Genomic DNA, 144,179 nt, shown 5'->3' with positions numbered 1-144,179 from the left:
AATAGAAAATGATTGTCATTACATACAATGTAAAATAATGAAATGGATGCTTTTCAAAGTGCCGATGGATGGATTATTCTGGTCACCTGGTCTACGCGAGTTCATGCTTTGTTTGAACATGAATGATGAATTCCATAAAATTGCTACGTTGGGCAAGCTTATGCCTTCTGTTGCTTGAAGACAAGTGGAGTGCCTAATCAACTGAGAAACAAAGAAAGGTCATTTGTACCCATTTGTACATGAGCAAACCCCAAACTGGCTTATTCCACTAAAACACCACTTGCCTAAATGTCACCTGTGTAGAAATTATGCATGCTTTCTTTTTTTGGTCAGTTTCCAAGAGCACCCACTCATGCATTCTCATGGGGAAGCTTCTACAGCTGTATGCCACCATTCTTATTCTCTCGAATTCGTCATGAATTTTGAAAGAATTCTCTTTCCGTATCCAAATCACTATAAATTCTGTAACCCTGTACGTAGTATAACCAATTTACAGATGTTCACATGCAAAAGTCTGAAAATCATCCAGAGTTCTTCTTTAAGCCAGTTCTGTAGCACTCAAGACACACTTTGGACACAAATGCAGGAAGACACTGTTTCATATAAATACAAACACACTTCTGTAGTTATCACTGTAATACACAAATACATTTTACCATACTTCATTTCATGGAACAATAGCACAAAGTGAGCTTTGCATAACGCGGTAAAATTTACATGATGGCTCCGATTGTACTTCACTGCACAAAGACAATGTTAATCAACTGGGGTACAGCCACAGACGCATTTCACACTGAATGTTTACTTGTGCACGGGTGATAGACAGTTTTACTACATTGTGCTGATCTGATTGGTGGAAAAAAAAAAAGACAGGTGAAAATACAATAATGAGTTACATGACTGCATGGCTTCTTGATGTCAATAGAAGGCCTGCATAAATTATCAATCATTAATTGAGTCAGTGGCTAAAAAAAAGATGAAAAAAAAAATGAAAAAGAAAGACTTCAAAACATGAAGTTGTATATGTCCCAATGTGCAAGACATTATGCAAAATCAAAGGACGTATGTTTGTTGTTTCTATAAAGGTGCATTTATACATCAATAGATAATAATTAAAGTGAGGAAGCTTCATTGTTTGCAGTCAAATGTGTACTCTCTCTCTCTCTCACACATAAAAATAATATGTAGATATATCTCTATATCCCCCAAACTATGATAATATCGTCAATTACCACCCCACCCTTGAAAAAAGAAAGAAAGCATTTTCTCAAAGTTTATTCCAGAGTGGTGGGCTATCAGATGACATTGTAAAGAAGTAGTGGACTATTATACTTCTTTTCATCTCTTTGGACTCGACCGCCGAAATTCTGATCTCAAAAAGGTACCTTTCCGGACAAAAAAGAAAAGACTCTGCGTCAAAATTCTTCACAGACGCACCCTCCCATTAAGGATGGTTTGATTACCCTGTATTGGACAGATGACACTTTGGCCATTAGGAAAAATAAAAAAAAATAAAAAATATATATATATATATATATATACATGTATTTAGATGTATCAAGGTGAGGAATGGGATGATGTCACATACTCCTGGATTGTCTCTACACTACAACAAAGGAATATTTGTAGCAAATCCAACATCAATTATTCATCAATACATTATCCATCAAGATAATTATGAAAATGAACGGGATACTGTAAAAGTGGACATTTTCGCGGTGTTGAAATTTTTGCGCAAAAAGACTTGCGCGAAAATAAAAGCACGCAAATATTTTTGCTTGCCATACATTCCAGTGGTTGATGTCTTGATTCCGCGGAATTAAAAACAAGCGAAACTCATCTTTCGTGGCTGAGCGCAAAAATTAGTAACGCAAAAATATCTACTTTTACAGTACGAGATATACTACTGATCTGTTAATGATTTTTTGAAGTTTATAAGGCTGGCAATTATAATTGTGATTAAAACCGAACTTTGAAGAGTAAACAAAGAGATAAGAAGGTTTTTACATTTTGCCATTGCCCTTTTGTCCAGCCTAATGCTAAAAAAAAACAACACTATATACAATATCAAAAAAAAATAAATATATATGGCAAAGTGGGGTGACTTCATTTTAAGCCTCAACTTCAAAACATAACTTTAAAAACATTTCATTATTGACAGAATCGATAGCAACTGTGTGCATTTACGGGGCGGCAATTGCTGAATTATGAATATATATTCGCTAATTTCAGAGTGAAAACGAAAGAAAATACAGTGCAATGTTGATGGCCTCATATGATTCTATCATGTGCAAAGATGTAAAATATTTGGCAAGACACAAAAGTGTAATAAAAAAACAACAACATCAAAATGTTTTAACCTCTAACTGCATCAATGCTATGGCTGAATAATGCTAATTGTCAGTCTGAAATCATCAGTAGGCAGGACATGAATTCCTAAGACAATGTAAAGCGTCAAACACATGTCATCTTCAACATCTGAAATAAAATGGCATCCATTTCAACAAATGACAACAGGTCAAAATCGCTGATTCATTTCCCGCATTGCAAATGTTTTCCTTTCACTGTGAACGCGCAAAAGGCCAAATGCGATACCAAAAATGGCCGCGCATTTGGCCAAGCTCTGGAGGTAGTCTTCGCCCGGGCTCGGCCTGGCCTTTTCTCACTGTAACGCAAACTGGGCCAAATATGGTACCAAATTGCGACCGGCGCGCTCCCAGAAATAATAAAAAATTGAAAGGTTTGAATTAAAAGCCCGGGCTGAGCCCTCCACTGTAAAGCGGACAGAATTGCGGGGCCCGGGGACCGCAATAGAGGCCGGGTTCGGCCCAGCCCTGCACTGCAAACGGGATGTTAGCATAACACATTCCTTGACAGTCATCACAGTGGAATGGGGCGGGGGGTAGATGTCATGCCATTGACTGTCCTGACTAAGAAAAATTAGGGGTGAGGAGATAAAATTTGGCAACGCAAGAAGAGTTGTGAAGTTCTAACGACAGTCTCCAAGTTCACACTAGGTCCCACATCGCAGGCACAATTAGGAGAGATCTTGCTTTTTTTATGACTGACCGTCCACATGACTATCTTGACTGTCCCTAGCCTAGAGGGCAGTTGGGATTTGGGGCAAGCCCTGCCACGGGGCAAGCCCTGCCACGGGACACCAGACTTTGCGCATGTGCACATTTAATGAATACACCTAGGCGCTATCTGTTATGACCCAAGGTCACTCTCCCCTCAAAATTTTGTCCCCTGACCCGACTTGCTTCCCAGGGACGGGAGGGAGTCGCGGTTATCAGCCACACTGGGTTTGGAGACAAGTTAAATCACTTCTGTCCAGAAAACAGCAATGTTATCTGTACACTGAGCCGAGCTACACAGGGCTTGCTCAGAGTTGTAGACAAGCATGGCGCATGAAATAAGACGATAACACAGACCTAGCATGCATTGAGGGAGATCCCCTTCTTAATTACTCTATGAAATCATACGGAATACATTAGATATTGGCGTGAATTTAAAACCGTGTTTCCAAATACTGATTGACAGTAAAGATTGTTCACTTTAGCTTCACAATGCAATCCATCCAACTGCATTTAATGTGTTCAACCAAACTGATGTCCACTGACTGGTTGAACACGTTATGAATGATGTCTGCTGCACGCGGAGGGGATGGAACAAACAAGTAGTCTGTGTTAAAGATGACATTTCAGTTAGCAACAAGGAAGGAGCACTGTTCATGTCACTCTCCGCTTCATCACATGTGTGAAACCCCCTTTGAAAACGGTTCATTTTTAGCTGGGAATCACACACATGTAATACAATTCTCTAGCATTAACATTAAAGATGATTGTGCGCATAGCTGGCGAGTAAAAACAAAGATGAGAAAACACCTTTTATCTCTCTCCCTCTCTCCATCTCTTCCTTTCTGTCTTTCATCTGTTTGTCTCTCCCTTTCGTTCTATCTCTGTCTTTTCGTTCTTTCTTTCTTGAGGACGCTCAACACGACTCAGCTAGCTTCATCCTCTTGGTCCCATTCTCAAGGTCTGCCTCCTCCTCCTTCTTGCTGTTTGGAGATCTCTTGATCTTGTGCTTGTCCGCCCCGCACTTGGACTGGCACTGGGACGGCTGGGAATGCAGGTCTGGGTCCGGCTCGTATCGGGACCGGTCCAGGCCCAGGAACTCTAGGGCGTTGCCGGCAAGTAGGGAGTCCTGTGCAGATGGATGACAAGGAATCACGATAAGGGGGAGCACATGTTCATCACTAAGTGGGGGATTGACACAGACATTTTTTTTTTTCTTTTTTTTTGCTGGCCTGCTGGTCTGTTCAGGCCACTAAAATCATCAATTTTGAAATGGTCATGGCCTGCAAAAGAAATGCAGTGGCACTAAATAAATGCAAACAGGGCAATCTATTCTATTTTTAATCTTAATGTAGCTAACCGATCAGGCCATCAAAATATATACTTAAATATTTTTAAAGTTTGGTGGCCCAACACCAAGTTTTAGTAACCCTGGACCATCATAAATATCAAGCCCTCCCTAATTTCAGAGTTTAAATCTACTTATTCCAAGATGCATACAAAATCATGCATGTGAAATAATTGTAACATTTGATCTAACAGAGGTTGGAAACATATGTGAACTTAAATGGTTAAAACAAATCAAGAATTCAAAATGGTATTGGAGCTAGAATGGACCATCCTTTTGATAGTGGACTTACAGGAAATTTCAGCACCATTTGATGCAGTCATACAATTACTATCATTCATATTATTTTTCTCTTCATCTAAAATCATAAGAGCTCCATCTCTTGTTAAAAAGATGTCATTATTTCACAGCAAGATAGAGTTGTCTTTCGGTTTTGGATAAGGCATTTCGCTTGTTCTTTCTGCAGGTTAAGTTTGTTTCATGTACAAACATAAATGCTCAGCTATTTTTTTTTTGTTTTTTGTTTTTGTTCGAGATAAAAGAGCAAGTGAAAGTGTATGGTTTACCAGGCAAAGCACGACAGGATGTCGTTACAAACAGGAACAGGTCTTTTTGGTTGGATCTTTTTACTTTCATTAATTCAGCCAACACAGGAAATCACCTCGAAATAAACGTACAATACACTGTAGGTTTATGTAAAATGTTTTTTCTTTGTTTTGTTGCTCAAACTATGATATGAAAAAAATTAATACTGTGTCAATTTGTTGAACCCAGCGGGAAATATCCCTTTCACTAGGAACTGATCGTGAAAAAGAAAGTCGTAGAAATTCAGTTTCATATGTTTCCAGGAAATGGTAAAATTGGTTGCACCTACACACATGAATAAAGAGGCGACAATGCCACTACATCAGAGGTCTCCCATTTGACCTTTGTCTCCAAATGAGTATTTTCACATGAAATTAAAACCATTCTGTTGTACCCTTGTCAAGGTCCTTTTTTTTTTTTTTTGGTAGTTTTGTAATATCCCAAAAAGATGGCTTTTGAGTGGAAATGGGCTGTGATTGATAAAGCGTCTACCCAAAACATTCTTTTTCTTTTAAATCTCGGAAACACAAAGCGAAAGGAAACTTGTATATTGATGACATTATCCCCCCCCCCCGTCCATGGTGTGTGTGGCTGCAACCAATATCACTTTTCAGTGAAAACACACAAAATCTTGAAATTCCATAACTTTCTTGTTTCTTGTTAAATTTTGATAAAACTCCTTTCATTCTGTTTGTCTGATTTTACGTTAATTTATCCAATTAAATCTAACACTTGGAATCGCACTCTAAGTGGTAAAGGGGTGGGTCTACTATCCCACTAAGCATGTCATATTGCGTCACAACAACTGTAACCCACTAGACTACCAAGCCATATTCGATTGATTCTTCTCACCTTCAGGTCGCTGCTGAAGCTCTCGACGGAATCAATCAGCTTGCCTGGGTGGTGCTCCCCTAAGGGGAAGGGGTAGTCACTGCCGAGCAGAACGCGATCCTGTCGATGCAATATGAGATTATTTTTGTGTGTGTGTGTGAGTGCATTGGATGAGGAAAGTGCATGCTTGCATGCATTCTCTGCAATGCAGGAAGTAGTATTATTGAAGCTGTACTGACAACCATTTTTATACACGACTGAATCAGTCCCATCACAACAGATGGACAAGTGGATAATATATCATTGTTGTTTTTCACAGCCACATTTGCTTTAGTTTCCATCTGGGTGGGTAGCGGACGAACCATTAAAATCATAGAGTTTGATACCTTAAAGTAAAGGGTTGGATGTCACTCGTATATCAAGGCCACATTTGTCTGTTTTCCTGAGTGTCATCTCAGAAAGGCCTCACTATGCAATTTTCTTTCAGCTCTCATACAGAACATGACTTCACCGCAAGAGTTATGGAACCCTACGAGGCTAATCCTTCCCAACTACTCTCGCTAGTCACTCTGTCCCAAAACATTGTCCTTACCAATGACGCAGCCTCAGGTTTGGACTCATCAAACAAGGCTACTCAGGAAGCACTAAAATGCTTTACATATGATAATCTTATGGTCTTCTTTTTCATCTAGTATCTTTTAAGTGTTGCCACTGCTCTATCACAGGGACCTGCCATTATTATTACCCAATCGCTGCCAGGAACAAATTTATACACCTGGGGCCTGTTGCATAAAATTTACTATTATTGTAACTTGGCCATTCAATGGTAACTTCCATGGAATTCTTGATTTTGATTGGCTGTTGAGTATTGTTACCATGGTAGTTACCATTGGATGGCAAAGTTACCACAATAGTAAGTTTTATGCAATGGGGCCCAGGGTCGAGAGGGACATGGTGGGTAATAACATCTTGTCCGAGAAGCACAGCACTTGACAAGATTCATTCTCAGGACCCCCCCCCCCCCCCCCCCCCCCCCCTTGGAAGTCAAGAGTCTAATCCGCTTTGTCACATTACCCCTGCTACATGTATATCATAAGCAAGCCTCAGAAGATGGTGACCTATGGCTTTAAGAACCCTCACACACACTAATTAATAATGACAACAAATGCTGCTGCCAGCTAGACTAAACCAGGGACCGCATAACTGAGAGTCTGCGATCTCAAGCATTTACTGGAAAGTGCTTCCCTAGGGGCCACATAAATTTGATTCACGCACAATAAAAATACGAACCACTTGAGCCAAAATGGATGTACAGATTGTATGCCTCAGAGTATTCAGTTCTCACCTCTCCTATCGTCTCAACTAAGTATTTCAGAGCTCGCTCGTCGTGCACCAATGAGTCTGTGTAGATCTGGCCAAGATACTTCCTGGGGTTGACACTGTTCTCCACCGCACAGAGATCCGGCCGGACGTTGAAGCCGTGCTCGATGCGGCCGATTGTGAATGGGAAGGCTCCGCCTGGTTAGCATTAAAACAGTCACCACCAGATTTATTGGCATGGTGGTATATGTTCTTAGATCTCTTGATACAGACAGTATAATAACATTTTGGTTTACTTGTGTTTTCTCCCCCCTCCCCCCCCCCCCCCCTCCACAGATGAACATCACTTTACAGCTCAGTCAGCCAAGTTTGACAATTTCTGAAACTCGGTCAACCCAATGTTAAAACAATGTCTTTTAGCCAAAGCCAATTTATAAATGTATAACAAAACTGATAAACTGAAAAATTGATCAAAGAAAATGGAATTCCATCAGGAATGGAAAAGAAGGATTCCCTATGGAATCCCACTTCCTTGCTCAATTATTCACTCATATAAATCCTATACATTTCTGGTCAGTTTCCCTTTGTTTGCATTCAATATATTAAAAAGAACAAAACAAACTGCTGCATCGAGAAACGGGAAACATAGAAGGAAGGAAAACAAGGAAAAGTAGAAATTACGCGGTGCGTAACATATGTCCCCGCCGGAAGTAGCATTTTGTAACAAAATGTGCAATATAGGTAAAAAATCAAGGTCAAAGGTCAAAGAAGTCAAAGGTCAGAATTCTGTGTAGAAGTTTTGAAGCATTCACCTAGTGCCATCACATAAAGCAAATGGAATCGAAATTGGGTTAGAAATGGCGAAGGAGTAGCATTTTGTAGCCAATGTACAATATAGGTCAAAAATCAAGGTCAAAGGTCAAAGAAGACAAAGGTCAAAATTCTGTGTAGAAGTTTTGAAGCCCTCACCTAGTGCTATCACATAAAGCAAACGGAATCGAAATCGGGTTAGAAATGGCGCAGGAGTAGCATTCTGTAGCAAAATGCACAATATAGGTCAAAAATCAAGGTCAAAGGTCAAAGAAGTCAAAGGTCAAAATTCTGTGTAGAAGTTTTGAAGCCCTCAACTAGTGCCATCATATAAAGCAAACGGAATCGAAATCGGGTTAAAAATGGCGAAGGAGTAGCATTTCGTAGCAAAATGTACAATATAGGTCAAAAATCAAGGTCAAAGGTCAAAGAAGTCAAAGGTCAAAATTCTGTGTAGAAGTTTTGAAGCCCTCACCTAGTGCCATCACATAAAGCAAACGGAATCGAAATCGGGTTAGAAATGGCGAAGGAGTAGCATTTTGTAGCAAAATGTACAATATAGGTCAAAAAATAAAGGTCAAAGGTCAAAGAAGTCAAAGGTCAAAATTCTGTGTAGAAGTTTTGAAGCCCTCACCTAGTGCCATCACATAAAGCAAACGGAATCGAAATCGGGTTAGAAATGGCGAAGGAGTAGCATTTTGTAGCAAAATGTACAATATAGGTCAAAGGTCAAGGTCAAAGGTCACGACTGAAATTCTGTGTAGAAGTTTCAAAGCTCCCATGTAGTGCTATCATATAAAGCAAACAGAATCAAAATTGGCTCATAAATGACAGAGAAGTAGCAAATTGAAGATTTTGATCACACACGGACGCACACACGGACACACGGACACACGGACGGACGGACACACGGACGGACACACGGACACACACACGTACGGAGCCCGTTTCATAGTCCCCTGCTCGAACTCGTTCGGCGGGGACAAAAAAAAGTAGCGTAAGGTGAGAAAGGTATGTTCAAAGATGGCTCTCCTCATTCGATTCTTACACCTGCAGCCACAATGATGGAGCAATCTCAGCAAGTTATCTGTACTTCATCCCTTTTGCCGCAAAAAGAAAGAAGCAAACAAATAAAGCAAACAGGAAATTTCCTTATGACTAATTTCAAACTTGTGGCAAGCCTGCGCACTGATACACTCACCTCCATGAGCGAAGCAGACCTTGAGTTTGGGGAACCTCTCCAGCACACCGCCAAATATCATGGAGCACATGGCGGTGGCCGTTTCTCCGGGCATACCCACCAGCCAGGGCAGCCAGTATTTGGCCATGCGGCCCCCCAGCTCCATGTCCCATGGATGGACAAAGATGGACATGTTCAGCTCCTCAGCCGCCTGCAACATTTAGACAGAAAGTTTGAAACTGGTGGTCAGAACGACAAAATTTCAAATCAAATAATTTGGAAAAAAGTTCAAATGTTTAGACAAAATAGATTGTTTGTAATCCCAGAGGGCTGTTCATATCAACAATGTATTTCACTTCCAGAAAAAGACTTACCGGTAATTGTAATCATGTTTCATAAAATGTCTTTCTGAATGTGTAAAATGTTATTGTGTTCACATTCTCTTAAAACAGTCTCCTCACTGACTGCAAACTCAAAACAACATTCTTTTCACAAATGTCAAACTCAGAACTCTCTGTACACTTATGTGCAAGATTTAATATGTTTGTACATGGGTGGCATGTGTGATCACCATGACACAAGCAAATCTTCAGCCAAATTTGCCCCCCCCCCCCCCCATCTATTCAATCATGGTTTACAAGTTAACCTACTAAGATTACAAACTGGCAACCAGAGTTGAGCATAACTCGCCTTAAAAAAAAAAAAAAAATGCTCTAGCACCAAGACGAGCCTCTCTTGCAAGGAGAAACATGTTTGGAAGAGTAAGAGTAAAATGCCCAATTATATTTACAAAAATAAATACATGTAATGAAAAGACATATATGTCCACAAACACATAGACCCAGTTTACAGTGCGGGCGCGTTTACACTGAAATGAAGGTGGACTCGGCCGCGGCCGAGCCTCGCACTGTAAACAGGGTCCTAGTTCTGGGGAAGTGAGAGAACCTTCATGGGTTGAAAGGATGAATTCTTGCACATTAAAAAAAAATTGGAAGAGAGGGGGCTAAAGAAATAGGGCTACGTATTTAGCTGCAGTCTTTGGTAAATGGAGTGCCGGGCTTCGTCAGCCCTGTTTAAGGTTGGCCCTTACAGTGACAGAGATTGCTACTTACAGCAAACACTGGCTGCAGTTCGGCCGCATCGAGATTCCACTGGTTGATGTGGGATCCAACCTGGATACCTGGAAACCCAAGTTCCTGAAAAAAAAGACAAAAAAACGAAAGAAGGGAAAAATGATTAGATGAGATGACATGATTGTCATCAAAACAGTGGCAATTTCAGATCCAGTAGTGACGGGACACTACGTTATGGGGAAGGTTGGCCCTAATGAATTGAATACTTCCCTGCCTATTCCGGTGCACATTAGAAATCTCAAGTCAGTATTTCACAGATACAAACAACATTATCTGTCTCATTTCACACTGGTGATCACCCCTCAAAAAGACAAACAAATAAACTAGTGGACTGTATCAATTCAGATATCTGGTACACGAATCACTCACTATATTAGGCTTACACTTGTAAAAATGCAAGTTCAATGAAACCTACTTTCTGCACTGGACCAAGTGCTAAGGATGCTGAACCATGTGAAGTAAGCAGTGCATGTGAGGAAATGGCTTAAAATGAAATGCATTAGTATGAACAAAAGATGGAATCCATCATAATTCTAATAATTTTGGGGTCATCGCGTAAACATGATATTGCTGTCCTGACCATGCATCAACGGTCTTGAGGAATTCAACGACTACAGTTTATGTGATTTCTATAATACAGACAGTGTACTCTCCTTATAACGAACAAGGTTATAACAAAATTCCAGTTACAACAAAGTAAAAATTCAGGCTGCAACGCTACCCCTTCTGTGCTTTTTTACTGTTTATTTGTTTGGTTATAACAAAATTCCGGAAACGAAAGAAAACTGCCGATCCCAGAGGACTTCGCCATAATGGGAGTCCACTGTACCCCAGCTTCAGCCCAACTGGCTATTGAAAATCAAAATGGACTAGACCGCTCCTTTTGGTCGGTCAGTCTTCATCATGTCCAGTTCTCACACCGGATGACCCACCTCTTTGCATCTCTTGAGCTCCTGGACGGCAAGTTCTGGGGCCTGCATGGGGAGCGTGGCGAGACCCACGAACCTCTTTGGGTGCTTCTTGATGGTCTCTGCCAGGTCATCGTTCAGGATTCTACTCAGGTCCAGGGTGTCCTCTGGCTTGGCCCAGTAGCTGAACATCACGGGGACTGTGGATAAGGCCTGGACGGTCACACCTGGACAAAACAAATTTATGCAAAAATGATTTAAGTGAAAAACACATAGGGATCACACACACACCACACACACACACATAAAAATTACTACAAAATTGGAGGAGTCTATGGTATATTGACATCTCTCAAAACATCATGGCACCACCTCATTTAAAATACATATGACTTGCTCAGGAAATATAGTGGCAGATATATCCAAGTATAAACATAATTGACCTTGAAATGGGGGGGGGGGCAAAAAATCCCACTAAAAGACTTTGATAGCACTACAATACGCCCTGTAGGTGACTAGTTTAGAGCATAACAAATTCAACGAAAGAGGTAAACATTAACATCTTATAGTACATAAACATCCCCATTTCCATAAATTTGTGTACTTGGTTGCAATTAATTACACTAGTCAGTGAAAACATGGATAACTTTAAACTGACAACTCTCAATATAGTTTTTGTCTGTTTCAGATAAAGCTGCTACTATTCTGTTTGTCTTATCATAATCTATTTATTGAAAATCAACTGGAACATAGCACATTTTATATTTCATTGTGGACAAACTTTTTTACCGCACTATGATTCGTGCTGCATTGTGCTTGTATGCTTGTTTGTTTGTTTTTTGGTCATTTAATTCTTTAAGCTTTACCTGTAGCATCCATATCTCTGATTCTGGCCTCTGGGTCGAAGCAGTTCGGCTCAATAACCCGGAAGAGCTTCCCATCCCGCATCATCTTGGCCCTGCCGTCACACTGGTGGTGGAGCTGAATCCATCCTCCGTAACCATAGCGCTGACACAGAGAGAAAATATTATGTAATCATTACTTAGCGCTTTTATACAGAGAAGATCCTACACACACAAAAACTCACAAGCGCACTCACATATACACACACACACAGACATATAATGTATACACACAAAAGTATTGTACAGTGCACTCCCGTTATAACGAAATGCTTGGGACCGGCAGTTTCCTTTCGTTATAACCGAACAAATACAATATATAACAAAAACAAGGAAACCACGTACATATCATATTCTGTTTGCTGAATACTCATCATACATTTGAAAGCTATGCGAAATGTGATGGGATAACTGTATTACAATAAGAAGCACAAGTTCCCCTCAGAAACTGTGCGTGACACAAGGAGCAAACACACAGTGGTATGAAGCGTTCACCCATGCAGAGACACTATAAATGCTTGTTCCGCTACGTATTTTCGAAAGCAATTTGCATTTCGTTATAACGGAGCACATTTCTTTTGTTTTTCTTTGTCTGTGGTGCTCGGAAAGACTTCGTTATAACGGAAATTTCGCTATAACCGTGTTCGTTATAAGCAAATTTTGTACCATAGAGTTTAATGGTGATAATTTTGGGACCAGAAGATTTACTTCGTTATAACGAGATTTCGTTATAACCGTGTTCGTTGTAACGGGAGTGCGCTGTATTTAATACTCTCTCTCATACTTTCTCATTCACATCTGAGCAGTGGTAAAGCAGTTATGAAGTGACAATCAAACTTACTGCAAAATATTTGCTGAGTCTAATATACAAAAGTGGACATTTCTGTGGTTTGCAAATGTTCACACAAAAATAAAAACCCTAACACAATAAGACAAATCCAGTGAAAATAAAGACAATTTCTGCATAATTAAAAATATCTATGAAATTAAGCTCACCTGGTGTAGTGCAAAATAATTACATTTTGTACTTGTGCAAATATTTTCACTTTTACAGCACAGCCTTCAGTAAGTGTGGTTTACAAACAAAAAATTGTAAACTACTGAAGCAAGCACAGGCCCTTAAGAGCAGTGACAATTGATGACTCATCGCCATTAGCAAAGCAGTTTAAAAAAAATCGCTCGAAAGTACGCCACAGCTCCAGTGCTAAACCTGTGCTTGTTTGCGAAAATGATCTTTTTTCCAATAATGGTATGAAAGTTCACACTGTACAAGTTGTGTGTCTCCACCATATTCATGTAAGCTTGATATCTTCATGTTTTATTTTTAAACAAATCAAAACAAAAGTGGCATACATGTAAAAATACACTATTCAGGCCATGAGAGCAATCTTTTTTTTTTCTCTAGTGGGTGTGAATTTCATGCTAGATTGTACGTTCAGCTTCAACTCTGCTGTATCGAGGTGAAATCAGCTACCTGTCTACTTTCAAACCTCGCTTGAACTTTGTTACTGTATGGGATACTTTCCTATCCTCTTTGTCTTCCTTCCTGCTAGTACTCAGCCAACAGCACAATAACATTCAAAACTGACTCATGCATGATTAACAGTCCATATGTGATCAATGCAGTCACTGCATCATGTGATGATTAAAGGCATAATTTACAATTTACAGATGAAACAAAAACTCAACAGTTATAGTGCTTCAGAATAGTTCGAAAATGTGAGTTAGGGATAGAAACAACTAATGCAAAAATTTGAATCAGTATAATCAATGGAAAGTATTGTTAGATATGTACAAAATGTGAACTATAGTTACAATAAAAATGTTTCCAGACTTAACCGTCTTCAGTTATGGTTCAATGAGAAAAATAGTGATATCGCCTTATATTTTAGGCTTTATTGCAAAAAAAAAAAAAATGTTTATAATTATGGCAGGATATTTTGTGATACAACTGATCTACACATACACACATGTTGTATGCATCAAAAGTGATATTTTGAACATTTTTAAAATCACTGGTCTCATACATTGTAGTAAACAGGACCTTTAAATGCCTCTTGGATGATACCATTGTAATGTGTATCCCATGGCTTGACTCTAAAGTAATTATTCCTGCTCTCTGGAACAAAGTTTGGACTGCAACACACATTATACAGCTGCTGTACATGTGTTCAATGTATGCATGGAGGTAGGTTCTACCTCCATGATGTATGTGTGCATGTGACAGTGTGTGTGCTGTTTCTACTGTATGCAGACATGTGGCACAGTGCTCAAAGATCGATAATCAATGCCCAAGAGTGAACTGTATTTCTGCAACCTTCACTCTCTCTATCCAATTTCATTGCAGTTTGCACCATTGAATAAATTAACTTGCATGCTATTAACTCATTAAGGGCGAGTCCGAGTATAGGTGTGGTCGGGGAGAGGTCTATGGAAAATGCGTGTTGTAGCAAAATCAGTCTGTAAATGCCTTAGACCAGCTTCGCATCACGGCTCATATTCTACACAACAGAGTACAGTGTGAGTTCTTTGAATCAAAAGATATTACACACGCAGCATATATTTGTATGTCTTCAAATATCTCTGAAATGACACATAGCTGCACAAAGACAAATATTCAGTTTGATTGAATTAGAATGACTTTTGCCAACCCAGCCTGAGCTTCAAAGGTGTGCCTCCCTTGCTTTCTACAGGCAATTCTGGGTTCATGGTTCTGTGACGTGACCTCTACTGCTCTTTTGTGCACGCCCATGTTCGAATGACCCTGATTTTATTTGCACGCACTGTTAATGGTGAGTGAGTCCTCTATTGCACATTCCCTTTGAGCAGAAACAACTATTGGCAACACTATAGAAAATCTATGAATATACATACATGTAGTTATAAAGAAAAAAATCCACTTCACCATTGGAAATGAAGAGGCTTTAGAAAAGGGGATGGGTAATAAACTCTCCATCCCATAGGGCAATTACAGGATTACACTGTATGACAGTATAATTTACACTGTATCTCTCTAAAGTGTTAATCATTATAACCACAGACCACATTGCCTGAATACTCATACAGGTGTACTTATTAACTTTTACAGCTTCAACCCCAGATATCTATACACTTGCATTTGGTTAAAATGTTAGCAGTGCCAGGATTATGTACAGTGTGCTGGTCAAACACGATAATGCCTCCCGTCCACTGACCATTGGAGGCTCATCCGATCCTAAAAATGCAAAAATTTCAGCATTTTGATGAGTTCCGATGAAATCTGAGCCGAGAAGCTCTAGAGATTGGCACCACGGCTCGCCAAGTCCAAGGGTGATGCCAATGCCAGGAGAGTCCTACAACCTGGACTCAAGTTAATTTGTCAGCGACTGTTGTTACTCCTTGGACACAAAAAACTGACAAATCTGACAAGCATACAAGCTGTAGGACTGACTTGACTTGCAACCAGAAATGGTGTTCCCATGGAAAACAAAGCTCTGAGCTTACATGTAGTTCCCCCATCAGACAATCTTCCCTCATCGGATCACGCCCAACATGTTAGACACTGACCTGATGATCAACCAATACAAATCACATTCATTGGACTGTGATACATACACTTCGGCTTAGTTCATTTCATCGCCCGATGCGGACGCATCTCCCGATGGAACGAAGTAAGCCATACACATCATGGAAAATACTCTATGCTTCCGAAAGCTATGAGAAAGTGGGGCATTACTTGTACACAGTGTAGCTGCATCTCCTGAGTATTCATTCATTTGCATTCTTGTAGCGTCAGCAGGGCCAGTGTTATCTACAGTTTTAATACAGTGACTATACTAGTCAAACAGGATATGGTGCCAAGAACACAACAAACAGAGTCAGCTGCAGAGTTTGTTCACTCCCATAAAGTTTGCATAGAGCAAGGCCAACAGTTGCCTCACAGTGAGTCATCCAATCAGGAGCCCTCATTGGGTACACACCCACACACCCACCCTTTCTGTGGAATACACACAGGGTCACACACTCACAACTCATTTCTACTACCGGTACTCTGAATACAAATACATGTACAGTATTACATTGTACAGTATACTCTCTGTGTACATAGTATGCACACAGACTGCCCTATGCCTGTACAGTCTTGTAGATACAGAGCATGTATTGCTATTGGTAGTGCTTCACATCACTCGATATCTGCCGTTCATGAATTGTGAGCATATGAATGTACTACAAAGCACAACAGAGGTACACGTGTACATCATATTACACAAGCAGAATGACATGCACAGTGTATACCTGTTGTTAAATTGCTTCATGTAGACGTATTCAAGTTCTACATAAGTACACACATGACTTTGCATGTATGTACATACGTAACAGTGTATATTCCAAACACATACAGACACGGCTCACAGCTGAAGGTCCATACGGGATACACAAGCAAGGAAGTTATTCCCATCACATCAGTTACAAAAGTCGCATTCAAACAGCATCACAAGGCATTGCAAGTAATTGACAAATTGCCCTTCATCGACGGAAATACACTAAGCACTAATCATTCAGCGTTCAAGTAGAAACCATGATAAAAATCATGGTCATACTTGAGTACATACATGTACAGAGTGCAATTGAAATTCGCAACCTTCTTCAATGCTAGACAGGCATCATATCCACTACACTGCCAAGCTTCAGCCAAATGCGCATTGACGGTTTTAATCTTTGATAGCAGCAGGTACTACATATTTATTCAAATTATTATATACTTACTATTATAATTATCTTTTAATAACAATTAACATACTGCATTCCATGTGTGTGTGTATTGTAAACATACTGATGAATCTACAAAATTGTTCAGACATTTTGGTAATCACACTCGTAGAGGCTGTGTTTTCTTTTTCTTTTTTCCTTTTCTTTTTTAATCTAAGGATATGTGGAACACCTCCCTGGTGGAACCCAGTACCTGGTATTCCACAACATAGCACTAGTATAGTAGTATTAAGGTACACAGTATGTACTTGGGCCCTGGTGACCTAGGGTGTGTGGGCCCCTGTGTCCCAGGGTACACAGATGCCAGTGTCCGAGGGTACAGAGGAAGAATTAGGGTTAGGGTTTGGGTTGGTTTCAGGGTTGTACTGTTTAAAAGGAAAGAAAGTAAAAAAAAAAAACTGTAGTCGATCAATTTTAAAGGAGGTGTACAGTACACGTACCTATGGAAGTCTTTCCAAGATGTCAATTGTCAGTTTAAAAGTTGTACATTACATGGAGAAAAAGAAACATCATTCTCTACTCTGGATGCAGTTTGAGTAGAGCTAGACCCTTTGTATTCATTTATCAGGATCATTTTTAGCCAGGCAGCAAACATGTCTTTATTTGCTCTGTGTATTAAAGAAGATGAATTCATTTATAAATATCGATCAGCCACATTTGTCGGGGATTTTGGTGTGCTCTTTCACTTTCTCTGTTCATTACAGGGTTTGCTCTCCAACATCAATAACAAGCTCTTACTACAATGTACAGTAAAAGTGGATATTTTCACGCGACTAATTTTTCGCACTTGGCCGGGTCAGAAGAGTTTCGCGAGTTTTTAATTCCGTGGAATCAAGACATCACGCACAGGAACAACTGGCAAGCAAAAATATTCGTGGGCTTTTATTTTCGTGCTAGTGTTTGGTTGCGCGAAATGCGCGAAAATTTCAACACTGCGAAAATTTCCAGTTTTACAGTAAATGGCAATCTAAACATGGCAAGCACCTGGCCAAGTTTCTTAATCCCTATTAATATAGGAATCAAGTTCGGATGGTCTTGGGGGTTTGTTTTCACCTTCATATGATGTTTATCTAAAAGTCCTTTACTGCATGGGTCCTGTGTGGTTGCATTGTGGCAAGTCAATAAGTATTTGGGTACTTAATCCATTATGCCACTGTACAAAGAGAAATCTTTGTCTGAACATAAATTATATATTGTGGATTTTGAACTGTATAATGTAAATGTACCTTACGTCTTGTTTGGTTCATAATTGTATACGGACAATAATGTATCGTGTTGATTTAAATACCAACATCTAACATGATAATATATCTATGATGTACATGTACATTGTACATTGTACATCATACTTTGTGGAATCATTTCCAAATCAGCTCCACCTTGGGCTATTTAGAATGATTTTTAATGAATGAATAGAAATATCATAACAGGGATGGCATGCATTCAAGCATTGTAGTTTAGGTTGAGACATGGCTGAAGTTTCCAATTTTTTGTGAGATAATTAAAAACCCATTACAAAACATGGAAAAGCATATACCCATAATTCCAAGAGGAATTCAATCCTTTCTCTGATGAAAATTGGTTTTGAAAAGGCTGGGATATATATCAAAAACAAGCAACCTAATAAAAGGTGGGGACCCATCTTTAATTAGTCTCTCTGTTTTACTTTGTTTTTGAATATCTCAACCATTTCAAAACCGATTTTCATCAAATAATCTTTGAATTCCACTAAGAATGGTATGCTCTGTAAGATTTCATAAGTGGTTTCTTAATATCTTGCGAAGAGATACAAGCTCAATCCTCATCCCCAGCAATACTATACCAACCATTTAATTACAAAAAAAAAAAAAAAAAAGCTTTAGCCTCACCAGACCCAGACCAGCTTGTACACATGAATGTATTCACTGAAAAGGGGATTGGGGGGGGGGGGGGGTGACCCCTAAAATTGTGTGGAGGGAAGATCAAACTGCAATCAGCATACTGAGACAGAATTTACATCATACATAATGTACAATGTATCTGCAAGTACTTTTCTAATGTAATTGGCTTTGAAATTCTATGAAATTGAAACTACCAGATAAGTCCATCTTATTGATTCTTATCATATCTGGAAGTCACAGCAATTTCATTGACAAATGACAGAAAAGAATGATAGATCTGAGGATTCTGAACGCCGACAGTCCAAATTTGTTAAACAGCGTACTACAACATACGTCATCTGTACACCTTACCCTGAAAATTTGTACATGTTTGTCTATTGTAGTGCGGACTACATCGCATGCATTCACGCTCAAGCTCCACACATGTACAGGCAAGCTGTTTGTTTTCATTCCAGCTCACCGGAACTGATGTGCCTGACCTCAACCTCACCAGAATAACTTCCTTCTTGAGATAGTACTGATATAGTGTTTTTGTGGGTTTTTTTTTTCATTCACTGACTCCTCCAAATTTCTATTGTTTGAGTAACTGTCATTATGACGAATGAATTTAAATTTAATTCATAAATTCCTCAGAACTTATCATTAGATTTAAATATGCTACGTTGTAGTAAAAATCTGCTTACCTAGCAGGGATTCGAGATAGATCTACATGTACCACACTAAATAAACAAGTTTTTGTCTGTTTTACAAGTGTGAGTGTATACAAGACGTCTAAATCCTTACACTCATTCACTAACTGTTATTAAACTATCTAGAGTAGCGGACCCAGTTTATGGCAAGTTAAGGCCTTTTCAAGGGTATTTTGTAGTATTCTGGTAAGACGGGCAACAAAATACTTTTTTGTATTTTTTATTTGAAGAGGTACCAAAGTAGGCCTCTTGACACTCTTCAAATAAAAAAGTTGACACTGTATCACAATTTTGTATGGTGGACAATTACTCCAGTCGTAATGATCAATTTTATGCAGAAAATTTGCAACCACCAAGAGGACCCGAATTGCGGCAGAGGAGTCCAGTTTGCAGCACCCCACACAAAAATGTCCCCTGATTTCTTCAAACATCAAATTTTTGAAGAAAAAAAAAAATATACTTTCTACTGATCCAACTAGTTTTCAGCTTGTTAGAACACTCTTTATTTGGATTCATTTTCTCGATCCTTCATGATTTTATAGTTTTTCAAGATTGCACACATTTCATCAATTTCCACTCATTTTGACATGTAAAGTACTAGAGTTTAGCACTATGAATGTGTATTACAATCCCACAAACCAGACCCATCCCCAACATTTTGGTCACTGTTGCAATTGTCAAATTGTCAAAACTGACAAAGGAAATGAATTTTAGAATATTTAACACAGTCACATGAGGAATCCTTAGTACCATGCCAGGCCTCTTTTGATATCAAGATTTTGTATGAAGATACGAACCTTGGATGATGGTGGCTGCCTAGCAACAGAACAAAACCTTAACGTTTTGTTAAGAAAATCATATTTAAAAAAAAAAACAGCGCAGGGAATAATTTTCCTGGTATAGCATTGCAATTTGCTATGCATTTTTACACCACTGCTACACAAACTAACTTTTGTGTAGCAAGTTTCTTACATACAGTAGAAGTGTATAGGATATCATTGAAAACATTTTTCATCAGCTGATTTTGCTAATCAAATTTGAGTTTGAAAATTATTCCCTACAGCATGACAGTCACAGACGGTTTGAATTAGAATTATAATGAGATAAGGCCATCATCCGAGTTATTTCATAACTTTGGTATCAAAAGAAAGCTCTTCAGTTGCTCTTCGAATACAGTGCACTCCCGTTATAACGAAATGCTCGGGACCAGCAGTTTTCTTTCGTTCTAACGAAATTTCATTATAACCGAACAAATACAATATATAACAAAAACAAGGAAGCCACACATATATGATATTCTGTTTGTTGAATACTCGTCATACACAGGAAAGGTAAACAAATAGTTATTCAATTTCAGATTATTGTATTACAATAACGCAAGTTCCCCTCGGAAACTGTGCGTGATCGTGACACACCAAGCGAACACACAGTTCGCCCATGCAGAGACGTTATAAATGCTTGTTCCGCTACGTATTTTCGAAAAAGATCCTAAATTCGTTATAACGGAGCACATTTCTTTTGTTTTTCTTTGTCAGTGGCGCTCGGAAAAGACTTCGTTGTAACGAAATTTCGCTATTACCGTGTTCGTTATAAGCGAATTTTGTACCGTGGCATAGACTTTAATGGCGGTAATTTTGGGACCAGAAGTTTTACTTTGTTATAACGAAATTTCGTTATAACTGTATTCGTTTAACGGGAGTGCACTGTACAACAATTTAGAAAAAAAAAATACCCTTCTAACCCTTTACTTTTGAAGATATGGTTAGATTAGATATTCCTAACTGTTACAGTGTTAGTGTTATTGATTAGGGCCTTTGGCCCTTGGGCTTGGGGTGCCGCAAACTGGTGCCCCGACTTTGTAAACGTAAATTTATTATTAGGCTTATAGTTATTTAAAGTATATATGATAATGATGTAGCTGTACAGTTTAATTTACGGGATTATACATTCACTTCTCAGTTAGTTATCGAACGTCAACGAGTCATACCTCTTTCAGGTCAGGCCATTTCTGTGGCAGAATGTGATTATGAATGTCTATTTTGAAAGACATTGCAACAAAAATGGTTCCCAGGCGTAGACGTGGTAATGACTGCAGCGACGGGGCTGGTCTTGGTCACTGCACACGATGACTGCGGTGGTGTACCGATTGACGTGCCAGCAGTGATGGCCCAAATTTCGTTCAAGCGCTGTAGCCACCCACCGACGACACCAAAGATCTAGTAACGTTGTTATGGGAGCGTAAGTTGCGGGACAGTCTTTGTTGTTCGTTTCAGTTTCGTCAGGAGAAGTCCTTTTTCAGTGAATCTATATCAAAAGTGTGGTATATGGTGCTGCGGTCCACTCCATATGACTCGACTTGGAACAATAGCTGGATTCTTAATTTCTCTGAATCGTTGTCTTGCTGATGCATAGTTTCAACATATAACCTTACCAATCCCATCTCTCACGTTTTACACGCTCGTACGTACGTGCCCGATTATGCGCGCGGTATTCGCCAAAGCCTCGCGCCCACGCATACCGACCGTAACCGTGCCGTACCGGATCCGGACCGTGTATGCTCACAGCTACTGTAGCTAGCTGAAAAGTGAAATGGCCACAATAAACACAGGTGCAGATAATCTGGGGCCCGTTGCATAAAACTTACCAATGAATTTCAATGGTAACTACCGTCAAAATTAGGCGTCACAGCCAATCAGCATCAAGGATTATAAAATTTACCGCTAATTTGAAGACTTACCGCTGGAAAGGAGCGGAAAGTCCAGCGGTAAGGGTTTTATGCAACAGGGCCCTGGAGTTCGAAAATACATAATGCATATACAATGTATTACATGTAGCACTATGGCAGGGGCGTCGATCGGAGGAGGGAGGGGTGCCCAAAAATAATCCAGTGAAAATAGGGGGGGGGGGATGTATCATTTCCCCCTAATAATTCCCATGCAGATGCTGACATTTTTCTTGCTTTTTTTATAGAGAATATTGTTCAAATACTTATCCATGCATGTGCACCAGTCTCATGTTGCAAATGCAAGGAATAGGCCTACCTCTGCTATAGTGCACCCTCCCCCAATAAGATAGATATTCTGTGTTTAACAGCATATTATTAGGTGATCCGAGTACCCTCTCGGAACACCTTCTGTATCTGCACGGATTCTTTCTTATTTTATTTATTTATTTATTTCTCCTCAAAAGTTGTGTAGAGGTTAGCTCAGGAAGTCCTCTGCCTATTTCAAACGTCACCATATATGTATCATGTCCCAAAGACGACAGATCTAGTTCAAATATACTTCATTTGTAAATATGGGAATGATTTTATGAAATACTCTTCCTTTTGATATGACATGCTGTGAAACACTCGCAAGGGATTTCAAGCGACGGATTAATGAAGTACCGTTATGTGCAACATGCATGAGATAACAATAATATCAAATGTCAGCATTTTTTTTTTGGTCATATATAATGTGTGTATGAAATGATTTGTTTGACAGCGTTTCAATATACTTTTTTATTTCCTCAAACAATGTTACATATGGTTGGATATTACGAATTCTACACCATCATGATACTGAAAAAAAAACAGGATTTTTTTTTTCTCTCTCTCTCATATGCTGTAGTATTTCAGTAATTATATAAAAATGAATGAAAGAAAGGTTTTGTGAGCAGGAAATTTGTGTTCATTTAGCTAGCCTGTTTTTAAAAACCCTGTTATTATATAATTATAAAAATGAATAAATTTGTGTGTTGATTGTTTCCTAAAAAGATTACAATTATGTAATCTGAAGTATGGAGAATCATGGATTATGCAATATATATAATGCATGTGCTGTAACCTATAAGACATTTTGATTTTTCTTAGGTATGTCTCAGCATATCACTTTTCAGTGAAGCGTAATGATAAAAATGATGTTATTTATTTATTTTCTACCATTCTCCGCAATGCTCAGTTATTTGGCCATGTTGTAAGTGTACCGTAATTGTACATTATGTTATTTTTCTTGGTAAATGTGTCTACAATGTATTTCGTGATGTACGTTATTATATGTGAAGGGCCTCTGAGAATAACAGTGTTAAGCCACTGACAGAGCTACCCTACTGAAACAAAACAAATAAATAAATTAAAAAAAATCACGTTATCGCATATGTTTCTCTTCTTTTGTTTTTACAATGGATATAGACTTTGTCCGTTTTTTAAACGTTATATGTTCATGTGATTTGTGTTGTGATATAGAATTTTTACCCGCACTCATCATTTGCAGTTATTCATTGATACTATGATCATTTTCGGGGTTTTTTTTTTCTGTGAACGTTATCAGAAAAAGAAGTTGTATTTTTAATGCTTGTATGATTTGTGCTGAAGGATTTCTATGTCCGATATTTTTATATCACATGGGTCCTGTGAAAGACCACTGTTGATATGTGAACGGGCTACACATTTTTGATGTTATACTATGAGCAAACAAATAAATAAACAAATCAGATAAATCGCCTTCCATACTATTATGAGCATACTTTGACTATATTTCCGAATATTTCGTCAACATGTGCACATAGTGCAGATCTGTCACTTCAATTTCGACAAATTCAAAAGTTCCTCGATTCCAAATTCCTTAAAATTTTCATGGGGGTATATTCTCTTTCATCCCCCGTTCCCACCCCGTTCCTTTATGGGCCACGATACACTTTGATTGGTGACAATTTCCCAAATATTCCGTCTATAAAAAAAATAAAAAAATAAAACACAAACAAAATGTGTGTATAGGAGGTGTATTTTAATTTTAATTCTTAAAATGCAAAAGCTCCCTCGTATGGGTGGGGTTCAAGGTGGACACCCCCTGTACACTCCCGCAATATTAACCTCCCCTCCATGCATGCATTTATGATGGCTATGTACACTTCGGCGATTGACAATTTTCCAAACATTCCACCAAAAGTGATGTGTATCAGATGAGTTCAATCACAAAAATGCGAAAGCTCCCTCATGTCACGTGGGAGGGGGATCCCCTCCTCCACCCTTCCCCCATTTGATCTCCCTTCGTCACCATATAGATGACATACTTCTCTGATACAAATTTCATCTGCGTATAAAACATAATGGCTAGAAAATAAACGGAAAGATGTTAACTCCGCAAATGCCATGGGTCGTCAGCAGCACACCAGGGATCACCAGTGTTTCGGCCATTTAAGTGCTGTACACCTCCCCCTGGCTGGCCGGTGCTGCGTTGGGATCCCCTTGACAGCACCCCCATGGCATTTCAAAGAGAAAAACAAAAAACAAAACAAAACAAAACAAAACATCACAAAACAAGACAGAAAAGAAAAAGCTTGGCATCAATCACCTCTCCTCACTCCCGAAACACTCTCTCTACACCCCCCTATTCCCACCACCCCCCAAGCCTTCCCTACTATCCATGCAGATCCTGTCTCCGCTGCCCCACACATTCTCCTGATCCACCTTTCCCCGTCCCTACCACCTATTCCCATCCCTCTGACCCACCTCCTTACCGATCGACCAGCATATCCCCTGCACCCCACCTCCACAGTATGCACCTCCGCTCTCCACCCCCTTTTCTCACACTCCTCCCTCAACTCAGCATACCTATCCAGCTTCCTTTCCCTTGCCTCATCCATCCTTGTCTCCCATGGCACAGTCAGCTCCACCATTGCTAACCTGTGCACAGACCTAGCCACCAGCACCATGTCCGGCCGAAGGGCAGTTACTACCACCTCCTCTGGCACTGTACGGTTTCCCTCATCCACCCGCACCTCCCAATCATCCCCCGCTGCTAAGATTCCCCCACCATCATCCCTCTGACCCTTCCTTCTCACACTGCATCTCACACCCTCCTTCACAAACCGGATTCCCCTCACCCTAGGAGGCCCATTCTTCTTCCTTGCCTCCACTGCCACCCTCGCCACCTCCGCCATCTCCTTCAACACCTGGTTATGCCTCCATGTATAGGCCTGTAATAGACCTCTACATGCTGACAGAGTGTGCTCTAGTGAGCCCTTCGCCTTGTTGCAGACCCTGCATCCACCATCCTCCACAATGCCCCATCTCTGGAGATTTGCTGGAGACGGCAAAACATCAAAGGTGGAACTGATCATGAAGCGCACAGCTCCAGAGGACATTGACCAAAGGTCATTCCATGACACCTTCCTCTGCTCCACCCCTTCCCATCGGGTCCATGCTCCCTGCACTCCCTGCTGTACAGCCTTGGCAAAGCGGTACTCCTCCTCCTTCTCCTTAACCGCCTCCACCACCAACTCCCTCCTACCCTTCCTGCCTTGCTTGCTGTACCATCTGACACCCTGATGAAACCCGACCCCTTTCCGACCCACCTGAACCGCACCCTGCATCTCCTTCCACTTTGCCATTGCCACTGCCTCGTCCGCAGCCTCCTCCGCCCTCCACTTCCTCCCTGTGCGGATCGGTGGCCTAACTCCTGCTATTACCTGGTCCTTTGACTCCCTCATCATCATCACTAGCCTAACCTTGCCAGCTTTGAACTCCTCCACCACTGACGTCATAGGCAATTGCAACCTGCCTGATCTGCAAAAGAATGCCAGATCTGTAAGCATTCTTGGAACGCCTAACCACTTCCGGTAGTATGAGTTCATCTTCTGCTGCATCCTCTCAACCCTGGACACTGCCACCTCGTACACCTGCAGTTGCCACATGATCCGTGGTAGCAAGCCAAACTGGCAGCACCACACCTTCGCATTCCCAGGGATGAGTGTCCTGTCCACCCTCTTCAACCACTCCACCACTTTCTCATAGATCTGAACTCCTCGGTGCCTGTCATTCAACTTGCACTCATACCACCGCCCAAGGCTCTTTACTCCCTGCTCAGTGACCTGAGGGATATCTTCTCCCCCAATCTGAAATCTCCTTGCGACCACCTTCCCCTTCCGCACTGACACTGAGCGGCTCTTCTTGGCCTTGAACTTCATCCGTGTCCAGGCCACCAACTCCTCCAACCTATGGAGGCCATCTTTGACCTGGGTCTCGTTGCCAGACACGATTGTGAGATCATCCATGAAAGCCCTAATCGACGGCACAACCACATCTGCAGCCAGCATCAACCCTTCAATTCTCGGGGCCACACACCGGGTTAACACTTCCATCCCAAGGACAAACAGCAGCGGCGAGACTGGACACCCCATGGGGATGCCAATTTCTAGCGCTTGCCATTCTGTTGTGTAAGTCTGGGTCGTGAATCTCATCCTGAACTGGCTGTAGTAGCTCTGCACCATCTCCCGGATCACCCTAGGGACCCAGAAAAACTCAAGAGCAAAGCTGAGATACCTGTGAGGAACTGATCCATATGCATTCCACCAAAAGTGTGCGCCAGATCCTTGAATTTCGAAAGGTTCCCTCGAATGGTATATTGAGGGGGATTAATACCCCTCGAGCGATGTTTATGACGGGCCTCCTGTGATTATTTATCGAAATAAATCTCTCAACTTATTAACACAAATTACATTGTATGTGTTGATTGAATAAAAAGTGCAATGGAGGAAATCGAACAGAACCTTGTATCTCCACAGAAAAAAAGAGAGTAAAAAACAAAGCGCGCACTTTGGAAAAGGCAGGGCATTGCATGCACGTTCTATAATAATTATGATAGAAGAGATGAGAGCTTTGATATTGATCGCTATGTATCTGTAGAGGTCTATTGTTTATGCTAAGGATGTATTTGTTTGTTTGTTCATTTTCCATCTGAGAAGATGGCTGGATAGCACATAATATTCAGCTACACTAAGCTGGTCTTCCCATGGGGTCCAGTCGGATGTGAGGCGGGAACGATGACTGCTCTTTTATAATGCGTAATGTCAGCGAAGATTTAAACAGACAGAATATATCTATGTTTATTTTGTCAGTTTTTTCGAAGAACATGATTTATATCAACTGCTGTTGACAAAATTATAAGCGAAAGGGGAACCAAGATGAGAAATTTTAATTTTACAGGGTCTTTTCACAAAAGTCATCAGCCCGAAGTTTTGAAAATATAGCCAGCACTATTTCTGATTCAGGAAATTAACCCGATCACGAAACAGCACATTGCTCTTTAGTTGATAATGTGAATTCGCTCCAAGAAATAAAAGAGATTACAATTTACATTAGAATTCAAGAACATTCGAAATAACAAACATTTTAAGAACATTCAAAATTACGAACTTTATTTCATAGTCGGAATTATTAACCTTCGGAATAATAAGCCTTTGGAATAACGAACTGCTACCAATTTTGTAGATGGCTGTGATTCCCTATAAAAGGACATTTTTCGTATTCATTTTACAAATAAAGCAAAATCATATTCTTTTAATAATCAGCTCGAAAATTAAAGTTAAAAAAAAGCGAAACGTATTCTAATACCAATTCTAATTTCAATTCAAATTCAAATGTTATTTCATTTTTCGAAAAGAACATATACATTTCACTTTCTTTGGTAACAGAGAGTAAGGTTTCATAAGCAAAGCAAAGCAAACTGAGAAGAGAATATTGTGGAACCCATAATAATTATAGTAATTATACGTTATTTCATGAAATCTGAAGTGATGAAAAAGGGAATAACAATACGCAAACTTCGAAAAAGGGAGCGGGACCCACTAAAAAGGCAAAGCTTGTAGAATGTGGGCCCCTCAGGTGCAGAATGTCAACAGAAAAATAAGTTAATCAGGGGCGGATCCAGGAATTCCGTAAAGAGGGGGCGCGTTTACAAAATTAAAGGGGGGGGGGGGGGCGCACGTACCCCTCCCCCATTTTTTTCTTTTTATTTCTTTTGTTTCAACAAAAAATAAAGGGGGCGTGCGCCGGTTGCGGTCCTCCCTGGATCCGCTCCTGTTAATGTACATAGGGGAAAAGGGGGGTCTGGGAAAAAAGGTCTGGAAGGCAACTATGTGAAGACTGAGTAACAAAGACACAAATACACACATGCCAATGAACATTAAACGAAACTGGAACAACATTGATGCTATAATAAATGGATATATCATCCTTCTTTTTTTTTTGGTATCGTTTACCGTATGAAAATACCATCATCAAATGGGAGAATATCCCAAGGATGTTCTGCCCACATGGTAATGAACTTTGTAACGTGATAACATTATATCAAGCGTTGCAATATCACACCATCCTCTACCTTATAGGCCTAGTCGTATAAACTCCCAACTCGCGAGGAACTGTCAAAACGTCCTTGAATGACCGCAAGCAACAAAAGTAGTGACACAACAATGATATAGAGCGTAAGTTATGATCAGTTTACAGACTTATTACTATTCAAATCTTAAGCACAACTTTGAGCAGAAAAACCTATGATTCTTAAAAAAAAAACAACCACGCAATAAAACTGCACGTCAAACAACCTTACGAAAGATAGCCATGGTATACGCGGCGTATACTGTAGTATTAAGAATCATCCAATCCCGCCTCCTCTTGCTTGTCCAAAAAGAAAAAAAGTAAGAAGAAGAAGAAAAAAAAGAATCATCCTATGATACAGATACGGCTATTACACTGGGGAACAGACATCGATAAAACTCAGTACATATTATGTATTATAGAATGGGTAGCGAGAATCCTGCGATCTGATTGGTCGAGAGCTATGTGTTCATTTTTACTGGCCGCACGCTGAGTCACAGTGGTAAACATGTTATCGCGCACTTAACAAGAGTACGCGTACTTGTAACAAAGGTTCGCGCACTAAAGCAAGCGTTCGCGCACTCAGCTTGGCCATGCATCCAGTATACAAATATACCAGGCCTGAGAGGCTCTGGTTGAAACTATGCGCATGAGGTGACTTCAGTAGCACTATTTTCTGAGGGGCGCAGCCCCGAAGAAAATAGTGCTACTGAAGTCACCGAAGGCACATAGTTTCAACCGGTGCCTCGAAAAATTGGCCTGGTATATTTGTTTTATATCCCTCCCAATGAATTTAAGAGTATTCGACTGCTGGTATTCTGTAATTTACCTCTTTTTTAAAGGCATCTTGCTTTACTTCTCAAGAAGATTGACTAGTCATTCACGCTCGGGAAAGCAGCTCAGCAGCTTCAGGAGGGCAGCGCGTACGCGTACTATGAAGAGACAACTGCGCGTCTCAGCCGCTGAAGTGTACTCGGTGCATTGCTGTACAACGTACTGGTAAACATGCGCAAACTGCAAACTCACTACGCGCTTCATACATGCAATACGCCTATTCGATCTGTCAACAAGTACGTTCGGTTGCCAGTGCGGTGATGTGCGTGCTCTCGAGAGCTGATCAACGATGTGACTGTGAGCTGCAGTTGATGGTGTTTTCTGTCGTCTTTCTACCTAGCTGTCATGTCTGTACATGAATATGGACTATCATTTCCTGTTAAAATGCAAGTAGATCTATACATTGTAAATTTGGGTAGCATTCAGTAACAGCGTATAAGGTTAGATTAGGCACTGGAAAAATTCTAGCAAATAAAGCATCGAGTGCCACTGTAAATTCGTGTGATTCGTACGGTGTTCTAACGTAAACAGTGAACAAGTTAGACTCTAACTTACTCGTTAGACACTCTAAAAAATAATTATTAGGAATGAGATTACGGGAAATAGGGCCTACTGTTAGACAGGTAGAACTAACGTTAGGCTTAACTAGCGCTAACGTTAGAGCAGGCCTACTACTAGTATCTACTGCAGTTTCGTTTGTCAACACCTTTGGGTAGGTCGCTCGAGTTTAAATAGTGAACTGCGAGACCAACTTTCAAACGGCGAAGCATGAACTCCCCAAAGGCCTACGGTACGTCAAAGAACCCTAGCTTGCTTATAGTTGTCTAATTATAGATCTACGATATCGCCTACTCTGTTGTAACGTAGAATGAGGGCTTTATAAGAGTCTGAGTCTGAGTCTGAGTCTCTCTAACGTAACCCGTGTCGCATTGAGTGTATGCGTGCCTTGTGGTTCTCGCGAAGTGCAGTGATCTAAGGCGCCGCGATACCCATTCATTTGTACATGAAATCTCTCGCGAAGCGAAGGTGCTGCGATACCCATTCATTTACACGTGAAATATTTCGCGTCGCGACGCGAAGCAAAAAAGGCGCGAAAATCACCAGCGTGGTATAGTTTTTATTATATTTTGGATCAAAAATTTGTCTTCCATTGATTGGTTAAAGGTGCATGGTCCCCGTGTTTTAGTCAAATGCGTACGCGGGCGCACGGCGCAAGTTTCCTATAGAGACCTACGCTATCGACTTCTTTTGGCGCTTACGCTTTGGCCCACTTTCCCGAGTCCGAAGAAGACCGATTCACTGTAGTCAGTGGTCCGATCACACTTCGGCTCATGATTCGGCTGAGGGGGATGACAGCTTCAGCAAACTTCTTTTGTGATGTCATAATAACAAGCACATATGCACGCACCCTGGCATTACTACAGACTGCGCGATGCGCAGAGAAGACAACAAAGGCAACGTTACTTAGCAACACCTACGCACTTTACTCTTGATGACAGCTCTACTTCGGTAATCTTCGGCAGTATCATCAACAGCGCCATCTACACTACCGGGACTATGCCCCTTTAAAAGAGCTTCACGTGATTATAGGTATTTTGAACTATTTTAGAGTGTTGGTGTGTTTGACACTCCATGAAGTACTATTTGCAAAATGACGTCACTTTTGGTGACGACATTTTGCAAATAGTATATACTATTTGCAAAATGATGTCACAATCACCCTTCTTTACAATCAAGTGTACGTGGTCCGTCCACGTCCGGTCCCGAATTCTAGTGTTCAGATTTGCAGCGGCCATACGAGCGCTTGGATACACGCGACGGGCAACTCTGGCGGTGCCACGGCTGCTACGTTTTTCAATTTCCGGTCTCTCGCACTGTTGCGTATTGCAGGCGCTGCGCTGCCGCCGCAGTGCGGCTAAGCCTAACTGCGACCAGCCCCAACACGCAGTGTTGCAGTGTAACTGTGTACACGGAGCGTCCCGGGGTTAGGCTAAGCCTATATAAGCCTATAATGATTTTCACTTTTTATACAAATTTTTGATCCAAAATATAAAACAAATATACTTTGCCTAGTTTCGAGTTTCTTGTTAAAACTATGGGCCTCGGTGACTCCAAACTAGTACTATTCACTTCGGGGCTGCGCCCCTCAGTGAATAGTACTAGTTTGGAGTCACCTCTGCCCATAGTTTTAACACGAAACTCTCAAGGCCAAGTATATTTGTATATTATATCCCTCACAAAATGCATCTCGTCCTCTGATTGGTCGAGAGCACTGTAAACAACAAAACATAATTCTACCATACAAGTGCGCGAAAAAGACTATACTCCCTAGGGAAATGGTATACAAATATACCAGGCCTGAGAGGCTCTGGTTGAAACTATGCGCATGAGGTGACTTCAGTAGCACTATTTTCTGAGGGGCGCAGCCCCGAAGAAAATAGTGCTACTGAAGTCACCGAAGGCACATAGTTTCAACCGGTGCCTCGAAAATTGGCCTGGTATATTTATTTTATATCCCTCCCAATGAATTTAAAAGTATTCGACTGCTGGTATTCTGTAATTTACCTCTTTTTTAAGGGTATCTTGCTTTACTTTTCAAGAAGATTGACTAGTCATTCACGCTCGGGAAAGCAGCTCAGCAGGAGGGCAGCGCGTACGCGTACTATGAAGAGACAACTGCGCGCTCAGCCGCTGAAGTGTACTCGGTGCATTGCTGTACAACGTACTGGTAAACATGCGCAAACTGCAAACTCACTACGCGCTTCATACATGCAATACGCCTATCCGATCTGTCAACAAGTACGTTCGGTTGCCAGTGCGGCGATGTGCGTGCTCGAGCTGATCAACGATGTGACTGTGAGCTGCAGTTGATTGTGTTTTCTGTCGTCTTTCTATGGACTATCATTTCCTGTTAAAATGCAAGTATACATTGTAAATTTGGGTAGCATTCAGTAACAGCGTATAATAGTCCGGGAGCCAGCGGGGGTCAGCCTAGCTGAAAAGGTTACCAATTTTTATGTATATAGCAATTTAGTACATATCGTCGGTGGGGTGACAAAACCTCGTATCTCAATTTTTTGCGATTTTGAGTTTTTTGCATAATTTTGTACTTAATGGCCTACCGCACCTTTTGATAAACCTATGGAACGCCATTCTGCCTTTACTTTTTTAAAAAACGCCTTGAAACTAAACCTCGTAATTTTAACCCACGTCGAAGCTGCACTGACAAAACCTCGTAACATAAGATACGTAATTCCTTTTTCTTCATCCTCGAGAATCTGTCCTTACAATACCTCGTAACATAAGATACGCAATTCCTTCTCCCTATGTCTCCAAAATCTGTTCTAACAAAACCTCGTATCTCCACACCAACTTCGACCCATTGGGTTACAAGGTTTTTGCAACATAGGAACTGCAAAATATGCGCTGATAATACCTCGTATCTCAATTGCAAATTTTGTTCATCGAGTTACGCGATATTATTACTTGCCGTGATTCCAAATGCGCATTGACAAAACGCGTATCTCGTACATTTCGCGCGAAACATTTTTGCGCGCGCTTTCTTGTTTGTCGATGTCATATCAATTTATGTGCTCTCCCATAGCCCATTGAACAGTTTTGACGATAGGAAGGATGACGCAACAGCCATCACGAACCAAGGTAACAAAAAACGTTTTCTTATACTGTATTTCATAATGAATTGGGAGTTTAGCTGAACTTTAATAGCGCTGAGCTAGTTAGACTTTATCATTGTATGATTGTATCATTATAAAATTCTAGAAGGTAGGCAAAGTTAGTCCTGCCTGTGTAGGCTGTGAGAGTAAATCAACTGTGATCAGTGTGTCGCTCTGTGAGTGTTTTGAGTCATGAGTGCTCCTAATTTAGTTTTTTATGTTTGGGGAACAGTTGAACTCGAACTTTATGTCAGACTGGTCAAAACCTTGTTAAAATTAGAGAGTGCAGATGTCATGACTCATAACTTAATTTAGTTTTTTTGTAACGTTAGGTACTAGTCTAACTTACGGTAAAATTAGGCAATTTGATGCTTTGTTAGGGTGTTGATCGTTAGTTTAATATTATAACAGTAAGTTAGAGGCCTAACAGTTAGATCTAACTAACGTTAGATCTAAATGCAAATCTAACTTGAATTATTCCAAAACTAATATAAGGTCTAACTACTGTAAGTGAGTAGATCTACGTACGTGCCAAGACCAAGAGTTCCAAGTATGGCCTGTACGTCTTCCCTGTTGCATAGGGCAATAGCATAGGTCTAATTGTCGTACATGAAGCTCATGTTTATACGAATATTATTAGACATCGGGTTAGCTAAGCCTGAAGTTATTAACAGTTAAGTAAGCCGTAGAACTTAAGTAGCATGTAATTCTAGACCTTTCTAAGCTGATCGTTCAAATCAATTCAATTCATTTATATTCATTCTTCTTCTTTTTTCTTAAAGCTTATCGGTCCTACACTCCTAGCTGCATGTGTAATCATAAAGCTAGACTATCATTATCGTGCCAGCATAGAGTTCATCTTTGACTTTGTATTTTCTATGACTATGTAATCTTTGTATTATTCTAGATGTCAATTCATATTGCTTTTTTTTACTCTAGATCTATATGATTTGTAGAGTACCGGGTACTCTGACTTTTATAAATTAATTCCACTATCAGCCATTACTTTGGGTACAATATTTTGATTTAGTGATAGACTCCGGGTCTAAATAACTTTTGTGCATAAAATAATTCGATTAGATTCAGAAATTGAGCACATCTTACTGCTAATTGTTCTACTAACTAGACCGCATTTTGATCTACAACAAGCACCAGACCATATTATTTCGATCTAAAGTTAGTCGATGACGGGTTAAACGTAACATACAAGAAGGTCTACATTCATAACTTTTACGTGCACGGGACCGCTTTTATTATTATCATTAATACTAGTTAGATCTGTAATGTTTTCTTTTGAAAGGGGGGGGGGTGCACGCATTACTTTTGGATCCGTTAATCAAAGTTCTGTCCAAACTCCATCTGCCCTGTCATACATCGCGGAAGTGGGGGGAGGGGATAATGGATGACTATAATAGTTGCTGAAATCTGTTCTACATTTTAGTATTGCTTTATGTGTGTTTTTAGTACTTAGACAAAATTAATTGACGGCCAAATCCCCATATAAAAAAATGAGAAATACAAAAATACAAAATAAAATCGCTAAGATCTGACAAAATTGGGGTCGGTTTTCTTTCCAAGTTTATACATTTACCGAACACCTGGAAATTTGCCCTAATTCTTCCATCACCATTTACGTATTTGTTTGTTTGTTTGTTTGTTTGTGGTTTGTTTGTTTGTTTTTGTTTGTTTGTTTGTGTGTTTGTTTGGGTTTTTTTTTTTGGGGGGGGGGGGGGGGGAGAGCCAATGTGCCGGGTAGGGGGATGGGATGCCCTTCCCTTGTTTTCTACGCTTAGGATATTCATTTTGACAACCTATCCCATTTACTCACTTGCAGGAAAATGCATAAACTCACGCGAGGGTGGCAAATTCTTGAGCTCAGTAAGAAACAGACAAAAAGTCAAGAAAATGAACAAGCTGAAGTCGAAAGAACCCAGGAACCAATTCCGATGGACACAGAAGAATCACAACAGGACTACTGGGAGGACTCCGATGATGACGCCCGTGATTTGAAGGCCCAAGAGGTGTTCCTTGACATTATTCAAGGGAGGTCAACAGTTGGTAAGAATTGGAACAATGGGAAGTAGAAAAAAAATAATGTGAATAGATGATTCTGTCTTTGTTTTTTCCTTTTAAAAGGTAAGCAGGAATACTGGAAGTCAGTAGGTCAATTCACTTTGAAACTGTGCATTAAAATATTGTATTATCGCAATGAAGATGAAATACGGGTACACAACAAATCTGTTGAGAATAGGGGAACATGAATTTGAAAATAGATCACTATTTTGGCAAAGTACCAACACAAATAAACAGCCACGGGTATGTAATGATTATATTTGCTGAATGGCAAACACAAATTGGTTATGATTTAACTTCAAACTCTGCAAATTTCAGCAATTCAATGTGAAACGTTTTAATGTATACATTATCAAGATGATTTCACATGGCAAACAACCAGATCGAAACTGCATCAAAATACTCTTCGTTCAATACTCCGGATTAAGTTTACTTTCCTAGCAGTAGCAGGCTGGGGGAACATTTTCATTTTTTCTTTTCAAAAGCCTTTTTTCCAGTCAATGAAAACCTACGCGAGCCGCATTTTCATCTTCCAGAGCTATTTACCCCGGGTACTGTTTCTCTAGAAATCTATTGAATTTGTCTATAATACTTAACACTACTGTCTTACATATTATAAAGAAATATCAATATATCATATTTCCCCTTTTAGTCCTTTGTGTGTACTGTCTCTTTTATCTTAAGAGAAGTTCCAGTATAATCTCTATAAAATGATGAAAAACTAAAATTCAGGGGATGCATAATGTCTTTTTGATAGATCCATGTACAGACATTCAAGTCAAGTCATATTCTACAACCTCCCTACCCCTCCTACTTAGTTTCACCATTTCATACTGAGATATTTGAAGTTTTTAAAAGTTATTGCATGTGTGATTGTTTTGACTTAAACTTTAGATAGATTAATAACTTTAATTTCGCTCTGGTTAACTTTTATTAGAAGGGGGCCTTTTTGTTATACATGTTGTTTTTAATTATGAATGCTTTCCATCCACATTCCCACATTCGCCTGCGATGAACAGGTCTTCTAAAACTAAAGAAAAAATATAACTATAAACAATATCCCTGTGTCACTGACAAAATAATATTCACGATGACTAAATAAAAAAACAAACAAACTTAAAACACAATAATGTGCGGCTGTTGGGTCCATGTCAGTCCTCAACATTCAGAGGCATGGCATTTCTAACCTTATCAATCGAGTCCAACTCTATTAAAGAAGCATTTGTCGATATTTTTACGGGTATTTATCTTTATACTCGATTCCTTCCCCATTGCATTTTAAAACACATGACATAAAATGTTTACCAAGAATAGCTGTTGAGAGGGGAAATTCAGATTTGTGTCACATATCCATTCACTACCTTCATGAATCAGAATGTTGAGCACTGACCATTGTCATTGGGCCACCATGGCATGGTAGGCGAACTAATCTTGAATTCCTTCTTGGTAAGACAGGGTCAGAAGATTGGTTTGATTAAAAGCATAAATTTAAGGTAGTCACAACGTAAAGTGTTTTGTAAAAGAAAAATGTATACACTATGTACATGCAACTTGAAGCTGTAATTCATGTGATTGTGATTTTCAGATGGAGATTTGCGACAGGCTGGAGAAGGTCATTTGCGACAGGCTGGAGAAGGTCAAGATCCAAACATTGGTGACGGAACTCTCGAGAGTGATAACAGACAGTCGAACACTTATCCCGCTATAAAAGACACAAAAGGTACGCATCTTTGAACAACTGATACACGAAAGCCTACATTAGAATAGTGAACCATGGCACGAGTTATGGTATTCCCATACAATTATCGCTCAGCAGATATTAGAAACCGTTATGGTGCAAAAATGTCCCGCGTTTTTACTTATCTTTATTGAAAAATTAAGTAAAAGTCGAAAAATTATTGTTTTTTTTTTCCTAAACGAACTGTTGCAGAGGAGACTCAGTGAAAACTTGCTAATGTTTCAAAATAAGTGTCTCTCTCTCTCTCTCTCACACATATTTTCGTCATTCATAGCCCCTTTTATTACAGCGAGCAAGTATTCCAGAACGATTATCAGTAAATATTAATATTTTTCCAGTGGATTCACCCCCAAGTACTTGCTGATGTGTTACTATTTCAGCCTTGATCAACAGTTGCTCGGCAACTCAATTTATGTAAAAGAAATCCAATGTCAAACAACATTGACATACATGCATTTAAACTTGGGCACTACCGCTGGCCTTGCCTATAGACGACTTAAAAACATAACACAAACTATTTAGCTTTGTATAACAAAATACCCTGTCCATCTGCTGTAGCATGTGAATCACCGCCCCTCCCCCCCCCAAAAAAAAAAAAATACACGATTAAATCTTTAAGTGAATGGTAATCTATTTCGTTTTCAGAAGACACAAGTTCAGAAGCTGCAGATGCTGATCTCGACAACTCTGACGAAGACTTCGCACCAGACGTAGAAGATGTCAGTGATGGGGATAGTTCCTCTTCTGATAATGATGCCGGACAACCGTCTCAAACTCAAGGTATATGGAAAATCCATTTTATGATTTTTATGATTTTTTATTTATTATTATTGTACGATGTACAGAGAGGATGAGTATTCAGGGACCATCGATCCCTGGGTGGCGAGCCTATACAAGCTATGTCAAAGTTCCATAGAGGAGTACAACGGTTAATGCTTCGCGTATCGCAGCTCGTCCCGTCCTCAAGCAAAAGCTCCCTCGTATTTTCACAACGTACAAAGATGACTTGTAATTGCTTGTTCAGGTAGTAATGGGTTCCTTTCTCGTCATGTCAGAAAATGTCCTTTATGTGACTTCGTAAAGAAGGGTAAAAATGATAAGAAGAAGCGAAAGAGAACTTTCTTATATTTGGGGCCAAAATCGCGATGTGACTCCCGGTCTCTGGAAGTATGTGTAACCCCTTTTGCACATTCACTGACAAGTCCTGTAAATGGATTATTAATTATTTTTATTTAAGCCCCCGTTCCACTATGCCGTTCTCGCTACGATTTGACAATTTTCTCAGGTCGGGAAGGATCGGGTAAAACCTGAGCCGATCTGGACACAGTACGATGTTAGAACGCTCTAAGTACGCTGCAGTTACGACTACCAAGTGCTTGCTACGCTCTTACTACGATGATCGGGAATGAGGCATTACGATCTCTGCCGCTGCCGGTACGCGTTAGAACGATGTAGCTACGCTGTCAGTGCGATGTTGCCGATGTTATCCGATCGATGCACGCTGTATCTACGCTCTGAACGATCTATACGATCTTATCACGCTGTTACCCCGCTCAGAGAGCTGAAAAGTGCCCGATGTACCCCGATGTACCCCGATTCGACTGTCGGTCTGCAGTCAGTCAACTTATTAGCATGCAGAACCGAAGAAATATACTGTGGACCTCGAAGAGGCTCCTCAACTCACGGTTCTTTTGCAGCAATGCATTGTATAAACAAAGACGTGCTGATATTCCAAGGCTTTTTCTTGATGTCCTTGCTTTTATTTAGTCCGTCTTCCTCCAGTTGTAGATGATTTCATATTCTTCAAAATTCTGCTATGTCCTCTTCCTCTTCTTTCAGCATCACGTGCAGTCTCTCTTTCTTCGCCTTTTGGGTAGCTGCTTCGCTGCTTTCTTCTCTTCTTTTTCTTCATCTCTTCTTCTTCTTCGAGAATTACAGCTAAAATTACTTCCCGTTCTTGTGCCGATGTTACTACGCTCAGAAAGACCTTGTTACGCTCATCCCGCTGCGTTTACGCCGTCACTACGCTCTCCCCGCTGCGTTTACGCTGTCACTACGCTCTTCCCGCTTGCCGTACGATTAAAAATATGTCAATTTTGATCGGGGAGATCGGGAAGAAATTTTGACCCGGTTCAAAATTTCTTCCCGATCTGAAAAAATGCCCGCTCCAACCCCGACCTCCACACGCTGCTGCTACGATGCTTCCGATCCCCGTACGCTTTTGCCGCTCTCTCCCGATCTGCTAGATCGGGACAGATCGGGGTCCAAATCGTGATAGTGGAACGGGGGCTTTAGAATGGAAAGTATAAGCTTTTAAACTTCAACTTCTGACTCAGTTGTCTCTATCGCCTTCAATGTCGCTGAAGCTCACTTCGCGGTATTTAGGGCAGGAGAAAAGATAAATAAACTTGTTATAGATAATGTAGCACTTGGGTAACTTCAGATAATTGTAGAAACGTGATCACATAAAACATTAAAAGTTCAATGATGATGTTGTTATTCTCAGGTGAGGTATTGCAACAGACGGCTGGAGATGGGGACGCCAACAATGACGCCAGACTACTGGAGGAGCAGCCAACGGACACTCGTGACAGAAAAAGGGCGAGGAAAGGGCAGGTCAGGCCAGTAACCTGGAATAGGAACATGAATCAACGGTCAAGGGAGAAGGGTGAAGAGTATACAGGCCATCGTGGACATGTCAAGAGCAAGAGGTCAATTGAAGAGAAGTGCACTTGTAGAATAAGTAACACACGTAAATGTATGGATTTTAGTGAGAATGATAGGGAAGAGATCTTCCACGAGATGTGGGAAGTCCTTGATTGGGGCCAAAAAAGGGTGAAAGTTAAAGAACTGGTTGATTTGCGGCCCGTTAAGCAAAAGACAACCCCTAACCCTTCCAGGCGTAGATCCTCTCTTTTTTATCACCTAAAAAAAGACGGGGTCAGGAAGCCTGTGTGCAAAAAAATGTTTCTCTCCACAACAGGTCTGAAGGAGTGGTCCGTAAGAACCTGGGCTTCTTACGAGCAGGCAGAACAGTTGGGGGAGAGACACAGAGATTCGTGCTACTACACAAGGGCAGAAAACGACAAGGAATTCCTTAGAAATGAATTTCTAGGGAAATTGCCGAAACTTCCATCGCATTATTGCCGCTCATCCTCGTCAAAATTGTATTTGGAGCCAACGATAACCAGTAAATCTCGGCTGTATCACCTCTACGTAGATAAGTGTAAAGATCACGATAGAAAACCACTGTCACGCAGGATGCTGCAAGAAGCGTGTGACGATATGAACATCTCGATTTTTCACCCGCGAAAAGATCAATGTGACACATGTGTCTCTCATGAGGCAGGGAATATAAGCGACGAGAAATGGGCAAGCCACCGTGCTGAAATTGATGAGGCGAGGCAGGAGAAACAAAACGATAAACAGAGAGCTTCAAGCGATGATGACAATAATACTCTGCTTTTGACAATGGATTTGCAGGCCGTTCTCCTCGCGCCACGATTACTTGCCTCAGCTTTGTACTACAAGACCAAACTCTGCGTGCACAATTTTACTTTGTATAACGTGGTGGACCGTGACGTCACGTGTTACGTCTGGCACGAAGGAGAAGGCGGATTAACCGCAAGTGAGTTCGCCTCATGCATAGTCGATTATTTGACTGAACACCTGCAGTATGACACATTTGTGATATACAGTGATGGTTGTACCTACCAAAATCGCAATGTCGTGTTAGCAAATGCCCTCAACGATTTTGCGAAGAAAGAAGGTAAAACTGTGATTCAAAAAATTCTTGTCAGAGGGCATACGCAAATGGAAGTTGATAGCGTGCATTCAACCATCGAGAGGAAACTAAGAAATGCTTCCATATACTGTCCCGCTGAGTACGCAGCGATCATGAGGAGTGCTCGATCGAAACCATCACCCTACGTCGTGAAGTACCTTGACTATCGCTTCTTCCGAGATTTCTCGAAGACGATCACAATTCCTTCAATTCGACCAGGAAGCAGGGTTGGTGATCCCACCGTGACAGACATTTGTGCCCTCAAGTACGAAGATGGCAGTATCCAATACAAGCTTAAATTCAGCGATGATTGGCAAGACCTTCCACGTCCTCGACGCGCAAGGCAAATCCTTGCTAGGGAGGCAGAGTTCCCGCCACCATCCTTGTATCAAGACCACAGGCCAATCAATGACAGTAAATATGAACATCTGCAGCAACTCAAACTTGTAATCCCAGCAGACTACCATGCCTTCTACGATGGGTTACGTCACTAAGCAGCTCTTAGCCTTCTTCTTCTTTGTCACCCCTTGCCTTCTCGTCCTTTCCTGTCCTTTTTCTTTTCTCCTCCTTATCTTTCATGTTCCAATCTCATTTCCTTCATCCGCTGCATTTCCTCTTATTTCTTCCTCTATCCAAGGAAAGTCGTGGCAAATATTGAGTTTCACTGTGTCACTCTCGTCGAACTTGAATGACGGGCATTCCGGAGTCGCAACATCTATTGTGTTGCTTGCACCCCTGTCCGTTTCCATGGTAGATTGAGCACCCAATTTGGTACCCTCTTCATCCTCGTCTCGGCAGCCGGAGGGTTCCTCATCGTCGGACGCTAGAGGCTCGTACCTGCCGACATTTTTTGATGAGCTACCTCTGCCCGTTTTTCTCTGTCCTGCTGTCCGATTTCCTGATCTCATCATGTCCACAAATTGATCACAGACAGTATCAATAGTCACCACAGCACATTCCTCATGTTTGAAGGGCAAGCACTTGGAGCAATTCGGTGAAAAATCCGAAATTTAATGAATCTTTCTCACAGTAAGAACGGATAACGTCGTGACACGGATACATATCAGATTATGTTTGATATTTGATAATTGAACGTTCAAAATAATGCAGGATTTACTGATCTATTAGCTGCTCTGGTAGCCGTTTCCTTCTGGAATACATTAAAGCAGTGATAGATTATCTTGTTACTTGAACATAAATGGCAAAAGTACTAATTTCTGGAAGCGAAAGTGATTTTGAGGTATGCTATTGTCACTGTACCGTGCCTCTTATGTCTGTGATAAATGTATGTGTATCCTGAGATGTTCATGAAATGTTTAATGCCGCGTTAAGTTGATAATAACCCTGTATGATAGATCTGGCATGATCTTGCTAAGATGATAACAGGAAATGATATCATACGCACTTCGTATTTTCTGTTGTTGACGAAGACGATCATTATGTAATTTGGATGACTTTTTCTCCGATATGAACACTGTTAGCTGATGATACTTGTGTGGATAACGCTAAGGGTAGTGCTAGCCCCTCACTTTTGGCTGTTTCGTACCCACCCCGACCTTGCATTATTTGTACCGTTTTATAACGTATATAGGCATAATACTCTTTGCTGATTTTCATGTGCTCTTTTAATGATTGCAGCTTCCTGCTGCACTGTTATGCAAACCTGATTTGAGATAATTCAATTGCATTTTTCAATTTCTTGTAAAGTCTTGCAAATGTAAATGTTTTGAATATCATGGTGTATGACTTATGACTCTGTTACATCAGCTTTGCATGCGACGTGCGGGTGACTTTTTTGTGACGATATGAAATGGTTCTCTTGGTGTTTCCAGTTGAAGTCGTGATTTACTGTTGATGCTAGAGATTGTTCTAATCCACTAGTGTTGTCCTTCAAGCCGTTGGTTGATTGATGTTAAACAGAACTTTGTTACCTTCAAGTTGAGGTTCAGTATAGCTGTTTAGAGAGTGCTGTAGAATTAAGATTATTTTGTGATTTTAACCAGAAAAAGCTAAGAAAACTTACGCAGAATGTAGTTCTAACGTATTTAAAGAGTTAGTTTTGAGAAAATTCGGTCAAGAAACGACAGAATTATCAAAAAGGGAAAGTTCGAGTAAAGACCACGGCCCTTGGTCTTTTAGTCGAATTCGAAAGGGGGTTTATTCACATTATAATACTATATGAAAGGACTGGGTTATGTGGTGATTCGTATCGAGGTTTAGTGTCAAATGTACTATGCCAACCATACAAATGTGCTGTGAAACCATCAGCCATACTTTTATTAGATATCTAACCGTGGATTAGTCGATTATAAATTGACATCACTGTTCTTCAACTTTCATATTTCTTAATTGTAAGCAAAATAAAATCGCCAATTGTTTTCAAACCAGTTCTTACATTGGTGAATACATGATCTATTCATATAACATTTAAATTTTTAATTCTAATTCGAGCAATTTATGATCCTTCCCTTTAACTCTTGTTATGAAATAATTATGCCTAGTGTACTTTGGTTATCAACAGTAAACAATATCCCCTCAGGGGAGGAAAGAGGTCGAGTGGAGTGGTATTCTCCTGTTAATTTCGTCCACTGTGGGATAGATGTATGTACTAGGAATGTCTTACAAAGCGGTCAAAGAGTCACGAATACTCTCGCTGGCCCGCAATGGTATTGTGCAATGCTCGATAATGTATACAAATTCCAGTTATTTTTTCCTAATTTGTCTATTCACCGATAAATGTGTAACGTTCGTTCTTATCTGTTTGAGTAATTCTGTATTTTCCAAAATATTCCACACGTTTTGCTCAGACCAATCCGATTCGCGGAGGGGAATTTCGGTTTTAAGAATGTTTATATCCATATTGTAATTGGTTATGCCTTGGTTACACTAGGAGTTACGAGACGTTACGACGAGTTGAGTGAGGTCATCGCAAGTCGACGTAAGTTGACCGTACGACCGTCTTGCGATCGTCGCCACCAGACGTTCTCTGGTGGAAGACAGTCGTCGATCGAAAATAATGTTTTGAACATGTGTGACCAAAAACTCGGGCATCGTACGATTGCCGTACAATTACGCAACTAGACGTAACCTTTCGCAGCTCTAGTGTAACCAAGGCCTAAAACGCTTTGCTATGATTTTACCATCGCCTCTGTGGTTTCGTGAACTTCTTTGCGAACCCTTTTCTACGATCTCTTCCGCAAAGTAAATGCCTACGATTTTTTTCTACAGTGGCCGCTAGAGCCATTAACTTTACAATGACATAGAACAGGCGTGATGAATGAATAGAGCATAGACAATTATACAGCATTTCATTTATAAAGTGATGTACAGTTTGTCGATACATAGGCAAACTCTTTAATTTCTGCTGAGAACAGCAATGCTTGTTGTTGCGATCACAGTCGGTGTGATTCTGTAAGCAAATGTGTGACTCCAAAATGATTATGTTTTTGCTGATCACTTTGATACCTTCTTGGAAGAACAGGAATATATCTGGGGGTGTTTCATCAAAGTTTGTCGGTGCTGACAATTTTAATGAAATCCTTCGTTTTAATTGGCTGAAAATACTGATCACTGACAGTTACTATGGTAACTGTCAGTGAAAGACAACTTGTCAGCAACGATAAACTTTGATGAGACACCCCCCTGAACAATAAAATGCATTGAAAATGAATTAACTCGATTAATAATTTCAGATTCTATTTAACATTGAATCGATGTTCTCAGACTATGAATTTTCAAGGATTCTAAACAAATCAATTTTGATATGTTGAGAATGCGTTGCTTGCATTTTAGATTGAAGTGAATGAAATAAAATTTATTTGGCGATTTAAATGATAAATTGTGAATATCTCATTTGTTTTGTCTTACAATAATCATTAATGCAATCATTAATTTCATTTATAATGCTTTTTTCACTATGGATATGTGCCGTGAAAGTCTGTTTTGGGAGATGGGAGTGTGAACGATGTTTCTGTTTTGAAGTTACAGATGAACCGTGTAAAGGAGAAAATTGATATTATAATGTTGACAAGATTACAATGATCTTCATAATCACCATGAACATCGATTATCATTACAACGACTCAGTAAAATCCTCGTAACTCATTCAGAGTTGAAACTAAGAGCTCGTATCTCAATTTGAATAAAAGGTAAAAAACTCGTATCTCAATTTCGATAAAAGACAAAACCTCGTAACTCAATTTCAAAAATCAAAATAACCATTTTATGATATTTCGATAATGATATTTGAAAATTAAGAAATATTCCACTTTTAAAAAGAAAGAACGTTATCACAGCACGTAATTTGGTGAAACGGGAGTGTTTTTTCCCTCTCCTGAAAATTCGTGATTTTTGAGATACGAGGTTTTGTCACCCCACCGACGATATGCCCCTAAGTATGGAAATGCACGTCTGGCTGGTCATCGGTGGTGGGTGTGGCCAGGAGGGCCAAAAAAGGACCCCTCAAAATTAGGCTAGCCTAGCTGGAAAAGTAACCCCATAAAAACAACTGGAACTTGTTCGTTACACTTACAGGATAAATGAATGACCATTGCCAGACGTTTTAAGTGGTGGGGGGTAGCCGCCAGACGCTCTTAAAGGCCCAACTCCAGCTAGGCTAGCCTAGCTGAAAAAGTAACCTCATGAAAACCACTGGAACTTGTTCGTTACACTTACAGGATAAATGAATGACCATTGCCAGACGTTTTAAGTGGTGGGGGGTAGCCGCCAGACGCCCTTAAAGACCCAAATTTTTCCAGCTAGGCTAGCCTAGCTGAAAAAGTAACCTCATGAAACCCACTGGAACTTGTTCGTTACACTTACAGGATAAATGAATGACCATTGCCAGACGTTTTAAGTGGTGGGGGGTAGCCGCCAGACGCCCTTAAAGACCCAAATTTTTCCAGCTAGGCTAGCCTAGCTGAAAAAGTAACCTAATGAAACCCACTGGAACTTGTTCGTTACACTGACAGGATAAATGAATGACCATTGCCAGACGTTTTAAGTGGTGGAGGGTAGCCGCCAGACGCCCTTAAAGACCCAACTTTTTCCAGCTAGGCTAGCCTAGTTGAAAATATAACCTAATGAAACCCACTTGAACTTGTTATTTACACTTACAGGATATATGCATGGTCGCGTTGCCAGACGTTTTAAGAAGTGGGGGGGGGGGGGGGGGGGGGGGGGGTATAGCCGCCAGATGCCCTCAAAGGCCCAATTTTACCAGCTAGACTATAGCCCTGGCTGGAAAAGTAACCTCCTGAAACCCACTGGAACTTGTTCTATGTTTGTATCTCACCTGATAAACACTGTCGACATAGTATTCTGGTGTTCTTTCGATAACTTTCCACACTTTTGAGCTATATGACCACCAAATTTCACTCCTCAGATCACCTAATGATTGCTGTCAAGTGTTAATATTGGTGAAGTCCGACTACGTCAACAGTCAAAAAGTCAATGAACTAGGCATATGCCATTTGAAAATCTCTGTAATCACAAAGTCGATACGTGGACGAGACATCACTTCGCTTTTGCCTTGTTAGATGGTGAATATTTGTAAGCTTCCGTTTCTAATTCATACAGCACCAGCATACGTCATGTCTGAGAATAGCGGTAAAGAAGATTAGAGTCTTTGGCAACAAGTGCAAAATTAAATTCTGTGCCTTATTTGCTAAACAAACGTGGTATAGTGATAGGACAACGACCTGTTACGCAACATGGCGGACCAATAGCTCTATATTATTAGTGCTATAGAATAAATGACAATGATGTAGTTCTGGAGCATACTTTTCATTAGATGCTTTTGCAATGACTCAATGTATACTTTTAATCGAACTAAGTATATATCCATGACTTGCTCATGAATTACGGCAGAACGATTCGGTGAGGAAAGTTTTCTGTCATGTCATTACGGAAGAAGTGAACGTGTCAATATTTTGCTATTTGTTCCATAATTATTTCTGAAGTGGTTAAATGTATTTTCCTAAAACATTTTTTCTTTTATATAATACCTAAGTTGCATCCAAATGCCTATTCGCTGAAAAAATGCGGGCCATGTATTCAAAGGTCAAAGATCGTAGGTTAATGGAAGTAGGGCATACATTGTACAACATTTCACTAAGTTGTTGGTTGTTGTTGTTGTTGTTGTTGTTTTTTTTTTGGGGGGGGGGCATGATTCAAAGTGTCCTAAAACCTTGTATAATACATGTATTTAGTTTTGAAGTCACGACTCTTGCTATGTATGATGCCAAACTCTTCCCGCTCATACAAATGCAGCCGTTTCAGGGAAATAATTATGATAATGATTGGTAATGCTGAAGTGGTTCATAACATTCCATTGATACTATGTATAGAACAGAAAGTGAATTTGACAATGGTATATGATATCCGCAATTTACTCTTTGACAGGTTCTATCATCCGATTAATAATGTATAGATTGAATATACAATAGTCCCCTATTCAGTAACTACAGGTTAAGTTAGATAAGCTGCATTCATTTTGCACGCGACCATGGCGTTATATAGCCAAAGATGATTGAATTCTGTAAATCTCTGTGTGCCTGCACAGGATTGGAAAACGAAACAACTTTCTGTGTATAGAACAACGAAACAGAAACTGGTGCATGCATTATTTTCAGTCACTTTGTTATGCATAATGATGGTTTGCTCATTGCAGTTCCGGAATCTCAGCTCGATGGACTCGAATTGATCCCAAATCAGTCGGCATGCGTGTATCACCCAAAACAATATCTGAACACAATTATAACTGCAGTCCTCCATAGTCTCTATTGGTTGCCGATAAGGGCTGGTATCAAGTTTGATTTTCATATTATTTACAGCACCTTGTATTTAAATGTTTTCATCGAAATGCCCGTATACGGTATGCGTATCTCAGTTAACTCTTTAAACCATAGTGATACGTGCCAAGAATCTCATGTTTTTAATAAGCGTGAACTCCAAGACATGTCGTGATAAGGACTTTAAGACAATTGGCATCGTCATTATAAAACGAATTCCCCTTTTACAAGACACGTTTTAGATTTTAGATAGAAATATGGATTCATTTGAATGCATACAAACAGCTTCTTAAATCCTCTTACATTTTGTTTTTAAGATATGGTGTATACTTTAGAAGTGTAAGGAGCATGCTCTTGTTTTAGAGGCTTTGAGTACTGGTAAGAAGTATGTTATTTTTAGAGATTATGTGAATGAGTACGCATTCAAGAACGTTTTGAATAAAACGTATCCAGACAACTGCATATCATATTTTCACCTCTTCCTTCATGCAGATGTATACTCTTGCCGAGAAGGTTAACTGTTTGATAGATATAGTGCTCACCTTATTGAAAAGGTAATTGGGTAAATTTTTGGTTTCAGTATATTATTCAAACACAACTAAGTTAACTTTTACATTAACATTTTCACAACTCACAAATTCCACACGCACACACATTTCATGATTCACAAGATCCAAGTTACACTAATCCTATTTACTTTGCAGAGTGCAACAACAACATAAGTTATATACTGAGCAAATAGGCTTACATCAGTTCGCACTATTCAAGGTTTAGAGTAGTTAAAGGACAAGTTCACCTTCATGAACATAAGGATTGAGAGAATGCAACAATATTAGTAGAACACATCAGTGAAAGTTTGAGGAAAATTGGACAATCGATGCAAAAGTTATGAATTTGTAAAATTTTTGTGTTGAAACCGCTGGATGAGGAGACTACTACAGCTTGTGAGTCATATGCGTACAACAGTATAAAGAAAATGTAAAAGAAAATTCAACATATTTTCACTTTTTTCGCATAATAAAAGAGCTCTTGACTTGCCTCTTTCTAAAGGCAGGGGGAATAATATTGCCCATAACATTTGTCGGTAACGAGTCAGGGGAATGTGTACTTTTTTCAAAAGATGGAATTTTGTGAAATTCTCTTTATATTTTCCTTATATTGTTGTACGCAAGTTATTCATACACTGCAGTAGTCTTCTCATCCAGCGGTTGCTGCACAAAAATTTTAAAAATTCATAACTTTTGAACGGATTGTCTGATTTTCCTCAAACTTTCAATGATGTGTTCTACTAATATTGCTACATTCTCTCCATCCTTATGTTTATAAAGGTGAACTTGTCCTTTAAGGAACTAAATCGTACCCGATTATGTGATGCTAAGTTGCACCTTGAGATGATGGGCAATATTGCCCTTATAAAGGAGCGGGCAGTGACACTGACTTGCTCCTTTAAAGGAGCAATTTTGCAGCAGTCATGGAGCAAATAAGCACCACATAGGTGCAACATCATAGTCATACCAATAAGGCACAAGATTGCACCCTCAAGAGAGGGTACATTCTTGCATCCTTCGGGCATAAAGTTGCACCTAAAGGTACGAGGTTGCGCCTTTTTCAAGGGGGCAAAGTTGCTCCCGAGGGTGTAACTTTCACCCTTTTTTGCGGGCACAAAGTAGCACCCAAAGTTCCAAGATTGCACCCTCAAAACAAGGCACAATCTTGGAACTTTGGGTGTTTCTTTGCACCCTCACGAAAGGATGTAAAGTTGCACCAAGATGTAAAGGCTACACGGGGTGCAAAGGTGCGCCGAAAGGTAAAGGGTGCAAGATCGCACCCTCAAGAAAGGTGCAACTTAGCACCACTTAGTGTGGGTGGAAAGATGCACCCTCAAGAAGAGGTGCAATCTAGCACAACTTAGTGTGGGTGGAAAGATGTACCCAAGGAAACATTTTCGCACCCTCAATAAAGGGTTCAACTTTGCACCCTCTCTGCAGTATTATTTTATACACACGTGAATTCCTTGTTCCTGTGAGCTACGTTTAATATGAGCGTGACCCAGTATTAGACACGTGTCAAGCCTTTGCAGACACAGAATTTTTTCTTCATATCGTTTAAAGGTCATTTAAAACAAATTTAGATATATATTTATTTCTTTTAAGTTAAGAGGAGCAAATGTGGAGATCATGACCTGTGATACATGTTACGGGAAGTCTATATTTTTATGTGTACTCGGTTTTTTTTTTCAACTACAAGGATTTACCTATGAGCTAATTGGATAAAGAAGCTGAGCATTCCTTTTTTTTCATCAGTTAGTGTCAGTGCTGGTGTATTATTCTTGAAAAGTTGGCATCTAAATGTCCTCCAAACCAAGTACTTATCACTGTATAAAATTATATTCCTGTGAGTTACGTTTCTTATGAGCATGACAGATCTGTAGACACGTGTCATAGTGGTTACAAACACTAAGTTTCCTTTGCTTTCATCGTTGTCAAGAAGCGATTTTGAACAATTTCAGATGTTCTGGTTTTTTCAATTTCGTTACGAGAAGGCAATAATGATTTCATGTAAAACATGTTAAGGAAAGTTGATAGTTTGGTTATTTTATCATTACTCATCTTCGTCTTCTCAACAAGAAGATGATACACATGAGCTCATTTGCTAAAGAATTTGAAGGATGTTTAATTGCTGGTAGCCACGTAGGGGCTTAAACATTTTGCATCTTAATCCCTCGAAACTAAGTACATGCAGTATTAGTTTATAGATAACATAATATTTTTGTTGTTGCTGTGAGCTTATTCATATGAATTGTAGACATGTTTCTCATATGTGTCTGTCATATGCTTTACCGAAGAACAGCAAATGTTGAGTTTATTGGCAAGAGAGGTTGATCATTACTTTACATTTAAGTTCATTGAAGTGCCGGAGCATAAACTTGTCTTGAAATATTAGCATCCAAAACCCTCCAAACCAAAAACGTGCAATACTAGACACGACAGGAATTCCTTGTTGTTGTGTGTTATGTTTCTTAAAAACACTGATTTTTTCTGCTTTTGCAATGTACTATGTTCAAAAACACTCTTGAACAATTTTCAGATTTCGTTTCTTTCTTAAGAGAAGAAAACGGTGAGGTCATGTGAAGCATGTTCCTATAAGTTTTATTTCGTTAATACTTTTTCTTTACCCATCTCCTCAACCGTAAGGTGATACGGTACCTAAAAAGTCATAGGCCAAAGGTGTTGAGCTTTACTTCCCCTTTTTAAAGTAAATTTAAGAGCTGGGGCATTATTTTTAAAAAGTTGGCATTTTAAGCTTTGTACACCGAGGACGAGTCTTACTGAATGGATTTCTTGTTGCAGTATTTTTTATGAGCTTGATGGAGTATTAGACAATTGTATAAAGTGTTTGCAAAAACTGTTAATGTATTCCCTTTTGCTAATGTCCAAAGAGTTCATTTGCCAAGTTTTGATTGTCTTTTGTTTTAATCATCAGGGGTTTGTTTTATCATGGTCATAGAGGAAAGAAACTTAATTATAAAAAAAGCCTTCATATAAGAAGAGATACTGTAGGACACAATTTTATCAAAAGTTGTGATTTTCAACATTTGCAAAATGCAATTGATGAATATTTCTCCCCAGGGCACAGAAAGAAAGTAGTTTTTGGTCTTGTTTTTTTTTTCACGTCAGTATGTTATAATACCCGCGGGTTTACGCCCATCCCACCAATTTCCATCAGGATACTGTACCCGGCCCTGTTTCTTTTTTTTTTATTTTGTTTTTTATTTTTGTTTTACACTGCAAAGAAAATGAGAACACTGATGTTTGAGAAAAATCCTGACATGTTTGATTGGGCAATTCTTTTTTGATGTCTATTATTCTTCCCAAATAAGTTTTTTGGTTATCACTGAGGACAAATACAGATACCCTATTTCTTCTACCAAAACCACAGCACTGTATATTCTCATATTTCTACAGTATTTCGTCTCAACACTTGCCCTATTGATATTTCAAATCATGTTTCCCTGTGCGCTAAAGAAACTCCCTCATTAAAGGAGACCTCCGGGTGATTCTCAGATTTTTACATTTGTACAACTATGAATTAGTTATACTGAGGACAGAGTTTCAGAATTTGTGATAATTGGGATGAAGAATAAGAATATTTTCAAAAAATAGAACAAATTGCAATGAACAAGGATGATGACATGGGAGAGCTAGTCACCATAACAATGCATGAGTTGGGGCTCAAGGAAGCAGAACAAAAGAATAAGGCATGCATAGATTATAGACAGGTGAACTCGCAAGCAAGCGGTATTGTTATGGAATTACACTGCTATCATTTCTGAAATATGTGAAGCTTATAGCTGGTAAAATTGGGTCTTTGAGAGCGTCTGGGGGCTACGCCCCACCACTTAAAGCGTCTGGCAACGGTCATGCATTTATTCTGTAAGTGTAAGAACAAGTTCCAGTGGGTTTCATGGGGTTACTTTCCTAATTTTCAGCTAGGCTAGCCTAGCTGGTAAGAGTTTGGTCTTTGGGGCCTCTGGCGGCTATTGTCTGGCAACAATCATTCAATTATCCTTTGAGTGTATCACAAGAACAAGTTCCAGTGGGTTTCAGGAGGTTATTTTTCCAGCTATATATAGGCTAGTCTAGCTGGTAAAATTGGGTCTTTGAGGGCGCCTGGCGGCTACCCCCCCCCCCCCCCCCCACCACCACCATTTAAAACGTCTGGCAACGGTCATGCATATATCCTGTAAGTGTAAAGAACAAGTTCCAGTGGGTTTCATTAGGTTGCTTGTTCAGCTAGGCAAGCCTAGCTGGAAAAAGTTTGGTCTTTAAGGGCGTCTGGCGGCTACCCCCCACCACTTAAAACGTCTGGCAATGGTCATTCATTTATCCTATAAGTGTAATGAACAAGTTCCAGTGGGTTACATTAGGTTACTTTTTCAGCTAGGCTAGCCTAGCTGGAAAAATTTGGGTCTTTAAGGGCGTCTGGCGGCTACCCCCCACCACTTAAAACGTCTGGCAATGGTCATTCATTTATCCTGTCAGTGTAACGAACAAGTTCCAGTGGGTTTCATTAGGTTACTTTTTCAGCTAGGCTAGCCTAGCTGGAAAAATTTGGGTCTTTAAGGGCGTCTGGCGGCTACCCCCCACCACTTAAAACGTCTGGCAATGGTCATTCATTTATCCTGTAAGTGTAACGAACAAGTTCCAGTGGTTTTCATGAGGTTACTTTTTCAGCTAGGCTAGCCTAGCTGGAGTTGGGCCTTTAAGAGCGTCTGGCGGCTACCCCCCCACCACTTAAAACGTCTGGCAATGGTCATTCATTTATCCTGTAAGTGTAACGAACAAGTTCCAGTTGTTTTTATGGGGTTACTTTTCCAGCTAGGCTAGCCTAATTTTGGGGGGTCCTTTTTGTGGCTCTCCTGGCCACACCCACCACCGATGACCAGCCAGACGTGCATTTCCATACTCAGGGGCATATGTACTAAATTGCTATACACATAAAAATTGGTAACCTTTTCAGCTAGGCTGACCCCCGCTGGCTCCCGGACTATAAGGTTAGATTAGGCACTGGAAAAATTCTAGCAATTAAAGCATCGAGTGCCACTGTAAATTCGTGTGATTCGTACGGTGTTCTAACGTAAACAGTGAACAAGTTAGACTCTAACTTACTCGTTAGACACTCTAAAAAATAATTATTAGGAATGAGATTACGGGAAATAGGGCCGGAGTCTGTCTGTTAGACAGGTAGAACTAACGTTAGGCTTAACTAGCGCTAACGTTAGAGCAGGCCTACTATCTACTGCAGTTTCGTTTGTCAACATCTTTTGGGTGGGTCGCTCGAGTTTAATAGTGAACTGCGAGACCAACTTTCAAACGGCGAAGCATGAACTCCCCCAAAGGCCTACGGTACGTCGAAGAACCCTAGCTTGCTTATTGTTGTCTAATTATAGATCTACGATATCGCCTACTCTGTTGTAACGTAGAATGAGGGCTTTATAAGAGTCTGAGTCTGAGTCTCTCCAACGTAACCCGTGTCGCATTGAGTGTATGCGTGCCTTGTTGTTCTCGCGAAGTGCAGTGATCTAAGGCGCCGCGATACCCATTCATTTGTACATGAAATCTCTCGCGAAGCGAAGGTGCTGCGATACCCATTCATTTACACGTGAAATATTTCGCGTCGCGACGCGAAGCAAAAAAGACGCGAAAATCACCAGCGCTAGCGTGGTATAGTTTTTACCATTTCCCTAGGGAGTATAGTCTTTTTCGCGCACTTGTATGGTAGAATTATGTTTTGTTGTTTACAGTGCTCTCGACCAATCAGAGGACGAGATGCATTTTGTGAGGGATATAATATACAAATGACGCACAGGTCTGAGTGCGTCAGTCGGAATTGTGTGCATAAGGTAACTATGGAATGCTTAACCCACGAGGCGAAGCCGAGTGGGTTTAGGCTAAATTCCATAGTTACCGCATGCACACTATATTCCGACTGACGCACGAAAAGACATGTGCGTCATTTGATTTATAGAATGGGTAATTTTCTTGTCAAAAACCCAGTTTTCTATCGTGTTACCGATGACAAAATTACTGGATGCATTTCCTTTTGGCTTTCCGTAAAGGGCATGCATACCCGTACTTACCGTTTTTACTGGATGCATGGCCAGCCATGCATAAGTTTTTACTGGATGCATGGCCAAGCTGAGTGCGCGAACGCTTGCTTTAGTGCGCGAACCTTTGTTACAAGTACGCGTACTCTTGCTAAGTGCGCGATAACATGTTTACCACTGTGACTCAGCGTGCGGCCAGTAAAAATGAACACATAGCTCTCGACCAATCAGATCGCAGGATTCTCGCTACCCATTCTATAATAAAAACTTATGCATGGCTGGCCATGCATCCAGTAAAAACGGTAAGTACGGGTATGCATGCCCTTTACGGAAAGCCAAAAGGAAATGCATCCAGTAATTTTGTCATCCGGTAACACGATAGAAAACTGGGTTTTTGACAAGAAAATTACCCATTCTATAAATCAAATGACGCACATGTCTTTTCGTGCGTCAGTCGGAATATAGTGTGCATGCGGTAACTATGGAATTTAGCCTAAACCCACTCGGCTTCGCCTCGTGGGTTAAGCATTCCATAGTTACCTTATGCACACAATTCCGACTGACGCACTCAGACCTGTGCGTCATTTGTATACTGTCATGACACGCCTTATTCACGCACAACTATTGATTGTGATGCCTGACACTCAGGGCCCCGTTGCTAAAATCTCAAATTGATTGATTGAAATTTAAACGCAACTTCACGTCCAACGCAAGATAGTGTCGCTCGCAAATTGCGTTTGATTCCTGTGTTCCGTTGTATCCGTTGCGAAAAGAAATTTCCGTTTGATTGCTGTTAATCGTGATCATTGTGGTCGAGTATAGCCTGAAATTAGCCGAAATAAATCCCTGCAAAAGCAAGCGCATTGTGTATGCATCGCAACAAGGGACGGGGTATTAAGTGTGCTAAAATACGCAAATGTGTGTTAAATACCTTGATTAATGAAGTATTACAGAATGGTTCTTTAGGATCAGAATGGCAAGGATATCTCAATATGCGCAAAATGTGCTTGTACAGGGAATAACTCACGTTCATGCCGACTTCAATCCCAGAAAAGCACATTCTGCGACACGACGTTGAAATCAATAAGTGGGACTTGTGGGTCATCTGAAGCTGTGGGGAGTTCGTTGGCAAGGAATTTTGCGATCGCGTTTATCACATCGTGTAGTTTACACTTCGAATAATTACTGACATGTGTGAATTACGAGATCTTTTCTACATAAGTTTGATAGTAAAATACTCTGCTACAGGGGGAAAAATTGCTAATTATGATAGAAAGTGTATGCTGGATTGTCATCGCAAGGTCGCCCACATGCGGCATTATTATACCTTGCATGATAGCGATCTAAATAGCAGCATAGTACATGCGCATGCAAGATACCACGTACAGAGGCATGAACACTGTTTCTAGCAACGGGGCAGATCAAGGCAAATCCCAAAATTAATAATTTCAGTAAACATGATTTTTGCTGTTGTCAGAAGGCTACTCCTGACATTCTTTTTTTTTCATTTGAAATTCGCTGTATAATATACTCTACATCACAAGCAATAATGTTACATTCCTTCAACGTTTAATCATATAGAATGTACAACACACGATTTTGTCGCACTCATCCATCAAACCAGGGAGGTGGGATCCCATCTCCCTGACCAAACACAGTGCAAGTTGTACATTATCATCATGCTTATTACAGCAATTGTTATAACAGTCATGAAACTATTATGGCCCCCTTCATTAAAGTCATTCGATTGAATTAATCTCAATTCAATACTTGATTTTCATCCAACGAAAAAAGTGATGCATAATACAAAATACATATTAATTTGTCAATTCATGTTGTTTAACAATGCGAGAAAAGTACAAGTACGAAGAAGTGCCTTACACAAACTAGAGTCTATCTACCATGGGTCATATAACATGGATTGTAATATATATAGATCATCGCTTGATTTTAGCCGATGTGCGGTCATGTTACATGAGGAGTGCTACTGTATACTGCAAAAGTTCCAGAGACGGAAGTTGATCTGGGTCAGCTGCGTATCAGCTGTGCTAATCCATCTTGGAGAGAGTTTCGCAGTGAAGTCGGGTAATTTTCCTTCCCTTTGAAGCCAAAGAATTGACAACTGGTTCTAGGACAATTTATAACCCCCTGGACAATTACCCCAGACCCCTCCCCCTGACCCCAACCCAAATCCTAATCCTGACCCTAACCCAAATTCTTACCCTATCGACTAACCCTGTATAACCCTGACCATAATCTTTACTCTAACCCAATCACTAACCGGTATAGTTAACCATGGGGTGATATTCAATTCAATTCAATTTAATAGTTAATTTATTTCCATCATCAAAAAAAGAAAAAAAAATTATTGAAAGCGGTACAAATTGTCGATTTGTCTTTCATTATTATAAGGACAGTTCCTTCGAATAATACAATATAAAGTGACTGTATGCACGAATGATATATATAAAAAAAGAAATAATGCATACTTTGAAATGGTAACAGTAACAAAAAAAGAAAAAAAAACAGTGTTCCACTAAAAAGCCAATAAAGCTTTAGTAATACGTGGAACACTGGAATTAAAACAACAACAGCACCAACATGTTATACCAATAAAATATATTGATATCAAATTCGTCTGTATATCAGTGTACATTTGCTCACTGATATGCTGATGATACAAACATACTGTATTAACAGAACTTACTATGATTTTAGACAGCAAAAATAAAAGATATCATAATATAGCAAAATTATGGCACAGACACTGTTTGCCCCTGCATGTCAGGAAAATGTGGCCCAAAGAGAAGATATACACGCGGCCACTTAAAAACAATAACGACAACAACAATAACAACACAAAACACAGCAACAACAGAAATGAAGAAAATGCACACACACAGTTACTGTATGGACAACGAAGAACGAGGAAAGAGGAGCAGCGGGGAAGAATGAAGAAAGACAAGGAAAAGTTAAGGAATATAAACGGTCTGTTGACACGCAACACAATCTCAAGGTCAAGTAAAGTATGGGGGGGGTAATTGTCCTTATATGGCTGTTAACATAAGTGGATTCATCGAGCCTCTGGACCCTTTCTACCCTGTCTGGTGTCGGGTCCTCGCTCCCTATAAAAGTGGGTATTACAGTGTCTCTATACAACGTTGTCCCTTGAATGAAAATGAGGTTAATTATGAAATTGTGAGGATTCGTGCAGAACAGCTCTCAAACATTTGCTGCATGCAGTGCAACTAATTGACAAATTGCCATAATTTGACATAAAATCACCGAATCAATTAGTGTTAAGTTAGCCTCGATAAAAATCATGGTTTTTAAAAATGAGCAAACAATATTTCTTATTGTGGCCACTGACTACTAAACACTGATTAATTTGGTGCTTATTAACGTCGATGTAGGGCAAGTGTCAATCAGTTGCTAACGTAAAAACAACTCGATGGAAGAATTCCATTAATTTGAAGAAGTATATACCCGCTGCATGCTATCATACGGATGATAATCAGCGCTGGCTGTCGGGCGGAAGCTCGGTGGTTAAAGGGCTTTTTACACTTGTAAATTTTTGCTTAGTCCCGTACCAACGGTGGAGCTAGGGGGGGGGGGGGGCTTAGCCCCACCGTTGGTACGGGACTATCCTTAGCCCACTTTCTGTTTACACTCGTTTTTGCCAAAGTGGGCTAGCCCCACCGATAGTCCGGTACTATCTGGCCCTGCAAACTAGCAGGGTTAGCACTGCAAGGATTGGAGTGGATCTCAGCGTCGCAGACATTGATCGCAGCCACCGAGTCGGCAAGCAACCCACTGGTGATAGGAGCAGAGGAATCATCGTGAAACTTTCCTCATACCGAGCTCGGCAGAAGTTGATACTGCATCGTCGCAGGCTGAAAGGAAGTGGAATCACCATCCACGAAGACCTTACTTCCAGGAATCGCGATCTGCTTCTGGAGGCCCAAGGACATGAGAAAGTGACAACAGCTTGGACTGTAGATGGTCGCGTCTTTGTCCTGATCCCTGCAAGCAATGGAAGATCGAGTTACCGACTGATAAAGTGCAAAGACGATCTCACAAAACTATGATTTAAAAAAATGCATAACACTGCAGGTACCTATTCATGTATTTGATCTGTATATTTTTGAGTTTGAAATACACCATGTATGTTATGCCATGCTTTTTTTCTCTTTCTTTCTTTTCAAAATCTTTCTTCCTCTCCATTTTCCCCCTCTCTCTCTATAGCTGTATACAGATGTAATATATGGCTACAGTGGACAAAGTATGCTGAGTAGATTTTCTATATGTTCCTTTTTCCAACAAACATGCCATGAAATATAATTGTTAATGATCATTAAACTGTCTTCATAGCCTCCCCGTGGCTTTTTTAAAGATATTTGCTTTGGGTATTTCTTGATATCTATAATGTATCATTGTGAATCCTTGTGACTCATTATTTTTAATCTGTGTGTTTTATGTGTATTGGGTAAATGTCTGAATATCAAACTCAAACTTATTTTGATTCTGTCAATAGTGATGTCAGTAATGGTATAGGATTGTCTGAATATTTATCTCCATTTGATAAAAGTGAAGAAAAAGAAGGGTCTGATTAGTCTTTTTACACTTATGGCCAGTTCAATACAGATATATCTGATGTTTTTTATCATGAAGATATTTATAGCAGATTTTCAACCATTCATTTTAACTGCAGGAGTATGCATAAAAATTTTGATAATTTGCAGTCCACACTTGATATGCTAAGGATGCAGTTTTCCACAATAGCTGTCACAGAAACCTGGCTATATGAGAGTGACTCTTTATTTGATATTGAAAATTATACATTCTTAGCTAAAGGAAGAAGAAATAAACGAGGAGGTGGTGTTGGAATATACATGAATAAAAAATTATCATTTATACCTAGAACAGATTTGGATACTAATGAACCATATATAGAATCATTATTTATTGAATTCAAGACTCAATGTCATAATGTTATAGTAGGTGTTATATATCGGCCACCAAACCAATGTGTAAATTCTTTTTTAGAATCAATGGATAATATTCTGCATTTTATTAATGCTGAAAATAAATCTGTGTATTTGTTAGGTGATTTTAATTTGAATTTATTGGAGTTATCTGTTTGTCATCATGTCAATAATTTTTTAGATTTATGCATGTCAAATATATCCTTTGATTCATATTCCAACACGTGTTACACCCCAGTCAGCAACATTACTAAAGTCTTGACATCTTTACCAACGTTCTCGATCAAGAAGTTGCAGGTGTACTCTTAGCAGATGTAAGTGATTATTTTCCTGTTTTTTCTGTGAGCAACATATTATTGAAAAATAATAGTGATTCAGATATTTTTTTTTTACACGTGATATTAATTCTATGAATTGTGAGAAATTTGTTCAAGCGGTTAGCAACACGTGTTGGAATATTACACATAACTCAAATGATGCTTATAATGATTTTATTGAAAAGTTGACCAAAATATATTATGATTGCTTTCCTGTCAAGCGTGTTACAAATAAGAAAAAGTATATGCATAAGCCGTGGTTTAACACATCATTACGTAAACTTTGTAACAAAAAATGTATATTGTACAGGAAGTATGTTAAAAATCCAACTGAGTACAGATGTTTTAGGTATAAGCAATACAGAAATATGGTATCAAAAGAGATAAAGAAGGCTAAGATATTGCATTTTAGAAACAAATTTGAATGAGCTACAGGTAGTATGAAAAAAGTGTGGAATATAGTTAATGATATGCTTGGTACAAGAAAGAAGTCAAATGCCCTCCCTAATGTATTAAAGTGCAATAGTAAAACTGTAACTGGGCAAGATGATATATGTTCTGCTTTTAATCAGTTTTTCATTGATATTGGGCCCAAACTTGCCTCATCTTGTAAACGAGTTGGTAATTATATGAGTAATATCAAAAGAAATGCAAGTAGTATTTTCTTTGAGCCGTGTTCTCCTGATGAAATAATCCGGATTGGTAGTAATATTCAAAATGGTAAAAGTCCTGGGCATGATGAAATTGGTGTTCTGCCTATTAAAAAAGTTATTAATATTCTTTGTATTCCTTTATGTGAAATTTGTAATTTATCTATGTCAACTGGTGAAGTTCCTGATAATTTAAAAATTGCAAAAGTTATACCCATTCATAAAAATGAATCTAAAGGACGATATATCAAGTTATTGCCCTATATCTATTCTTCCTTTATTTTCAAAAGTTCTCGAAAGATGTGTCTTTAATCGAGTAATAGATTTTTTTAGAAAAGTGTAATATTATAACTGACAATCAATTTGGGTTTAGGCCAAAGTATTGTGTATCTTATGCATTAGTTGACTTTCTTTATGAAATACTGAATGCATTAGAAAAAAAAAAGAAATAACAATTGGATTATTATTAGATCTTAGTAAGGCTTTTGATTCCCTTGATCATCATATTCTTCTAGATAAACTTCATTGTTATGGTATGAGAGGTGTTGTATACAAATGGCTTCAGAGTTATTTGGATAATCGTGAACAATATGTATCAATTAATGGTTATACCTCCAATCAAAAGACAATTAAGTGTGGTGTTCAACAGGGGTCTATATTAGGCCCTTTATTATTTATTCTGTATATTAATGATATATGTAATGTGTCTGATCGTTTAAAGTTTATTTTATATGCAGATGACACCAGTGTGTTCATGTCCAATTCTGATATACAAATATTACAGGAACAATTTGCAAGTGAATTAAAAAAAGCTGGTTTATTGGTTAGATATAAATAAGCTTGTTCTTAATATAAATAAAACAAATTTCATGTTATTTTCAAACAAAAAAGTACACAATGATTTTGTTTATATTAAAATCAACGATTTTTTTATTAAACGTGTTCCATATGTTAAGTTTTTGGGTGTAATAATTGATGAAAAATTGTCTTGGAACCAGCACACTGATGTTGTCTGCAACAAACTTTCAAAAAATATTGGTTTATTGTATAGATTTCATTCGTATCCAAAAGAAGTTTTGTTATTATTGTATAATTCTCTAATTCTGCCTTATTCTTGAATTATTGTATACAAATCTGGGCAAACTGTAGTGAACAAAATATGTTGAGGCTTTTAAAATTACAAAAGAAAGCAATCAGAATTGTATCTCATAGCGATTACCGTGCTCATACAATGCCAATATTTGATCATCTGAAAATTCTTAATATTTATAATATGTATATATATATCAAAGTGCAATATTTATGTTTTCATGTTCTCATAATATGCTTCCTGGAGTGTTAACTAATTACTTTAAGCTCAATAGCCAGGTGCATACATGTATAACAAGAAACTTTTTTAATTATCACTTGCCATTTGTAAGATTAAGCTCGTATCAAAAGTCAATATTTTATAATGGACCGAAAATATGGAATGAGTTACCAGGGGAAATAAAGTCAAGTCGAAGGCCTTCGACACAATTGACCACGATATTTTGATTTACAAGCTACGACATCATGGTATACGTGGGAAGGCTTTGGACTGGTTTCGAGATTATTTATCAAACAGAAAACAATTTGTGAGTATAAATGGCCGTGATTCTCAGTTAAAGTTAATTTCATGTGGTGTTCCACAGGGCTCCTTACTAGGCCCACTATTGTTCATTTTGTACATTAACGATCTTCCTAGTTCCTCGCCAATTCTTTCCTTTATATGTTTTGCTGACGACTCCAATCTGTTTTTTACACACAGAGATCCTTATACTCTTGTTAACACAGTGAATAAAGAACTTAAATCTGTGCAATCTTGGATATACACCAACAAATTGTCACTTAATATTGATAAAACTCATTGTATGCTTTTTAGCAATAGTCTTAAAACCCTTCCTTTTCATATTAAGTTTAATGAAACTGAATTAAATCAAGTCAGTAGTATAAAATTTTTAGGGCTTTTTATTGATAGTGATTTATCTTGGAAATCCCGCGTTAGTTATTTAAGTAATATTCTTTCTAAAAATACGGGTGTTCTTAATAAACTTAAGAGTGTTTTTCCAAGTCAAATTCTGCTTAATCTTTATTCTACTTTGATTACTCCGTACCTTAATTATGGTATTCTTGTGTGGGGGAATGCAACTAGAAATCTTCTTGATATACTGTTCCGTATTCAAAAACGTGCCATCAGAAATATCAACCATGTCGGATATTTATAATAATAATAATAATAATAATAATAATTATCATTTATAAAGCGCTTATTACAATGTTTCTGAGCGCTGAAGAAGAAATTGGAAAGATAGATTCGATTATGGAATACGTGTATATACAAATTGAGATACGATGAAACGCAATACAAGATACAAAATACATGAAATAAACATTGTAAGTTATAACTTATAGAACGAACTAAGATACAGACTGCATATGATAAATCAATACAAATTACATGGCATGATAGAACAGATGAGTTTTCAGTGATGATTTGAAGGAGTCTACTGTTGGAGCTTCACGGACTTGGATGGGCAAGTTGTTCCATAGTGTAGGTGCAATAACACTGAAGGCACGGTTGCCATAACGGGTACGGGTGCGCGGTGCCGATGTGAGTTGAAGGTGTGCAGTGGAGTGAGAACGAAGGCGTCTGGTTGTTGAGGAAGTAGATATAGTCCGGAGGGAAACCAGATGATGAAGATAGGATGGTGCTAAGTTGTGGACAATCTTGTAGGTGAGGAGTAGAACTTTGAAGATGATGCGGTCATGAATTTGTAGCCAGTGCAGTGATCTGATGACAGGTGTAATATGTTCATGCTTCTTCGTGCGTGTGATGAGACGTGCAGCGGTGTTCTGGATGCGTTGTAGCGGAGCAAGACAGGAGCGAGGAAGACCAGCAAGGAGGCTGTTGCAATAGTCCAAGTGTGAAGAAACGAATGCATGTACCAGCTTTTCTGTAGATGACTCATTGAGGAATCTTCTTATTTTCCCGATCCTAGCAATGCCAAAGGAAGCCGATCTGCAGACATTTCGAATATGGTTAGTGAGAGTGAGATGCTTGTCGAGAGTAACACCGAGATCCCTCACACAGTCAGAGGAAGAAACGCATTCTCCAGCCATGTCCAAAGAAGGTTGAAATCCCGGTTGTTGCCTAAACTGAGATGAGACGAACAACAACTCAGTTTTGTCTTCATTTAGTTTGAGATGGTTGCGGGAAGACCATGACTTAATGTCTAGGAAGCAATCATGAAGTTTCTGCATGGAAGCAGCCCGGTGGTCGTCATCAGCGTTCATTATGACATACAACTGAGTGTCGTCCGCGTAGATTGCGTGCTGCACTCCATGGTGTGAGCCAATGATGTGGCTCAACGGACCAGTGTAGAGGGAGAACAACAATGGTCCTACGACGGAACCCTGCGGGACGCCACAATAAAGAGGAAATGACCTGGATTCCACGCCGTTCACAACGATCCTCTGACTACGATCAGTGAGGTAGGATTCGATCCAGCGAAGCACAGATCCATCCATCCCATAGTGCTCTCTCAGGCAGTTGATGAGGTTGGTGTGGTCTATAGTATCGAAAGCCGACGAGTAATCCAAAAGAATGAGGGCAGCTTCAATACCCTTGTCAACGGCAAGCAGAAGATCATTCACTACCTTTACTAAGGCAGTCTCAGTAGAGTGACACTTCCGGTACGCAGACTGATGTTGAGGAAACAGGTTGTTTGTCTCAAGGTATGATATGAGTTGATCTGACACAATCTTCTCGAGAACCTTGCTGATGAAAGGCAAATTTGCGACTGGTCTATAATTCCTTAAGTCATTCTTGTCAAGCGAAGACTTTTTGAGGAGCGGTATATGATGAGCGATGTCTTGAATGCACATGGAACTTCTCCGGATGATAAGGAAAGATTAACAATCCTTGTGATGAAAGGAATGAGTTCATCAGTACATGACTTCACGAGTCTAGAAGGAATAGGGTCAAGGCCACATGTCTTCGGTTTAATAATTGTCATGATCTGTTTAACTTCAGAGAGAGAGACAGGCTGGAAATCCCAGAAACCAATGCTCTTGACCTGAGGCCGTGAACGTGATTCCACGCTGGATGACAACTCGTCAGTTGGTGAGACATCTATCGCCGAAATAGTTCTGCTAACTTTGTCACTGAAGTATTGCCCAAAATCATTGGCAAGATCAGCATCAGACAAATGATCTGGAAAAACAGATTCGTGGTTAGAGCAGGTAAGTCTCTTAACAATTTTGAATAGCTCCTTGCAATCCGCAGAAGCAATCACACCAGTCCAATGTTTTGACTTGGATTCGTTCAGGGCTGTATAGTATGAGTTACATTGCTTGCGATAGATGTCTTTATCAACTGAAAGGCCAGATTTCCGCATCTTACGCTCGGCGCGCCGTCTGTTCTGTTTAGCCCTTCTTAATTCCTGCGTGTACCATGGTGCTGATGGCCTAGTTGTCACCGTCTTATTCTGTAAGGGCGCATGTGTGTCCAAGAGTGTAGTCATTGTACGATTGTAAAGATCCACAGCATCAGAAGGACACATAGCTGCCGAAGATGATAAAGCAGACTCGCGAATATCCTGCTTGAATGATGATATATCAATATCTCGAAGCTTTCTGAAAGATACGTGTTTCGTACTGTTACGATGCCCCATCATGTTGACAGTGATGACGACCGCAGAATGATCCGAAGGGAGACCGGTTTGAAGGGTGAGACTAGAGACAACATCATCCACCTTCCTGGTCATTACTAAGTCCAGTGTGTGCCCCGCGATGTGGGTAGGGCCTGCTACATGTTGATGGAATCCAAGCGAATCAATGGAAGACATGAATGACTGAGCTCGGACATCCCTGTCATCGTCAACATGAAGATTGAAGTCTCCCAGCAGGAGTGGTGCGTTATCCGCCATTACTGCTGATTCCAGCAGCGTGAGAAATTCCTGCAGGAACATGTTATATGTCAGTTTGTTCCTGGGCGAAGGTGGTGGTCTATAGACGGCGTAGCATCTTAAAACCGATGCCGAAGAGAGTCGGATACTGAAATCCATGTGCTCAAAGCTCCTGAAATCAGTCACGCCATGCACAGTAACATGAGCTGAGGAGCGATGTATCACACATATCCCTCCTCCTCTGGAGCTTTGTCGTGGGCACTGGAGTAAGGTGTAGTTCGGCAGAGTTGTTTTGATGTCCCCAAAGACGAGTTCATCTCTTTGATTCCTTGAAGCCACGATTCAGTCAACACCAAAACATCAAGGTCGCTCTCTATGATGAGATCACAAATACAAGTCGTCTTTTTAGACATCGAACGGGCGTTCCACAATCCAACGCGGCATTTACGTTGAGTTTGAAAAGTGCTTTTGGGAAAAGCCTGACAGCGAAGATTAAGTTTCTCATGACAAATAGTTGCATGTAGGTTGTTCTCAGCATGCTCGTTTCCAAGGGAAATAACACAAGGTGCAGCATATTTAGCAACCTTCTGTCCGCCACGGCAGCCTCTCTTTGTACCGCGAGCAACGTTCAAGTTTTTCAAAAGCTGCCATTCACTGCGTGTGAAAGGCGGGGGATGACCATGAATAGCGACTCTTCTTCCAACATTCAAAAGAGCTTCACGCGAGTACACAAGTCTAGTCATGGTCAGTGCACACACGATCAAGGCGAAAAAATATTTGTCCCACACGAATGATTTATTTTTGAAAAATAAAATGCTGAAAATATCAGATCTGTTCAGTTACAACGTCGGCATATTTATGTACAAATTTTCTGCCAACGAGTTACCGGATGTTTTTACTAGCATGTTCAGAAAAAAACTATTTGATTCATAATTATCCTACCCGCCAAAGTGACGCATTTCACCTTCCACGTACTCGAACAATTTTCGCTAAAAAAACGATAATGTATACGGGCCCTAGATACTGGAATGACCTCTCCCCCGAAATAACAAGCTGCTCGTCTTTATATTCCTTTAAACGTAAATTAAAAGAGTTTTTATTGAGTGCATATTTTGCAGACACTGAACAGTCGTAATGTCTTATGTAATACTGTGGTATGTTATTGTCCAATCAAACATTTTGTCAACACGTTGCAGATTCCATTTTGGGTCTTGCCATCGGGCTCTCTGAATTCATCATTAGCAATTCCACATTCTACTTCGTTTCCCTCTCTTCCTCTTTCCCTCTACCCCTCTCTAACCTTCTATGCAGAGCTTGACGGCAGGCACCAAATGGCTTAATAGTTGTACATGTTACTTTTTGTGTCTTACTGATAATATCCTGGTGTAAGTTTTAATGCAACAATAGTTTATAGTATATATACCAAAGTAGGCTGTATAATAATGATGGCTCGGTCACAGTAAGTTCATATTAATGTATAGCTTGTTTGTTTTTCTTCTTCTTCTTTTTCTTCTTCTTTTTTATTACATAAAATTTGGCAACCTTACATCATCATTCTGGTCTTATCTTCTATCCGTTCTCCGTTTCTTTTTCACAAACACTGATTACTCGGGGCTTACAGCCAAACAAGCTAGCTTTCATGTAGGTCCCGTCATACTTCTCTTTGATCAACCCCATTTCGATTTCGATTTTGACCAGTTATCATTACATGTAATTACTGTGTTATCACCATGTATATTGTTTGTTTTCTGCACATTGTTCACAAGGTAAAAGAACTTGTCTGGTTTCTGTTGTAATGTTCATAAATGAGAAGTATGAAATTAAATGAATTGAAATTGAATTGAAGTCAGACTTTTAAGATTTTTGCAATACTTGAGTGACAGACAATCTTTAGAATAAATGTATCATAGAAAATATTTTTGATAAGACTATATATATACTTTTTGTTTAATGTGTTTGTGTGTCTATTTTTTTTTTGTGCTGCTGTTTGTAACTTTGTAATATATATGATATTCGTTTGGTACATGTTAAAGGACTTGGCTTCATATAAGGCACCGCCTTCCTGTCAAGTTCCTAATGCTTCATGATTTCTTATGTTGACGTTTATATTTTGTATCCGTTGCAGTCATATCAGTTGTTTTATACAAATTTGACGACATTAATTTGAATGTAATGTATTTATACTTATATGTAGTGTATTTTCTCTGTTTGTTTGTATGGTTTTTATGGAGTATTGAATAAATAAATCCAAATCCAAATCCAATTGCGGTGCTAGCACCGCAATTGCGATTGCGGTGCCAAGCAAGTGAGTGTAAACAGAACGAAAAAATAATCCTGGGCTAAGCGACGGAGACGAAGCCCGACCCTCACTGACCAATCAGAAACGAGGTAATCAAGTGCTGCCAGTGCGTGCGTGTACGTGTACAGTACACAGCGTAATCATGAATATTCATGTGGTTTGGAAAGTCCGGGGCTAAGAAATACGAGTGTAAAAAGGTCAGTTTTCTCCTTAGCCCCGGACAAGAGATAGTACGGGACTACTTGGCGAGTGTAAAAAGCTGAAAAAATTGGTACGGGACTGCGATAACGATAGTCCTTGGTCAGAGAAAGTCCGGGGTTAAGAAACACAAGTGTAAAAAGGGCTTTAGTGGATTAGACGCCTGTCCCGTGATCAGGACGTCGTAGGTTCGAATCCTGTCTGAATGCATGTCCTTGATTTTACTCATGGCTGCCACTTAACACTGATTAACTCGGTTCTTCTTTCCGTCGATGTAGGGAAATTTGTAAATCAGTTGCAAAAGATGTCGTACAATGATATGAATATGCAAATGAGTGAGCTGATGATGGCATCACCTCAATTTTTCTTTGATCTTGTAAAAAAAAAAGACAAAAATTCAGTATTGCTGCTTTCAAGTGTAAAATGTGATATGACTCCTTGCTGAATAACTTCAAAATAATGATCAGGTAGATATATCAAGATTTGAGAGAGACCAAGGACGTAATTATGTTTGACATAATCATTATTAAAAGTTGGAAACATCAAGCCCCATCTCAACCGAAACTGTACCAGGCCACTGTCCACCCCTTTAAACTCAACTCAGAACGTTCGATTAAACTCAGGTGTAAATCAAGAAATATTAGAAGATTCCGGAAAAGTGTGTGCAAATGAGATCTGGGGTTATCTTCATGTGCAAAAAAATTTACCTTCGATTAGTTCTGGACAATTTAAGGATGGTTCTCATGGACTGAAAAAAAAAAAATCCACTGCGTCGACAGTCAAATAACATTTTTGGTGAGTGTCCAAACATAGTAAAAATTTGTTTTGATTGTCATAATTTCATACCAGTCAGCTGGCAGCTGAGGATAGTCGGTGGAAGGAAGGTGACCCCTCGGGATGGCGATGTCTTCTTTGCGTAAGAATCTTGAAATTGATTCAGAAAAAAAAAGCTGGCACGGTTCTTATATTCGGTTTATAGTTGATAAACCTGAATTTCCTGGTTCATACAGAGACTGTGTGATCTACAACCTCCTCTTCCTTGTCTACGATGAACAGTTACAGCTAATTGGTCAAACGTTGGATGACTATGAATATTTTGAGAACATGCCTCAGGAACCATATCATATAGACACGATATGATATTAACCGCGCACAGGTCGAGTGGCAAACATGGTTATTTTCCCCGCAGCTCATCAGGGACTTGAAATAAAACAGCCCTTGAAATCAAAGCCCTAATAAGTATCGGTTTATTTGCTTTTCGCCTTTATTCCTTTCACTTTCATTTTCTATCTGCTCAACTTTGGCGTTGTACGGTATAAGGGTAGGTTTCTGACTAACCTCCTTATTTGGCTTATTGGAGTTTAAGATTATGGTGCGATGTTATATATAACAGGAAACGCATGCGATGTTATATATAACCGGAAACGCAGTCCTGCATGTGCTTAAAGTCACTCTTTATCATTTGCAGATTAAAAAAAAAAAAGTTTTAGGGCTTCAAAATAGTTCTAATGTGAGCTAAGAATAGAAACAACCAACGTATGTTACTCAGTATGATTAATGGTTAGAATAGTTAAACATACAAAACGTGAAAAACTAGTTTTATTAATATTGTTGCTAGAATAAACCGACTACAGTTATGGTTTATTGAGAAAATTAGTGCTATCTCCTTATATTTGTGACTTTATTTCCGAATTTATATGGTGCATGCAACTGAACTATACATAAGCATCAATGTAACCTGATAATTAGAACATTTTCTAATCACTGCTTGCTCCATAAAATATGAAAAGGGCAGGAGGTCTTCTGTATGTGTGTGTGTGTGTGTGTGTGTGTGTACCAGCAATAATGAACATAAGGAGTAATATGAGTGAAAAAGTAACTTGGCCTAAATAGTGGAGGAAGGCGAAACGAAATTTGACGCAAGAATGTGGGAGGCGAGGTTGATCGCGGATATGAGCTGTATGTTTTTATTCTTCCGTGTTACTTCTTTCCTGCTCAGACCGAGGGTAGGCACCCAGGCACAATGCTGTCTTGCTCACAAACAGAGACAAGTTGTTAGACAAGACCCTACTTCGACGGACGGTTGTCATCGAGCAGACCGTTCTGGCAGAGCAAACTCCAAGACTCTCCTTTGGTAGCTGAAAGTTCGACTTCAATCAGGATTCAAGATGGGACGGTGCTTCTATAGGGCTGCTGAAATTGTCCTGTGCTTCTACCTTGGACTGTTTTGGAGAGATGGCGCGATGAGTTTCAACCTCGACACGACACGCCCGCTATTCTTCAGCCATTCAGACAACCAGAGTCAGTTCGGCTTTGCTTTCACACTCCATCAAGTTGGCGAAAACTTCAAGTAAGGAGACTTTCCTTTATACTTAAAGGGGATGGCTAGTACCTGATCAGTGGGAATCAGTGGGAATGCTAGGGGATGATTGTTCCAATCCTTGTGGGATTAATTTAAGAGTACATTATTATATACGGCATATACATCTATTGTTCTGTGTAAATTATTTGCTTCAGAATGGTCTCATATTCAAGTAACAGTTTAATTTTTCCAGGTTAGCATGCCTGTACAGTGACGGGGCGGTCGTTAACGGGCCGTTAAAGGGGACCTCCGGATGATTTTCAGACTTTCACATTTGAACAACTATAAATCAGCTAAACTGAGTACAGAGTTTCAGAATTTATAGTGATGGGATGAGGAATGAGAATGTTTTCAAAATCTATAACAAATTGCAATGAACAAGGATGGTGACATGGCAGCCTCACCATAAGAATGTATGAGTTGGGGCTCAAGGAAGCACAACAAAAGAAGAAGGCATGCATGGATTTTTCACGGGTGAACTTGTTGAGCAAGTGGTATTGTAATGGAATTACACTGCTACATTTCTGAAATATATGAGGCTCTGATATCATCAACACTGTTCAGTGTAATTTGCTTAAGATTTTTAATTTATTGGTTTCTCTGCTCAAGGATCACAATAAATTCCACAAATCTATACATGGGACTGTCGATTTATGTACTACATGATATGGAATTATGAAAATCATCCGGAATGCCCCTTTAACCATCGCCCCGTCACTGTATACAGGCATGCTAACCTGGAAACATTAAACCTCACATTACTTGAATATGAGACCATTCTGAAGCAAATAATTTTCTCACAACAATAGATTAGGTGTGTACTCTTAAAGGAATGGAACAATCACCGCCCCCCCCCCCCCCCCCGCATTCCCACTGATTCCCACTGATCAGTTAATAGCCATCCATTTGAAGGGGAAATCCAGTCCAAATATAAGTTAGTCCGATAAGAAAGAGTAAAATATTACGAGTTCAACGGTATCATTTTGATTGAAATCGGACGAAAAGTAAGAAAGTAATGACATTTTGGAGTTTCGCTATTTTTTGGGAAGCAGTTCTCTTACGGTCAATTTTAATTATGCAAATGGAAAAGTGAGCATATCATTCCCTCACAACTTGCCATAGTATACATAAAATTTTGGCTTTTCCAGTTTTTCTTTCAAATGCAATTATGCCCGAGGCTCAAATCCTCGTGTATCGAACTGAGCATTATTCTGAAGTTATTCAACCAGGAATAACTTCATGTTTAAGACTTGAATGACAGAAACATTGCATTTTCGTCATTTTTGTACACGATCAATGGTAAATTGTGAGGTTATGACATGGTTAGCTCACTCATTTGCATTTTCATATCGGCTGTACAAGAACTGTTTTGCAGAAATTAGCGAAATTTCCTTATTTTTCATCCGATTATAGTCATTTTATCTATTTTCGAACTCGTAAGATTTTACACTTTTTTTTTTACCAGATTAACTTATATTGGCATTGGATTTGTATGTTTTACAAATTAAACTTATACTGTATTCCAGTTAACTTAATTGCACACGGTAAAGCCAAAGTAAAAAAGAAAAGTCTCATTATTTAACGCGAATTGATGTCACAGTTTCACGCTCATAAAACAAATGGACAAACAAGTTAACAACAAAAACACATAAATATGCAAGAAGCCGTAATGTGACCACAGCACAGGAAAAGATCTTTTAGATAAACTTTGAATATCACTTACGATCAAATCAGGAGGGTAGAAACGTAGAACCTTCAGAGTATTTCAAAAATATTTTGAAATGTATCGTTTTATGTAACATGACTTTCACTCCACATAGAGTTATTTACAGAAGTGAGATGTTTGGCGGGCCAAAAAACTATGAATGCACTGTATTCGATGACGCCGGAAATACCACATAATCAGGTGTCTCTCGGTTACCGACGAACAATAACAGAACTGTACAAAGCGTGGCTCTACACTACACCGTCTTCTTTAGCGTTAAGCGCAAGAGAACGTTACGACCAAAACAGGTTTTGAGCTTTGCCAAAAAGCTTTAAGATTAGAACAAAATGCGAAGAGAACAAGGAAATTTCGAGAGACTGAGAAGAGAGACTGTAGAGACATTTTAATGCCATTTCTGTAGGATATTTCTTCCGCCTCATTGCAAGAAAGTCCCGGGTTAAAGGTCTGATGAACTTAAGAATTTGACACAGCTAACGAGGACTAAATTCAGAGAGTGTGTTATTCCCATAATACCCGCCCGATTTTGCAGTTTCAGGCGATCAGTGTGCTTTTCACATGAGGATAATCCTTATATACATTTTAAGTCAGCAAAATGAAACAGAAGAACAGATTTAGCCTTGTGCAAAATATACAAAAGGCTAAATCTGCTTTATCAAAGTTCAACAGTGGACCAACTACATCGCAGTACTTCAATACTATATAGTATGTAACTTTCCCTTGATGTAACTCGATAATCTTTCACATTATACGTAGATAGGGGAAATTCCATCAATTACATGTATGTGACGGCTCCACCATGTTATGGGCATGCAGTTAAATCGAGATTTCGTCATCCGTTCAGTTTTGTTGTCACATTTCATGTATAAGCATCCTTCCGAAGTGCAGAAATTACAGCGAACAACAGGATATACGAAATTTAAGAACACTTCACTTCACTGCGCATAAGCATGGAAAATCTGCTCAGTGCCTGTTTTCGTTTCAAATGCCTTCGGATTTATCTTTGCAAACGCCTCTCAGAACTTACACAGAATGCACTTTCGAGTTAACTCGCCAAAACGGCCATTTATCATAGTGGCTTTAACCGTTTTCTCCTCTTCACTTACTGAGAAACTACTAGCTGTATAGTTATTTAATAGGAAGAGCATACATGGCATAGTATAATATTTGAAACTCAGATATTTTGACTCCTGAGTCTCCTCTAACTCTCCTATACTTCCTTGGTTCCATACTTCCTTGGTTCACAGTCCTTTTCAGGACTACACTCACTCCAGAAAGAATACTCTTACTTAATTCTCACCTCTCATCCAACCTTTCTTTCTATCTTTCTCCTGTCACTTCAACAGTCCTTCTAAGGACTATACATATACATGGTGAACCGCAAACCAAGTGTATCTAACTGACAAATATCTCCTCTTTGATAAATACAGAGGAAAAAATACATTTTTCGCAAAAATCGCAAAAACTGTACATAATACAGTAATATACAAATTATACGAACATAATATACAGGTCGTACTTCATGGAACAAAAAGTTCTTAGAGGTGGTAATAACACCTTTTTAACATAAACTCAGACATTTAGAATGCTAATACATGTTTTCAGTGCTTCGAAAGTGATTCTATACAAAAGAAATGAGACTAGAAAATGAAGATGAAAACAAAATCTAGGAAGACCCCCAAAATATTCACCAAGTATAAATGTGATATATTTCTTTCTTTTCGGTCAGTGATTCTAAACGATGAACTGGAACTAACCCCGAATTCTGTATTTCATATACAAAAAATTATAATCGTAAAGTGCAACTCCCAAGAACCATGTTTTTATCCCCTATACTGGATTGATAAATTAAATTAGCAACTAAATGCAACTAGGGAACTATTGATGATGATGATGATGACGATGACTATTATACTGTATTTTTAGAATAACAAACAAACAATAGTTTCACAAGTTGCATACTCACTTTCAATATCATATTGAACACTTCCTTGTTGGATAAGTTCCAAGCTCTGGATAGCAAACCAGACACGTTTTTATTGTTTTTATATGCATATCTGTCTTTGGACCTTATAGCTTATAACGGCAACATGTCTAATTATCTTAAAATCATAACGTTCAAAATCTCATATCGGTGACTGTCAAAATCAATAGCGTCTTATTCACCATTGATATTTCTGTGAGCAAACATAAAGTGTTCGGTACAATTTTGCGGCATATTCAAGTTGACTTTAAAAAAAAAATCAACTTAAAAGTGAAATTTGTTGAACAGAATGATAGAGATTTAACCGAAATCTGATAAGGAAGAAGGAAGTTACGGAAGATTAAAGTTCTACATGATTTCGTCGAACAGAAGGAAATAGGAAGATGCTTATGTTTGCTAAAAAAAAAACGGAAGAGAAAAATGCTTTCGTCAGAGATTGAGAAAGTAAAACCATATCAAACTGAAAGTAATCTTTGCAATCAATTAGTTATAAGATGACTACAATGATTTGATGATATTTGATTATGTTATTTTTTTTTCATTCCATGCCTCCCCTCCAAAAAGTTAAGATTTTTTTTTGGACAATTAAATGGGAAAAATTGTATGGTGATGACACCACTAGCGGTGTCAATTTTAGTTTTAACTATTCTATCACAGATTTGATGAAAACTCTACTAATCTTTCATCTGATTCCATTCTAGTCATTAAATCCAACCCATTATCTTCTTCATGTCCTCAAAACAAGACGATCGTTGGAAGACGGAGCATTTTTTATCTGCAGCTCCCTGCGTGTTTAAGGAACAGACTCCCAGGTACCGTTTCATGAAAGTTGTCAGCGCCGACAAGTTGTCAGTCTCTTGTTTGTTTGTTTGATTGTTTGTTCATTTCCATCTGAGAAGATGGCTGGATAGCCCATATTCAGCTACGTTAAGCTGGTCTTCCATGGGGTCCAGTTGGATGTGAGGTGGGACCACTCTGACAATAACCATAGTAACAGTCAGTGACCAGAGCATCTCAGCCGATCAAAACCAAGGATTTTGCTGAAATTGTCAGAGACTGACAACTTGTCAGCACTGACTAAATTGATGAAACACTCCCCCCCCCCCCCCCCGGACTCAGTGAAGGATTGTGAGAATGTCACTGACTGCAAGAAGAAACTATAAAAGGCACATTTGGACTAATACCTTTTCTTAAAGAAGAACCTGCTGCACCTGTTATCATGTGTCTATATGTGTCACTAATAATCACTAATTTGAAGAATTCTCACCCATTCTATTCATCTAATTTTAATCTGTTCATTAAAGCGAACTCAAAGTGTATAATGCGAGATATGAGCTGAGACTTTACAGGAAGTTTAAGGAAGTATCGCCTCCATCGAAAGAAATTGTCACGGTATATTTATATATGTGTGAAATATGACCTATGTGCTTGGTTATGATGTATCGAGATACTCTCAAGATAAACTATGATAACAATAGTAATGATGTACCAATTTCTAAAGCAAATACATTTTCCTGCGCTGCAAAAGCTTCTGATAATCTTTGACAGTAATGCGCAATGAAATGGGGGAAAAAACAAAAAGCAAACAAACAAACAAACAAACAAACAAACACAAACAATTGTTTGGAGTCTTGATTTAAAGACTTCAGTTGGGAATTCCCAGATTTCTAGTGGCAGATCATTTCACAGTTTCGGAATTGCGCAAGCAAGTGTTCGGTCTCATGAAGTTCTAATTCTACATGTTGAGTTTGTAAAAGATGAATGTCCAATTACGCAGATTAAGTCTAAGAGTGTGTTTGTGAGAACGAAGTATTGGGGATGTAGTTCAGTAATGTAGCTAGGGGCTTGACCAATAAGTGCCTACAATAAGCAATAATCCGCTGACGAATTGGAAGCCATTGTAGCTCTTCCAGAAAGAAAACTGATCATTCACCAGGGCAAATCGACATCGATTGTTAACATATCATTTATTCCTCTTGAATCTGTATATTGGCATTTCCATGGCTCGTAAATGGACATGACTGTATGTATGTATGTAATATGCATTTATATGTATTTAGATATTCCTATGTGTATACGTCTATCATTATGCGAACAAAAAGAATTTTCTAGATGGACAAATAAATGAATCTGAATCTGATGTAAATATGTGTATATCCGCCAATAAGTATTATATATGTATGTATGCATATATATATATATATATATATATATATATTAGTTCATGTTTGTATACATTCATGTAGATATGCATTTACATCCTCAGATTGATTGCAGGAGCACCGAGAGCCCAGTCCCAGGCTTTCTCACCTGGGCAGGTGGACCGGAGTGGCGCCGTGTTCAATTGCCCGATTGACGTGGCTTCGACGGAGAGCCCAGAGTGCGAGGAAGTGGTGCTAGACAGAGTCGGTGAGACACGCTGTTAGCGATTGCAAGCTGGCTTTGATAAATAATTTTTGTCAAGATGACATGACAGAACGGAAGAAGTTTCATCAAAATGAAACCTAAGATAATAAAGTTATAGAAATGTCATATGTTTTCACGGAACAGTAATATCTGTCATATCTACATAATTTTATGCAAATTAGCTGAGGCGATGATGTCATCAACTCTCAACGTTCCCATTGGGTAATGAAGGAAAAGGTAAAACCCGCATCACACTGTGCGATTTTGCCTCTCGATAACTCGCGATTCGTTTCAACGGCAACTCTGAGCTATTGGCGCACCCTTGCTCTCCATTGCAGGGTAGTTCAAAAGTCGTCCGCTGTTTTATCGTGCACCTCCTCAGATGAGATAAGGGAGGTGGAAAGACTTCATGTTCTTTCCACCTCCCAGGCCCTCCTCAGACTGCGTGCAATCTTCTGCGATGCGACATCGCGTCTCAAGAAATCGCACAATGTGAGGGAGGCTTTATAATCTTGTTGAGGAGCGGCAATTTTTCAATTACTTAGTAATGTGATACACTTCCCCCAATAACATTCGTCGCGTATGACAAGCGGTTTCATCGTCCTATCAACTTGCAGGTTCAACCACGACGACGAATGCATCCCGTCAGTGGTTGGGCTCTACAGTACACAGCGCGGGAAACGGAGGACCAATTGTGGTTAGATGATTAGTTTGATTAGCTTGAACATCCTCCCCCTTTCTCTGTATCAGTTGCTCTCTCTCTCTCTCTCTCTCTCTCCTATCTATCTATCTATCTATCTATCTATCTATCTATCTATCTATCTATTTATCAAATATTTATCAAGGGTAATTATCAAATGCTAGCATTTTTGCATCCTCCCATCCAATACTGTGTTCTGTATAAAGGGCGTACGTGTTCCGCTAGATCTAAATGAGAGGGGTTGTTTAACCTAAAGGCTCTTTTGTGTATCTTCAGTCACAAACATAACAGCTAGAAGTTGTTTATATATATGTATATATATAGTATACACGCTATAAAATATAGTATATATGTATTTATAGTAGCAATAAATACGGATGAACCTGCCGTCAACCGAGTGAACTTATTCCAGTACTTCTGTATATATATATATATATATATATATATATATATATATATCTGCCACGTGGGACTAAATGTCTTCAAAAAAATCATATCTATAAAATCGACATATCTAGCTTCCTCATATTGCGGTTAAATTTCTCTTCTTTCTCTTCCTCCCAAGAAGAAGTCTTGAAAGGAAACCATAGAGTATCATCTGAAGTTTAGTGAATGTCGTGTACTGTAGAGAAAGTATATTTAAAGGCAATACTTTTGCATTTCCCCCAAAAACAACAACACAAAGTTAAAACAAGAAATGAAGTGGGTTCGTATAGGTTCTCCTTCTTGTTTATGTGATAGATCGCAGTGTCGGGTTGCGAAAGTAGGCGTTCTCTTTCACTTTTGACTGATTAAGTATGGTTTAGCTTCATTATCTTTTTAATAGTCAACCACTATCATAATAGTTCGTATGTTTACTGACAACTTGAAGCGTAGAGCACTGTTTCCATTGCCCAACGGAAACCTTTAGGTGAATTTATTAAAGGTAAGCGGTTGGACCTACACACTAACAGCAGACTAATTACAGGCATTGATTTTGTATAAAAATATAGTCTGTAAATTTATAGGTTGATACACTGTATTTGGAAAATGAACTCGCTTCCGACCTTATGAAACAAGCCATATCTAATGATGATATTACATGTATTATGTGACGTACGTGCCAGTATTGATCTTTTTTTTCCCCAAAATGACATGCGTAGACATTGTAAGCTACTCCTTATTTTCAAGCGATGTGTTCTCAACAGTGGACACCGAGATGATGTACATACTGCAGAGAAATTCTGAGGCAAAATCTGAGTGCACATGATCTAACACTATAACTGTCATTCATATTAGGTCTGTAGGCCACTCTACAAGAGATTGGGTTCGGTTGGAACAAGCAGGGAGTACAGGTACAATTTCGGTGGCTGCTACATAATTAAGGAAGACCTCTCCGATTCTTCTGCCTTTGAACCTTGCCGGTATTACTGTGAGTATAGACCGCAACTGAAATCATGTTATCAAAAAGAATATAATACTGACATACCTAAGAGATGTGTTTATGGATGTATTCAAAGTTTTGTGCATAGCTTGAGGAGGAAAATGTTCCTGATAACCGGATTATCTTGCTCATAGCTTGCCGACTTACAGAAGAAACGATTGTTATATGGAGACTGCCTTCGTTCATGAGGAACGGTGTAACTGAGCATACATCATAATGAGGTCCTGGCATCTACGTGCACAAGTGTGAATGCATTCGTAAACCGGTGTATTCCATATATTTATTTAGAATATTGTTATACAGTATACCCACCCCCTCCCCTCAAAAAAAAAATCAATCTGATTTTTACCTTGATAACTTCCAATATTGATTAAACTGTCTTAAAGCTATTTCAAGGTCTAAAAAAGATATAACATCTTATATATATATATATATTATATATATATATGTATATATATGTATATATACAATCAAAACAGTATAGTTAGATATGAAAACTCCGTGAGAGACGTAGCTTTGACGAATTTTCGCCCATAGGGCTTTGTCAAGTCAATGGCAAATTGTATTTATATATTATATATATATATATATATATATATATATATATATATATACATATGTATATACATATATATATACATATATATATATATATATATATATATACATATATATATATATATATATATATATATATATATATATATAAACGAGAGTAAAGAGGCGGTAGACGTTGCTTAATCCTCACAAGTGAGTTTACTCAAGCTTTCGGGCTTCCTGCCCTTTGTCAAGACTGGGGACAAGATACAAAACATGGATATCATATACACAAATAGAAAATAATAATCACACATGTGAAACTCCTCGCGTATGTCAAAGCAGGCAACCATATAAATAATAACGGCAATTAATGAAATCATAATAGTAATTAAATCAAGGAGTGTATGTATGAATAAGCGGAACATAGGTACACACAAAAAGAGCACTTAAGTAGCGTTCTTAACCGGGAATGAGTGTATGATAATGTGACGGCAGGGAATAATTACACAGGTGGGAGTGTATATGCATCAATCTTGCATAATATAACTTGCAGATATACAATCACAAACAAGCATACAAAATATAAGCATTTACAAATACAGTGTACGTATGACTAAACATCTGCACACACACAATGGATACGGATGTGTGCGCACAATCACACATGTGAAACTCCTCGCGTATGTCAAAGCAGGCAACCATATAAACAATAACGGCAATTAATGAAATCATAATAGTAATTAGATCAAGGAGTGTCTGTATGAATAAGAGGAACATAGGTACACACAAAAAGAGCACATAAGTAGCGTTCTTAACCGGGAATGTGTGTATAATAATGTGTTTAACAACAATCAAGGTTACAGGATCTATAAATACGTACGGTGTGAGGTGCACACTTCACATTTGGCACGGTTACATGCCAGCAGTCAATTTGCAGCCGGTTGTGAGGAACCGAAACATTCTGGTGGTATTGGAGAAAAACATAAAAACGGGGGTGGGCTAGTGGATAACTAAACGTAGTGACAACACTGAATGTTCAGAACATTATGGGTTGTTCTTATTATAATACTTAGTGAATTGAAAGTGCTGATTGTTACTGTGGTGGTGGTTGGAGTTAGGCCTGTTAGCTAGGGTGAGGTGTTGTGTGTGGGCTATGTTTAGTTATCCACTAGCCCACCCCCGTTTTCATGTTTTTCTCCAATACCACCAGAATGTTCAAAAAGATGCGACGACCCAGGGGTTCATCATTAGCTGAAGACACACGACTCACAACAACTATATATATATATATATATATATATATATATATACCTATATACCTCGCCATGTCTTTTGTTAAACATTTGAGTACTTTAGCTTAGTATTGACAGATATGGTCATCATTCATTACCATGTATATTGTTTGTTTCTGCACATTATTTACATACAAGGTAAATAACTCGTGTTATTATTTCTGATGTAATATTCATATATATAATAAATGATTTGAAATTGAAAAATTGATATATATATATATATATATATATATATATATATTTATCTATTTATTCAGTATCAGGCATATTTTCAAAAGAGACTTAGATTTGTCGTCATTTCTGTGCCGCGCTTGATGGACAAATGGCTTGAAAAAAATCAAAAACATTGTAGTCTGATTTTGATCGTGTTATTGTATGGACACAGACCTAGATATAGATGATAATAACAAACTTCTTCCTTTTTTTTTTTGAACATTCGGATTGCTTCCATCAACGTGAAAACTGGATCTATATGTACTGTGATATACCGGTATATCATTACGCTTTATCATTTATAATCATCATGATTTTAACAACATAGCATTCCAATATGTACGTGTACAATCAATGTGACGGGATCATCACATCAAACAGGGCTATTATGCGGTAATGATATTCAAATGTAAACGTATCAATATCATATATATATGTGTATATATATATATATATATATATATATATATATGTGTGTGTGTGTGTGTGTGTGTGTATGTGTGTGTATGTTTGCGTGTGTGTGTGTGTGTGTGTGCGTTCTCTCAAATTAAACACTTCTACCTCTAACACTGCATAGACAAATCATGATCAGATTCTGTGCTCTACATTTACTGTGATTTCGCTTACTGTTCTCCGCAGATGGTACATGGTTTCGGTTTTTGAGCAGCTACTGTGAATTTGGTTTCAGCGCTTCAGTTCGAAATGTACGTGTGTTGTTGTTGTTTTTTGTTTTTTTCAAACAAAATGCTGAAAGTAATGGTATGCAATATCCCAGGAGTAAAGTGAGGATGATTCTGAAAATGTTGTCATGGCGAGCCATATCTACTCGTAAAGTTATAAATACCATAGTTGTAGTAGTTGTATGCTTCTGATCATTTTATTGGATTCTAAATATTACCAACTTTACTATCCGTCCAGCAAGACCAAGAGATTAAAACAAATCATTAAAATATCTGGTGAGCGGATTAGTCCCTATTGTTTAGCTTGATAAGTCACTACTGACTGGTGTTAATAATCAAAGTTTTCTTTCAGAGAAAAAGATACATGTATGTTCCTTAAAACGGACGTGATCTTTTGGAATGTTCTTGTGTAACTCTTGAGTGTGCGTGCGTGTGTGTGTGTGTATTTTGTAATAGGTAAGATAGCATTAATAAACTATTCAATCTTTGGATCAATGAATGAAATGAGCATGTTAGCCCCTGTACAGCGTGCAGTAAAGCGAAATTGCTACTTGATAATGTCGAAATTCTTATGTACCCCTTTCACAGAATAAGCTCGTGTATGGTGCCCCCGGATCCCACATTTGGGAAGGTAAGTAGAATGACATAACAATTATTTCTGGAAGAAATAAGGATTAAAAGACGCATGACGAGTGTAATATAAAGTATTCTGCAGTTACGAAATAATGCAAGTCAAAAGCTGACATATTATGTTTGACAAGTGAGATATACGACGTGCAAGTCTTACTAATATATTTTTTTCAATGATCGTCTTAACAGTGCACAATTGCACCAACAATAGAATAAATAATCATAACAATTACCAGATGGAAGCATGAGGCCTATTTAGTAGCACAAATCTTGTTTATTTTCGTTCTATTTATTTGTAATGAGGAAGACAAGAGGAAGATTAAGATGAGGAAGAAGAATTGTACTATGCCTTATCTTACTATGTTGCAGATTATCCGGTTAATAATACAATTTACGCTAATGATGATTACAATACAGGAAACTTTGCTCCAATTCCACATGATTAATGTGGTCAAGGCGCAGTAGGAATAGTGAGTTTTGAAATACAAAAATCATTACACAATCATGTACATGAAAATGATTGAAACAATAATGATGAAAAAACAAACACGTGTACAATTCTAACGGAAAGCGGTTACGAACAAATGAGTCTTGAGGGCAACTTTAAAGGAGTCAATATTCGGGATGTCACCTTGAGACAACTGATTCCACAGGTAAGGTCAAGCATGTGCAAATGACCGATCCCCCCCCCCCATGATTTCAATATTCCATCTATACAATCGGATGATCTTAAACATCTGAGAGGATTATAAAGTGTCGGCAAATTAACATTGTACTCTGGGCAGGCCCGCGTGTATGCAATGATAAAACAAACGACAATTTAGATACAATGCGGGATTCAACGAGTAACCAATGCAATGGGGATAAAACAGGGATATAATGTGAGTATTTCTTCTGGTAAGGGTAACAATACGAGCTGCCGAATTTCGCAATTATTGTAACCGTGGAAGTTAAGATTGTGGCAGCTGAAACAGACGTGTATTACCAAAGTCAAGTTTAATAAGGGCATGAACTATTTTTCTGTGGCTGAACGAGTTAAATACTTGCGAATAATGCTAGTTTGACTTTGTCTATGTAGGTGCTGCCTGGCGCACAGACGGCACCATTGATGACTCGTCTCGCAACTCTTTCATCCCACGTGCCCACAGAGCGCGATATGGTCGAGAGTTTTACCTTGGTAAGAGAACAGCCGTCATGTGACAATGTTCATACAGCTACAGGAAACCAAAGCCCAAATAGCAATGGGGATTGGGTAAAATCTGTAATATTAGCAGAACACATAAGTGACAGCTTGACAGCATTAAAGTGTAGCATAGTCTCCTTATCCAGCGATGACGTCACCGAGACTTTAAAAATTCATAACTTGTGAATCGATTGTCAGATTTTCCTCAAACGTTCTCTGATGTGTTCTACTCATGTTGCTGTTTTCACTCAATTCACCATTTATGATTGAGCTTTGGTTTCCTTCAAAATGCAATTCTGTGTCAGGATGAACTGATCTTCATAAACAAGAGGAAAATGGACAAATAGACTGGAATAAAAAAAGAATAATGAAAATCTCCCATAACTTACAGAAAAGGTAGAATTTTTGAGACTTTACAAGTTTTCCATAGTGTTGTTGGTAAAAGACACGTATATGCAAATTGTCTTTGATGATGACTTCGTCAACACTTAAAGCTTACCCAGATTTGCAAAACATTCTTTGAAATAATGTTGATGGTCTATGTAGCCCATTTTCTATAAGTTCATCATCGATATGTATGTATGTATATATATATATATATATATATATATATATATATATATATATATGTGTGTGTGTGTGTGTGTGTGTGTGTGTGTGTGTGATTGCAACAAAGGTAATTTGATGCGAGAGATTCTCAATTGTCTTTTTTTTTTTTGATAAAACGGCAAAAGTGAGACTTGAAATTTGCATTGAAAATGTGTATCTGACATAGATGCCATTCGTTGATATTAATGTTCACAGGGTATTCCGTGGCTCTGGGAAACTTCAAAGGGGATTCGGAGTTGGAATATGCTATATCGCAACCTCGATACAACCACGGATACGGCAGGGTATGAAATGATCATTGTGACTAAACACGAACAGAAACTGTCGTCACTGCTACATCGTCACGTCCTTATATATAGAGCAACTGATGCAAAGGATATAAATCCCCACTGCTTTGTCTTTGAGGAAGGTCATTGCAAATTTGAATACAAGAGAATTGGAGATATGCGAAGCTATTGACATCGTAACATCACCGTATTTGGATGTGAGACTGCAACCATAAGAATTATTATCCGGGGATATCATGTGACTGTGTAGTATTCAACCACTTCCTTAGTTCATATCCCATTTTAGTGCCACTTGTACTGAGTTGTCTAATTGCTTTCACTCAACATACGATTTCCCATTCGCACTTGAATATGGAGTGAAATATAGATGATGTATAATGACCAATCCAGTATGTGAAATGCCGTAAAGCTTCATCTGTTGGTGATGATGATTTAACAGAAAGGGTGATTTTTTTCCCCAAACTTTTTAGCCCTCCATGGACTATTTTATTATCTCCATGTCAACACAGTACAACTCAAAATACTCAACCATAATCTTTTTTTTTCTCTTAACATTTCTCTCCGAAATATTTACATAAACAAGTGTTGGAGTGACTGTCACTTTAAACTGAACTTGTTGAGAGTACCCGATACAGAATAAATATATCTCTCATCAGCATAATATTCAGTAATTTTTTTCTTCATAGAGTTAAACCTAGGGACTTTGTTTTTTAATTTTTGTACAAACAATTGTTGCTTAATCAAAATCACAACAGAATTTACATCGTCGTTTCTCTTTTCTTTAAAACCAAAAAAAAAAAAAAAAAATTATTTTCCAGACTAAACTTTATCTGTGCTCTGGAACCTTCATTTAATCATTTTTCAGTTTCATTCCAGACTAGTTTCACATTCATAAAAGAAATGTACAATATCTTCCAACTCTTCTTTACAAAACGATCATTTTTCACTACTGACTTTTTTCATCATATACAGTTGCTTATTAAAAAACAAAATCATGCTTACTATTTTACACTGAAAACGTGATGTTTGTTATTCCGACAACGATAAAATCTATCTTCATGTCCGCATATAGCTATTACACAGTCTTTATACATTTTTCGTCAGTCAACTCAGTTAAGCGTATATAGCTCAGTATATAACCCATGCGGATGCTGTTCGTTATTCCGAAGGTTCGCTATTCCGAAGGGTTGTTATTCCGAAGGGTCGTTAATCCGAAACACGCAATTCTCTATACCTAGAGGTTCGTTAATCCGAAAATGAAAAAGGTTCGTTAATCCGAAAATTTGTGGCGTTATTCCGAAGGTTCGTTATTCCGAGGATTGGTTAATCCGAAAATGAAATTCGGAACATTGAATCTTCGGAATAACGAATCTTAGGAATAAAGAGCCTTCGGAATAACGAACCTGCGGAATAACGAGCTGTAACCAATTATTCGACAACCACCTGATGCAGCACAACGTTCCTCTGTACCCATGTTTCTTTTGCCAGGTACTCTTGTACGATGAAAATGGTAATTACTATCTCCAGCTCTCTTCATCAACTCTGGGTACGTATTTCGGCCACGCCATGGCGGTTTCCGACCTCAACAACGACGGGTGAGCAGAAAAGTTTGGTCTGTTTCCCTTTCAAGTTTTACACTCCATTCATGAAATGACAGGAGGTTATCTCGGACCAGGAGCGAACTTACTCTTAACCCTAACTAGGCCGGAAGGGGGGGGGGGGGGGGGCTCCGAGCCCCCCCCCCCCCCCCTCGACGTTTCGCGCAATGTATCGCTATCGCGAGAAGCTATCGCCGCGACATTTCATGACTTTTTTCTTTCGAGTTTCCCCGCATCTTTTGACACCAAATTTGCGACGCCCGGGTGCGCGGTTCCGAAGTTGCGCATAAATATGCACGTGCATGGCAGACCAAAAATTGCTCAAAAATGTGAATTCGTGTACAATTTCAATGCAAACTGTGTTTACAGGCAAATTTCATAAAAGCATGATTATTTTGGGGTTTTATTGATTAAAATCAATTTATAACATATTTTCTTGTTCAGAACAATGTTGCGGACAAATTTCATCGAAAAAACAATGAAAAACATAAAGTTGAAAAAACAACGAAATGCATAAGAAATTCAAAAAACAATAAAATACTTAGGAAATTTTTTCTGATTGCGCAAATTTTTTCTCTTACATTTGCTAAGGACACTAAAAAGAATATTTACACAAAAAATGTGCCTGTTTTGAGCTTTATTTAGTGATTTATACCAAATTGTTTGATTTCATGCATCATATGCATAAATTAGCATAATTTAGTGTAAATGATAATTTTTGAAAAAATTAACTTCATGGTACTTTAGATTACATCATAGGCAACGTGTGTGCCAATTTTCGTCGCGATCGGACGGTCGACGGCCGAGATCTAGAGGGGGGGGGGGGGGGGGCCTGGGAGCCCCCCCGGCTCTATCATCTACCTAAATAGCCCGGCCTAGTTAGGGTTAATTTGGACAAAAGTTCGAAAAAAAAAATATACCCGAGCTGAAGTTATTCGCTCTCAGGGAGGTATAGTTCGGGGTCCCGTTTCATAAAACTTGTTATGAGTGACAACTGAAACATTTCTATGACAAATTTGCTCTCAGCCAGTCAGATTCAAGGATTCCAGTAGCTTCCAATATAACAACTTGATATTGGTAACAATTTTTCTGAAACGGGGCCCAGGACCGCTTCAGGTCCGAGCCATAACGTCAGTGTAAATGGTATCTCGAATTTCATCTCGGGTCAAATTCTGAAAGGCTTGGGGGGGGGGGGGGGGGAGGAGGGGATAAGTTTACATTTACCATGGAGCTGTAGGTCAAAGGCATTGACAAGTACGCTGGTTTTTCGCGCAACGGAGGTGGTCAATAATGGCATACTAAAAACTAATAAGAGTTGTTCATGGACCGGTAACTAACTACAGAGTTTCGGCAGTCATATTTACCGGGTAATCGTTTTACCTTTATTAGGAATTGAGCAATTTGTAAAATCCTTGGTTTTTTATGTTGAGGAAGTTTTATAAAGCGCATAGAGTCTTCTGGATCTTTTGGATGAAGACATTATGGAAAATGAATTATTGCTATTCTTATCCATCTATCATTATCTTTCAAAATAATGAAGAAGAAAGCCATCATCAATGCCGAAACACTTAAATTGTATGACATAAAGTCTTCATAAAGAATCTCGAGATAGAGTTTGAGGTTTTTGCGACAGCATTGTCAACATTGCAACAAGAACACACAACACGAGCTATCACTATTTTACATCGAAGAGATGCGTCGAAGAGAATGTATGAGAGAAAAACGGAGGTCACGAATTCGAGACATGTCGAGAGCGTTCGTTTTTTGACAGGATATTTCAACCACGATGTCCCTCTTGATCCAGGTGTAAAAATGGGTAGGCTCCTACCGAGCTATGTTGGGGGTAATAGTAATAACAGATCCCTTCGGAAGAACAGTGCTGACACTGATGACTACCCTGTAGAACTAGGGGATTATCATTATTATCACTATTATCATTATTATCATTATTATTATTATTATCATCATTATCATTATTATTATTATTATTATTATTATTCTCATCATCATATCCGTTATTATCATCGTTATCATTATACCCCACCCACACATAGTGTGTATGGGGTATATAGGAATGACTCTAGGAATGAGGTCCGGTGGCCCGGCGGTCGTCGCGCGGTCGGCGGGCTGGCGGTCAATAATAAACATTAAGAATTATTGCTGGTTGAGCTAACTCCTTAAATTTTAGGTGGAGGTATTAATCACATTGAGTGATAGTTGTAGTTATCATTATCATTAGTATTGTTGTCACTGTTGTTGATATAACTCTTACCATCATGTAGATACATGTCAATAGCTACCATGTGCCGCTCTTTATGAGAGATTTGAGTTGTATAACTAACGATAATCTCTTCACAGGTCCGAAGATTTGATCATCAGTGCACCGCTTTACACCGATGCCGACAGAAACATCGCCGCTGGGTGGGAGGTTGGCAAGGTTTCGATCTATTACAACGACAAGCAGGTACGTGGATCTTTATACTTCGGCCCGAAGGGTGAAGGATACGTTATGTTAAAGGTTGTCTGTCCGTCTATTCGCCTTTCACATATTCATGTTGTTGCAATTTAAAGGAAAATTCGCTCAAAATGTTAAAATAAAATATAGATGATCTTAGGCAGAGTCTCTTTAGGTCAAAGGTCGGAGGTCACAGATCATGGCTAAAATACCATTTTCAGCCAGGGCTTTGTCTATCAATGCAAGAATGGTAGAAGTAATTTCCAAGAACTTGTAATTGAGAAGGTAAAGGACAAAGGTCGCTGTACTTTTATTAGAAATGTCCAGCAGATGATGCGTGTTAGTGGACAGAGTAGATACATATTGCCAATTGTATCATATTATGCTATTGGTGGTCATCCATATCAAGCCCAAAGGTCACAGTACTTGGTTTAGAATATCATTTAAAATATAATTCAGGCAGGAATGTCCATTGGTAACATGAAAGGTCAGAGGTTACTAAATATTCGCTAAAATGTCAGTTTCCGGTCATAAATTCCGCTAGATCAAAGTCCGACAAAAAAGGTTATTTCTTGAATTATACATAGACATCAATTGGAAAATATTTTCTCTGTGCAGAAGGTTAAAGGTTAAGGTCATTCGCCGGTGGTCAAAATCAATGAGCTTCATCAGATTGTAAATGAAGGGTCATGCTCTTATGGCAGATATAAAAGTGATTGCGTGAGAAGCGGAGGCATCCCAATCGACAGTGCAATATAACGGACATTCCGCGCCTTTCCTTAGACAACGATACATCCTACATAACAAATGAACATTTTACATTACATAAATTATGTTTTCCATTTCTAGGTATACGTCAGTCGGTTGGATCATGCGATATTGAACGCTATACTAAGTGTTGAATAGTAAGGTCTCGGCTATCTCGTATTTCACCTGTCGAACTTTCCAGTACAATCTTAACTTGTTACGACATTACAATGGTCATGACCGTATCGGTCTCGCGTGGACTTTTTTTTTTTTTTTTTTGCATAGTGTCAGACTCATGGGCCTTATTTGCCTCCTGTCGGATTCATGGGCCTTATTTGCCTAGTGTCGAGCTCGTGGGATGACCCGAAACGCAAACATTTCAAAATTTCCTGCTGCTTTCCACTTCATTTAATTCCCATCGAACCGGCATCCAGACTGTATCGAAAAGACATTGAAATTAAAAACACTTCAGCCGAAAACGACTCTATGCGGCAACAGATTGATCAAAAAGACATCAAGAGTAGAGCACGTGCATTTCCTGTTCGAGAGAAAGCAAAAATAAACGTAATGGGCTTTAAACAACAATGCGTTTTCATGATGGAACCGCAAAGGAAACGTCTGTATTTCAAAAATTAAAGAGCAGAACAGATCAACTTGTGATGAGAGTTTTGTGGTGTGACGAGGAAATAAGTATTTCACCTTTTCCAAAATGACTTTGCCATCTGACAGTATCAACCCGCCACATTTCATTTCATTTCATGTCAATTTATTTTCATATTTCACACATATATCACAATAAAGTACATAAATACGAAAATTATGCAAAACAAAAATTAGATGAAACTTCCCCGGAATGTACAAAAGTTTGTCTTGGTATAAACACAAGGTCTGTATACATGCGAGTTGAACTGTGGTCATGATGTGAAAAAAATATGATGGGGCTTGCGTAAAAGCAAGCTTGTACAGCCGCAGGTCCGGTGATAAATCAGATTAGGGGAAGTTTGAAATACAGATTTTTTTTTTTTTTAAACCATACTATAACTGGGGGAACCAATTAAAACAAAAAAAGTCCGATCAAATAAGTGTTACTAAATGAAATACAGAATTAAGGTCACATGTTGCAATAATATTTTATAAGGACATTGGGAGAACAACGACTGAGATTTTATCGTGTCATATTATGTATCATTTGATTGCGATTTGTTGAAATTTGAACAAAATGTTGGACTTTGCGATCTCCTGCTATTCTGCAGGGTGGATTCTCGGAGAACTACGGCATTGCGATCGGGACCCAAGAGGGTTGCCGCTTTGGCTACTCGCTAGCAGCGCTCGGAGACATTAACCAAGACGGCTTCAATGGTAATTATTACCAACCTCCAGTGATCAAAGGAAATTTAATAAATTGAGTGAAATCAATTTAACAGACCATCTATTTATTTGTATTTTCATACTGAACACTAACAAGCTAGTCAAAGCAGGCTACACGTACACGTCATCGTAGATCACATGCATGTTGTTGTATAGTATATTCATTTTCATCTTGGGTGACGTTTTGGAGAACCTGTCCTTGTCGTTTTCAAGAGATTGTTTTAATTCTCTTGAAAACACGGCAAGAACATGCTCTCTGAAACGTCGGGGCTGGTTAGGCCCTGCCTTTAGATGGCCCCATACATACCCAAGAAAGAATACGTGGTGCACCGTTAAACCTTCTACCACCCAACGTTCTGCCGCTACGGAAGCCGTCAAAGATATCATCATTTTCACCTGCCGGCATCTGTCCGGATACCAGGTATAATCTGAGCACCCGATGCTATCAACAAAACGGTTTACCGACATTACATAGGCCTACGGCGATGACTTTAAGCTAAAATCCTGATTCATCCGATCGTGTGTAGACTTTTCACGATCGCTGTGCTTCTTGTTGCAGATGTGTTATTTTTTCTTCTTCTTCTTCTTCCTTGTTCAGATTTAGCCGTAGGGGCGCCCTTCTGTGGTGACGGTCAGGACGGAAAAGTGTTCATTTACCATGGATCGGGCGTGAATATTCCAATCGACCTTACACCAAAGCAAGTGAGCAACATGAATAGTTCTTTTGTTTCATCCTCTCCTCAGAGGGAAAAAAATAGTCAATGAGACGAAAATCTGTATTGAATTTCAAAACTGTAATGATATACACAAACAGAAAAACCAATATTGAACAAAAATAAAATCAGAAATCGCGGAGGACTTGTGGCTGAATGTATAAGACTACGCGGGCTCTCAAACTTTAGGTCCCGGGATCGAGTTCCCTGGTCGCAGTGGTATCTGTCTATGTCAAGACATTATCCTTATTGCCTAATCCATTAAATATTTGATCCCGTGGTTGTTTGCAAGCTTGCTTTCGTATGAGCTTTCTTGAGGGGAAAAACCGTAGGCCTATACTCAATGATAAGAGAAGCATTGATTGATTGTGCATCGGGAGGATGATCATGGTAGAGGGATACGCGGGGGATACGGCAGTCTAAAAGAAAATGCCGCGCAATGGGGGTAACAACTTCTCCTTACACGACCTTGCAACATCAAGAAAAAAGGTAGTAATTTAAAGATTTGTTTTACAAAGAAATCCATCAACAATTTCGAGCAAATCGTCGGGTCTACGCCATAAAAATGAGTATACATTCTGCCACTTACGGAAAACATAAAAAACGAAATCACTCTATCTCATCCACGGATTCATTTTCATGTTTTCTTATCCGCTAACTTTCGTTTCACTTGCAAGTCAGTCGGCTGCTGAACGCTACATCCGGTGTAAATTACTAGGAAGTACGAGAAAAAATACGAGCTTTCATTTTTCAGTACGTTTTTCAACTTGAAAAAAAAAGGAAATAAAAAGATGAGTGACCCACTTACTTCTTTCCTCATCCAAGAACTTTCGTCTCACTTGCCACAACAACCGCGATGTACTTGATTATTCAAGTTTCTTTGCATGTACTGCATGCCGTAATAATACCCTAGATAAACTCTCTTGCACTTTGGACATGGGAATCAGAACAGAGAGATGATTGAGGTAGGGCTGAAGTCTGTTAAATTCTAAGAACAAAAATACTTCAAACATATACTGAAAGTTCGGGGTTTTCCCTGGAGTTCCACAAGATCCCGGTCCCTCGGTATTTGGTCGGCCAGTCACTGCCAGTGTCGCTTCAAACGTGACAAAGCGGATCCCCTATGGCGTATTTAAATGTCGTAACCGAAATAAGATTACATAGATGATGTGCTTTTAGTGATGAAAAGAATGTCATCATAATGTTATCGTAGGGACGGTACAGTTTCCATTGAGACGGGACTTCAGTTTTACAACATATTTTTTTTTTCTGAGGATTTTTTTTAATATTAGAAATCTTTTATGAGATATGAAAGAGAATATAATTCTGAGAGGAATTCAAAGTTTATTTGAGGAAAAAATGTTTTGAAAAACATGAGATATCCAAAACACAGCAATCCTAATAAAAGATGGGACCAACCTTCTGTTAGGATCGCTTTGCTTTGCTTGCATTGTTTTTGGATATATATTGAAACAAGGAAGGAAAAACTGCCATTTCGACAGCCATTTCGAAACCAATTTTCATCAAATAAAGTTTGAAAACCTCTTAAAATGGTATGCTCTTTAACATTTCATAAAGTGGTTTCTAAGTATCTAACAAAATGTTAAAGGCTGAATCCTCACCTCAACCAATACTATACCATCCCTTTAAACTTTGTTTTCCAGATTCTGACTCCGTCAGAGACTCAACGTCCACTGAAGTACTTTGGGTTCGCTCTCTCTGCTGGAATGGATGTCGACAGAAACACGTATCCCGGTATTGAGTTTCATTCATGATAAGAAATATATATATATATAGCGAAAACTTCGAGCAAAGAAAATGTCAGGTTAATGTGTGTGTGTGTGTGGCACACATACACACACTATAGCTTCTGACCACACGAGCAAAGAGAGTTAAGGGTTTGGGACGAACACCGATCTAGGGCTTTCAATAGCTCAGTCGGTAGAGCACCGGTCTAGTAATCCGGAGGTCTCGGGTTCGAATCCCGATGAAAACCCATTTTCTTTGCTCAAAGTTTTCACTATTTATTATTACAATTGTTTCTGGTCAGTTTTTCCTTCCTTGTTTCAATATATATATATATATATATATATATATATATATATATGTGTGTGTATATCATGTATAATGCGTGATACACATATACGTATATATTTCCGAAACTCGGCGGTCTGTTAGGCGAACAGTAAAATCACAAACAATAATTAAAAGCCTTTGATAATCGTTCCCGAGTACGGGACTGTGCGCTCTAGTAGTTCAACCTTGCAAAGTAAACTATTGGTTTCGGTTTCAGATTCAGTTTGTTTCCTTTTTCCACTTGTATAGAAGTGAAATGATTATGACAAATTAACAACGATGACACAGAAACATAGATATAAGTACCTAAAGAGTACTTGAAACACACATATATTGTTTCATGTATACACAAACATATATTTAAAAGTATATTATAACGTACAACTGGAGGAGATCTTGATAAATATACAGTTTGTCTGACTGGGATAACGACCTCTGGGTCTTAAGAGACAAAGGACACACACACACTGATAAACAACTTTACTCCGAGTAGTTCCAAAAACATTAACGCGAGGATTTAGAGTTGAATTTCATTAAGTTAGTGAGAGTTTCCTTGAATTCGTATTGTACATACACGCATTGAAATACACTAAAAAATGACTGATGATAACATTTCATGATTAATGACGATATAATTCTCTTTAATTGCTGCTGTTGTTGTTGTTTTTTCTACTCGTGTAATTAGACCTCGCCGTTGGAGCTCATGGATCTCAACGGGTAATTCTTTACCGGTGAGCTAACTTAGGTGTTTATATGTATTCATTTAGAGGATCAGTGAAATTTAGCATGACAGTATTTCGCCATCCTTACTACATAGAACAATAATCAGTGAGATTTATTTTTTCAGTAATCATTCCTGTGAACGTGGAGGCAAATTTAAAACTGGGAGGCTGGATGTTATGGTCGTACATTCTAATGTTGTATTGGTTTGTCGGTCCTATGGCAATAAAGTTTCGTGACCTGTTGAATCTTTTGAATCAGTAAGTTTATCAATATGTGATATTGAAACTTGCTTTTGCTTCGTCGGTGTGAGTGAAGAGATTATCAACTCGCCAGTTGTCAGAACAACATGTACTATATTGTCTAACATACACCAATACCTTATAAAATTAGTTCATTCAAGATGCATAGTATAGGGAAAATAAGTTGGTGACCATTCGCAAAAGGATGCTGAAGAAATAATGTTTCCAGAAAAAAAAATATACCCAACCAATTTGCTCACACATATCTAAACAGCATGACTGAATTTTTAATTACAAGCCCTACAGGTTTACAGCACAACGAATTTGTCGTTATTGTTTGGATGTTTTGTTCATCCGACAATTCCCCCTGAACAAACAAACAAACAAACAAATAAACAACAAACAAACAAACAAACACACAAACAAACAAACAAACAAACGAGAATCAACTAGTCTTCTTATCACCTCTGGCATGAAGAAGAAGGAAACAAACAACTCAATCATTTCCAACAAGGATTAATGTGTCTTTGTTCGTTTCTTTATGTGTTTGTCTGTTTGTTTGTCAGTACGTGTGTCTGCTTTTTTCCCCACTGGGATACTTATTATTCTACGTCAAACATATCATATTCATCTAAACACATAATACATCATAATATTTCAAATAATTACTTTGAAAAACAGACAATTAAATATCGTGACTCAGACCATCATAATCATGATACATACTATCAAGAGAACAGGTGTCTAAACTGATGATTGTCGGCTTGATTGCTTGATTATTACTTTTTCCTTTTTTTTTTCAAATCTTCCCTTGCAGGACCAGACAGATTGTGATGGCCGTTGGAGAGTTGTCATTTTCCCACTCTTCTCTGGACGTCGACGCCACAAACTCTCAAACTTTCTCAGGGGTACCAGCCGCAGGGTATACTAGTAACCAATGGAAGCCTCTATTAAGTTTTAAAACACTATAACTTATCTCGGCCATAACTGACTTAAAGTCATAAAAGATGAAACAAAGGATTATTGAAATGAAAAGTGCTCTTTTTTGTGTCTTGTAGTACTGACATATGTTGAAAGAGTTATCATTCGCCTGCTTTCTGAAGAAGGTGTATTGCTCTTTTATCATTCAAAAAAAAAAAATTATAGAATTCTCTTTATATTTCTTTGTATCGTTTTTCTGCAGTGATGTCACGGATATGTAGTATCTTCATCAAGAGAAGAAACTTAAGAATTCATAACTTTTAAAAGAAAGTGTCCGATTTTCTTCAAACTTTACTGAAGTTTTCTATTCATTTATATTACTGCATTCACTCAATCCACATAATATTTGAGGACACCAATACTTCAAATTTGAGCCCTCACGAGGAACCCTTACCCCATTCTTCGAAGAACGTTTTCAACACTCTTTGATAGACAAAATACATGTATAGTGTTTGTGTGTGTGTGTTTTGTCTAGTTTTCCCATACATTCCATCCATTACATTTTCCTCTCTTTGTTTCTCGTGCAGGTTTGATATTGAAGTCTATATTCAGTATGAAGGGCAAGGCGTGCCCGATGAAATTGGTATGAATTGGGAATTTCTATTATATTCTTATGGTTTCTGTGGATAGTCTAGTCATTCATGACAGATCACTATGAGTTATCGTTGTGCACAAATACTTTTTTATTCTGCGGTGTTTGAAACAAAGTTTGTTATATACTTTTTAACATTACTTAGTACTATTTTAAGTGAAATGTTAAAGACGTTTAACAAGCAAACTCAAATAGTTTGATCTCAATGGTATTCCGGTTATGTTTGTTGTTGTTGTTGTTGTTTTGTTTTCATTGGAGTGAAACGCAGTTTAATTTCAAAAATATCTCAACTTTAGAGAAGCGTTGTAATTAATGTATCACTTGGCTAGTTTCGCATGTAACTGACATTAAAGACACACATTTGCAATAACACTACTGCCAGAAAATAAGACGAATTAATCTTTTTTTTTATCTAAAGCACATCGTTTCTTAATCCTACATTCTTTCTTTCGATTATATGGTATAATGAAATCATGTTCAGCTCAGCAGGCTAGCTAGGAATTCGTACAATAGACGTGTCATACTTGAAAACAGCCAATGTTTTAGAACCCTTTTGCAACGATTCTCAAGGACACTGTTCATTTGATGAATACTTGCTCTTATTAACCTTTTTTTTAAGTTCATGCAGATTACGATATGAAAGTTCCCCTACAAAAGTAAACGAGTCGAAACACTCAAGTAGTGTACAGGTGTATAGTCGAACGATGTTCCTATCCTGTGCGAAGTTGGGGAGGGGATTGTCTTGTTGGGAAAGTAAATTTTATGGTGTAATGCGTTTACATTGTTGAATTGGGTTGTCTCGATTGATTTTTGTCCTTTGCTCGTCGGACGTCGTAGAATTTCAGTACGAAATGCAGCTCGACATCGCCCGAGAATTGGCCTTGCGTCGGTCATTCTACGTGGACACTGGTCGGTCATCGATCCAGAGAACCATGCAAGTCCGGATCGACGTACGATCCTGCGATGTTCTTCAAGCGTTCGTCGCTGTAAGTTGCGATTTGCTGCTTGTTGTTTGAAGTTGCTTGTTGCTGGTCACATCGCAAGGAACCAAAGCGCTATGGTTCCTCTTCTTTAAAAAAAGAAAAAGAAGAGAAATATCCATAGGTTATGGTCGCCTATTTTCAGTGAAGCTTTTACAGCGTTGCCACTGTTCTTTACCAGAGAGCGCCTTGCCATAATCCACTAAAACGTTGCCACGAACCCCCATACGTACGCAATGTACGTATAGGCCTATTCACTTCTGCGGTATAACTGTACGTGCTTTAGGACCTATTCCTCCCTTCAGTCATGTTGTCTTCTGAAATGCTCATTTTCCGATACATCTATATATGTTTGGCATCCGGGTATACTCTAGAGAGTATGTACACAATGACAGTAGAAACAGAGTTCCTTGGGGAAAATGATACCAGAATGAGATAGATTTACCATACTAACATATTGAGTGTCATTTAAATGTTCTTTGATAATTTAGGAGTCACCATGGTAGCAGATGTCATTTTCCATAACCTAGATATCGTCCAACAAGTCACCTGTGTTACGACCAAAATCACTCTGAGAATGATCGCACAAAAGAAACAATCAACTGATGTTCAGGCGGTTTATTAACAGTGATATTGAGGGTACAGACTGGTAATCGGCGTCATATCAGTACAACAATGATCAATAGAAACAATTACAAATCGGTAATGGAATCACTTACATGCATCCAAACTATCACAAAGTCGCTACAGTTCCCTGGTAGTGTCCAGATACGATGTTCGATGCACAAATGAATGATCCACGATGCACCGATGAATGATTCCTGCGACGTAAATCCAGAGGCACAGGTTACAATAGTCCGCGTTATAATTCCAGGGTACATAGATGTCCACAGTAGATCCAAAGTATAATGTTCCCAGCGAAATGTGCAGATTCCAAACGTTGTGACGACCACGTCCAGTCAATGCGTTGAATGATGATTCACTTTATATTGTCCAGCTAGGAATCCAGCCCGTCACAGCTTTGCCGTAGCAATGTCCGTTGACTTTAAAATATGGAGTCCAATGAAGGCACATTAATTCTCTGCAGGCAAAATGTCTCCCAGGCCTTATCTCCACAAACATAACAGGTCAGCAGGTAACACAGGACTGACTATAACAAGTCGCTTCAGAGCCAGAAGTGACGTAACTCTCAGAGCAGAGGTGTTGGGTACTCTGCCTACTGCAGAATTTCTCTGGCTTATATACTATCCATTCACCCCCTTCTAGCACATTCTATAACTCTCTCCAACCTACTAGCCAGTCCAAGTTCCAGGAAACCTGGATGACTCACTGCCTAACTATGTACAAAACATCATTACCAAGAATAACTACCAATCACATTGGGCTACAGGGACAGTGCCTCACTCAGCCAAATATGTTAGCACTTCCCAGAACTTTCTGGAATGGGTGAAATCATTCTAGATTGAGTGAGCTATAATGTATTTCCTGTTACATGCATGTACTGTATAGCTACATTGTATACCACCTAGAAAATTCTCCACTTATCTGGTCAGCCTGTATGTACTATATCTATACCACATAGAATGTTCTCCATTAATCTGGTCAACCTGTGTACATACACATTAAAACAGCCATGCATACAGTACATCATACTGTACATAACTACTAGTGTGTACATTTGTGACACCATCCCCCATGGGAAAAAGAAAGCCTTGCCGTAGCAAGGGTTTCTTTTACCTTCACAATTTCTCGTTATTATTTACAATGAATGTGAGGTAAAGTCCAAGTCAAGCAACAATAATCACATACTATCACATGCCTTTTGGATAGCTGTATTAATTCCATGTTCTCTTTCCATGGATACTATTTACAATGATATTGCTTGGATTCTCGGAGCTTATACAATCATATCAAACTGTTTTGCACACATTAATGAATATGCTTAACACATACACTGGAAATGATATGCGGTGAAAACTTTTCACCTTTAATACTCTCTTCATGTTACACTCTTGACAGAGCGTCGGCAATTACATTGTTTTTGCCTGCCACATGTTTGATTTTGAGTGCATATGGCTGCGTCATCATGCTCCATCTGAACAATCTGTTGTTCTTCATTTTGAACCGGTCTAAAAAGACCAAGGGGTTGTGGTCAGTATAGACTGTGATCTCCCCTTTGCTATTTGTCAAGTACACTTCGTATTGCTGGAGGGCAAGGATGAGACTGAGAGCCTCCTTCTCAATTGTGGAGTACTTCTTCTGGTATGTGTTCAATTTTTTGGAGAAGTAGCTAACTGGTCGTTCAGTGCCTTCTTCATCTTCTTGGAGCAAAACCGCTCCCACTCCCACATCGCTAGCATCTATTGCCACCTTGAATGGCTTTGCGAAGTCAGGAGCTGCCAAAACAGGCTCATTAGCAAGGACTGCCTTTAGTTTCTCGAAGGCTCTTTGACACTCATCAGTCCAGGTGTACTTTGCCTTGCCCTTCAGCAGGTTTGTTAGGGGGGTGACTACAGTGCTGAAATTTGGTACAAATTTCCTGTAGAAACCAGCCATGCCCAGAAATCTGAGCAACTCCTTCTTGGATTGGGGGATGGGAAAGCCTAGTATAGCCTCTACCTTGACTTCTCTTGGCAATACTTGTCCCTGACCGACTACATGCCCGAGATACACCACTTTGGCCTTTGCAAATTCACTCTTTGCCAGATTAATCACCAATCCGGCCTCCCTGAGTCGATCAAAAAGTTGCCGCAAGTGTGTAATGTGCTCCTCCCACGTGTCACTATACACAAGGATGTCATCAATGTATACTACACAGTGGTCAAGTCCGGCAATGATTTGGTTTGTCAGCCGTTGGAAGGTGGCTGGAGCATTTTTCATGCCGAATGGCATTACTTTGCATTGGAACAAGCCATCTGGTGTAGCAAAGGCAGAAATCTCTCTGGCTTTGTCGGTCAAGGGCACCTGCCAGTATCCCTTTAGAAGGTCTATTTTACTGACATATGCAGAATTTCCGACCCTGTCAATGCAATCTTCTAGTCTTGGAATGGGGAAAGAGTCTGTTTTCGTCACGGCATTCACCTTTCTGTAATCTATACAGAATCTTTGAGACCCATCCGGTTTGGGCACCATGACGATTGGAGAGCTCCAACTGCTTTTACTCGGTTCTATTATGTCATTGTCTAGCATGTATTGAACCTCTTCCCTTACTTTTTGCAGTTTGCTTGGGTTTAGTCTGTAAGGGTTTTGCTTGATAGGGTCAGCATCTCCTACATCAACATCATGTACAGCCAGAGGGGTGCAGCCTGGTTTGTCTTTACACAATTCCTTGTACTCATGTAACAGACTAGTCACATCTTTCCTCTGATTTTCAGGTAGGTAGTTCAGTGCCTCATCTACTTTCCCTAACATCTCTGAGTTAGACAACCTGGCACTAGAGGGCTCACTTCCATTCTCATCTTGAGCTTCTCCCTCTTCATCTACTTCTTCTACTACCACCTGAGCTACGCCTACCGGCTGACTAGCCTTTCTCTCGTAGTACTCTTTCAGCATGTTTATGTGACACACCCTCTGATCTTTTCGTCTATCTGGCGTACTGATCACATAGTTCACATCATTGAGTTTCTTTTTGACACTGTATGGGCCACTGAACTTGGCTTTCAGTGGTTCACTTTGTATGGGCAGCAGTACAAGAACTTTGTCACCTGGGTTGAAAGTTCGGGCTTTGGCATTTTTGTCTGCCTTTCTCTTCATAGAGTCTTGTGACACTTTCAAGTGTTCCTTAGCTACCTCACAAGCCTTTGAAAGCCTTTCACGAAACTTTGACACATAGTCAAGTAGGTGGACCTCATCATCCTCCATCATGAATTTCTCTTTGATGAGCTTCAGTGGGCCCCTGACTTCATGACCGTACACCAACTCAAATGGGCTGAAACCTGTCGACTCATTTGGGGAGTCCCTCGTTGCAAACAGCAGGAAAGGGATGCCCTTATCCCAATCCTCGGGATACTCCTCACAGAATGCCCTAATCATTGTCTTTAGGGTCTGGTGGTAGCGCTCCAACGCACCTTGGGACTGGGGATGATAAGCTGACGACTTCAGCTGCTTCACACCCAAACGATACATCACCTCTTGAAATATGCCTGACATGAAATTTGACCCTTGGTCAGACTGCACTTCCTTGGGCAACCCATACCTAGTGAAAAACTGCACTAGAGCATCTACCACAGTCTTAGCAGTGATATTTCGCAATGGAATAGCCTCTGGAAACCGTGTAGACATATCCATGATTGTCAAGAGGTACTTGTGACCCGACCTAGTCCTAGGCAAAGGTCCAACACAGTCAACTAGAACCCGACTGAACGGTTCTTCAAACGCAGGTATCGGAATCAATGGCGCCGGCTTCACTGAATGCTGTGGTTTACCAGCCACCTGACATGTGTGACAAGTCTTGCAAAACTCAGCCACATCCACATTCAACCCTGGCCAATAGAAATGCCTCATGATCCGATCCTTTGTCTTTCTGACGCCTAAATGGCCGCCAACAGGTAACTCGTGAGCAATCCTCAAGATCTCACCGCGGTAACTAGGAGGGACAACAACTTGACGGACCACCGTCCAATCCTCATCAGCTGGCCTATGGGGAGGTCTCCACTTCCTCATCAAAATGCCATCTTTGACATAATAGCACTCAGGGACCTTTTCAGCCTCAGCCTCAGAACACGCCGTCTGAGACAAGCCTTTCAACTCAGAGTCTGCCTGCTGTGCTTCAACCAAGGAAGACTTGCTAAACAGCCCATCACTGTTAGCCTCGGAGCCTAATACAGCAACCCCATCATTCAAATCCTTGAAAAAGGTTTCTGCCAACCAAACACCGGAATTCTCCTCCACATCAACAGAATCCCCATCATCTTGAACAGCTCTACGAGCCTGAGACCTAGTCACAACACAATCTGGGAAAATCCCAGGAAATTCCTCCTGCAACTGCTCAGTTTCAGCAACCACCACTGGTTTCTCCGAAACAACTGGGGACGCAACCACCTTGTCCCCAGCCAAGTCATTCCCCAACAAAAAGTCAATGCCTGCCATGGGCAACTCAGGAACAACTCCAACAGTAACAGGACCAGAAACTAGGTCACACTTCAAATCCACTCTATACAGTGGCACTGACATATAACTGCCATCAACAGTCTGAATCAAGACTTTTGCATTCACTGCACTATCTGGTGGAAAAGTCATACCACCATCCACCATCAATGACTGAGAGGCCCCCGTATCCCGCAGGATGACCACTGGCTTACCTGCCTCACCAGAAGTACATGGGGTCACCTCACCATCAAACAAAAAGCTACGATAGCTCTCATCCACCTGCTTCAGCCTATCTTTGAATTTGGGAGATTGACTTTCAATGGCCTGTGTTTCACTGAACGGGACACTGTTTTCAGGTAGGACACTTTTTGACATGACAAATCCCAAGTCCTTCTTTGTTTTGTTTTGCAACTTCCAACACTGTGACTTAACATGCCCTGTCTTGTTACAGTGAAAACATTTGATGACATTTGCACTTGTACTGGACCCTTTGTCAGATTGAGGCTTTGGTGCCGATGAAGTTTCAGAACTCGTGCCTTTTTTAGAACCAGCATTCTTTGGATTGCTCGACTGATTTTTGTCTCTCTTATTTCCAGAGAAATTCCTGAAAGGTGGTCTGTTGTCATTTCTGTGGGTCAGCTCATACTCATCAGCCATCAAGGCTGCTTTATGCAAACTTGTCACTTTGTGATCATCCAAATGCGACCTCACACTGAAAGCAACACTCTTTTTGAATTCTTCCAAGAGAACAACCTCACGTAGGTTATCAAAGTCCTGATCCACTTTAAGGGATCTGTACCACCTATCAAACATCATTTCTTTTTCTCGAGCAAACTCAACATGTGTCTGGCATGGTTTGTGGTACGAATTTCTGAATTTGTGTCTGTACGCCTCTGGCACCAACTCATAAGCATTCAACACTGCTTTCTTGACTGTAGCATAGTCACGTGATTGCTCTTTTGAGAGAGATGAGTACACGTCGGCTGCTTTGCCGACAAACACACTTTGAAGGAGCATGGGCCAAAATTCCTGTGGCCAGTTCAAACTGTCAGCCACCTTCTCAAATGACACAAAATATGCATCGACTCTGTTTTCTTCAAACTTTGGCACCAATCGAATGTTCTTGGCCAAATCAAATTCAGAGGGAGCCCTTTCATGATTTCCAACAGTCTGTGCATGAGTCAAGTCCATCTCACGCAATTTCAGTTGTTGCTCCATTTCCTTTTCAATTCTCTTCATTTCTATTCTTTCCTTCATTTCTAATCTCATCTTCTCTTTCTCCATTTCCAATCTAGCAAGTTCAAGCCGTGTTTGATCAGAAATTTGAGCTTGATCTGGAGTGTCAATTTCTTCTTTGAGCTCCATGTGACCAGCTACTAAGTCAAGAATCTCTGCCTTTCTTGCACCTTGTGGAACATCTACATTCAAATGCTGTGCAACAGCAGTCAAATCACATTTGCGTAACCTTTGCAAATCTCTGAGGGACAAATCTGTCCTCTGAACAAATGCCTGAACATCCATTGTACTGATTGACATTGTTACAATGTATAACACACAATATACAATTGAACAATCAACTCAACTGGTATTTTGTCTGTACCAATATTCTGAATTCCGGAACGTTCCAAATTCTAAGTTTTGGCTTAAATTCACTTCTCGGACACAAGCCCCCAATTTTGTTACGACCAAAATCACTCTGAGAATGATCGCACAAAAGAAACAATCAACTGATGTTCAGGCGGTTTATTAACAGTGATATTGAGGGTACAGACTGGTAATCGGCGTCATATCAGTACAACAATGATCAATAGAAACAATTACAAATCGGTAATGGAATCACTTACATGCATCCAAACTATCACAAAGTCGCTACAGTTCCCTGGTAGTGTCCAGATACGATGTTCGATGCACAAATGAATGATCCACGATGCACCGATGAATGATTCCTGCGACGTAAATCCAGAGGCACAGGTTACAATAGTCCGCGTTATAATTCCAGGGTACATAGATGTCCACAGTAGATCCAAAGTATAATGTTCCCAGCGAAATGTGCAGATTCCAAACGTTGTGACGACCACGTCCAGTCAATGCGTTGAATGATGATTCACTTTATATTGTCCAGCTAGGAATCCAGCCCGTCACAGCTTTGCCGTAGCAATGTCCGTTGACTTTAAAATATGGAGTCCAATGAAGGCACATTAATTCTCTGCAGGCAAAATGTCTCCCAGGCCTTATCTCCACAAACATAACAGGTCAGCAGGTAACACAGGACTGACTATAACAAGTCGCTTCAGAGCCAGAAGTGACGTAACTCTCAGAGCAGAGGTGTTGGGTACTCTGCCTACTGCAGAATTTCTCTGGCTTATATACTATCCATTCACCCCCTTCTAGCACATTCTATAACTCTCTCCAACCTACTAGCCAGTCCAAGTTCCAGGAAACCTGGATGACTCACTGCCTAACTATGTACAAAACATCATTACCAAGAATAACTACCAATCACATTGGGCTACAGGGACAGTGCCTCACTCAGCCAAATATGTTAGCACTTCCCAGAACTTTCTGGAATGGGTGAAATCATTCTAGATTGAATGAGCTATAATGTATTTCCTGTTACATGCATGTACTGTATAGCTACATTGTATACCACCTAGAAAATTCTCCACTTATCTGGTCAGCCTGTATGTACTATATCTATACCACATAGAATGTTCTCCATTAATCTGGTCAACCTGTGTACATACACATTAAAACAGCCATGCATACAGTACATCATACTGTACATAACTACTAGTGTGTACATTTGTGACACCTGTAAGTTCTTCATTTTGTTAGAATGAACTTCTCAAAATAAAAAAAAGGTAGTGATACAGTGATTGTTTAAAGGGGATGGCTAGTAATGATTGATCAGTGGGAATCAGTGGGAATGCTGGAGGATGATTGTTCCAATCCTTGCGGGGTTCATTTAAGAGTACATTATATATCTATTGTTGTGTGAAAATTATTTGCTTCAGAATGGTCTCATATTCAAGTAATGTGCAGTTTAATGTTTCCAGGTTAGCGTGCCTGGTCAGTGACGGGGCATTGATCTGCACATTACTTGAATGAGACCGTTCTGAAGCAAATACTTTTCACTCGACAGTATAGATATATAATGTACTCTTAAATGAATCCCACAAGGATTGGAACAATCATCCCTCAGCATTCCCACTGATTCCCACTGATTGGTTACTAGCCATCCCCTTTAGGCCTAATAGGTAGGCTTGTATGACTTCAGTGGAAGAAAATTTGTTATTCTGAATGTTGACGGATAGACATAAAAAACATTTTTTTTTTTTAAAGTGATGGTGACCAAGATGTATAATGGCGTCATTATGCTGATGAACGTGGCGTGATCATCAAGCATTATTACGTCATCACTAGCCATCCGGTGATAGTTGTCGACGTAAATTTCTAAACGTTAAGGAAATTCGTTGTCTTTGATACCTACGTCAGCCAACGATTCGGGACAAGCAGACGCCCATATCGGTCTCCCTCGACTACCGACTCGTCGACAACGGACAGACGGATGCTAGTACCGTGCCGCCCGTTCTCGCAGAGGAGGTCAACACACACATCGTCAGTTCGGTATGGAGAAATCACTACTAGCCACCAGACTGGTCAAATCTGGCCACTAAAGTTTAACTATACTCGCCCTTTTGATTGATTTGATTTGATTTGATTTCTGAAGTTCTTTTTTCATACATAAATGAAAGACAAAGTCAATTGAACGAACTTATTAAGCACAGTATAATTTGAATCTGACAGTTAAAACAAAGAAATGATTAATTCAAATATCCAACACTTTTTTGACACAACGCAAAATGAAAATAAACAATTATTTTATGCATATATTTATGCAAACATAAGTTCCTGTATATCTATTGTTCAAAGACAAATTAGGCAACTCTTGGTGTACAGAAATTCAGGAGACCATCGTCATAAGCAAACGCTTGACGAGGACAATGGCCTCAGAAATGATTGTCTAAGCAATACGACATTGTAAGAATATAATATACAAGTCACCACTCACTGAGTGGCGATAAAGAGAAAGGGAGCATATCTCCTGTCATTTTCAACCAGTGTCGTGTGCAGATGTTATTAATGATTAGAAGCATAACGCGTATACATGTTGCAGTCCGTGTCTTGGAAGTACATGTTAATCTCCGTGTAATACAGTATGTGTATTATGATCATGATTATCATGTTAAGCATTTTTCGTCACCGTTGTCTGAAGTCCAAGTGTTTCATGCACTTATATGGAGCTACAAATAAAGCAAGCTTTCCAGTATTTAGTAGGTCGCCAAAGGACACAATATTACATAATATCATGGACTCATTGAATTCTTATTCCTCCAGCCCATATAATAACTATACGTTTAATTTTACTTCAACTTCATACTTGCTTGATGTTTCTCAATGTATCTTCCCCTCAAAACCGTTGTTACAACTACCGTGGTAACCGTGAATAACCTAAGAAACATCAGTCACACTGTTTTCTGCGTGTTTCGATTTGCACATCGTACAGTTTTCAAGGGTTACACGTAAACATAAAGTTTGGACATAACCATGAAAGGATTAAGGTCAACGAGATACGCAATCATTTTTTACCTCATGGTACATAGTCAAAGAAAGAGGACTGCACGAAATGATACAGGGCACCGTGATAATTTCCAAGCACGTAATGTTGGATCAGAACTCTACTTGTTTATTTTTCTTTGAGACTACTTATTTTTCACATAAAAGTCAGAATGGTGGTCTTGTTAGGAATTTGTTTATTTAAAAGACACATATTTTTGTTCTGGATGTCTGTGAAAGTATTTTCATTTTGAACAATCGTTTCGGTTCAATAAACAACTTACTGTCCCCTTCATCAATGATTTAAAAAAAATCCTTAACTGGTTCCAATTCATTTTATAGTCAGGCTTCTTATCAAAATATATGATTCTCACAAGGATCGCCGCCATATTTTTTTTCATGTTATTGTTTGTTTGTTTTGGTGTTTTTTTTTCATGCACCTGCAAGATTGCCTTCGCCAGGGAATGTGCTGGTGCAACCTGCTTTCCAGATCTAGCTGTAACGGCATCTAGGTAAGAAAATGTTCTAAGAAGATTGTCCCCAAAAGCCTGAACTCTGAGTCAGTATAATTCACTAATCATGTTAACCATCGTAACAGGTATTACCCCTTCGATTTAACTGCCTGTTACGAATCGAACAAGAAAAAAAAGAAGAAGAGATAAATAGCTCCGCAGTCCTAGATTTTATCAAACTGTTCTTCCTGTCAGTTAAGTTTCATCATCTATTCATTTATTCATCAATCTGTTCATTCTTTCACTCATTCGTAAATTTCATTGATTACAGTGCATACAATAGTAATATCATTTATAAATGAATAGTCATTCCATTTTCCTTTGTTTCCAAGTGACGTCACTGAGCTAACAATAGGTGAAGCTCAAATCATAAATCTGGATGTCATGGTAACCAACAAGGGTGAGGATGCTTTCCTCTCCTTTCTGCGCATACAGGAACCAAACGGTGTTTATTTCGTGACTGCGGGAAGATTTAGTACGGTAAGATACTTTTCATCTATATCTTCATAAAGTTTACCTACTTTTTTCTCAGGTACCTAAAATATTTTCAAGTACAGTGGACTCCCGTTATAACGAAGTCCTCGGGAACGGCGGTTTTCTTTCGTTATGTCAAAATTTCGTTATAACTGAACAAATAAACAGTAAAAATGCATATATAGAGCGGATAATGTTTCTAATATTGAGAGATTTTCCCCCTTGACGCAGGGAGCGATTGCATCTTGTACCTACCATGCCCCATCAAGGGTCCGGACGTGTGACTTAGGAAATCCGGTCGGCGCAAACACATCTGTAAGTTTGTTGTTGTTGTTGGTGGTGGTGGTGGTGGTCATGATGTTGTTGATGTTGTCTAGATTGATAATCGGTCAACAAAATAATGTCGATGCATTTAGATTTGCAAATCAGAGAGCATGCCAAATGTCGTGCGAAAACAGTGTGTTTACAATTGTTATCCGACAGTATATCTGTTCACCGAATCTGCTGATAAATTAACTAGAAAGCTTACCCACTTAAATAGCAGATTTAAAGGGGAAGGCTAGTAACTGATCAGTGGGATCAGTGGGAATGCTGGGGGATGATTGTTCCAATCCTTGTGGGATTCATTTAAGAGTACATTATGTATCTATTGTTGTGTGAAAATTATTTGCTTCAGATTGGTCTCATATTCAAATAATGTGCAGTTTCATGTTTCCAGGTTAGCATGCCTGTGCAGTGACGGGGCGATAAAACTGCACATCACTTGAATATATAATAACGTATAAGAGATAAAAGAGCCGGGAAGCAACTACATTGTACAACAATGCGAAGGATAAAGTGTCGATTAAGAGTAATGTTTCAGGGCTGAAAAACGGTACGGTGAAAAGTGAAAACAACTTGAACCTGAACTTGAAAAGTCTGTAAGATTTTACGTGGTGATAGTAGTGGTAATAGGAAAGATAATGGTAAAGTAGATGGCATTGGTTTCATATTGTTAATAGTTTCGATAGTGATAATGGTCACCTTTTTTTCCACGTAACATTGCTGTGCTTTAGGTTGCTTTTGAGCTCCGCTATCAAACTGAGTCGTACAGCACCTTCACTGGGACTGTTTCTTTCAATCTGACAGCGCAGAGGTAAGTCAAGAGAAACGAACGATGGAGACAGCGAAAAATTTTTGATGAAGAACATATTGAAAACGCAGGGGAGAATAATCACTTGCAAATTCTTTCATAGACTTGCTAAGCGATTGCTCCATCACTTCATCAAATTTCTTGTGTGATGTGCATAGTGACCACAATATTCTCTTCAATGGAAAATTCCTGTTTGCTGATTGGTCTGATTGGTCTGCACGTCATGTGACCACACATAACATTGCAATGTTGAAGACAAATGCCGACTGAGAATATTGTGCCATATTGTGACGTCATATAGTCACGGTATATTCATCGATTGTCTGAAAGTGAAATTATGGATTCCTCGTTGACAGGACAAGGACAATATTACTCGGGGCTGTTCCTAAAAGAAAACAGTCCTATATTCCCGTCACCTCGGGATCCATCATTTCAATTACAGGCTGAAAAAACATGGTGCCGGTATGTTTTTTTATGAAAATGATTACTGCGTGATTCTCTTTATAAGTTCCTCATTCTATATCCCATTGTAAAAAAAAAAAAAAGTTGCGACAATTCCGTTTGTTTGAATTTACTTATTTGACTATACAAGCAGCTTAATATGGCGTGTCACTTTGAGCCATTAGCGAGCTTTAAATCTGGGACGCGAACGCTAAGGCGACGCCATTTGGCAAAAAAAAAAAAAAAAATGTGTTCTGCACAACATGCGCTAGAAAGCTATTTCCATTGTCCAATTGGGGAGGAAGCGTCTTGTTATGGTAGCGTTCGCGTCGCAGATTTAAAGCTCACCGTTGTCTGCTTGGAACCCTTCCTTCGTCACACGACAGATGAGAGCTGCTTCCTTCAACTTTAAAACTTATTTCAAATCCAATAATGTTATTATCTTTCTGCCAGTTTTGATGCCGAGAAACCAGGATCGATTCACGACAATGAGCGAACGACTAACATTCCAGTGTACGCTACCGCTAACCTCACTCTTCAAGGGTAAGCATTTCTTAAGATGTCAGTCTATCTTCAAACACAATACGTTATTGGGGATGTGGCCCAAATATTCCACGTCATATTCCCACTTCAGATTGTTGGAAAAAAAAATCTTGCCTGAAGTAGAGCGCGATGAAAGCGAAGAGCGATGTGAGCGCTAGATCCGCTGGTCTCTTACCCTTTTATTTTTCATTTCATTAACAGCAGCTCTTTCAACAACAAGGGAGTTTCTGCATGAAATATCATTTTCCCGATTTTCTACTTCGTTATAAATCATGGAACATCCAATCACTCCGAAAAACAAGAAACTCACTGTTTTGAAAATGTTAGTAGTGAAACCACCTGTTATATCAATGATTACTGATTTAGCGTTTTGTAAGTTCGATTAATATCGTTTGATTTTTACACTTTGTACGACTGATGTATTACACTTTCATCAAAATAATGCAGAATGCATGATATTATTCCCTCGACTTGTTACGGACCAAATATGCAAGAGGTAATATCATTCTTTCTGTCTCCTTCATGTGTCCATACACTACGATAGAAAAAAAGTAGGGTGGAATTCTTGTTGCCTTTGATCGTTGCCGTTGATCTTTCTACAAATGTGGCATCACCTACTCTTGCAGACTGTTCTTATCCAGCTATGACGTCACATGGACTTAACCCACACTTAAAAATTCATAACTTTTGATAGGCTTGTCTGAATGTCGTTATTCTTAAACTTCACTTTCGTTCTTTCGATCAGCTACTATATGTCTGCGCTCAACTGAATCCATACGTATTATGTCATTATGTTCCCCTTTAAACTTGACTTCATGCTCCTTCTCTTTTTTTAATCCTTCATTGTTTTCACATCCCTTCGCCACCATCTCCATGCAGAGCGGCCGATCTGGACTGACTAATTGTAAGGGAGACGGATTATCGTCGGATCGCAACCTGTCCAGCGAGACTAGCGTTGGGCCTCAGATCGTTCACGTCATGGCTGTGAGTGTGTTATACCCAAACAAACAAACAACCAACAAACAAACAAAGACACACACTCTATTGATTTCATTCAAGTCATACATAAATACATGTAAAAACAAATCCTTTCTTGGTACAAATAGAAAAAAAATACAAATACAGTTTAAAACAGACTTAATAAGATCAATGTACAGTATATACTGCAGTAGTCTCTCACGTAATCATTGAACTGATAACTTAGTAATTGGTCAGTTAGAGTGAAACGAACTAGACAAAACTAACAAAGCAATGCTTTTTATTCGATGCATTATTATGCGTATGCGTTATATTCCTCTTGAACCTATTGACATATGAAAGTTTCACTGAATATGTGAACATATAAATCATATCCTATTTTCAAACGAATACATATAACAACAAGAGTACACTATGCCACTCAAGAATGAAATCTTTTATAAAAAAGAAAAGCCCTATCAGCTTGCCCTCTCCTCCCAACCGAAATAAATCCTTTATCTATCACATCCTGAATCCTTAATGATTAATCATACCATTATAATTCTTATTGCGATTCACAATTATTCCCCACTCCGAATCATATCCCATATACCTACACCCAATGACAGCAAGGAAATATGAACATATGTTTGGCACTTCTCGTTTCAAAGTAATGCGCTGCTTTTCTTTTCTTTTCTTTTCTTTTTTCATCGCAGACTATGTCACTTTGTGAGATGAACAAATCTAGTCAAGGATTACCTGGATATTTATGATCTACAATCCTAACTTATTTTCTTCCCTCAACGCAACCAATCCTATTTCACTGCGATGTAATGTCTCATGAATATTCATCGTGAGACCGGTTGCTCAAGTAATACTCGATTTGATTCGTTTATAATCGAATGGAGATGGATGCTCCATGATAATGAACACGAGTGACATAGGCATTGCAAGTGTCCATTCATCACTTTTGAATATTTTATGCTTGAATCTCATCAGAAGTCTCCAATTCTGTCTGTCTGATTTTACTCACTTGAATTCAGTTTGCTGAAAAATCCTATTATTTCTTTGTTCTCTTTCATATTTTAACGTCGTGTCGCCAGCTGAACAATGCTGGTCCGAGCGCCGTCGGGCTCACGTACCTGACTATCCTCTGGCCAATGAGACTGAAGGGCGGAGCGTACATCATGACCGAACCGGACGTTACCATGGATACAGGCTACACCTGCTCGCGCAGAACTTTGGAAAACGGACAGAATATGGTAAACAATGATATCCCAGCACGTGTATAGAACGGGGAATGGCGATCCGTACAAACTCTCCGAAAGTTCGCACAATACAAGTTTATGTCAGGGATGCTTGCCTTTCTTGGTTCAATTAACATTTGCACCAAAGGTAATCTAGTCATCCTTTTCTATATGTAGCAATCTCGTATCCTTCAGTTTCATGAGTTTGTTGGCCTACTTTCCACAGCCGACGTCGTCCTCCAAATGTTCACCTGTTCTCCCTGGCAAGTGTCATATCCTCATCATTCATGAGTGTTTTCATCATTTTCTTTTTTCGTCACAAAGGAAACAGGAGGAAACAGGAGTAATAATGGGTAACACTCATATAGATACTTCTCGCTCCAGCAGAATCTTATCTGCCGACACCTGTAACCCATACGTTAAATCAATTTATCAATTCGATTTGTGAAATTAGGGTCCTCCTCTACAACAACCGCAACAACAACAACAACAACAGCAACAGCAGCAGCGGCAGTAACACAACCACAACCAACAGCAATCTGAACAGTAGAACCACAATGCAACAATGAAATCCATAAAAACAAATCAGGGACTATCAAATCGTCCGTACAGCTTGTTAAATTGAACTTGCAGTATTCTGATATGATCAATTTATCTGTATTGCAATTAACTCTATCACTTAAACTCTGAAAAATGAACTCAATTCACCCCCTCCCCCCCCCCCCAAAAAAAAAAAAAAATTAGGTTACACAGACACGAGAAGAAGGCACCACTGCTGCAACGGTGGACGACGCCAACAACAACTCCACGCGGACAATTCTCCACGTTTCGTGCGACGACAGTGAAGTCGAGTGCTACGAGTTTATCTGTCCCGTTGCTTCCATTAATACTGGATCGAGCGCTGGGAGGGGTAGCGTGGTCGTCACTGTTACGACTACGGTCATAGCTGACGCAGTGTTGAACGTGAGTAGTATCAAACAGATGTCCCTTGTACTGACTGAGAGGCCTTAGTTCAAATTGTGGATTCCGAGGTTTCAGGAATAGCACCATTTTCTGAGGGCGCAACCCCGTAAAAAGATGAAGTGCTATTTCTACCACGGTGGGATCAATAAATACACTGCTGGCTCCAAACTGTGTATTATAAGTATGTATTACATTCCTCCAACGAATCTTTAACAAGATGTTAAATTGTTTAAATGAAATTTTCAACATATTGCAACGCCGACGATCCGTGGACGCTATAGTATCTTTACACAGAAGTCTATGATGCCAATATGTTGTTTTCAACATCATCAACAGGGACGGATCCAGGAATTCTGTGAAGGGGGGGGGGGGGGGGGGCGCAACTAATATTTCTGGTGCCACTTACGGGTTTCATTTGTTTTGTTCTTTTTATTTCTTTTGTTTTCAACGACCAATAAAGAGGGGCGTGCGCCGGTTGCACCCCCTCAGGCCTCACAACATCTGTCATAGCACAATTAGCTAAAAGTATGTCTGTCTTGGTCTAACGCAACATTGACGTTTTGATTGTTTACAATACATACAATAATATCCCCACTCCCAGTTGGTTCTATATAGAATATGAAAAAAAAGATATGAAATGAAGGAATCAACTAATTTTCTCACAGAGGATGTGGAAATTATATACATGCCGCCATCCTTGATTCAATATATCCCTTGGAAATCCCTTGGAAATCGTTAAGAAATTGCGTCTATTTTAAGCGATGTAGAACCATCACACGGTTGCAACAAACGGAGGAGATTTGAGCAAGCTCACTGAACTGCCCAGCCAAAGAAACTGCACCCGTATATAATAATAGTTATGTTAATTTCTCAGTTTACTGGAAACGGTACCACAGTGATTATGAAATATTATTGCAAATCTATGTCATAGAGATAAGAATTAGTGATAAATGAATTGATAAGGCATGGAATAATATGACGACAAAATTAATGATAGGGATGATTGGATTTTGATACAATAGTTTACAGGGGGTCGAGTCTGATTACTGCTGGTGTCTTTCCTGTCTTAATTTACCCCTAATCGTCACCTGATTCTAATCTATTTTAGGACACCTCGGTAGACGCTTTTAGGATCACATCTACTGTTGTGACTCTTGTCGATGGATCGTTCTACCCAGGAATCACCTTTTCTCCACACCCCATTGTCCATCCTATTAGCGTGAGTTTAATCCCCAGATATTCAATGGTATAATCTGCATGTTGTTGTCATGTTAACAAGTCACGTCCAAGAAAACATATTGCTGAGGTTTGATGTGGCATTTTTTTTTCATACAAAAAGTTCATACAATATCTAACAGACTCTAATTTTCTAATTTTATTACTGATTCTCAAATTGGCTTCATATTTTTACAACAATCGAAGTTCCTGTTCCTCTGCATAATCATGTCAAATTAACCAATTTTGGTTAATTTCTTTCTAATTTTATCCACTTTTGATTAATTTCACCTTTCTCCAGTATAATGTATGTGGAGTGAAATTCAGAAGTGATCTTTCAGTGATGAAAAGATGATAATTTCTTCAAATTGATGAGATTCTTGCGCCAAATTGTTTTCATTGCAACTGATTGACTGACAAATTACCTTCGATTTGTCAATCAGTTGCAGTAGAAACAACTCGGCGCAAGGATTTCATTAATGTGAATAATTATGCAGTACCTGCTGCATGCTGTAAGGATTAGACCCAGCACTATAGCTGTCGGGTGAAATCTCGGTGGTACTTCTATTACTACTAATAATAGATATAATCAGAATTAGTTTTAGTAATAGTAGTAATATACATCATTTGTATTGTTATCATTTCATAGTTATCATTCATACATGTACGCTTATGTTTTTTTGACTTTCTTAATATATTTTGTATCTGTAAATTGTTCTTCTTTTACATATCATGTATGACTACTATAAAGCAGAAGAAGAAGAAAAAAAAACATATTCATGAAATATTAACAAACATAAGTTGACAGGTTGTGTTGTTTCATCGCTCGAACTCACGCTCATACAGGTCGACACCTTCGTCGAGGTCGAGTTCGCTGAGACGATCGTCTTGAAGGAAAACACGCCCCCGTATGTCTACATCGCATCCATCATCGGTGGCGTGATAATCCTCGTTGCTATTGTGATCGGCCTCTACTTCGTAAGATGAGATTAAGTTTTCATATATTTCCATCCGGGTATTTGTTTAATCCCCTCGGGACCACTATACGTTAAAGAAAACGTCGACGTCATCATAGGCAGTCTGGTAACGAAAGAGTCAAACGTAAAGAGCGAGTGCACAAGGGATGCACCACGCCATCCCATGTTCGGAAGATGTATATTTTTACACTGCAATCAAGGCTGCCAAAATGAAAAAAAAAAAGATGTGAAAAGAATTGTACAAAATTTCATTTTTCTTAAATGAAAAGTACACATTCGTTCGATGTGTGTCTGACGTAATATGTAAATTGTAATATTATTTTCCTCCAGCGTTCTGAAATAACTAAGTCAAGTGCTCTTTCATTATGGTATGAGAAGTTAGAATATGTTGCTTTGTGTATATATATATATATATATATATATATATAATAGTAATGATAATAATAATAATAATAATTATTATTATTATTATTATTATTATTACAGTGTATTATCATTATTATTATTATTATTATTATTATTATTATTACAGTGTATTATCATTATTATTATTATTATTATTATTGTAATCACTAATTGTCTGTGTGTTAATTGTCACATTTTGTCATGCGCCACACTGGCAAACTTTCCGATACATTTCGGCTAAGCTCCTTGGTTACTAACCGATCCAAAGTAAATGGTGATATTAATGTGTCGAGACTGTTTATTGCAAAGCGCCATTTCAAACCTATAAAAACTGTCGACTGTATCTGCTAACCGAAGAGAAATACCAGACTCCAGTCATGCAAATAATATAGGTTTTCCCGGTCAATTTCATACTTTTGTCACTCAAATTCATTAATGTGCATTCAAATTCACGCAGCGCACGCACGCGAAAATATTGGGGCATTCAAATTCAGAATCCAAGCGATCATTTTCATTTATGAGCATTCTATTTCGTTTTCGTGAAATCAAATTTACTATTGGGCATTCAATTTCAAAATGCGAGCACCGACTTTCCTACTCGTGCATTCAAATTCATACGATAGTCACGTGATAGTCCCAATGAGCTTGTTTGGAGCGTTCAAATTCATTTTTAGGCGATCAAGTTCCTACTTCGTACAATCAATTTAACGAGGAAAATGAAGGAGACTTTTAAGAAAGGAAAAAGGGCCAACACAACCAATAAATGCTTGCATATAGTGTAATTAGGATTGTTTACATGTTCTACATTGTTCTCTGTTCATGTATTCTTTGTTTTTTCATCTCAATAAATGTCAAATTGCAATTTCCAATCAGCAGTGCATCCAAACAACACAACGACTAGTAATCATATTTTTGGATTATACTGCATGCTGACAACGCCCCAACACCGACCATATAATGACAATTCATCAATTTAAGACAAACTGACACACAATGATCTCACATAGTCCCGCAAAATTAAAACAATAAGACAGCAATACATAACAGACAACACGTATAAAATGCTCATGTATCAGTTTCAATATAGTCGAAATTGTTTTTTGAAAGTGTCAACCAACCCTCCGTATTATGCTCGTCTGTAGGCCTATACAGTGCCTAATTTCTGTTTGTTTGTTTAATTTTCTATCAAAGAAGATGGCTGGATAACCCATATTCAGCTGCAAAAGCTGGTCTTCCATATGGGGTCCAGTTAGATGTTTTGCTCTTTGCGATGAATAAATGAAGTGGGATCTTTTACGTGCATGAGTTGTGACTCTTTTACACGTGTGACCTCCATTTTATGTCCAATCCCAGGGAAATGTGCCTGTATATTCCTATTTGCTAAGCGCGAGTTCAAAATTGTCAATTAACAGGTGGACCTCTACTGCAAAATAAATAATCATCATAAATCCCAATCTATTCAAAGCCAAGTGAGAAAAACATGCATACACGGCCCCAAACTAACTAAACTCAGGACTTCTTTTAAATTGAATGCAGTTATTTGGAACATGGTTGCCTATTCACGAATTTGAATGACCGACGAGATTCCGTCGCCAGCTTGACATGAATTTGAATGCTCTTTGATGAAATGCGTGCTCCTCTCTTAAATTTGAATGCTCCGATAGTGAATTTGAATGTTCCGATGGTGAATTTGAATGCTCCGATAGTGAATTTGAATGCTCCGAGAGTGAATTTGAATGCTCGGATAGTGAATTCGAATGACCGGATTTTGAATTTGATTGCTGATTCAGTGCTGCGAGCGTGGAATGCGTGAAATCGAATGCTTGGAATAGGAACTTGAATGACAAAAGTATAAAATTGACCGGGAAAACCTACAGTAGATAGTATACAGTTGTACATTATGAAATAATTGACGTCCATTGCGTAATTAAACTACAGTATAATACTTATAGATTATACTTTCTGCCTCTTGTTCGTCTCATTTTTCATATCAAAGGCCGGATTCTTCAAGAGGCGCAAGCTGAATTCGGATCAGAGGAGGAAACTTCGCCAGAGTATCCGGCATTCTCGCATGGTGGCCAAGGGCAAGATATATTCACCCGTCCAAGATGCAGACCCGGCAGACACGGTGGAAACCGCCGGGGATGAGGACATGGTGAAATGCGACAAGGGTGGAGATCCCCAGAACATCGGTGAAAGTGTCAGCAAGGGCGACGATGATATGATTTAATTAGGCTTACCTGGTACTTTGAATGAAGTTAAGTAATATCAACTTAAGCTTGATTGTTGCTTTTGTGTTTACGTGTTGTGTTTTCGCTGTTTTTGTTTTTGTTCTTTTTTTGGTATTTTGTATTTGTTTATTTGTTCTGTTTTTGTTTATTTGTTTGTGTGTGTTTGTTTGTTTGTTTGTTTGTTTGTTCTTTGCAGCTGGCCCTGAATGGGATATTAATTGCCTTAAAATTTCACTTTGCATTTTGACTTCAACAATCAATTCAGAAGAACTTCTCCAAATGATGGGGACCAGAAGTCGACGAAAAATGTGTTGTCCAAAAGGGTTGTCTAATCTTTTATTTCTTGGCGATTCTCTCTGTAGCCTATAAAGAGATGGCAGATCATTTTTTTATATGCCTTTATCATTACGTATGAATATGCAATGTTTATTCGAACACATAGGGAAAGAGGTCTGTTATATGCCTTTTAGATTTGCAATACGCTTTGATGCAGTACTATCGTTAAAATATGAAATTATGAAATATGCAATTTACAAATAAATGTTTCTCAATGGAAAGAGAAAGAAATGAGAGGGATGGTATAGTTTTGATTGAGATGGGGATTCAGATTTTAACTACAGTACATAGAAACTAATTAGAAACCACCTTAAATGAAATATGAAAGAGCATATGCAAATTTTAAAGGAATTGAAAGTTTACTTAATGAAAATCGGCTTTGATCTGGTTGAGATATCAGAACACAAGGTAAAACAAAATTGTTCTGATAAAAGGTGGGTCTCTTGTTATGGCTATCTCAGCCATTTCAAAACCAGAGGTTTCTCATTATCTCACTAAAAGGTCAGAAACCTGAAGCCCCATCTTGACCAAAATTGAACCATCTCTTTAAGGTAGAATATACATGATTTTTCGAGCTTCAAAGATGTTGCGTGTTGATTATAAATGATCAAACATCATACTTTTCTAACAATAATAGCCAACAAACAAAATACTAACAGCAGCGGAACTCTGAATGTGCTGACATTAATCTAGTCACCAATATGTACTCTCACGTAGAGCTATATTGAAATAGTTTTATTCATTTTTTAAAAAAAGTTTTATTCAAAGTGATCACATTTTGCTGTAGGCAAGTAAGTGTTTAACAAGGCACGTCGTGACTAACTAATAATGGAGTAATTCAAATGGTACATGTTTGTAAAAAGAAATACACACACACACGCACACACACACACACACACACACATATATATATATATATATATATATATATATATATATATATATACATGTATATATACATGCGATTAGCAAGTTCCGAGTTAGCTCATGTGTACCCGGATATAAGTTAAAAACAATTTTCTTATTTTTTCTTTTAGTTAGGCACTTGAACACTCATATTCAAAGCGACAAAAATGCATAAACTTGCCCGACGTGAGAATGTTTGGAGTTCATCAGTAATGTTCAAAAAAGGATGAAATTGCATAGGCCATCAGATGATAATAGAATGTTCAATTAATTAACATTTCGAAAAGCTTTTTGTGTATAGATTTTGTATAGAAATCACTTTTGCTGTCAGGTGGATTACTTGAATGATCATTACATCACAGATGTTTGTCTCAGTGAATTTAACAACCAACATGCCCTGCATGTTGGTACAATCATGTAGTATACGTCTACGAGTACAATGATCTTCTTCTGCTCATGCGCAATGTGGAACCCCAAACTCGTTAATTCGGAGATGCAGTCGGCGCATGCGCCACTTTCCTGGATGATCTTTGCCTGTGGGTCATTATAGAATTCTCAAAGTACTTCTGTCATGGGTTTTCGGCATTACTCTGAGAATTCACCAACATGCAAAATCCTTAACTTCTTCAAATGAATATTTCGGAGGTGAAAAATCTTCCATTTTACTGCTTTCCAAATTCGGAATATCATTATTAAGTCTTTGTGTGCTGACAGTTTCGTCCATTCTGTGAGTATATAGTGATTAAAATGTTAAGGTGACAAACCTTTGTTGTTGTTGTTGTTTCTATAGGAGTGCGTCGTGATCATTGTCTATCAATAAATAGTTTCAATACCAAACACTTTCAATACACAAGAATTTTGTCCACGACCTTGTGTTTAATGTTTCGTTTTGTGCATGGACGTAGACTTTCTGAAAGCTGAATAATGCTGAAGCAATACAAAATTTATTTTATGGGTAAAGCATCCGTGTGTGAACGTGTGTGTGTGTGTGTGTGCGCGCGCGCGCGCGTGTATGTGTATGATATTGAATGAAGCACAAATAAAGGCTATCATAAAACAAAAAAAATTGTGTGTGTGTGTGTGTGTGTGTGTGTGTGTGTGTGAGTGAGAGAGTATAGTAGTAGTAGTAGTACAAAAAGAGTGTTCGGTTAACACCATGCGGTGTTCGTCCCTTTAAAAGACTACTGGATATGAACAGTGATGAAGGAGGATAGACGAGTGGAGAGTTCAGATTTTGGGTTTTTTTTTCTTTAACTGAAAATTAATGATACCGTACTACTACTCTGTCTAACTCCAGTCCTTTTATCTATCCTACAGGGGTATATAGGGGTCTTGTGGAGAGGTATAAGTTGTTGCCTAGCATGCTGCACCCTACTGGCTGGGTGGATGGTGTCACAGGGGACTTTCTTCTGAATGTGGGGAACGAAAGTCCTCCCTGCGACTGGGATCTTTTGTATATAGTCAAAGGTTGACTTTCTCAAAATGCAGCAGATTGTTAGCAGACCATTCATTCAATCAACTCTTTCGACTTGCGCAACTAATGTGCCTCGAAATAAGTAGCCAATCACACAGTGTTCTTACAATATAACAATCAATGAGATTTATTGTACTGGTCCGAAGTTGTGATGGTTTACGATAATAACGTAGAACAAACTTGAGTACAGATATCCAATTCCACTTGTTCTTGAGCTTGGTTGCTCTGCTCGTTGGTTAATTCTAGAATCTCCCGTGCTTGGTTGCTCTAGGCTGTCGACGATGCCCTGCCTGTAGTAGCGGGTCGTCTCCCCTTTCTGGTCGTTGGCTTCCCAACTTCGGTCCTTGTCGGAACCCTGAATTGTGGTCCTCTCTGGAACTCTAAACTTGGTCCTCGCAGGAACCCTAAACTGTGGCTCTCTCTCTCTGGAACCCTAAACACCCTGTTAATTTAATAACATAATACCTCCCTTATAATTTGTGGTCTTTGGTTATTCCTGATTCTATTCATATAACTTAAACAAAACACATTTATATTCCTGACCATCATATTACCACTGATTAGCCACACATAATTCCATAATAAGGTTTCACAATACATCATTATCTTTCAGTGTTGAGTAAGGGATGATTAATCAGCCTATTGAAATCTAAGCGTTGTTCTAGGTCTCTACTTCTTTCACAATGCAATTAGAATTCGGTTTGACATACAAACATCACACATACAATGCCATATCGGGACTTACATAGAAACTTACAATGCACAAACAACTTTCAATGAAATGGTCAGGTACTTAAAACAGTTGTTGGTGTTTAAACTCGAATCCTCCTAGATTCTCTTCTGGACGGTCAGGCTGTCCAAGCCGAAATGCACCAATCCCTGAATCACACTGATTCCAAATAACACTCTGCTACTCTCTAACTTCGCAATCCCGAAGTACCGTAGCTTGGGACTTAGTGTTCCGCAAATTATATGGCATCTGAATTTTATGCCCAAACATCGCATATTTATACATTTGTTGGATCATAGGTCTCCATGTAAAACAATCTAAGTGAGGTGACTCTCTGGAAAGATTTTACAGAAGTCCTGCCCCCTTTTCTTTTTGGTTGGCGTTTTCTGCCTGTCAAAACTTTCCTGGTATATCATTTTGCATTGGTCAAGCCTCCGCTTGACGTCATCACTTCCTATCCGCGGAAACCAAATTTTTTTTAAATGGTTCTGTTTTGACCTAGCTAGAAACTTGTGTTTGACGTCGTGAATGACGTCCACATACCACATAATATGATACATACTATCAGGGATACCCTTTCCTCGTATTTTGACGTCACATAGGGTTTTCTCATCATAAATACAGTTAATTCCAAATCAATGTCTTTTACTTTCATTGTGCATCACAAAATCTCCTTATTTGGTCATGTTGCTGCAGGCTTTTGTTTTTAAAGTTTCACTTCTTTTCTAGCCATTACAATAACATCAATTTCTTACATGATCTTCATGATGAACATTGATAAAGTGAGACAAATTATTACGTGACAAATACAAAATATGTCATATCATGACAGATGGGTATCACTGGTCCTCACGCATCCCTAAATCTCCCACGTGTTTGGCTCCAAGCGCCATACCCCGGTCAAGTTCTAGAACTGCTCCTCAGGACAACTCCCCCGGGGACTACTCCCACCTGACAACTCCCCCGGAAGACGTCTCCCCCGGAGGACGTCTCCCCCGGAGGACGTCTCCCCCGGAGGACCACTCCCCCGGAGGACGTCTCCCCCGGAGGACCACTTCCTCGGAGGACGTCTCCCCCGGAGGACCACTCCTTCGGAGGACTGCTCCCCCGGAGGACCACTCCCCCGGAGGACTACTCTTGTTTTCTTTCTACACCAATTTGAAATGAATATCAATAAACTCGTATATAATAAAGCGAGAAAAAGCAAGTTTGGACTGCAAAAATGCAAAAAAAAAAAGATCAAACTCGCTCGCTCCGTCACTCCCACAATGACTCTTATTTTGTTGACTTTGGTTCCTTGCCGGCCATCAGTTATTCATAACGTAATATAATAATAAATAGAATGAAAGTTTACCTATTACTAAGGTGTCTCAAAGACACAAAGACACATATGCGATAACATTCAAACCTACATTGTAAAAGTCTTCAAAAGAACGCATGGTTTATGGAACATATCACCTTCCTTTAGATGTAAAAGGAAGGAAGAAACTTATTTCAGAATTACATGTATAACATAACAGTGACGTTCCTATTGTGGGATACATTTTTTTCACGTCGACAGTTTTTGCGTATGGGATTTATATTTTTCCAGACTGTAAATAATAAGAAATAAGATATGATTGCTAAAAGCGCATTAATAAGACGGACGACTGATGGGAATTTGGGAATTAACGGACGAGGTGACCCCTTAGTTTTAAATAACGATGCCGAACCTCTATTTTTGCATTATTTCTCAAATGAATTTACTTAGCCACAATTATCATTAAAAAATGAATAAACAAATAAATAAACACTAAACAAAAAGTAAGTTCCCCCTAAAACAAACCTGTGTAATTTATGAATCGGGAACCTTTAAGGAAATCTGAATACAGGATCATGTAGCTGTATTTCTCGGCTACCTTTCATGTGAAATTCAGTGGATATCACCGGGTCACGCTTGAGTGAGCATGACTTAAAGTCAAAATGGTCACATTTGAAGTTCACAAGCCCAATTTTGCAACTTTGATTTGGTGATATCGGAACAAATTTCAATTTTCCAGGATAAAAAGGCATGCAACGTATAATTTATGTGCTTCTTATCGTACCATGTGACTTCTGCACAAAATTTCACGGTTGAGTGAACACGGGGTGAAAATAACCAAAATGGCCGATTTGACACGTTTCTCGTGGTAATTTCTATCAATCGAGATTGAATTCGGGTGTTGAACAGTTTTTACACGCAATTCACGTAATTTCACGGTTGAATGAGCACATTAAAAACAAAGAAAAATAACAACTTAAATTGTGCAGTAAGAATTGCCATAATTTTGCGCACTGAAATCAATTGTTTTAATGATTTTTGTATTGTGTTTAATACTACTGTGCATGACAGTGATCACCTGACATTTTAGTCACGTTTCAATGAACATGTGGGGCTTGAAAACCCTTTTTTACCCTATATAATAAAAAATATTCATTGTTTGTTATGTTTTAGTTGATATGTTGGGAAATTACTCTGATTTCAATGAAAAAAAATAGCATTTCGATAAAAAAAAATGACACTGTGACATGCTTCAGTGAGCACATAAGATGAGCAAAGTGTGCAGGTCAAAACCATTTTCGTGGCTGAAATTCCCATAAGGTTTACATTTGGTTGGTTTTGAGGACGTGTTCAGCGGTGTTAGTGGATAGAGCCTAAAAAGTGAGTGCAGATGCACCCAATCTGTGTTATTGCCATAACGATCGCATGATAGTCAACCAACATTTTAAGCAACTATCATCACCATCACAATCATCAATACCACATGAACAACAAAGGCCACTACATGTTTCTCACCACAATCAATATCTGTCTCCAGACTCTCTATGCATATGTGCAACACGGGAGGATATTGATGTGTAACTAAAGTGATATTTGGTACCATGTCAGTGATTGATTGCATTTATTTTCCCTTTGAGTTAATGCATGACTTCATGACTTTACAAAGATCAAGAGCTTAATGCCAAAATTAGTATTCAGTAGCGAGAACAAAGGCCCGAAGATATAATTTGTATAATTTCTCATCTCTGCTCCAATAAAGGGATTTCATCAAACTAAAGGCAGACCAATTTCTACACGAACACTTCAATATTTAATCAAAGGTAGCCATGGATTATAAGGAGGGTTTCCGGCACCATGTACCCTTTGACGTGTAAAATTTTGAAGAAATGCCATGGATCACTGAGACATTTATATCGGTCCTAAACGCAATAATGAAATGTTTTTCAGCTGATTTTAAATGCAGAAGATCAATGCAACACCTGCTGGATGGTTTTAATAAGATAAATCATTGTTTCATAATGTGGTCATTCAACCGTAAAATAAACCACATTGCATGCAAAAGCCATTGTTAGCTTTCAAAAGCATAAATTCCTCCTCTTCACATGAACTTACCATGGGGATTAAATTTTTCATTATGAAGGTTTAAAAAAAAGGGTTTCCAGCCTCACGTGCTTATTGAAGCGTGACTGAAATGTTAGGTGGTCACTGATATGCGTTTGGGTATTAGCACAATATAAAAAAGCATCTTACAGTTGATTTCAGTGCGCAAAATTATCGCAATTCTTACTGCACAATTTAAATGGTTATTTCTCTTTGTTTTTAATGTGCTCATTCAACCGTGAAATTACGTGAATTGTGTGTAAAAACTGTTCAACACCCGAATTCAATCTCGATTGATAGAAATTACCACGAGAAACGTGTCAAATCGGCCATTTTGGTTATTTTCACCCCGTGTTCACTCAACCGTGAAATTTTGTGCAGAAGTCACATGGTACGATAAGAAGCACATAAATTATACGTTGCATGCCTTTTTATCCTGGAAAATTGAAATTTATTCCGATATCACCAAATCAAAGTTGCAAAATTGGGCTTGTGAACTTCAAAAAGTGACCATTTTGACTTTAAGTCATGCTCACTCAAGCGTGACCCGGTGATATCCACTGAATTTCACATGAAAGGTAGTCGAGAACTACAGCTACATGATCCTGTATTCAGATTTCCTCAAAGGTTCCTGATTCATAAAATATTGATGTTTGTTTTAGGGGGAACTTACTTTTTGTTTAGTGTTTAGATGAATTAAGCTACGCTCACACAAACTTAAAGTTAACTCTGTCACTCTTGAAAGATCAGCGTCAACAGGAATTAGAAACGAGTTCTTTCATGAAAAGTGGTTGGGGTGGTCAACCAGGGGATTGGTCACTCGGGGAGTTGTCGTCCGGGAGGAGCGGTCCTCCGGGGGAGTATTCCTTCGGGGGAGTAGTTTTCCGGGGGAGTAGTTTTCCGGGGGAGTAGTCCTCCGGGTGAACAGTCCTCCGGGGGAACAGTCTTCCGAAGGAGTAGTCCTCCGGGGGAGTAGTCCTCCGGGGGAGTAGTCCTCCGGGGGAGACGTCTTCCGGGGGAGTTGTCAAGTGGGAGTAGTCCTCGGGCGACTTGTCCTCCGGGAGAGCAGTCCTAGAACCAAAATCTATGCAAGCCTTCTTCTTTTGTTCTGCTTCCTTGAGCCCCAACTCACGCATTCTTATGGTTCGGCTGCCCTTGTCATCATCCTTAATTGTTTATTGCAATTTATAGTAAATTTTGAAAACTTTCTTATTCCTCATCCCAATCATTATAAACTCTGAAACTCTGTGCTCAGTATAACTAGTTTATAGTTGTTCAACAGTTAAAGTCTGAAAATCATCTGGAGGTTTCCTTTTACACTCCGCTCCACTACATGCTCTTCAGCGCCAGTGATGGTGATAAACATTTATTCTATATATGATCGATGATTTCTTGACTATGTTTGAAGCTGATGCAGTCCTCCGGAGAAGTAGTCCTCCGGGGAACACGTCCTCCGGGGGAGTAGATCTCCGCAGTCTTAGAACCACAGATGAATGGAGTTTTAATTTCAAGGACAAAAAATTTCTGGTCAGTATAGGATTTTCCCCGGGAGACATCAACAGGGCAGTTGTCAGGTGGGAGTTGTCCTCCGGGAGAGTGGTCCTTCAGGAGAGTGGTCCTCCGGGGGTGGTCCTCCGGGGGAAGTAATCCTCCGGGAGAGTAGTCCTCCAGGGGAGTGGTCCTCTGGGGGAGTGGTTTTCCGGGGGAGTAGCCATCCAGGGGAGTATTCCTCTGGGGGAGTAGTCCTCCGGGGGAGTAGCCCTCCAGGGGAGTAGTCCTGGGGGGGGGGGGTGGTCCTCCCGGAGAGTGGTCTGCGGGGGGCGTGTTCTTTTTTTTAGACGGCACAGATTGGCGACCCTAACCCTAACCCTAGCTCTAACCCTAACCATCAAACCCTAACCCTAACCCTAACCCTAACCCTAATCCTAAACCTAACCCTAACCCTAAACCCTAACCCTATTCCAACGTGTTTCCCATAGGTTTAATACGAGGCATGCCCCAATCTGTGCCGTCTTTAAAAAAAAATGCCTGCGGGGGAGACGTCCCCCGGGAGAGCGGTCCTCCGGAGGAGTTGTCAGGTGGTAGTACCCGGAGGAGTAGTACCCGGAGGAGTAGTCCTCTGGGGGAGTTGTCCTGATACGCCCGGTTAACCAGTTCAGCTGGCGGGCTAAACCACGTGAGGGGTGGGGTCTTACACTGCACCACAGGGCGGATGAGCAGCGACAGTAGCCAACGGCCAGGGCGGAGAAGGATCCCCAGAGAGAACTCAACGGCCAAGTGTACACAATCAAGCTATCTTAAGCCCACTGAAAGGACATAAGGAAGAAGAAGCAAAGTACCAACATGCCGGATCGGTCGGGGCCCGGATTAACGACTACGCGTCCCGCTGACTCACTCAAGGGTGGGCGTGATAAGTTGACTACTGGAGTGAAAAACACCATCAAGCTGCCAACAAAGGGCATAACTGTCGGAACGTGGAATGTCCGAACTCTGCACGCCTGCGGGAAGATCCATGAGCTGACCCATGAGCTCGATGGCTACCGTTGGGACATTGTTGGACTATGCGAGGTCAGGCGGACTGGCTTTGGTGAAACCTGCACAGATGAAGGACACAAGATCTGGTTCTTCTGGGGATGAGAAGAAGCACCAACACGGCGTGGCATTTATTGTTAGGAAAGAAATTTCTAGCAGTGTCATCTGCTGCATCCCAATCTCCAGCAGGCTGTTCTCCATTCTCATCTCTGGCAGACCACACAAATTGACCATTATCTAGGCCTATGCCCCAACTTCAAGGCATGATGATGAGGAAGTTGAGGAGTTCTATGACCAGCTGGAGGACACAATAGCAAAAGTCCAAAAGAACGACCTCATGATAGTTCAGGGAGACTGGAATGCCAAGGTAGGCCCAGATGCATATGAGAACTGGGCAGGGACAGTCGGGAGATTTGGCATTGGACATGACAGAGGTCTCAGGCTACTGAAATATGCCAAAAGTCACTGCCTTACCCTGGCCAACACTCTGCACCCCCACAAATGGTCCAGAACTGTAGTCTGGCACTCACCAAATGGTCAAGTGCACAACCAGTAGTGGGGAAGCAGCAAGAGAGATTCAAACTTTGGATCACGACGGAAGTGCTCGACCTCTGTGACAAGAGGCAAGAGCTTAGGCATGCAAAACACACCAGTGATGAAGCAAGGATAGCGTGAGATGAATAGGGAGGTCGGCAAGAAAATGAAAGCTGCCAAGGAGAACTGGATTGAAGCCCAGTGCAAAGTCATAGACAAAGGACTGACTGCAGGAAACATCAAGGAGGCTTACAACACTCTTAAGACCCTGACCAAAACCAGCCAGCCAAAGTCTCCTGTCATAGATGATAAAGATGGTAACCTCCTGACAAACAGCGAAGAAATCTTGAAAAGATGGACTGAGTACTGTAGTGACCTCTACAATAATACGCTTCAGCTAGACACCAGTATACAGGCAGACATACAGATCAAAGATGATGAGGAAGATGGGCCCTCTGTAATAAAGGATGAGGTGAAAAAGGCAATCCTCAGTTTGAAACCAGTGAAGTCTCCGGTAGTGGATAACGTCCCCACTGAGCTCTTAAAGTGCGGAGGAGAAGCCACAGTCAAGGCCCTTACAGCACTATGTCAGAAGATATGGGAGGAGAAAAAATGGCCAAGAGAATGGACCCAGTCCCTGATCATTCCACTTCAAAAGAAGGGCAGTGTCAAAATCACAGGACCATAAGCATCATTAGCCACCCAGCAAGGTATAATAATGCTCAGAGTTATCCTCAACCGACTGACTATCAAAGCGGATGAGCTGTTGACAGAAGAACAGGCATGATTCAGAGCTGGCCGGAGCACAGTGGAACAGATCTATAACTGCAGAGTGCTGATCGAAAAGTATTTACAGCACCAGCGAGACCTCTTCCACAATTTTATCGACTTCAAAAAGGCTTTCGATAGAGTGTGGCACGATGGCTTATGGAAGATCATGAGAGATTTGGGCATTGACGAACAACTGGTGCAGGTTATTTAGGCTCTCTGTGCCAACTCTAGTAGTGCAGTGCTTTTGAACGGCCAGTTGAGAGAGTTCTTCAAGACAACAGTTGGCGTGAGGCAGGGCTGTTTACTCTCTCCTGTCTTATTCAATTTGCTCCTGGAGAAGATCATGCAGGAAACACTGCAGAACCACCATACTTCAATCTCAATTGGTGGTAGACCCGTCAGCAATTTTCGATTCGCGGACGATATCGACCTCATGGGAGGCACCAACAGAGAAATACAGGACCTCACCAACAGACTGGTGGACAGAGCAGAGGCGTATGGCATTAAATTGAGTACAGCAAAGTCTTAAGTAATGGCCAATAGCCCAAACAACATCAATACAAACATAACTATGAATGGAGAGACCTTAGACGAGGTATCAAGCTTCAAATACCTGGGATCAGCGATCTACCTGTACAGGGGAAATTCGAACCAGGATAGCCACAGCAACAGCAGCGATGGCTAGACTCAACAGAATATGGAAGAGCAACATTAGCTTCAACACAAAATACATGCTATTCAGGTCTCTCGTCACCTCCATTCTCCTCTATGGTTGCGAGACTTGGACAGTGCTGGCCAAATCAGAAAAGCGAATCCAAGCTTTTGAGACCAAATTTAATGCCTGAGGAGAATACTTGGCATCCACTACTGGGACTGCAAAACCAACGAGTTTGTCCTAAACAAGGTCACCAGCCTAATGGGGCCTCAAGTGACTCTTCTACAAATGGTCAAGAGACGCAAGCTGGCCTGGTTTGGTCATGTTACTCGGCATGACTTTGATAAATCAGTACCACCAATTCTACTTATAACATTACATCGCCTTTGATGGTTTGCCTAGTGTTGAAATAAGGCCACGTGTTTCTTTAACAGGCACGCGAGCTTTGTACTTGAATATACAAAAATTGTAAGTATCAGGGAAAAACCAGGCGTTACAACTTTTCAAACGTTGTATCTTGTATATACAATGAATAAACTTACTACTGTTTACAAAATTCCTTGACTAGTTATGGTAAGGAATTTCGTGAACAATAAGAAATCAAGAGTGGGTTCGTGTGCTTTTGATATCGCCACAATACGAGATTTTCTCGGCATGTCTTATAAGTCGTGTAAATGGAAATACGCGAGACTGTATATGAAATTCTCCGATCGATTGCTTTTCATCGAAAGACTGAAGGCTTGTGGTCAACGGATTACATTTTCCATAAAAGATTACCTCCATGCATTAGTAAATTCAAGACAATGATGTACTGGAAATTTGCGACACCCTCGCCATAGCCTGGTGCCCAATAATAAAAGGCGCTATTCATTTGAGTTGAAGAGGGAACGTAAATTGACGATCGTACAGTACATGAAGTTCAAACCGCGCGCGCGAACCCAGATCGAGGGGAAGCTATATTATTATTCATGAGCGGTCGTTATTCACCCAATCACAAAGCGGATTCCTACACCGCATACACGGCAATTTGATGATTGAGTAAAGCGGGACCGTAAGTCACACCCACTTAGCAACCCTGGGTTCGGGCTCGATTTTGGAAAACCTGTCCGTCTGTGGGGGTATTCGCTCGCCAAAGCAAACCGTCCTAAACGGGTTAATTTAAACATGCAAATGATGAGCTGATGATGGCATTACCATAATTTCCCTTTGATCTTGTAAAAAAAAATAACAAAAATTCAGCGTTGCTGCTATTCAAGTGTATAATTATGATGTTAGTCCTTAACTTCAGAATAATGATCAGCTAGATATATCAGGATATATGTTCGGGAAACGATGTTCAGGAAACGCAGTCCTGTGCTTAAAGTCATTATTTATCATTTGCAGATTAAAACAAAAAGTTTTACGGCTTCAAAATGTTCCATGATATGAGCTAAAGATAGAAACAAGCAACGTAAAAATGTTAATCAGTATAATTAATGGTTAGGATAGTTAAACAAACAAAACGTGAAAATAGTTTTATTTTATTGTTGCTAGAATAAACCGTCTACAGTTATGGTATCTTGAGAAAATTAGTGCTATCTCCTCATATTTGCGGCTTTATTTCCGAATTTCTATATGGTGCATGCAACTGAACTATACATAAGCATCAATGTAATCTGATAATTTGATCATTTTTCTAATCACTGCTTGCTCCATACAGTGGCTTTAAAGTAAAAGATGAAAAGGGCCTATAGCAGGAGGTCTTCTGTATGTGTGTGTGTGTGTGTGTGTGTGCCAGCAATAATAAACATAAGGAGTAATATGAGTGAAAAAGTAACTTGGCCGAAATAATGGAGGAAGGCGAAACGAAATTTGACGCAGGAATGTGGGAGGCGCTGTTGATCGCGGATATGAACTGTATGTTTTTATTCTTCCGTGTTACTTCTTTCCTGCTCAGACCGAAGATAGACACCCACAGGCACAATGTTGCCTTGCTCACAAACAGAGACAAGTTGTTAGACAAGACCCTACTTCGACGGACGGTTGTCATCTAGCAGACCGTTCTGGCAGAGCAAACTCCAAGACTCTCCTTTGGTAGCTGAAAGTTCGACTTCAATCAGGATTCAAGATGGGACGGTGCTTCTATAGGGCTGCTGAAATTGTCCTGTGCTTCTCCCTCGGACTGTTTTGGAGAGATGGCGCGATGAGTTTCAACCTAGACACGACACGCCCGCTATTCTTCAGCCATTCAGACAACCAGAGTCAGTTCGGCTTTGCTTTCACACTCCATCAAGTTGGCGAAAACTTCAAGTAAGGAGACTTTCCTTTATACTTAGAGGGGATGGCTAGTACCTGACCAGTGGGAATCAGTGGGAGTGCTGGGGGATGATTGTTCCAATCCTTGTGGGATTAATTTAAGAGTACATTATTATATACGGTATATACATCTATTGTTCTGTGTAAATTATTTGCTTCAGAATGGTCTCATATTCAAGTAACAGTTTAATTTTTCCAGGTTAGCATGCCTGTACAGTGACGGGGCGGTCGTTAACGGGCCGTTAAAGGGGACCTCCGGATGATTTTCAGACTTTCACATTTGAACAACTATAAATCAGCTAAACTGAGTACAGAGTTTCAGAATTTATAGTGATGGGATGAGGAATGAGAATGTTTTCAAAATCTATAACAAATTGCAATGAACAAGGATGGTGACATGGCAGCCTCACCATAAGAATGTATGAGTTGGGGCTCAAGGAAGCACAACAAAAGAAGAAGGCATGCATGGATTTTTCACGGGTGAACTTGTTGAGCAAGTGGTATTGTAATGGAATTACACTGCTACATTTCTGAAATATATGAGGCTCTGATATCATCAACACTGTTCAGTGTAATTTGCTTAAGATTTTTAATTTATTGGTTTCTCTGCTCAAGGATCACAATAAATTCCACAAATCTATACATGGGACTGTCGATTTATGTACTACATGATATGGAATTATGAAAATCATCCGGAATGCCCCTTTAACCATCGCCCCGTCACTGTATACAGGCATGCTAACCTGGAAACATTAAACCTCACATTACTTGAATATGAGACCATTCTGAAGCAAATAATTTTCTCACAACAATAGATTAGGTGTGTACTCTTAAAGGAATGGAACAATCACCCCCCCCCCCCCGCATTCCCACTGATTCCCACTGATCAGTTAATAGCCATCCATTTGAAGGGGAAATCCAGTCCAAATATAAGTTAGTCCGATAAGAAAGAGTAAAATATTACGAGTTCAACGGTATCATTTTGATTGAAATCGGACGAAAAGTAAGAAAGTAATGACATTTTGGAGTTTCGTTATTTTTTTGGGAAGCAGTTCTCTTACGGTCAATTTTAATTATGCAAATGGAAAAGTGAGCATATCATTCCCTCACAACTTGCCATAGTATACATAAAATTTTGGCTTTTCCAGTTTTTCTTTCAAATGCAATTATGCCCGAGGCTCAAATCCTCGTGTATCGAACTGAGCATTATTCTGAAGTTATTCAACCAGGAATAACTTCATGTTTAAGACTTGAATGACAGAAACATTGCATTTTCGTCATTTTTGTACACGATCAATGGTAAATTGTGAGGTTATGACATGGTTAGCTCACTCATTTGCATTTTCATATCGGCTGTACAAGAACTGTTTTGCAGAAATTAGCGAAATTTCCTTATTTTTCATCCGATTATAGTCATTTCATCTATTTTCGAACTCGTAAGATTTTACACTTTTTTTTTTACCAGATTAACTTATATTGGCATTGGATTTGTATGTTTTACAAATTAAACTTATACTGTATTCCAGTTAACTTAATTGCACACGGTAAAGCCAAAGTAAAAAAGGAAAGTCTCATTATTTAACGCGAATTGATGTCACAGTTTCACGCTCATAAAACAAATGGACAAACAAGTTAACAACAAAAACACATAAATATGCAAGAAGCCGTAATGTGACCACAGCACAGGAAAAGATCTTTTAGATAAACTTTGAATATCACTTACGATCAAATCAGGAGGGTAGAAACGTAGAACCTTCAGAGTATTTCAAAAATATTTTGAAATGTATCGTTTTATGTAACGTGACTTTCACTCCACATAGAGTTATTTACAGAAGTGAGATGTTTGGCGGGCCAAAAAACTATGAATGCACTGTATTCGATGACGCCGGAAATACCACATAATCAGGTGTCTCTCGGTTACCGACGAACAATAACAGAACTGTACAAAGCGTGGCTCTACACTACACCGTCTTCTTTAGCGTTAAGCGCAAGAGAACGTTACGACCAAAACAGGTTTTGAGCTTTGCCAAAAAGCTTTAAGATTAGAACAAAATGCGAAGAGAACAAGGAAATTTCGAGAGACTGAGAAGAGAGACTGTAGAGACATTTTAATGCCATTTCTGTAGGATATTTCTTCCGCCTCATTGCAAGAAAGTCCCGGGTTAAAGGTCTGATGAACTTAAGAATTTGACACAGCTAACGAGGACTAAATTCAGAGAGTGTGTTATTCCCATAATACCCGCCCGATTTTGCAGTTTCAGGCGATCAGTGTGCTTTTCACATGAGGATAATCCTTATATACATTTTAAGTCAGCAAAATGAAACACAAGAACAGATTTAGCCTTGTGCAAAATATACAAAAGGCTAAATCTGCTTTATCAAAGTTCAACAGTGGACCAACTACATCGCAGTACTTCAATACTATATAGTATGTAACTTTCCCTTGATGTAACTCGATAATCTTTCACATTATACGTAGATAGGGGAAATTCCATCAATTACATGTAATAATATAACTTTCTTTCCAGTTAAGTCAGCAAGATCCATGGTAACTCATGGGAGATTTTGTGAAAGGAAAACCAAATATCGCGCTGAAAAGTGGATTTGAGAGTTAGAGGTAAGACCCTTCTTATTATTCATATACTTGCAGTTACTTTGGTCGCAATATGGGCAACGCGTAGCCTCTGCATTGTTGATTATTTCTGATGTTTTTGGTTAAATATGATGCAACTGCTCTAGTGGTAGTTAAGTCACATGCAAAAATGGCCGACCTTTGGAGAGTTGAGCCACTCATCATGAGGAGACATGATCCATGGCTCAACTCTCCTTTTACCATTATCTTTTATACAAATTTTTACTTTTCTTTCAGACAATGACACAATAAATACAAAAGGACATCAGACCGTTGGAGTGATCCAGGATTGCTCCAGCGAGGAGCAAAAGCAGTCGAAAAGTTGAACAGTGTTCGAGCTGCCGCTTGAGCATTTGGTGTAGATCGAATGACACTCAAGAGATACATGGATAAACAGAAAAATGACCGTTTTTGTATAGGGTTCTTTATACATTGTAGAACCCTATACAAAAAGGGTCTATAAAGAATCTTAAATACGGGACAAGAAGAGGTTGTAATCAGCACATTTTTTTCTAAGAGTGAAGGGCACCATCATTTGTTGTGTCATTATTTTTAAAGTTGTGTTGGTTCACACTGCAATCATGGTATTCTGCATTTCGTTGAATCTAACAAATCATTTGTTGAGGTCATTTTGTTATTTTGTATTGTTTTGCCAGGTAGATGGAAGAGAGACTGGTTGGCATTATGTTGTTCATGGGACTACATTTTTTGAGCAGATATTGTTAACAATATGATATCATCGTCTGAAATTTGAAAGGATGTGACTGGAAAAGATGTGACTGTATTCAGGCAATTCTGGAAAGTTTTATGGCCCCTTGTTGTCTTTAGACGTTGAAAGAAACCCCATGGAAATTGAAATTCACAACAAAGAGGATGATACATAAATATCAATAGCATAGCCTGAAGCTGACGTGAGCTAAATGAAACAAAATGTCATGTTAATTTCCACGCACTACAATCTTTATCTCCTGTTCAAGGTTGCATTTCTGTTTGAGCGAGCTCTGAAAAGCATTGTAAGATCTAAGTAAGGGTTATATCAGTTGTGTTTTAATGTTGTTTTAAAGTTTTAATTAAGCTGCCAATGGTTTTTTCGCTTACTCAATTATTGTCTTCATGAGTAATGATTTCTCAAAGAAGTTATTGTGTTTTAAAGGGTGACACGACATATGCTCCGCCGACAATTATTGCTCTGACATTAATATCTCTCCGAAGAGAGAGTGAGCCTCGTGGGTATGATTGAGTTTTTGGGTCAGAGCAGGGTAAGGATTTGGATTAGGGTTAGGGTTAAGGTAGGGGTAAGGGTTTGTGTAAGCTTCAACATTAGCAATTCGTGCCGGAGCATTTGTCCTCGGAGCATATGTCATGGAAGTGTTTTAAAGTTATTGAATGTCGGCCCCAGGTAGCCAACTCTAAGTCAGAACATTTCGATGACATCATCAATTTGTCTACAACTTGGAAAGCCTATCTTGAAGTTCTTTCTATCTGAAAAAAAAAAATCATAGTTCTCTGTTAGAATCATTGTATTTCAATTTACAAAATAGTGATATTCGATAAGAACAGCACATTAAATGTATTTATGCGGGCCCATCCTCACGAGATATACGACTTTCCCACTCCCTAGTACAGTGTGGCACAACTCTCCCATGGGTGGCTCAACTCTCATTGCGGGTATGCTCAACTCTCCTCGTCCTACAGGAGACTTGTGCCATTTGACATCTTTTTTTGAACGGGCTCTTATTCTAAAATGCAATCACCTTCCGTATAATTAACAAAACTGGATTATGACATATGATCTTAACTTCCAACCATAAGAAAGTCTTCAGCCCAAAATACAATTAGGGGGAAATATGACAAATTATGTAAAAAGTGGCTCAATGTGACGGCTCCACCATGTTATGGGCATGCAGTTAAATCGAGATTTCGTCATCCGTTCAGTTTTGTTGTCACATTTCATGTATAAGCATCCTTCCGAAGTGCAGAAATTACAGCGAACAACAGGATATACGAAATTTAAGAACACTTCACTTCACTGCGCATAAGCATGGAAAATCTGCTCAGTGCCTGTTTTCGTTTCAAATTCCTTCGGATTTATCTTTGCAAACGCCTCTCAGAACTTACACAGAATGCACTTTCGAGTTAACTCGCCAAAACGGCCATTTATCATAGTGGCTTTAACCGTTTTCTCCTCTTCACTTACTGAGAAACTACTAGCTGTATAGTTATTTAATAGGAAGAGCATACATGGCATAGTATAATATTTGAAACTCAGATATTTTGACTCCTGAGTCTCCTCTAACTCTCCTATACTTCCTTGGTTCCATACTTCCTTGGTTCACAGTCCTTTTCAGGACTACACTCACTCCAGAAAGAATACTCTTACTTAATTCTCACCTCTCATCCAACCTTTCTTTCTATCTTTCTCCTGTCACTTCAACAGTCCTTCTAAGGACTATACATATACATGGTGAACCGCAAACCAAGTGTATCTAACTGACAAATATCTCCTCTTTGATAAATACAGAGGAAAAAATACATTTTTCGCAAAAATCGCAAAAACTGTACATAATACAGTAATATACAAATTATACGAACATAATATACAGGTCGTACTTCATGGAACAAAAAGTTCTTAGAGGTGGTAATAACACCTTTTTAACATAAACTCAGACATTTAGAATGCTAATACATGTTTTCAGTGCTTCGAAAGTGATTCTATACAAAAGAAATGAGACTAGAAAATGAAGATGAAAACAAAATCTAGGAAGACCCCCAAAATATTCACCAAGTATAAATGTGATATATTTCTTTCTTTTCGGTCAGTGATTCTAAACGATGAACTGGAACTAACCCCGAATTCTGTATTTCATATACAAAAAATTATAATCGTAAAGTGCAACTCCCAAGAACCATGTTTTTATCCCCTATACTGGATTGATAAATTAAATTAGCAACTAAATGCAACTAGGGAACTATTGATGATGATGATGATGACGATGACTATTATACTGTATTTTTAGAATAACAAACAAACAATAGTTTCACAAGTTGCATACTCACTTTCAATATCATATTGAACACTTCCTTGTTGGATAAGTTCCAAGCTCTGGATAGCAAACCAGACACGTTTTTATTGTTTTTATATGCATATCTGTCTTTGGACCTTATAGCTTATAACGGCAACATGTCTAATTATCTTAAAATCATAACGTTCAAAATCTCATATCGGTGACTGTCAAAATCAATAGCGTCTTATTCACCATTGATATTTCTGTGAGCAAACATAAAGTGTTCGGTACAATTTTGCGGCATATTCAAGTTGACTTTAAAAAAAAATCAACTTAAAAGTGAAATTTGTTGAACAGAATGATAGAGATTTAACCGAAATCTGATAAGGAAGAAGGAAGTTACGGAAGATTAAAGTTCTACATGATTTCGTCGAACAGAAGGAAATAGGAAGATGCTTATGTTTGCTAAAAAAAAACGGAAGAGAAAAATGCTTTCGTCAGAGATTGAGAAAGTAAAACCATATCAAACTGAAAGTAATCTTTGCAATCAATTAGTTATAAGATGACTACAATGATTTGATGATATTTGATTATGTTATTTTTTTTTCATTCCATGCCTCCCCTCCAAAAAGTAAAGATTTTTTTTTTGACAATTAAATGGGAAAAATTGTATGGTGATGACACCACTAGCGGTGTCAATTTTAGTTTTAACTATTCTATCACAGATTTGATGAAAACTCTACTAATCTTTCATCTGATTCCATTCTAGTCATTAAATCCAACCCATTATCTTCTTCATGTCCTCAAAACAAGACGATCGTTGGAAGACGGAGCATTTTTTATCTGCAGCTCCCTGCGTGTTTAAGGAACAGACTCCCAGGTACCGTTTCATGAAAGTTGTCAGCGCCGACAAGTTGTCAGTCTCTTGTTTGTTTGTTTGATTGTTTGTTCATTTCCATCTGAGAAGATGGCTGGATAGCCCATATTCAGCTACGTTAAGCTGGTCTTCCATGGGGTCCAGTTGGATGTGAGGTGGGACCACTCTGACAATAACCATAGTAACAGTCAGTGACCAGAGCATCTCAGCCGATCAAAACCAAGGATTTTGCTGAAATTGTCAGAGACTGACAACTTGTCAGCACTGACTAAATTGATGAAACACTCCCCCCCCCCCCCCCCGGACTCAGTGAAGGATTGTGAGAATGTCACTGACTGCAAGAAGAAACTATAAAAGGCACATTTGGACTAATACCTTTTCTTAAAGAAGAACCTGCTGCACCTGTTATCATGTGTCTATATGTGTCACTAATAATCACTAATTTGAAGAATTCTCACCCATTCTATTCATCTAATTTTAATCTGTTCATTAAAGCGAACTCAAAGTGTATAATGCGAGATATGAGCTGAGACTTTACGGGAAGTTTAAGGAAGTATCGCCTCCATCGAAAGAAATTGTCACGGTATATTTATATATGTGTGAAATATGACCTATGTGCTTGGTTATAATGTATCGAGATACTCTCAAGATAAACTATGATAACAATAGTAATGATGTACCAATTTCTAAAGCAAATGCATTTTCCTGCGCTGCAAAAGCTTCTGATAATCTTTGACAGTAATGCGCAATGAAATGGGGGAAAAAACAAAAAGCAAACAAACAAACAAACAAACAACAAACAAACAAACAAACACAAACAATTGTTTGGAGTCTTGATTTAAAGACTTCAGTTGGGAATTCCCAGATTTCTAGTGGCAGATCATTTCACAGTTTCGGAATTGCGCAAGCAAGTGTTCGGTCTCATGAAGTTCTAATTCTACATGTTGAGATTGTAAAAGATGAATGTCCAATTACGCAGATTAAGTCTAAGAGTGTGTTTGTGAGAACGAAGTATTGGGGATGTAGTTCAGTAATGTAGCTAGGGGCTTGACCAATAAGTGCCTACAATAAGCAATAATCCGCTGACGAATTGGAAGCCATTGTAGCTCTTCCAGAAAGAAAACTGATCATTCACCAGGGCAAATCGACATCGATTGTTAACATATCATTTATTCCTCTTGAATCTGTATATTGGCATTTCCATGGCTCGTAAATGGACATGACTGTATGTATGTATGTAATATGCATTTATATGTATTTAGATATTCCTATGTGTATACGTCTATCATTATGCCAACAAAAAGAATTTTCTAGATGGACAAATAAATGAATCTGAATCTGATGTAAATATGTGTATATCCGCCAATAAGTATTATATATGTATGTATGCATATATATATATATATATATATATATATATATAGTTCATGTTTGTATACATTCATGTAGATATGCATTTACATCCTCAGATTGATTGCAGGAGCACCGAGAGCCCAGTCCCAGGCTTTCTCACCTGGGCAGGTGGACCGGAGTGGCGCCGTGTTCAATTGCCCGATTGACGTGGCTTCGACGGAGAGCCCAGAGTGCGAGGAAGTGGTGCTAGACAGAGTCGGTGAGACACGCTGTTAGCGATTGCAAGCTGGCTTTGATAAATAATTTTTGTCAAGATGACATGACAGAACGGAAGAAGTTTCATCAAAATGAAACCTAAGATAATAAAGTTATAGAAATGTCATATGTTTTCACGGAACAGTAATATCTGTCATATCTACATAATTTTATGCAAATTAGCTGAGGCGATGATGTCATCAACTCTCAACGTTCCCATTGGGTAATGAAGGAAAAGGTAAAACCCGCATCACACTGTGCGATTTTGCCTCTCGATAACTCGCGATTCGTTTCAACGGCAACTCTGAGCTATTGGCGCACCCTTGCTCTCCATTGCAGGGTAGTTCAAAAGTCGTCCGCTGTTTTATCGTGCACCTCCTCAGATGAGATAAGGGAGGTGGAAAGACTTCATGTTCTTTCCACCTCCCAGGCCCTCCTCAGACTGCGTGCAATCTTCTGCGATGCGACATCGCGTCTCAAGAAATCGCACAATGTGAGGGAGGCTTTATAATCTTGTTGAGGAGCGGCAATTTTTCAATTACTTAGTAATGTGATACACTTCCCCCAATAACATATGACAAGCGGTTTCATCGTCCTATCAACTTGCAGGTTCAACCACGACGACGAATGCATCCCGTCAATGGTTGGGCTCTACAGTACACAGCGCGGGAAACGGAGGACCAATTGTGGTTAGATGATTAGTTTAATTAGCTTGAACATCCTCCCCCTTTCTCTGTATCAGTTGCTCTCACTCTCTCTCTCTCTCTCTCTCCCTATCTATCTATCTATCTATCTATCTATCTATCTATCTATCTATCTATTTATCAAATATTTATCAAGGGTAATTAACATATGCTAGCATTTTTGCATCCTCCCATCCAATACTGTGTTCTGTATAAAGGGCGTACGTGTTCCGCTAGATCTAAATGAGAGGGGTTGTTTAACCTAAAGGCTCTTTTGTGTATCTTCAGTCACAAACATAACAGCTAGAAGTTGTTTATATATATGTATATATATAGTATACACGCTATAAAATATAGTATATATGTATTTATAGTAGCAATAAATACGGATGAACCTGCCGTCAACCGAGTGAACTTATTCCAGTACTTCTGTATATATATATATATATATATATATATATATATATATATCTGCCACGTGGGACTAAATGTCTTCAAAAAAATCATATCTATAAAATCGACATATCTAGCTTCCTCATATTGCGGTTAAATTTCTCTTCTTTCTCTTCCTCCCAAGAAGAAGTCTTGAAAGGAAACCATAGAGTATCATCTGAAGTTTAGTGAATGTCGTGTACTGTAGAGAAAGTATATTTAAAGGTAATACTTTTGCATTTCCCCCAAAAACAACAACACAAAGTTAAAACAAGAAATGAAGTGGGTTCGTATAGGTTCTCCTTCTTGTTTATGTGATAGATCGCAGTGTCGGGTTGCGAAAGTAGGCGTTCTCTTTCACTTTTGACTGATTAAGTATGGTTTAGCTTCATTATCTTTTTAATAGTCAACCACTATCATAATAGTTCGTATGTTTACTGACAACTTGAAGCGTAGAGCACTGTTTCCATTGCCCAACGGAAACCTTTAGGTGAATTTATTAAAGGTAAGCGGTCGGACCTACACACTAACAGCAGACTAATTACAGGCATTGATTTTGTATAAAAATATAGTCTGTAAATTTATAGGTTGATACAATGTATTTGGAAAATGAACTCGCTTCCGACCTTATGAAACAAGCCATATCTAATGATGATATTACATGTATTATGTGACGTACGTGCCAGTATTGATCCTTTTTTCCCCAAAATGACATGCGTAGACATTGTAAGCTACTCCTTATTTTCAAGCGATGTGTTCTCAACAGTGGACACCGAGATGATGTACTGCAGAGAAATTCTGAGGCAAAATCTGAGTGCACATGATCTAACACTATCTGTCATTCATATTAGGTCTGTAGGCCACTCTACAAGAGATTGGGTTCGGTTGGAACAAGCAGGGAGTACAGGTACAATTTCGGTGGCTGCTACATAATTAAGGAAGACCTCTCCGATTCTTCTGCCTTTGAACCTTGCCGGTATTACTGTGAGTATAGACCGCAACTGAAATCATGTTATCAAAAAGAATATAATACTGACATACCTAAGAGATGTGTTTATGGATGTATTCAAAGTTTTGTGCATAGCTTGAGGAGGAAAATGTTCCTGATAACCGGATTATCTTGCTCATAGCTTGCCGACTTACAGAAGAAACGATTGTTATATGGAGACTGCCTTCGTTCATGAGGAACGGTGTAACTGAGCATACATCATAATGAGGTCCCGGCATCTATACGTGGACAAGTGTGAATGCATTCGTAAACCGGTGTATTCCATATATTTATTTAGAATATTGTTATACAGTATACCCACCCCCTCCCCTCAAAAAAAAAATCAATCTGATTTTTACCTTGATAACTTCCAATATTGATTAAACTGTCTTAAAGCTATTTCAAGGTCTAAAAAAGATATAACATCTTATATATATATATATATTATATATATATATGTATATATATGTATATATACAATCAAAACAGTATAGTTAGATATGAAAACTCCGTGAGAGACGTAGTTTTGACGAATTTTCGCCCATAGGGCTTTGTCAAGTCAATGGCAAATTGTATTTATATATTATATATATATATATATATATATATATATATATATATATACATATGTATATACATATATATATACATATATATATATATATATATATATACATATATATATATATATATATATATATATATATATATATATATAAACGAGAGTAAAGAGGCGGTAGACGTTGCTTAATCCTCACAAGTGAGTTTACTCAAGCTTTCGGGCTTCCTGCCCTTTGTCAAGACTGGGGACAAGATACAAAACATGGATATCATATACACAAATAGAAAATAATAATCACACATGTGAAACTCCTCGCGTATGTCAAAGCAGGCAACCATATAAATAATAACGGCAATTAATGAAATCATAATAGTAATTAAATCAAGGAGTGTATGTATGAATAAGCGGAACATAGGTACACACAAAAAGAGCACTTAAGTAGCGTTCTTAACCGGGAATGAGTGTATGATAATGTGACGGCAGGGAATAATTACACAGGTGGGAGTGTTCATATGCATCAATCTTGCATAATATAACTTGCAGATATACAATCACAAACAAGCATACAAAATATAAGCATTTACAAATACAGTGTACGTATGACTAAACATCTGCACACACACAATGGATACGGATGTGTGCGCACAATCACACATGTGAAACTCCTCGCGTATGTCAAAGCAGGCAACCATATAAACAATAACGGCAATTAATGAAATCATAATAGTAATTAGATCAAGGAGTGTCTGTATGAATAAGAGGAACATAGGTACACACAAAAAGAGCACATAAGTAGCGTTCTTAACCGGGAATGTGTGTATAATAATGTGTTTAACAACAATCAAGGTTACAGGATCTATAAATACGTACGGTGTGAGGTGCACACTTCACATTTGGCACGGTTACATGCCAGCAGTCAATTTGCAGCCGGTTGTGAGGAACCGAAACATTCTGGTGGTATTGGAGAAAAACATAAAAACGGGGGTGGGCTAGTGGATAACTAAACGTAGTGACAACACTGAATGTTCAGAACATTATGGGTTGTTCTTATTATAATACTTAGTGAATTGAAAGTGCTGATTGTTACTGTGGTGGTGGTTGGAGTTAGGCCTGTTAGCTAGGGTGAGGTGTTGTGTGTGGGCTATGTTTAGTTATCCACTAGCCCACCCCCGTTTTCATGTTTTTCTCCAATACCACCAGAATGTTCAAAAAGATGCGACGACCCAGGGGTTCATCATTAGCTGAAGACACACGACTCACAACTATATATATATATATATATATATATATATATATATATACCTATATACCTCGCCATGTCTTTTGTTAAACATTTGAGTACTTTAGCTTAGTATTGACAGATATGGTCATCATTCATTACCATGTATATTGTTTGTTTCTGCACATTATTTACATACAAGGTAAATAACTCGTGTTATTATTTCTGATGTAATATTCATATATATAATAAATGATTTGAAATTGAAAAATTGATATATATATATATATATATATATATATATATTTTATCTATTTATTCAGTATCAGGCATATTTTCAAAAGAGACTTAGATTTGTCGTCATTTCTGTGCCGCGCTTGATGGACAAATGGCTTGAAAAAAATCAAAAACATTGTAGTCTGATTTTGATCGTGTTATTGTATGGACACAGACCTAGATATAGATGATAATAACAAACTTCTTCCTTTTTTTTTTTGAACATTCGGATTGCTTCCATCAACGTGAAAACTGGATCTATATGTACTGTGATATACCGGTATATCATTACGCTTTATCATTTATAATCATCATGATTTTAACAACATAGCATTCCAATATGTACGTGTACAATCAATGTGACGGGATCATCACATCAAACAGGGCTATTATGCGGTAATGATATTCAAATGTAAACGTATCAATATCATATATATATGTGTGTGTGTGTGTGTGTGTGTGTGTGTATGTGTGTGTATGTTTGCGTGTGTGTGTGTGTGTGTGTGCGTTCTCTCAAATTAAACACTTCTACCTCTAACACTGCATAGACAAATCATGATCAGATTCTGTGCTCTACATTTACTGTGATTTCGCTTACTGTTCTCCGCAGATGGTACATGGTTTCGGTTTTTGAGCAGCTACTGTGAATTTGGTTTCAGCGCTTCAGTTCGAAATGTACGTGTGTTGTTGTTGTTTTTTGTTTTTTTCAAACAAAATGCTGAAAGTAATGGTATGCAATATCCCAGGAGTAAAGTGAGGATGATTCTGAAAATGTTGTCATGGCGAGCCATATCTACTCGTAAAGTTATAAATACCATAGTTGTAGTAGTTGTATGCTTCTGATCATTTTATTGGATTCTAAATATTACCAACTTTACTATCCGTCCAGCAAGACCAAGAGATTAAAACAAATCATTAAAATATCTGGTGAGCGGATTAGTCCCTATTGTTTAGCTTGATAAGTCACTACTGACTGGTGTTAATAATCAAAGTTTTCTTTCAGAGAAAAAGATACATGTATGTTCCTTAAAACGGACGTGATCTTTTGGAATGTTCTTGTGTAACTCTTGAGTGTGCGTGCGTGTGTGTGTGTGTATTTTGTAATAGGTAAGATAGCATTAATAAACTATTCAATCTTTGGATCAATGAATGAAATGAGCATGTTAGCCCCTGTACAGCGTGCAGTAAAGCGAAATTGCTACTTGATAATGTCGAAATTCTTATGTACCCCTTTCACAGAATAAGCTCGTGTATGGTGCCCCCGGATCCCACATTTGGGAAGGTAAGTAGAATGACATAACAATTATTTCTGGAAGAAATAAGGATTAAAAGACGCATGACGAGTGTAATATAAAGTATTCTGCAGTTACGAAATAATGCAAGTCAAAAGCTGACATATTATGTTTGACAAGTGAGATATACGACGTGCAAGTCTTACTAATATATTTTTTTCAATGATCGTCTTAACAGTGCACAATTGCACCAACAATAGAATAAATAATCATAACAATTACCAGATGGAAGCATGA

General features: G+C 39.0%; 5 protein-coding genes and 1 non-coding gene across 6 annotated transcripts; 5 read left to right on the top strand and 1 right to left on the bottom strand.

The window, feature by feature from the left end:
• Positions 1 to 3,993: 3,993 nt before the first annotated feature.
• LOC139713743 (2-amino-3-carboxymuconate-6-semialdehyde decarboxylase-like) lies at positions 3,994 to 21,465 on the bottom strand. Its single transcript, XM_071625448.1, has 8 exons — positions 21,400 to 21,465; positions 12,059 to 12,200; positions 11,217 to 11,419; positions 10,264 to 10,347; positions 9,173 to 9,362; positions 7,187 to 7,359; positions 5,863 to 5,961; positions 3,994 to 4,206 (listed from the first exon to the last, which is right to left on the bottom strand). The coding sequence occupies exons 1-8, from the start codon at positions 21,460 to 21,462 to the stop codon at positions 3,994 to 3,996; spliced, it is 1,167 nt and encodes a 388-aa protein (XP_071481549.1). The 5' UTR covers positions 21,463 to 21,465.
• Positions 21,466 to 69,594: 48,129 nt separating this feature from the next.
• On the top strand, positions 69,595 to 92,117 carry LOC139713742 (integrin alpha-8-like). Its single transcript, XM_071625447.1, has 11 exons — positions 69,595 to 69,776; positions 75,762 to 75,904; positions 76,284 to 76,393; positions 81,341 to 81,383; positions 82,461 to 82,559; positions 83,370 to 83,458; positions 84,950 to 85,056; positions 87,418 to 87,523; positions 89,515 to 89,620; positions 90,228 to 90,331; positions 92,007 to 92,117. Exons 1-11 carry the CDS (start codon positions 69,595 to 69,597, stop codon positions 92,115 to 92,117), a joined length of 1,200 nt encoding a protein of 399 aa, XP_071481548.1.
• A 147-nt stretch (positions 92,118 to 92,264) lies between these two features.
• Trnat-agu (transfer RNA threonine (anticodon AGU)) lies at positions 92,265 to 92,338 on the top strand. The gene has a single exon. It is a non-coding gene; the product is annotated as a tRNA-Thr (tRNA).
• A 3,466-nt stretch (positions 92,339 to 95,804) lies between these two features.
• On the top strand, positions 95,805 to 109,638 carry LOC139713741 (integrin alpha-V-like). The gene is made up of 8 exons (XM_071625446.1): positions 95,805 to 95,939; positions 104,517 to 104,648; positions 106,086 to 106,150; positions 106,483 to 106,630; positions 106,856 to 106,939; positions 107,680 to 107,759; positions 108,651 to 108,740; positions 109,620 to 109,638. Exons 1-8 carry the CDS (start codon positions 95,805 to 95,807, stop codon positions 109,636 to 109,638), a joined length of 753 nt encoding a protein of 250 aa, XP_071481547.1.
• A 69-nt stretch (positions 109,639 to 109,707) lies between these two features.
• On the top strand, positions 109,708 to 116,734 carry LOC139713740 (uncharacterized). Its single transcript, XM_071625445.1, has 6 exons — positions 109,708 to 109,724; positions 110,801 to 110,959; positions 111,689 to 111,907; positions 113,016 to 113,126; positions 113,969 to 114,100; positions 116,501 to 116,734. Exons 1-6 carry the CDS (start codon positions 109,719 to 109,721, stop codon positions 116,732 to 116,734), a joined length of 861 nt encoding a protein of 286 aa, XP_071481546.1. The 5' UTR covers positions 109,708 to 109,718.
• A 10,055-nt stretch (positions 116,735 to 126,789) lies between these two features.
• Positions 126,790 to 127,335, top strand: LOC139713739 (uncharacterized). Its single transcript, XM_071625443.1, has one exon. It carries the CDS (start codon positions 126,790 to 126,792, stop codon positions 127,333 to 127,335), a length of 546 nt encoding a protein of 181 aa, XP_071481544.1.
• Positions 127,336 to 144,179: the final 16,844 nt, after the last annotated feature.

Source organism: Diadema antillarum, unplaced genomic scaffold, assembly GCF_040938485.1.
Source record: "Diadema antillarum isolate AM-2024a unplaced genomic scaffold, OU_Dant_1.0 seq00002046_RagTag, whole genome shotgun sequence".
Classification (NCBI taxonomy): Eukaryota; Metazoa; Echinodermata; class Echinoidea; order Diadematoida; family Diadematidae; genus Diadema; species Diadema antillarum.
The sequence above is the reverse complement of the archived record's forward strand: the minus strand, read 5'-3'. Positions and strand labels throughout refer to the sequence as shown.

Excerpts from the sequence above, each read along its gene's own strand:
- LOC139713739 (XM_071625443.1), top strand. The coding sequence starts at position 126,790 with ATGAATAGGGAGGTCGGCAAGAAAATGAAAGCTGCCAAGGAGAACTGG.
- LOC139713740 (XM_071625445.1), top strand. Across the intron at positions 110,960-111,688 it reads TGGAAAACGGACAGAATATG|GTTACACAGACACGAGAAGA; the intron begins GTAAACAATGAT and ends AAAAAAAATTAG. Across the intron at positions 113,127-113,968 it reads CCATTGTCCATCCTATTAGC|GTCGACACCTTCGTCGAGGT; the intron begins GTGAGTTTAATC and ends ACGCTCATACAG.
- LOC139713741 (XM_071625446.1), top strand. The coding sequence starts at position 95,805 with ATGCAGCTCGACATCGCCCGAGAATTGGCCTTGCGTCGGTCATTCTAC. Across the intron at positions 95,940-104,516 it reads TTCTTCAAGCGTTCGTCGCT|CCAACGATTCGGGACAAGCA; the intron begins GTAAGTTGCGAT and ends TACCTACGTCAG. Across the intron at positions 106,940-107,679 it reads CGGTCGGCGCAAACACATCT|GTTGCTTTTGAGCTCCGCTA; the intron begins GTAAGTTTGTTG and ends GCTGTGCTTTAG.
- LOC139713743 (XM_071625448.1), bottom strand. The coding sequence starts at position 21,462 with ATGTCTTTCAAAATAGACATTCATAATCACATTCTGCCACAGAAATGG. Across the intron at positions 10,348-11,216 it reads AGCTCAAGAGATGCAAAGAG|GAACTTGGGTTTCCAGGTAT; the intron begins GTGGGTCATCCG and ends CTTTTTTTTCAG. Across the intron at positions 7,360-9,172 it reads GGTCTGCTTCGCTCATGGAG|GCGGAGCCTTCCCATTCACA; the intron begins GTGAGTGTATCA and ends AATGCTAACCAG.
- LOC139713742 (XM_071625447.1), top strand. The coding sequence starts at position 69,595 with ATGGGACGGTGCTTCTATAGGGCTGCTGAAATTGTCCTGTGCTTCTAC. Across the intron at positions 83,459-84,949 it reads ACAACCACGGATACGGCAGG|GTACTCTTGTACGATGAAAA; the intron begins GTATGAAATGAT and ends TTCTTTTGCCAG. Across the intron at positions 90,332-92,006 it reads TCGACCTTACACCAAAGCAA|ATTCTGACTCCGTCAGAGAC; the intron begins GTGAGCAACATG and ends TTTGTTTTCCAG.